This window comes from Ranitomeya variabilis, chromosome 7 (genome assembly GCF_051348905.1).
Source record: "Ranitomeya variabilis isolate aRanVar5 chromosome 7, aRanVar5.hap1, whole genome shotgun sequence".
NCBI classification, from domain to species: Eukaryota; Metazoa; Chordata; class Amphibia; order Anura; family Dendrobatidae; genus Ranitomeya; species Ranitomeya variabilis.
This window is the reverse complement of record NC_135238.1, coordinates 43,255,104-43,399,282: the sequence shown is the minus strand read 5'-3', so window position 1 is coordinate 43,399,282 and position 144,179 is coordinate 43,255,104. Positions and strand designations below refer to the sequence as shown.

The window sequence follows — 144,179 nt, the reverse complement described above, 5'->3', positions numbered from 1 at the left end:
TTAGTAGGCCCCAACCAAACTAGTAGGCCAAATGCAGTTTCATATTAAAAATGTAGGTCGAAAGCCTGAAGATTGAAGCTCAGGAAAAAAAACCTGGAGAACACCAAGGAGCGGCAGACATCGTTAGTAGGCCCAACCAAACTAGTATCCCAAATGCAGTTTCATGTTTAAAATATAGGCCGAAAGCCTGAAGATTGAAGCTCAGAAAAAAAAACAGGAGAACACCAAGGAGCGGCAGACACCGTTAGTAGGCCCAACCAAACTAGTATCCCAAATGCAGTTTCATATTTAAAATCTAGGCCGAAAGCCTGAAGATTGAAGCTCAGGAAAAAAAAACAGGAGAACACCAAGGAGCGGCAGACACCGTTAGTAGGCCCAACCAAACTAGTATCCCAAATGCAGTTTCATATTAAAAATGTAGGTCGAAAGCCTGAAGATTGAAGCTCAGGAAAAAAAACCAGGAGAACACCAAGGAGCGGCAGACACCGTTAGTAGGGCCCAACCAAACTATTAGGCAAAATGCAGTTTAATTTCTGATATAGGCCGAAAGCCTGAAGATTGAAGCTCAGCTTTGTACAGTGGAGGAGAACACCAAGGAGCGGCAGACACCGTTAGTAGGCCCATCCAAACTAGTATCTCAAATGCAGTTTCATATTAAAAATATAGGCCGAAAGCCTGAAGATTGAAGCTCAGGAAAAAAAATCCAGGAGAACACCAAGGATCGGCAGACACCGTTAGTAGGCCCAACCAAACTAGTATCCCAAATGCAGTTTCATATTAAAAATGTAGGTCGAAAGCCTGAAGATTGAAGCTCAGGAAAAAAAACCTGGAGAACACCAAGGAGCGGCAGACACTGTTAGTAGGCCCAACCAAACTAGTATCCCAAATGCAGTTTCATATTAAAAATGTAGGTCGAAAGCTTGAAGATTGAAGCTCAGGAAAAAAAAACAGGAGAACACCAAGGAGCGGCAGACACCGTTAGTAGGGCCCAACCAAACTATTAGGCCAAATGCAGTTTAATTTCTGATATAGGCCAAAAGCCTGAAGATTGAAGCTCAGCTTTGTACAGTGGAGGAGAACACCAAGGAGCGGCAGACACCGTTAGTAGGCCCAACCAAACTAGTATCCCAAATGCAGTTTCATATTTAAAATATAGGCCGAAAGCCTGAAGATTGAAGCTCAGGAAAAAAAACCTGGAGAACACCAAGGAGCGGCAGACACCGTTAGTAGGCCCAACCAAACTAGTAGCCCCAATGCAGTTTTCAAATTCCTATAGGCTGAAAACCTGACAATTGAAGCTCAGCTTTTTTCAGAGGAGGACAGCTGTATTGAGTGGCGCAGACAGACACAGGTAGTAGGCCTTAAACAAAAATGTTGGCTCTCCGCAGTTTAAAAAAGGTTACAGGGGTACACAGGCAGCATTGGTGTGGTCAGCGGAGGACAATTGGAAGGAGTGGCGCAGACTTACTAGGCCTAAAGTTAAAAAAAATAGGCTCTATGCAGGTTTAAATAGGTTACAGGGGTACACAGTCAGCATTGGTGTGGTCAGCGGAGGACGATTGCAAGGAGGGACCGCAGACAGACTTCCTAGGCCCAAAATAATAAAATAGGCTCTATGCAGCTTCCATTATGTGGCAGGGGTACACAGGCAGCATTGGTGTGGTCAGCGGAGGACAATTGGAAGGAGTGGAGCAGACTTACTAGGCCTAAAATAAAAAAGTAGGCTCTATGCAGGTTTAAATAGGTTACAGGGGTACACAGACAGCATTGGTGTGGTCAGCGGAGGACGATTGCAAGGAGGGACCGCAGACAGACTTACTAGGCCTAAAATAAAAAAAAGTAGGCTCTATGCAGGTTTAAATAGGTTACAGGGGTACACAGGCAGCATTGGTGTGGTCAGCAGAGGACGATTGCAAGGAGGGACCGCAGACAGACTTACTAGGCCTAAAATGAAAAAAGTAGGCTCTATGCTGGTTTAAATAGGTTACAGGGGTAACCAGACAGACTTACTAGGCCTAAAATAGGCCTAAAATAAAAAAGTAGGCTCTATGCAGGTTTAAATAGGTTACAGGGGTACACAGGCAGCATTGGTGTGGTCAGCAGAGGACGATTGCAAGGAGGGACCGAAGACAGACTTACTAGGCCTAAAATAAAAAAAAGTAGGCTCTATGCAGGTTTAAATAGGTTACAGGGGTACACAGGCAGCATTGGTGTGGTCAGCGGAGGACGATTGCAAGGAGGAACCGCAGACAGACTTACTAGGCCTAAAATAAAAAAGTAGGCTCTATGCAGGTTTAAATAGGTTACAGGGGTACACAGGCAGCATTGGTGTGGTCAGCGGAGGATTGCAAGGAGGGACCGCAGACAGACTTACTAGGCCTAAAATAAAAAGTAGGCTCTATGCAGGTTTACATAGGTTACAGGGGTACACAGGCAGCATTGGTGTGGTCAGCAGAGTACGATTGCAAGGAGGGACCGCAGACAGACTTACTAGGCCTAAAATAAAAAAGTAGGCTCTATGCAGGTTTACATAGGTTACAGGGGTACACAGGCAGCATTGGTGTGGTCAGCAGAGGACAATTGCAAGGAGGGACCACAGACAGACTTACTAGGCCTAAAATAAAAAAGTAGGCTCTATGCAGTTTTACATAGGTTACAGGGGTACACAGGCAGCATTGGTGTGGTCAGCGGAGGACGATTGCACCGAGGGGCAGACAGTGACACAGTTAGTAGGGCCAAAAAAGTAATAGGCAAAATGCAGTTAAAAATAGGTTACAGGAGTACGCAGGCGGCCTAGCTTTGTTCAGTGGAGGACAACTGCAAGGAGTGTCTGACACTGTTAGTAGGCCAAAATAATAAAGTGAGGTTAATGTCTGGCCAAAAAAAAATTTCACAAATAAACAGGTGGCATACCTAGGTACAGGGGTGGGCTCCTCTGCTGACTTGCAGACAGTGGTAGTTGGCGCAAAGTATTAACTGGTGTAAATGGAGGACAGGGCCCCAGAATATTTTTACTAGCATCAATCATGTCAACAAATTGGTATTGGCAGTGCCATTGAAGGATTTAACAGCACAGACTAAACAGTGGTGGAGTAGTGAGAGGTAATTTTGCAAGTGGTAGAGCACTGTTTGTGCTGGGGGGGAACACTCTCTCGTGGGCGGCGGTACTGGCCCATGGCCCCTCATGTTACGACGGTGTGTCTGACGTTGGGTGTGCACCACCACCGCCAGAGACACTTCATTGTACTATGAGGGACCCTGTGCCAGTGCCGTCGCCCAAAAGTGGGCACACCCACCTGTTCAGCCAAACGGCACTCGCATGGGTGCTTGCGCCAAGTGGTGACCACGGCCCCGTGGGGGGAGTCAGCCCATTTAGGGAGGTGTAAAAATGGCCTATGGTGGACATACAGCAGCTGCAAATGGAGAAATTGGAGCAGTCAGTAAGACGAGTCCAAAAGCAAGACCTTTTTACAGGAAAGCTAGGTATCAGCAGGGAATGGTGGGGCGAAATAATTAGAAATCCATGATTGGTTCATTTTAATGAAGGTTAGATCATCAACATTTTGGGTAGCCAGACGAGTCCTTTTTTCGGTCAGTATTGAACCAGCAGCACTGAATACTCTTTCTGATAGCACACTAGCAGCTGGGCAAGCAAGCTCCTGTAATGCATATTCTGCCAATTCAGGCCAGGTGTCTATTTTGGTTGCCCAGTATTCAAATGGGAATGACGTGAGAGGGAGAACATCGATAAGGGAGGAAAAATAGTTAGTAACCATACTGGACAAATGTTGTCTCCTGTCACTTTGAATTGATACTGCAGTACCTGTCGTGTCTGCGGTCATTGCGAAATCACTCCACAACCTGGTCATAAAACCCCTCTGTCCAACGCCACTTCTGATTTGTGCACCTCTAACACCTCTGCCATGTTGCCCCCTGCAGCTCGTGTGAGAACCATCACTTCCGCTGTGTGCTGGGAATGCCTGAAACAAGCGGTCTACAAGAGTTGCTTGTTTGGTAGCCAATATTTGCTCAAGGTTCTCATGTGGCATGATATTTTGCAATTTCCCTTTATAGCATGGATCCAGGAGGCAGGCCAACCAGTAATCGTCACCGGTCATCATTTTGATAATGCGGGGGTCCCTTTTTAGGATACGCAAGGCACAATCCGCCATGTGGCCCAATGTTCCAGGTGTCAATTCACTGCTTGTGCTGGGTTGAGGAGCACTTTCTGGCAAATCAACATCACTTATCTCCCTCAAAAACCCTGTACCTGACCTTGCAATGCCATCATTTTCTATTGCCCCCTGAGAAGCTTCCTCTTCCCATAAATATTCATCCCCATCATCCTCCTCGTCCTCCTCCTCTTCGTCCGCCACCTCGTCCAGGAGACTTCCCTGAGTAGACAATGGCTGACTGTCATCAAGGCTTCCCTCTTCCTCGGCTGCAGACGCCTGCTCCTTTATGTGCATCAAACTTTGCATCAGCAGACGCATTAGGGGGATGCTCATGCTTATGATGGCATCGTCTGCACTAACCAGGCGTGTGCATTCCTCAAAACACTGAAGGACTTGACACAGGTCTTGTAGCTTCGACCACTGCACACCTGACAACTCCATGTCTGCCATCCAACTGCCTGCCCGTGTATGTGTATCCTCCCACAAATACATAACAGCACGCCTCTGTTCACACAGTCTATGAAGCATGTGCAGTGTGGAGTTCCACCTTGTTGCCACATCGATTATTAGGCGGTGCTGGGGAAGCTTCAAAGATCGCTGATCGTTCTGCATACGGCTGGAGTGTACGGGCGAACGGCGGATGTGCGAGCAAAGTCTTCGCACCTTCAGGAGCAGGGCGAGTAACCCTGGATAACTTTTCAGGAAGCACTGCACCACCAGGTTCAAGCTGTGAGCCAGGCAAGGAATGTGTTTCAGTTGTGAAAGGGCTATGGCAGCCATAAAATTCCTTCCGTTATCACTGACTACCTTGCCTGCCTCAAGATGTACACTGCCCAGCCATGACTGAGTTTCTTGCTGCAAGAACTCGGACAGAACTTCCGCGGTGTGTCTGTTGTTGCCCAAACACTTCATTTCCAACACAGCCTGCTGACGCTTACCACTAGCTGTTCCATAATGGGACACCTCGTGTGCAACACTGGCAGCTGCGGATGGAGTGGTCGTGCGACTGCGGTCTGTGGACGAGCTCTCGCTTCTGCTGGAGGATGAGGAGGAGGAGGGGTGGCGAACGCCTACAGCCAACTGTTTCCTAGACCGTGGGCTAGGCAGAACTGTCCCAATATTACTGTCCCCTGTGGACCCTGCATCCACCACATTAACCCAGTGTGCCGTGATGGACACGTAACGTCCCTGGCCATGCCTACTGGTCCATGCATCTGTTGTGAGGTGCACCTTTCTACTGACAGATTGCCTGAGTGCATGGACAATACGGTCTTTGACATGCTGGTGGAGAGCTGGGATGGCTTTTCTCGCAAAGAAGTGTAGACTGAGTAGCTCATAGCGTGGCACTGCGTAGGCCATCAGGGTTTTGAAAGCTTCGCTTTCAACCAACCGGTAGGGCATCATCTCTAACGAGATTAGTCTAGCAATGTGGGCATTCAAACCCTGTGTACACAGATGAGAGGATGAGTACTTTCTTTTCCTAACGAGAGTCTCTTGTAGGGTGAGTTGACTGGAGAGCTGCATTTGGTGGAACTAGCGGGAATGGTGGTGGTGGACATGCAGACTGAGAGAGGGTTGGTGATGGTATTCTTGCTGTTGACCTACATACAGTGTTTCCTACCAAGAACCTGGTGATTCCCTGACTGCTTTGGCCTTGCAACGATACCTCCACATTTGCTGCAGGTGGTGTCATAAATGGTGGGCTTACAGTGAGGGAAGGAATGTAGCGTTGCTGACTAGCTTCATTGTGAGCGGGTGCAAAAACGTTACGGGACGTTTGGTAGTTAGTCCAGGCTTGCAAGTGCATGGTGGTTAAATGTCTACGCATGCAAGTTGTATTTAAATTTTTGACATTCTGACCTCTGCTAAAGGTACTTGAGCATTTCTTACAGATCACTTTGCACTGATCATTCGGATCTTGGTTAAAAAATTGCCAGATTGCACTCTTCCTACTATCGAATACCTTTCCAGGCATTGCACACTGTACTACTTTAACCGGATGGCCACGCTGTCCTACAACTGTTTTTGGTTTTGACACACGTTTTTGGCCAGATACGGGCCTGCCAGATGAAAGCTGTTGCGATGTTGATACCTGCTGCGGCTCCTCCTCCTCCGCTTCAGAGCTACTGCCAGCGGCACCCTGTTCCCCCAATGGCTGCCAATCGGGGTCAACACCTGGGTCATCTATCACATCCTCTTCTATGTCCTGTGCACCTTCCTCTCGGTCACCGTGTAAGCCGGTGCTATAGCGTTCGGGATGGGGCACCATAGTCTCATCAGGGTCAGATTCTGGCTCAGTACACTGCAAGGGCAATGTTGTGATCTGAGTCAATGGAACTGCATAATAATCTGGCTGTGGCTGTGCATCTGTGCACTCCATGTCCGATTCATCCTGTAATGGGCATGGCCTGTTAACAATTTCCCTTTCTAACCCAGGCATGGTATGTGTAAAGAGCTCCATGGAGTAACCTGTTGTGTCGCCTGACGCATCCTTCACTGTTGTTCTGGGTGAAGGACACAAGGAAGCGACTTGTTCCTGACCGGGAGCATCCACTGACGACGCGCTGCTTTTAAATTTTGCACTTTCCGAAGAGGAGTCGAAATAGCTAGAGGCAGAGTCAGCAAGGAAAGCCGAAACTTTTTCCTGCTGCTCCGGCTTTAAAAGTGGTTTTCCTACTCCCAGAAAAGGGAGTCTTCGAGGCCTTGTGTAGCCAGACGAAGATGCTGGCTCAACAACTTGAGACTTAGGTGCTATATTGCTTTTCCCACGACCACCTGATGCTCCACGACCACCACCACTACCATCATTACCAGCTGGCAATGACCGCCCACGGCCACGACCTCTTCCACCAGACTTCCTCATTCTTGGAAAAATGTAACCAAACTAACAACCGTTATATGGTACTGTAAAACCAGGTAGAAGGTGTACGTAAACTTGTTGTGAATTTAAATTTCCCTTTATAGGTGTGGGAGACTGCTGGGAAAATCAGGCCCACTGTATTACACTACACAGTTTCAGTGTCAGAAAGTGGCTGACAGATATGCCACTAACAGGACTGACACAGATGCACTCAGTGGCAATATAAATCTCCTTTTTTATGTGTGGGAAAATGCCGGAAAAAATCAGGCCCACTGTATTACACTACACAGTTTGAGTGGCAGAAAGTGGCTGACAGATATGCCACAAACAGGACTGACGCAGATGCACTCAGTGGCAATATAAAACTCCCTTTTTTATGTGTGGGAGACAGCAGAAAAATCAGGCCCACTGTATTAGACTACACAGTTTCAGTGTCAGAAAGTAGCTGACAGATATGCCACTAACAGGACTGACGCAGATGCACTCAGTGGCAATATAAATCTCCCTTTTTTATGTGTTGGAGAATGCAGGAAAAAATCAGGCCCACTGTACTACACTACACAGTTTGAGTGGCAGAAAGTGGCTGACAGATATGCCACAAACAGGACTGACGCAGATGTACTCAGTGGCAATATAAAACTCCCTTTTTTATGTGTTGGAGAATGCAGGAAAATCAGGCCCACTGTATTAGACTACACAGTTTCAGTGTCAGAAAGTGGCTGGCAGATAGGCCACAAACAGGACTGACGCAGATGCACTCAGTGGCAATATAAAACTCCCTTTTTTATGTGTGGGAGACAGCAGAAAAATCAGGCCCACTGTATTACACTACACAGTTTCAGTGGCAGAAAGTGGCTGACAGATATGCCACAAACAGGACTGACAAAGATGCACTCAGTGGCAATATAAATCTCCCTTTTTTATGTGTGGGAGAATGCAGAAAAATCAGGCCCACTATTACACTACACTGTTTCAGTGTCCTGTTTCAGTGTCAGAAAGTGGCTGGCAGATATGCCACAAACAGGACTGATGCAGATGCACTCAGTGGCAATATAAAACTCCCTTTTTTATGTGTGGGAGACAGCAGAAAAATCAGGCCCACTGTATTACACTACACAGTTTCAGTGGCAGAAAGTGGCTGACAGATATGCCACAAACAGGACTGACACAGATGCACTCAGTGGCAATATAAAACTCCCTTTTTTATGTGTGGGAGAATGCAGGAAAAAATCAGGCCCACTGTATTACACTACACAGTTTCAGTGGCAGAAAGTGGCTGACAGATATGCCACAAACAGGACTGACACAGATGCACTCAGTGGCAATATAAAACTCCCTTTTTTATGTGTGGGAGAATGCAGGAAAAAATCAGGCCCACTGTATTACACTACACAGTTTGATTGGCAGAAAGTGGCTGGCAGATATGCCACAAACAGGACTGACACAGATGTACTCAGTGGCAATATAAAACTCCCTTTTTTATGTGTGGGAGACAGCAGAAAAATCAGGCCCACTGTATTACACTACACAGTTTCAGTGGCAGAAAGTGGCTGACAGATATGCCACAAACAGGACTGACACAGATGCACTCAGTGGCAATATAAAACTCCCTTTTTTATGTGTGGGAGAATGCAGGAAAAAATCAGGCCCACTGTATTACACTACACAGTTTCAGTGGCAGAAAGTGGCTGACAGATATGCCACAAACAGGACTGACACAGATGCACTCAGTGGCAATATAAAACTCCCTTTTTTATGTGTGGGAGAATGCAGGAAAAAATCAGGCCCACTGTATTACACTACACAGTTTCAGTGGCAGAAAGTGGCTGACAGATATGCCACAAACAGGACTGACGCAGATGTACTCAGTGGCAATATAAAACTCCCTTTTTTATGTGTGGGAGAATGCAGGAAAAAATCAGGCCCACTGTATTACACTACACAGTTTCAGTGTCAGAAAGTGGCTGGCAGATATACGCCACAAACAGGACTGATGCAGATGCACTCAGTGGCAATATAAAACTCCCTTTTTATGTGTGAGAGAATGCAGGAAAAAATCAGGCCCACTGTATTACACTACACAGTTTGATTGGCAGAAAGTGGCTGGCAGATATGCCACAAACAGGACTGACACAGATGCACTCAGTGGCAATATAAAACTCCCTTTTTTATGTGTGGGAGAATGCAGGAAAAAATCAGGCCCACTGTATTACACTACACAGTTTCAGTGTCAGAAAGTGGCTGGCAGATATACGCCACAAACAGGACTGATGCAGATGCACTCAGTGGCAATATAAAACTCCCTTTTTATGTGTGAGAGAATGCAGGAAAAAATCAGGCCCACTGTATTACACTACACAGTTTGATTGGCAGAAAGTGGCTGGCAGATATATAAAAAAATACAAGGGCTGTAGTAGAATTTCAATCTCCCTACAATGATCAAAGGACAAGTATGGCAGCAATAAAAAGGACTGCTGCACACAAGAGTGTGGACAAAGAAACAAGAGAACTGTGCAGAAAGAAGCAACAGGATTTTTGCTTTGAAAAAAGCAGTTGGTTTGCACAGCGGCGTACAAACAGCAATGCAGCTATCAGGGAGCCTTAGAATGCACCAAAAAAAAAATGTCCCTGCAAAGAAAAGGTGGTGTTGGACAGTGGAAATCGCTACAGCACAAGCGGTTTGGGGGTTAATCTTTCCTCCCTAACAATATCCCTGCTTCAGACGAAGCTACAGCAACCTCTCCCTATGCTCAGATCGGCAGCAGTAAGATGGCGGTCGGCGTGCATGCCCCTTTATAGACCCTGTGACGCCGCAGAAAGCAAGCCAATCACTGCCATGCCCTTCTCTAAGATGGTGGGGACCGAGACCTATGTCATCACGCTGCCCACACTCTGCGTCCACCTTCATTGGCTGAGAAATGGCACTGAATGCGTCATATGAAACGCGACTTTGGCGCAAAGATCGCCGACCGCATGGCCGATCCCACACTGGGATTGGCTCGGGTTTCACGAAACCCGACTTTACCGAAAGTCGGCGATTTATGAAATTGACCGATCCGTTTCGCTCAACCCTACTTATGAGAGACCGAAATGTTATCACATCAATGAATGAGACAGAAGAAAGAGCTTGGAATGCATTTTGTAATGTGGTGCAGAATTTTCTAGGGAATAAGAAAGCCGACAACTATGAAGAGATTGTGGAAGAGCTACTAATGAGTCTGCGAAATCTTGGATGTAGAATGAGTATCAAGATTCACTATTTACACAGCCAATTGGACTTTTTTCCAGAAAACCTTGGGGATGTGAGCGAGGAACAAGGGGAGCATTTTCATCAGGACATTAAAACAATGGAAGAACGGTATCAAGGCCGGTGGGACTCACATATGATGGCTGACTATAGCTGGAGCTTGATGAGAGACAACCCAGAAGCTGTACATCGCAGATCAGCCAAGAAAAGAAAGTTCAAATAACTGCCATTTGTCATTCATCTGTGTGCCATATATATGTGTTTTTATATTTTGCAGTTTAATTTTGTAAGTATATTTGACTTGCTGTACATAGACTTTGTAATCTTTGTTATTCCTTGATTAAAAATATACAATGTAGTATCGAAAATCATGTATTTTTATCATAAAACATTAGATGGGAGTAATTTTCATCAAAAATTTAAAATCTCGAAATCCTGATGTGACAGCCAAGAACGGAGTTCATATTTGTAATCAGCAGCCAAAATTGACTTAAAATATGTTTTAAAACATTTTGCCAGAAAAATTGCGTTGACCAGTGTAATGTTTCAAGGACGAAAGAAGAAGACGACTAGATATGTTGTGGTGACAAAGACAAAGAGTCCCATGACGATGTGAATGGTGTCACTGATCAGCATGTGGTCAAAAAGGATATAACGGGGCTCCTGGTGACTTTGGGAGGTGGTGAAATACACGCTCAACATGATGACCATGAAGCAGAAAAAAAATTATAAACGAGACTAGAAGCAGAATTACTAAGGTCAAGTCAAGTCAAGTACACAACGTCCGAGCTGAGCGTCTCAGGCATCACATCATAATATGTTCAATTCAGCATCACTGTGAAACCTGAAGTCTAGAGGAAAATCGGAGAAAAGTCCTTTCTATCATGACCTAAAAATATAAAAATGATCTTGAAAGTCAGGTTCTAGGCAAGTCCTACCCTGCTATAGAAGAAGACTCTACTGCTAATGTTGGGCTCAAGTTGATCATTTTTCTTTCAAGCTATGGGATTTAGACGTTAGGTAAGAAGGAAGAGGAAACACAGTTCCCAAATCTTCTGTCCTATTCTTCCAAACACTTATGAAAGTTGAGACTCTACTGAATGGAGGACAGTGGAGTCATGGACCACCAGTTGTAATTTCTTAATTCTTGCCGTACCCATTTTTTCCTTTCATGATGGTGAGGAAATGAGGGGGATTTTTAAGAACCTTAGGCTATGTCTCCACTTTCAGGATGGCCGGCGGGATCGCCGCAGCGGCGAAGCCGCTCAGCGCTAGGCCCCGCCCCCTTTCTGGGACGCGATCATGCCGGATGTGTTAACTCTTCACATCCGGGATGATCGCTCGCTCCCATAGGGCCCTGTGATATGCCTTGCGGGGACGCTGCGTCCCCGCAAGGTGTACGGACATGCTGCGATCTGAAAAGACGCGCAGCATGTCCGGAGTCGCAGGGCCGCCGCGTGCGGGTTTCCACGCATAGTGGAGACGGGATTTCATAAAATCCCCTCCACTATGCTGGAACATCTGGACGCGGCTTTTTTGACGCTGCAGCTCTGCGCAGCGTCAAAAAAGCAGCGTTTCCTGACCGTGGAAACATACCCTTAGAATGGCACGTACATGACTACATCAGTGTAATTTCTGCCAAACATAACATCTTCCCAGCCCTGATCTTTATCGATAATATTTAACACCGGAAATTGAGGTAACTGTGAGCAAAAACTTGATGTGCACTAACATATCTGTGTGGGTTTTTTTTTTTTTTGACTATAGCATTGTGTATGTGGGTTTTGTGTGTCAGGCACTATTTTACAGGAACCGTGTATGAGGATAGCCTCTGATTGAGTGCGCTCTCTCTCAGGCACTGTGTATGAGGATAGCCTCTGATTGGATGCGCTCTCTCTCATCACTGTCTATGAGGGTAGCCTCTGATTGGATACGCTAACTCTCAGGCAGTGTGTATGAGGATAGCCTCTGATTGGATACGCTAACTCTCAGGCACTGTGTATGAGGATAGCCTCTGATTGGATGCACTCTCTTCAGGCATTGTGTATGAGGATAGCCCCTGATTGGGTGCGCTTGCTCTCAGGCACTGTGTATGATGATATCCTCTGATTGGGTGCGCTCTCTCTCTCAGGCACTGTGTATGAGGATAGCTTCTGATTAGATACGTTCACTCTCAGGCACTGTGTATAGGGGTACCCTCTGATTGGATGTGGTCACTCACTCTCTCAGGCACTGTGAATGAGGATAGCTACTGATTAGATGCACTCACTCTCATAGATTATGATGAGGATAGCCTCTGATTGGGTGCGCTCACTCTCAGGCACTGTGTATGAGGATAGCCTCTGATTGGGTGTGCTTTCTCAGGCACTGTGAATAAGGATAGCCTCTGATTTGATACGCTCTCAGGCACTGTGAATGAGGATAGCCTCTGATTAGATGCGCTCAATCCTGCACTGTGTATTAGGATAGCCTCTGATTGGATGTGCTCTCTCTCAGGCACTGTTGTGAGGATAGCCTCTGATTGGGTGCACTCACTCTCAGGCACTGTGTATGAGGATAGCCTCTGATTGGATGCACTCTCTCTCAGGCACTGTGTATGAGGCTAGTCTCTGCTTGGATATGCTCTCTCTCAGGCACTGTGTATGAGGATAGCCTCTGTTTGGATATGCTCTCTCTCAGGCACTGCGAATAATAATAATAATACTTTTTATTTATATAGCACCAACATATTCCGCAGCACTTTACAATTAAGCAGAGACATGTACAAACAATAAATTCGGTACAAGTTAAGATAATTTAAACAGTGACATTAGGAGTGAGGTCCCTGCTCGCAAGCTTACAATCTACAAGGAAATGGGGGGACACAATAGGTGAAAAGTGCTTGTTATTTCTGGCAATTATAATAAATAGGGATTTTCATATAAAGCTGCATGATCCGGTCATCAGCCCGTGTGTTTAAGTGCAATAGTCAAGTATCAAGTGCAGTTATCGTGTGCATGGAGGGTGTGGAGACAGATGAATAGTAGGGTGCGGATTCAGAATATTTGGAAGGAGGGAACAAAGTTAGTTTACTGAGTAGTTGATGCGGTAGGCTTGTTTGAAGAGATGGGTTTTTAGAGCGTGCTTGAATAGGTCAGGGCTAGGCATCAGTCTGATCCTCTGGGGAAGTGCATTCCAGAGAGCTGGCGCAGCACGAGAGAAGTCTTGGAGACGGAGGTGCGAGGTTCGGATTACAGGGGATGTTAATCTTAGGTCATTTGTAGAACGGAGGGCACGTGTAGGGTGATAGACAGAGATGAGAGAGGAGATATAAGGCGGTGCAGAACTGTGGAGAGCTTTGTGGGTGAGAGAGATGAGTTTGCACTGGACCCTGTAGCGAATTGGTAGCCAGTGTAATGACTGGCACAAGATGGAGGCATCGGTGAAGCGGCTGGACAGAAATATGACTCTGGCTGCAGCATTCAAGATGGATTGGAGAGGAGAAAGTTTGGTAAGAGGGAGACCGATCAGAAGAGAGTTGCAGTAGTCCAGACGAGAATGAATAAGAGCGACAGTAAGAGTCTTAGCAGTTTCCAAGGTGAGAAAAGGTCGGATTCTGGAGATGTTTTTAAGATGCAGGTGACAAGAGCGAGTGAGTGATCGGATATAGGGAGTAAAGGAAAGTTCAGTGTCGAATATGACCCCAAGACAGCGGGCATGCTGCTGCGAATGAGGATAGTCTTTGATTATATGCACTCTCTCAGGCACTGTGTGTATGGGGACATAATTTGATTAGGTGTGCTCTTTCGTAGGCACTGTTCAAAGCAGTGTTCCCCAACTCCGGCTCTCGAGAGCCACCAACAGGTCATGTTTTCAGGATTTTCTTTATATTACACAGGTGATGTGATTCTTGGTCGTTCAGCTGATGCAAGTATCACCTGTGTAAAATAAAGAAAATCCTGAAAACATGACCTGTTGGTGGCTTTTGAGGACCGGAGTTGGGGAACACTGGTTTAAAGGGTTACTCTATTATAATTACTGCATATGGGAACACTCTTCCCATCACTGAGTATGAGGTACTCATCCCCGTCTCTATGTATATAAACACTTTCACAGTCATTGTGTATGGCACAGTTGTGACATGTTTCTATTATACTTTTTCTCTGATTATTCCACTCCTGATTTTGGCTTACAAAAGCTGATATAAAATACTGACCAAATACTGAATGTGTGAATGTGACCTAAGTGAGAGGTTTGTGTGAAGTCCAGGTTCAAGCTGCAGTGGGCTGGAGCCACGTGAAGTACATGTCATTCTAGCAGCATGAGGTCGCACGAAATTTCCTATTTTCCTATGGATCTTCCTGTAACGTCCTGGGTTTACAGCCTGACCTAGAAACAAAGAGAGAGGGGAGCGCACATGAATGGTATCAGCCGGGAAAAGAATGCAGAAAGGTCATAGACCTACTCACCGAAGACAGTTATGCTGGACAAGCATAACAATGTGGAATGGCTCAGAAGGATTCCTAGTCCTGTACGACAGATGAACGACAGCTCCCAGACCTCAACACGGAAGACGCAGGGCAATGATGGACGACTGAAGTCCGGAGATGTGCCGGTGTGCAGGAGACTCCGAGTACTGCGTCCCACATGATCAATGACCTTCCGGTCACGTGGTGGAAGGTCCTGGAGCAGTGAAGGGTGATTTGGCTTGTCAACTGCAGCTCCCACCGCGGTCCCTCAAGGAGGAAGCAGCAATACAAATAAAAAGAATATAGCGGTCTAGATGGAGCGCTGATGACAGAGGCCACCGGAGCACAGATTTAGCGGTTTAAAATCTTTTATCAGTGATTAAAGATTTTAAACCCATAAATCTGTGCTCCGGTGGCCTCTGTCATCAGCGCTCCATCTAGACAGCTATATTCTTATTTACAGCCTGACCTAGGCACTGAGGAGTGTGCCTTCATCCCTTCCATAAGGAGGGAGCCAGTCGGAGAACCACATGAGGGAAGCGTAGTGGATCTCTTGATGGCTGTGGGGCCGGATTGGTAATCTGAGGTTGCTGTGCCCGATACTGCATGATAAAGACTTTGTATCTGACCTGTCCAATAAAGTTGAATTTATAATGACCCAGGTGTCCTCTGATGTGTGCAGGTGATCCTGGACCTAAGGACATGGATGCAGTGGAGGCCTCCAGCTGGAAAGTGAGTGCACTGCACAACATCGATGGACTGGGACACTGTTTATTTGTGAGGTGCCAAGGTGTGAAGAAGCAGCAGCTCGCCCCAGGCACCTTACACTATGGTAGTATTAAGCGTAGGACAGTATGTTTTATGGTATTGGTATTTAGCTTCGGTACAGAATGTCATTTCTGAAGTTTATGGCAATGGTGGCAGGGCAGTTTTTACAGATCGTGCTGCCCTAGGATAAGCCAATTATCATCAGGCAATGATGATGATGCACGGCGTCCTGTGAGACCCTCATACAACAGTCAGACATGAAAGGGGGCTCTGCTGTCTCACCACGTGGATGGATAGCTGGTATCGGAGGAACCATGAACAGTGTTCGGGAAAACATCTAGTCTTCTGGCCATAAGTGAACATGAAGTGTTATTGAGGAGCAAGACAATAATCTGAAGAACACGTCTATACGGGAAAAAATGAGAACAAAAACTTGTTCCTTTACAGATGTTGTGGAAGGACCTGAATTGCAAAGAAAAAATCTCTTCATGTCTGATTCACAGCAGTTCAGTACCTCAGGTTCAGATGCTCTTGCTACCATGTGACAGAGCGTTCGGTAGTGCAGAGCTCAGATACCAGCGTGGTCCAGTATTAGAAGCCTGTTATGAACTGGTGGTTTAGGAGCAACATGGGACGTGCTCTGGAGGAGGTGGTACCTGTACTGACCGCAGTTCCTGAGCTTAACACAACACTAGAAGTAGCCGTGGGATGTTCCTGTCACTCCCTAGACACCTCGTCACAGCCGGAGGACTAACTACCCCTAGAGACAGAAACAGGAAAGCTATCTTGCCTCAGAGAAAATTCCCAAAGGATAAGCAGCCCCCCACAAATATTGACTGTGAGTGGAAAGGGAAATGACATACGCAGAATGAAACCAGGATGTAGCAAAGGAGGCCAGTCTAGCTAGATAGAACAGGACGGAATACTGTGCGGTCAGTATTAAAAACTAGAAAAATCCATAACAGAGTTTACAAAAATCTCCACACCTGACTAAAGGTGTGGAGGGTAAATCTGCTTCCCAGAGCTTCCAGCTTACTTGAATAAATCCATACTGACAAGCTGGACAAGAAAAAACATAGAAAGTGCAGAACGATTAAGTCCACAACAAGTGAACTGCAAAAGAACAAAGCAAGAACTTATCTTTGCTGAACAGGTCAGAATATCAGGGAAATCCAAGCAGAGATGTGAATCCAAGCAGGAACCATTGACAAGTGGCACAGGCTGAAGGATAGAACCAGGTTAAATAGCCGAGCCAGAAAAACAATCAGTGGAAGCAGCTGCTGACTGCTAAATCCAAGGAGCAGCAGTACCACTTAAAACCACCGGAGGGAGCCCAAGAGCAGAATTCACAAAAGTGCTACTTACAACCACCGGAGGGAGCCCAAGAGCGGAATTCACAGCAGTACCACCCCCTTAAGGAGGGAACACCGAACCCACACCAGAGCCCCCGGGTCGATCAGGACGAGCCAAGTGAAAAGCACGAACCAAATCGGCGGCATGGACATCGGAGGCAACAACCCAAGAATTATCCTCCTGGCCATAACCCTTCCACTTGACAAGATACTGAAGCCTCCGCCTCGAAAAACGAGAATCCAAAATTTTCTCAACCACATATTCCAACTCCCCCTCAACCAACACCGGGGCAGGAGGATCAACGGGTACCACATATCTCCGCACCAAAGATCTATGGAAAACATTGTGGATGGCAAAAGAGGCTGGAAGGGCTAAACGAAAAGACACCGGATTGATAATCTCAGAAATCTTATAAGGACCAATAAACCGAGGCTTGAACTTAGGGGAGGAAACCTTCATAGGAACATGACGAGAAGATAACCAGACTAAATCCCCCACCCGAAGCCGGGGACCAACACAGCGACGGCGGTTAGCAAAACGCTGAGCCTTTTCCTGAGACAACGTCAAATTGTCTACCACATGAGTCCAAATCTGCTGCAACCTGTCCATCACAGAATCCACAACAGGACAATCAGAAGGCTCAACCTGCCCTGAAGAAAAACGAGGATGGAAACCAAAATTACAAAAGAAAGGCGAAACCAAAGTAGCCGAACTGGCCCGATTATTGAGGGCAAACTCGGCCAACGGCAAGAAAGCCACCCAATCATCCTGATCAGCAGACACAAAGCATCTCAAATAGGTTTCCAAGGTTTGGTTAGTTCGCTTAGTTTGGCCATTTGTCTGAGGATGGAACGCCGAAGAAAAAGACAAATTAATGCCCATCTTAGCACAAAAGGCCCGCCAAAACCTGGAAACAAACTGGGAACCTCTGTCAGACACAATATTCTCTGGAATGCCATGCAAACGAACCACATGCTGAAAAAATAATGGAACCAAATCAGAGGAGGAAGGCAATTTAGGCAAAGGTACCAAATGGACCATTTTAGAAAACCGGTCACAAACCACCCAGATAACAGACATCCTCTGGGACACAGGTAGATCCGAAATAAAATCCATGGAAATATGCGTCCAAGGCCTCTCCGGGACAGGCAAAGGCAAAAGCAACCCACTAGCGCGGGAACAGCAAGGCTTAGCCCGGGCACAATTCCCACAGGACTGCACAAAAGAACGCACATCCCGCGACAAGGAAGGCCACCAAAAGGACCTAGCAACCAAATCTCTGGTACCAAAAATCCCAGGATGACCGGCCAACACAGAACAATGGACCTCAGAAATTACCTTACTTGTCCATCTATCAGGAACAAACAGCTTCCCCACAGGACAGCGGTCAGGTTTATCAACCTGAAATTCCTGAAGCGCCTGCCGCAAATCAGGGGAGATGGCAGACAGAATCACCCCTTCCCTAAGAATGCCAACCGGCTCAAGGACTCTAGGAGAATCAGGCAAAAAACTCCTAGAGAGGGCATCCGCTTTAACATTCTTAGATCCTGGAAGATATGAGACTACAAAATCAAAACGGGAGAAAAACAGGGACCACCGAGCCTGTCTAGGGTTCAGCCGCTTGGCCGACTCGAGGTAAATCAGATTATTATGATCGGTCAAGACCACAATGCGGTGCTTGGCTCCCTCAAGCCAATGTCGCCACTCCTCAAATGACCACTTCATAGCCAACAACTCCCGATTGCCGACATCATGATTGCGTTCCGCAGGCGAAAACTTTCGGGAAAAGAAGGCACATGGCTTCATCAAGGAACCATCAGAATTCCTCTGTGACAAAACGGCCCCTGCCCCAATCTCAGAAGCGTCAACCTCAACCTGAAAAGGAAGAGAAACATCCGGCTGACGCAAGACAGGGGCAGAAGTAAATCGGCGTTTAAGCTCCTGAAAGGCCTCAACAGCCTCAGAGGACCAATTAGTCACATCAGCGCCTTTCTTCGTCAAATCGGTCAGGGGTTTAACCACACTAGAGAAGTTGGCAATGAAACGGCGATAAAAATTAGCAAAGCCCAAAAATTTCTGAAGGCTCTTCACAGATGTGGGTTGAATCCAGTCATGAATGACTTGGACCTTAACAGGATCCATTTCTATAGACGAAGGAGAAAAAATAAACCCCAAAAAAGAGACCTTCTGAACTCCAAATAGGCACTTAGACCCCTTCACAAATCGTGATAATGCTCTAAGGATCTGGAATACCATCCTGACCTGCTTCACATGAGACTCCCAATCATTGGAAAAAATCAAAATATCATCCAAATACACAATCAAGAATTTGTCAAGATAAGATAATTGCGGAAAATATCATGCATAAAGGACTGAAATACAGAAGGAGCATTAGAAAGCCCGAAAGGCATCACCAGGTATTCAAAATGGCCTTCGGGCGTATTAAATGCCGTTTTCCATTCGTCACCCTGTTTAATACGAACAAGATTATATGCCCCTCTTAGGTCAATCTTGGTAAACCAACTAGCCCCCTTAATCCGAGCAAACAAATCAGAGAGCAAAGGTAAAGGGTATTGGAATTTGACCGTGATCTTATTAAGAAGGCGATAATCAATACAGGGTCTCAAGGAGCCATCCTTCTTGGCAACAAAAAAGAATCCCGCTCCCAATGGTGACGAAGACGGCCGAATATGCCCCTTCTCTAAAGACTCCTTTACATAGCTCCGCATGGCGGTATGTTCAGGCACAGACAGGTTGAAAAGTCGGCCCTTAGGGAACTTACAGCCAGGAATCAAGTCAATAGCACAATCACAGTCCCTATGTGGAGGAAGGGACCTGGACTTGGGTTCATCAAATACATCCTGGAAATCTGACAAAAATTCAGGAACATCAGAAGAGGGGGAAGAGGAAATTGACATTAAAGGAACGTCACTATGTACCCCTTGACAACCCCAACTAGTCACAGACATCGATTTCCAATCCAGCACTGGATTGTGTACTTGTAACCATGGAAAACCCAGTACAACAACATCATGTAAATTATGCAACACCAGAAAACGGCAATCTTCCTGATGTGCTGGAGCCATGCACATAGTCAGCTGAGTCCAATACTGAGGTTTATTCTTGGCCAACGGTGTAGCATCAATCCCCCTTAAGGGTATGGGACTCTGCAAAGGCTGCAAAGAAAAACCACAGCGCCTAGCGAATTCTACCGTATTTTCCGGCGTATAAGACGACTTTTTAACCCCTGAAAATCTTCTTAAAAGTCGGGGGTCGTCTTATACGCCGGGTATCGCCTTGCCGGGTGTATATGGTGGGTGGGGGGGGAGTGGGCCTGATGACGACGAGGGGGCGTCTCACAGGAAAGTGAGTATCCCCCATTACCTCATTGTATCTGTTGTGAATTTGGATTCTGGGCTCCCCCGGTGGCTACTGGTGGAATTGAACTTGTGTCATCATCTTCCCTGTTCACCTGTTCTCATCAGATCTGGGTGTCGCTATATAACCTGGCTTCTCTGTTAGTTGCTTGCCGGTCATCAATGTTATCAGAAGCCTCTCTGTGCTTGTTCCTGCTCCCAGACATCAACTAGATAAGTTGGACTTTCGTCCATGTTTGTTTTTGCTTTTTGGTTCCAGTTCACAGCTGCAGTTTCGTTACTGTGTCTGGAAAGCTCTTGTGATCAGGAATTGCCACTCTGGTATTATGAGTTAATGCCAGAGTCCTAAAGTAATTTCTGGATGGTGTTTTGTTAGGGTTTTCTGCTGACCATGAAAGTGTTCTTTCTGTCTTCTGCTATCTAGAAAGCGGACCTCAAATTTGCTAAAACTATTTTCCTGCTGCGTTTGTTATTTCATCTAAAATCACCGCCAATATATGTGGGGGGCCTCTGTCTCCTTTCCGGGCATTTCTCTAGAGGTGAGCCAGGTCTTATATTTCCCTCTGCTAGCATTATTTAGTTCTCCGGCCGGCGCTGGGCATATAGGGATAAAAAGTAGGACATGCTACCTGGCTACTTCTAGTTGTGCGGTAGGTTTAGTTCATGGTCAGTACAGTTCCCATCTTCCAAGAGCTTGTTCCTATATAGGCTTATGCTATGTTCTCTGGCCATGGAGATCATGACAGTTTGACCGGCCCACTAAAGGGTTAAAATCCTTGGCTGAGAAAGGAGAGAAATAAGAAGTCTGCTGAGATTTTTTTTTTTTTTTTTCCTCTAGTTTGAGTGTGCTCTTAATTGGATCACTTGCCAGTCTGTCTATGCTGCAGTCTTTCTTTTTTTTTCTCTCTCCTTCTAATCTTTGAATGGCTCTGTGTTCACCTGTTTATAATGGATCTTCAGAGTGTAACTGCAGGTTTGAATAATCTCACCACGAAAGTACAAAATTTGCAAGATTTTATTGTTCATGCTCCGGTATCTGAGCCGAGAATTCCTTTGCCGGAATTTTTCTCGGGGAATAGATCTGGTTTTCAGAATTTTAGAAATAATTGCAAGTTATTTTTGTCCCTGAAATCTCGTTCTGCCGGAGACCCTGCACAGCAGGTTGGGATTGTGATTTCCTTGCTCCGGGGCGACCCTCAAGACTGGGCTTTTTCATTGGCACCAGGGGATCCTGCGTTGCGCAATGTGGATGCGTTTTTTCTGGCCTTGGGGTTGCTTTATGAGGAACCTCATTTGGAACTTCAGGCAGAAAAAACTTTGATGTCCCTATCTCAGGGGCAAGATGAAGCTGAAATTTACTGCCAAAGATTCCGTAAATGGTCTGTGCTTACTCAGTGGAATGAGTGTGCCCTGGCGGCTACTTTCAGAGAGGGTCTCTCTGATGCCATTAAGGATGTTATGGTGGGGTTCCCTGTGCCTGCGGGTCTGAATGAGTCCATGACAATGGCTATTCAGATCGATAGGCGTCTGCGGGAGCGCAAACCAGTGCACCATCTGGCGGTGTCCACTGAGAAGACGCCAGAAAGTATGCAGTGTGATAGAATTCTGTCCAGAAGCGAGCGGCAGAATTTTAGACGGAAAAATGGGTTGTGTTTCTATTGTGGGGATTCTACTCATGTTATATCAGCATGCTCTAAGCGTACTAAAAAGCTTGATAAATCTGTTTCCATTGGCACTTTACAGTCTAAATTTATTTTGTCTGTGACCCTGATTTGCTCTTTGTCATCTATTACCACGGACGCCTATATCGACTCTGGCGCCGCTTTGAGTCTTATGGATTGGTCCTTTGCCAATCGTTGTGGGTATGATTTAGAGCCTTTGGAGACTCTTATTCCTCTGAAGGGGATTGACTCCACCCCATTGGCTAATAATAAACCACAATACTGGACACAAGTAACTATGCGTATTAATCCGGATCACCAGGAGATTATTCGTTTTCTGGTGCTGTATAATCTACATGATGATTTGGTGCTAGGATTGCCATGGCTGCAGTCTCACAACCCAGTCCTTGACTGGAGAGCTATGTCTGTGTTGAGCTGGGGATGTAAGGGGACTCATGGGGACGTACCTTTGGTTTCCATTTCATCATCTATTCCCTCTGAAATCCCTGAGTTCCTGTCTGATTATCGTGACGTCTTTGAAGAACCCAAGCTGGGTTCACTACCTCCTCACCGCGAGTGCGATTGTGCTATAGATTTAATCCCAGGTAGTAAATACCCAAAGGGTCGTTTATTTAATCTGTCTGTGCCTGAACATGCTGCTATGCGAGAATATATAAAGGAGTCCTTGGAAAAGGGACATATTCGTCCATCGTCATCTCCCTTAGGAGCCGGTTTTTTCTTTGTGTCAAAAAAAGACGGCTCTTTGAGACCATGTATTGATTATCGGCTTTTGAATAAAATCACGGTTAAATATCAATACCCATTGCCGTTGCTGACTGATTTGTTTGCTCGCATAAAGGGGGCCAAGTGGTTCTCTAAGATTGATCTCCGTGGGGCGTATAATTTGGTGCGGATCAGGCAGGGGGATGAGTGGAAAACCGCATTTAATACGCCCGAGGGCCACTTTGAGTATTTGGTGATGCCTTTTGGTCTTTCTAATGCCCCTTCAGTCTTCCAGTCCTTTATGCATGATATTTTCCGCGATTTTTTGGATAAATTTATGATAGTGTATCTGGATGATATTCTGATTTTTTCGGATGACTGGGACTCTCATGTCCAGCAAGTCAGGAGGGTTTTTCAGGTTTTGCGGTCTAATTCTTTGTGTGTGAAGGGTTCTAAGTGCGTTTTTGGGGTTCAGAGAATTTCCTTTTTGGGATATATTTTTTCTCCCTCTTCCATTGAGATGGATCCTGTCAAGGTTCAAGCTATTTGTGATTGGACGCAGCCCTCTTCTCTTAAAAGTCTTCAGAAATTTTTGGGCTTTGCCAACTTTTATCGTCGATTTATTGCTGGTTTTTCGGATGTCGTTAAGCCATTGACCGATTTGACTAGACAGGGTGCTGATGTTGCTAATTGGTCCCCTGATGCTGTGGAGGCCTTTCGGGAGCTTAAGCGCCGTTTTTCTTCTGCCCCTGTGTTGCGTCAGCCTGATGTGGCTCTTCCTTTTCAGGTTGAGGTCGACGCTTCTGAGATCGGAGCTGGGGCAGTGTTGTCGCAGAAAAGTTCTGACTGCTCCGTGATGAGGCCTTGTGCCTTCTTTTCCCGTAAATTTTCGCCCGCTGAGCGGAATTATGATGTTGGGAATCGAGAGCTTTTGGCCATGAAGTGGGCGTTTGAGGAGTGGCGCCATTGGCTTGAGGGGGCCAGACATCAGGTGGTGGTATTGACTGACCACAAAAATTTGATTTATCTTGAGACCGCCAGGCGCCTGAATCCTAGACAGGCGCGCTGGTCATTATTTTTTTCTCGGTTTAATTTTGTGGTGTCATACCTACCGGGTTCTAAGAATGTTAAGGCGGATGCCCTTTCTAGGAGTTTTGAGCCTGACTCACCTGGCAACTCTGAGCCCACAGGTATCCTTAGGGATGGAGTTATATTGTCAGCCGTTTCTCCAGACCTGCGGCGGGCCTTGCAGGAGTTTCAGGCGGATAGACCGGATCGTTGTCCGCCTGATAGACTGTTTGTTCCTGATGATTGGACCAGTAGAGTCATCTCTGAGGTGCATTCTTCTGCATTGGCAGGTCATCCTGGAATTTTTGGTACCAGGGATTTGGTGGCAAGATCCTTCTGGTGGCCTTCCCTGTCACGAGATGTGCGAGGCTTTGTGCAGTCTTGTGACGTTTGTGCTCGGGCCAAGCCTTGTTGTTCTCGGGCTAGTGGATTATTGTTGCCCTTGCCTATTCCTAAGAGGCCTTGGACGCACATCTCGATGGATTTTATTTCAGATCTGCCTGTTTCTCAGAAGATGTCTGTCATCTGGGTGGTGTGTGACCGTTTTTCTAAGATGGTCCATTTGGTTCCCCTGCCCAAGTTGCCTTCTTCTTCCGAGTTGGTTCCCCTGTTTTTTCAAAATGTTGTTCGTTTGCATGGTATTCCTGAGAATATCGTTTCTGACAGAGGAACCCAATTTGTGTCTAGATTTTGGCGGGCATTCTGTGCTAAGATGGGCATAGATTTATCTTTTTCGTCTGCTTTTCACCCTCAGACTAATGGCCAGACCGAGCGGACTAATCAGACCCTGGAGACATATCTGAGGTGTTTTGTGTCTGCTGACCAGGATGATTGGGTTGCTTTTTTGCCATTGGCGGAGTTCGCCCTCAATAATCGGGCCAGCTCTGCCACCTTGGTGTCCCCGTTTTTCTGTAATTCGGGGTTCCATCCTCGATTTTCCTCCGGTCAGGTGGAATCCTCGGATTGTCCTGGAGTGGATGCGGTGGTGGAGAGATTGCATCATATCTGGGGGCAGGTGATGGACAATTTGAAGTTGTCCCAGGAGAAGACTCAGCTTTTTGCCAACCGTCACCGTCGTGTTGGTCCTCGGCTTTGTGTTGGAGATTTGGTGTGGTTGTCTTCTCGTTTTGTCCCTATGAGGGTCTCTTCTCCTAAGTTTAAGCCTCGGTTCATCGGTCCGTATAAAATATTGGAGATTCTTAACCCTGTTTCCTTCCGTTTAGACCTCCCTGCATCCTTTTCTATTCATAACGTTTTTCATCGGTCGTTATTGCGCAGGTATGAGGTACCGGTTGTGCCTTCCGTTGAGCCTCCTGCTCCGGTGTTGGTTGAGGGTGAGTTGGAGTACGTTGTGGAGAAAATCCTAGACTCCCGTGTTTCCAGACGGAGACTCCAGTATCTGGTCAAGTGGAAGGGATACGGCCAGGAGGATAATTCTTGGGTCACTGCATCTGATGTTCATGCCTCCGATCTGGTTCGTGCCTTTCATAGGGCCCATCCTGATCGCCCTGGTGGTTCTGGTGAGGGTTCGGTGCCCCCTCCTTGAGGGGGGGGTACTGTTGTGAATTTGGATTCTGGGCTCCCCCGGTGGCTACTGGTGGAATTGAACTTGTGTCATCATCTTCCCTGTTCACCTGTTCTCATCAGATCTGGGTGTCGCTATATAACCTGGCTTCTCTGTTAGTTGCTTGCCGGTCATCAATGTTATCAGAAGCCTCTCTGTGCTTGTTCCTGCTCCCAGACATCAACTAGATAAGTTGGACTTTCGTCCATGTTTGTTTTTGCTTTTTGGTTCCAGTTCACAGCTGCAGTTTCGTTACTGTGTCTGGAAAGCTCTTGTGATCAGGAATTGCCACTCTGGTATTATGAGTTAATGCCAGAGTCCTAAAGTAATTTCTGGATGGTGTTTTGTTAGGGTTTTCTGCTGACCATGAAAGTGTTCTTTCTGTCTTCTGCTATCTAGAAAGCGGACCTCAAATTTGCTAAAACTATTTTCCTGCTGCGTTTGTTATTTCATCTAAAATCACCGCCAATATATGTGGGGGGCCTCTGTCTCCTTTACGGGCATTTCTCTAGAGGTGAGCCAGGTCTTATATTTCCCTCTGCTAGCATTATTTAGTTCTCCGGCCGGCGCTGGGCATATAGGGATAAAAAGTAGGACATGCTACCTGGCTACTTCTAGTTGTGCGGTAGGTTTAATTCATGGTCAGTACAGTTCCCATCTTCCAAGAGCTTGTTCCTATATAGGCTTATGCTATGTTCTCTGGCCATGGAGATCATGACATGTATCACTGCAGCGTGGGGTCTCTGCTGGGAGCGGCGGTGGCTGTGCTGTGGGCCGGCGGCTCCTCTTCTTCAGTGTGGGGCCTCTGTGCTGCTGGGCAGCGGCGGCGGCTTATCTTCAGGCAGTCGGGGCTCCTCCGGTATCTCCTTAAAGCCCGGAGGCCCTGCCGGCAACTCCATCGGTGCAATGCAGTGGCCTCCGGGAACATGGCCGCTGCTTAGATTCAGAGATCTGAATCTGAGCATGCGCCGCCCCCAGCGGCCATTTTCCCGGAGGCCACTGCATAGCAGCAATGGAGCTGTCTCCGGGAAAATGGCCGCTGCTCAGATTCAGATCTCGTCTCCCGAGATCTCGGGACGAGATCTGAATCTGAGCAGCGGCCATGTTCCCGGAGGCCACTGCATTGCACCGATGGAGTTGCCGGCAGGGCCTCCGGGCTTTAAGGAGATACCGGAGGAGCGCCGACTGCCTGAAGATAAGCCGCCGCCCAGCAGCACAGAGGCCCCACACTGAAGAAGAGGAGCCGCCGGCCCACAACAGCACAGAGGCCCCGCACTGAAGAAGAGGAGCCGCCGCCCCACAGCACCCACGCGCCACAATGAGGAGCAGCAGTCGCCGCTCCCAGCAGAGACCCCACGCTGCAGCGATACAATGAGGTAATGGGGGATACTCACTTTCCTGTGAGACGCCCCCTCGTCGTCATCAGGCCCACTCCCCCCCCCCCCCCCCAAAAGGCACAAAAGTCACCGGCCCTATAAGACGACACGGTTTATAAGAAGACCCCCGACTTTTAAGAAGATTTTACATTTTAACTGGAAAAGTTGGGGGGTCGTCTTATACGCCCAGTCGTCTTATACGCCGGAAAATACGGTAAGTCCATTAAGTTCAGGGCAGCGCCTGAATCCACAAATGCCATGACAGAAAAAGATGACAATGAGCAAATCAGGGTCACAGACAGGAGAAACTTAGGCTGTACAGTACTAATGGTAACAGATCTAGCGACCCTCTTAATACGCTTAGTGCAATCAGAGATAGCATGAGCAGAATCCCCACAGTAAAAACACAGCCCATTCTGACGTCTGTATCCCCTCTGTTCCGCTCTAGTCAGAATCCTATTGCATAGGCTCAGGACTCTGTTCAGAGGATGCTGCCATATGGTGCACCACTTTGCGCTCACGCAGGCACCGATCGATCTGAATGGCTAGAGAGATAGATTCGCTCAGACCAACAGGCGTGGGGAACCCCACCATAACATCTTTAAGGGCTTCAGAAAGACCCTTTCTGAAAATTGCTGCCAGAGCGTCCTCATTCCATTTAGTGAGCACAGACCATTTTCTAAATTTCTGGCAGTATAATTCTGCCGCTTCCTGACCCTGACACAGGGCCAACAGTGTTTTCTCAGCATGCTCTACAGAGTTAGGTTCGTCATACAATAATCCAAGCGATTGAAAAAATGCATCTACATTAAGCAATGCCGGATCCCCTGACTCAAGGGAGAATGCCCAGTCCTGAGGGTCACCACACAGCAGAGAAATAACTATTTTAACTTGCTGAGTGGGGTCACCAGAGGAACGGGGTTTCAGAGCAAAAAACAATTTGCGGTTATTTTTAAAGTTCAAAAACTTAGATCTATCCCCGTAAAACAAATCTGGAGTAGGAATTCTAGGCTCTAAGGCCGGAGTCTGAACAACATAATCTTGAATACTCTGTACTCTTGCAGCAAGCTGATCCACACGAGAAAACAACCCCTGAACATCCATGCCCGCATCCAAATCCTGAATCACCCAGAGATTAAGATGAAGGAAAAAGACAAAACAGACTAAAGAAAAAAAAATGTCTCAGAACTCTTTTTCTTTTCCTTCTTTTGAGATGCATTCAGCTCATTTTTGGCCAGTTGTACTGTTATGGTCTGGTGATTAAGGAGCGACATGCGACTAGCTCTGAGCAGGTGGTAACTATACTGACCGCAGTTCCTGATCTTAACAGACACTAGCAGTAGCCGTGGGATGTTCCTGTCACTCCCTGGACACCTCGTCACAGCCGGAGATCTAGCTACCCCTAAAGGTAGAAGCAGGAAAGCTATTTTGCCTCAGAGAAAATCCCCAAAGGATAGGACAGCCCCCCACAAATAATGACTGTGAGAGGAGAAGGAAATGACATACGTAGTATGAAACAAGATTTAGCAATGGAGGCCACTACTAGCTAGAAAGAATTAGTACAGGACAGAACACTGTGCGGTCAGTAATAAAAACTAGAAAAAGTCCACCGCAGAGAAATGCAAAAATCTCCACACCTGAATAAAGGTGTGGAGGGCAAACTCTGCCGCCCAGAGCTTCCAGCTTAGCTGACTAGATACATACTGATAAGCTGGACAAATGAGCAAAACATAGAAAGTGCTAAACAACAAAGTCCACAACAAGTGAACTGCAAAAAGACAAGCAAGGACTTAGCTTTGCTGAAATGGTCAGAGTGACAGGGGAATCCTCAGAGAGCCATGACTCCAAGCTCAACAATTGACAACTGGCATTGAATTAGGGAAAAGGCCAGACTAATATAGCCGAGCCAGAAAGACGATCAGTGAGAACAGCTGCTGATGCTAAATCCAAGAAGCAGCCATACCACTCAAAACCACAGGAGGGAGCCCAAGAGCAGAACTCACAAAAATGCTACTTATAACCACCGGAGGGAGCCCAAGAGCGGAATTCACAACAGGTTCCGTAACACGTAACAGGCGAGTTCATCCTTTACTGAAGCTCTGGCAAGTCCAGGTCCAAGGCAATATCCGATCCATATTCAGAGTCTTGTTTTGAGCAAATCCTTGGGGAGATCATGAAATGAAAACTTCCGTTTCCCAGAATACTTGCGGCCCCTGCTAGCCGACGGCTCCCATGTAGGAGGGACCATGTATATCAGTCCTGCGATCACTCCGAGCCACAGAGGGATCAAGGAGGGATTCAATCTGTTGGTCAGAGAAGCAATGGGTTGCGGCAGTGACAAAGTCCACTGAGGGAACTAGGTACTCTGGGATAAAATGGGATCAGCTACGGAGGGCTCCTGAGCTCATTTAGGGTGACCAGCTTCGGATTGGTCATGCGCCTTTAAGACCAGGGAATACTGGTCGTGTGCCTCTAAGACCAGGGAACACTGGTCATGTGCCTTTAAGACCAGGGAACACTGGTCTTGTGCCTCTAAGACCAGGGAATACTGGACATGCGCTTTTAGGACCAGGTAATACTGGTCATGTGCCTTTAAGACCAGGGAACACTGGTCTTGTGCCTTTAAGACCAGGGAACACTGGTCATACCATGTTGCAGAGTCATTGTGCCCCTTTAATGCAAAGTCGTCGCCCCTGTGTGAGCCGGCCGGGTGGACCAAGATGGCCACCGGGAGTTGCAGAGGTGATAAAATCTCGCAGAGAGCGAGAAGCACCGATTCGGGGGCAGAGCCACAGGCACGAGGGCGGAGCCTCGAGACTTTCATGAATAGGGCCCAAGCCGGGGCCTAAATTTCTGCAGCCGGCGGGAGCGAAACCAGCGGTTGAAGTGACGGACGTTGTAGTGGCCGAGAAAACTGAGCGCTTCCGTGTCAGGCGAGAAATGCCAGAAAAGCGGGCAGAGCCACCTTAGGGCACCATAGTGCGCTTCCGGGGTGCGGCCTACACAACGGCCGAAGCCGGGGGGTTAAATTTTTGCAGCCGGCTGGAACGTTGCCTCAGGGAGGTGGGCCACAGGGAAACCTGAGACTGCCTGTGAGCATGTGAATATCCCGCTGCAGAGGCCCACCGCTGACAGGATCCACAGGATCCCGGCATGGAGCCGCCGCAGATGACTGCAGGTCGGGTATTGCAGCGTGGACGGTGCAGGGATAGAGGGGTAAACTTTAATCCATCATCCCTTTGTTAGGGAGGTGGAGAGGAACCGTCCGCCTCCTTGTACCATCCGCTTTAACAGTGGTGGCTGCTTGGACGCCATAGAGGGGGGCCTCTGTACATCCACAGAGTTCAGTCCCCGGGTGGACAGCGCCAGTTGTCTGGCATTAGGCCTGGCTCCAGGAGAGGATACATGGAGGCGACACTCCATGTGGTCGACTGCTGCTGGTGTCGGAAGATCGGGACTGTGAAGGAACCGTCGCCCCTGAAGTGAGCTCAGGCATGGCTCTCCACGTCACAGGAGAGGGTACGGGTAGGTATACTCGCCGTGCTCACCTGATGATTTGGGGGAGATCGGAACCTTGAAAGGATCCGTCGCCCCCTTCACTCTGTTACTTAAAGGGCCACTGTCGCCCCCCTCCAGCCGTTATAAACTAAAAGAGCCACCTTGTGCAGCAGTAATGCTGCAGTCTAACAAGGTGGCTCTTTTAGTTTATGATTCAGTTATTCCCTCAATAAAGCGTTTTAAAGTTTGTACAAAATAACCTGTCCTCAGACCTGGAGGCGGTCCGAAGCTTCCTCGGTGAATCTCCCAACGGCCGTCACTCATCTCTTCTGGGGATGTGGTCGCCGCCCCGAGCGCTGTTTCTTCTTAAATCCGGCGCCTGTGCTGTGCGTGCCTGGGGCAGGCGCAGTCTTCATTGTCCTTCATCGCTCAGATGCAGGGTGCCTGACTGCGCCTGTGCGGGCAGTGCGGCCACCCTGTTGCTGAATCCCCGCCCCGCACTGTGTTATTCATTATGCACAGTGCGGGGCTGGGGTTCCTGGGCATGCGCACTGCGCTGTTCAGACGCTCCCCCGCCTTCCAGCGGTGCCGTAATATACAGGTTTCCTTGCCAGCGTTTGGAATGAAGCAGCCGCAAATAACGCTGGAAGGCGGGGGAGCTGGGGGAGCGTCTGAGCTGGGGGAGCGTCTGAACAGCGCAGTGCGCATGCCCAGGATCCCCAGCCCCGCACTGTGCATTATGAATAACACTGTGCGGGGCAGGGATTCAGCAACAGGGTGGCCGCACTGCCCGCACAGGCGCAGTCAGGCACCCTGCATCTGACCTATGACGGACAATGAAGACTGCGCCTGCCCCAGGCAGGCACGCACAGCGCAGGCGCCGGATTTAAGAAGAAACAGCGCGCAGGGGGCGGCGACCACATCCCCAGAAGAGATGAGTGACGGCCGTTGGGAGATTCACCGAGGAAGCTTCGGACCGCCTCCAGGTCTGAGGACAGGTTATTTTGTACAAACTTTAAAACGCTTTATTGAGGGAATAACTGAATCATAAACTAAAAGAGCCACCTTGTTAGACTGCAGCATTACTGCTGCACAAGGTGGCTCTTTTAGTTTATAACGGCTGGAGGGGGGCGACAGTGGCCCTTTAAAAAATAAAAATGTACAGAAAAGTAAAAAATAAAATAAAAACGTTAGGGTCTGAACCAGACCCATGTGCCTCCTACGGACACTAAGCAAGAACTGGTTAGCTGGGAGCCAGCAGGAGGGTGTATACTGCAGGGGAGGAGCTGAGAGCCAGCAGGAGGGTGTATACTGCAGGGGAGGAGCTGAGAGCCAGCAGGAGGGTGTATACTGCAGGGGAGGAGCTGAGAGCCAGCAGGAGGGTGTATACTGCAGGGGAGGAGCTGAGAGCCAGCAGGAGGGTGTATACTGCAGGGGAGGAGCCGAGAGCCAGCAGGAGGGTGTATACTGCAGGGGAGGAGCTGAGAGCCAGCAGGAGGGTGTATACTGCAGGGGAGGAGCGGAGAGCCAGCAGGAGGGTGTATACTGCAGGGGAGGAGCTGAGAGCCAGCAGGAGGGTGTATACTGCAGGGGAGGAGCTGAGAGCCAGCAGGAGGGTGTATACTGCAGGGGAGGAGCGAACTTTCTGTGTATCACTTAGTGTCAGCCTCCTACTGGCAGCAGCATACACCCACGGGCTGTGTCCCCCAATGAGGCGAAGGAGAAAGTCTGATTTTGAATGGATGCCTAGAAATGTTGGTTCAGCTCTAAAGAAGCCACTTTGCTCTTACAAAAAGGCAAGTATTGTGCACCCTGGCTCTTCCGATACCGAAGGATGGATGATTTCTCTTTGGCTGAAAGATGGAAGATTTTATTGGAACAACCTAGCTCCTCTGCAAAATTAGCAGAAAAATCTCAAGTCTAATAAACATCGGATGATTGAGAAGCCAGAACATAACTATTTTATTAAACCTTTTGTCAACATTAACCAATATAATTTCCAATTAATAAAATAAAAGTAAAGAAAATAAATATATATGACAGCTACAATTTGGTTGCTGCTACTTTTGGCTTTTCCAACTCTGCCAATTTTTTCAAAAACTTCAATTCAAACCAGACACTTGAACAATCCTCAGCCCTGCACAATTTCTACAGGTAGTAAAAACTTAAATTCAAACCAGACACTTGAACAATCCCCAGCCCTGCACAATTTCTACAGGTAGTACAGGAGACTGGACAGAGAATTGTGGGGCTCTCTGTGGATGCTTTGCCCGACCAGGAAGGCCAGCTTGTGGGCGTACTGACACGGTGCTGGAACTCTGATGACACCCTAAGAGGAAAAAAAAAAACAGTGAACAGGCAGGACTCCTGAAGTCCCTTCTCCAGTAATCTCCCAGTAACTACGTACAGGCCAGTTATAGTACTGGTGGCAGAGCTTGTAGGTCAGGCGCTGCATGTGGTCGGGCTTCAGGCCTCCGGTGTCGTACACCACGTTGTAATGTGTGGGGGAGACGGTCCCTTGTCTCACAGACTGGCTGATGATGAAGAAGCCATACCTTGGCGGAAGCAGACAACACGGGCGTTAATGGTTTATAGACGATGGTGTCAGCCATCACTAATCTATCGAGAGCAACCTGGCAACTCTAAGTCCCAAAACAAACACAATAAATACCTTCTGTAAGTAAAAGGCGTAGTGGATATAGAGAACATCGGGTGCTTCGTCAACACCATCCCGAACTCGGGCACACTGACGTTGCTGGGATGGCTTTCACTTTTCTTTTATAAAATCAGTGTTTATTAAATACCCAGTGTTATCCATATGCACGATTGCTTCTACTTACAGCAGGATATTTTCTGTCTTTGTTCTGTATTGATGGCCCGTGTGAACATGCTCCTAGCTTCCATACATACTGACTTGTACTCCATTTCTTTCAGTTTAACCTGACAACTATGGAAACTCAGGAAAGTCCGTGAACAATGGATTTGGCTAAGCTTTTTGTGGTTGCCCTAAAGTCCATGCCTCCTCTGAGCAAGTTCTGTTCCGGAGACTTTACAGAAGAAGTATGGATTAATTGCTGAGAGCATCGGTCAGATCGCTGCTGGTCACTTTATTAAAGGGGATGTCCAGTATATGTTATATTAAGATTGGGCCCAAAGGTGTCTTAAAGTTCAAAAAGATACAAGAGCCCCACCACTTCTTTGTAACGCTGCCTGTGTCCTCCCATCCCTGAGAGTCTCCGCACTTCTTCCAGCAAGGAACACAAAGTGACCGCTGCAGCCAGTTAGTGATGACTGATGCCCTTCAGCGATCACATTCTGTCTCAGCAGGAAGAGGATTGATCTGTATCACAGAGGAATGTCAGGGGTCCGGTAGGGGGCTTTTTTTCATTTAAGACCCCCCCATTGGCTAATTTTTTTTTTACATGTAATAGACAACCCCTTTAAGATACTGAGCACACTATGTTTGAGCCTCCCGACCAAGGAGCCCATAGGAACAGAGATCTATGGAAATATTTAAAACGTCGGGGGGTTTACAGTAAAATACCTCCTAGTGTCCACTTTCCCTTGATCTGGATTAAAGGGGGTGTCTGAAATCAGAAACCAGCGCTACTCTTTTTATGTGGCAGTGTCTGGTATTGCAGCTCATCCTCATTTACTTGACTGCCAGACATCTCCCAGTGTGGGGTCTGAAGTAAGGTGGGGGTCTCCCAGGAGCCACACTTCAGACATTACTAGTCCTCCCTCCATACTTATTCTGGGCACATATGTACTAACCATTCAGGTCTGGTGACTTCACTATCAACGATTGTTCCCGGTGGTGGATTCTGGAGCCGGCCGCCCATATTGGCAAAGAATCTGGCATTTATTCTTTTCTTCACCACCACCACGGTTAGTCTTGGGCTAAAAAAACAAAACAAAAAAAAATTTCTTTGATTGATGAGAAGCATCTACAAAAACCAAAAACACAGCAGAAGTGAGCAGAGCGGCTCCCATTAACTTGCCAATGTGATAATGGACGTCCTCCTAAAACTGATCTAATGGGAACGATGGCAACTACAAACCGGCTTCTTAAAGAGGAATTCCATCATTGGATTTTGTTTTGTTGCTGTTCAACATGATTCTTCAGGTCAGTACAATTATGGTGATAGCAAACTTGTAAGGTTTTTTATGTATACTTTAGTGGTTAAAAACTGGGTATTTTTGTGTACTCACCGTAAAATCCTTTTCTCCGAGCCAATCATTGGGGGACACAGACCATGGGTGTATGCTTCTGCCACTAGGAGGCCGACACCAAGTTAATACAAAGAAAGTTAGCTTCTCCCCTGCAGTATACACCCTCGTGCTGGCTCCCAGAGAACCAGTTCAGTGCAAAAGCAGTAGGAGAACATTAATAATACATAAGAGTACAACAACATGTCAAAAAAAGGAACAAGCACAAGCCATTAGGCTAACAGGTTGGGTGCTGTGTCCCCCAATGAGTGGCTCGGGGAAAAGGATTTTATGGTGAGTACACAAAAACCTCTGTTTCTCCTTAGCCTAGTTGGGGGATACAGGACCATGGAACGTCCCAAAGCAGTCACTGGGTGGGAAACAACAACCGAAAACATCAGGCTTCACGTAACAACTGTCTAGATGTGTGCCACCACAGCCTGCAGAATTTTTCCCCGCATACTAGTAATAATCTTTATATAGCGCCAACATATTCTGCAGCGCTTTACAGCTTAACAGTTTCAAACACAACAGTCATAAGTAACAACATTAACAATACAATAATTAAGCAAATCAGCCAAAGTTTGAGTATGACCATTATAGTGCTTCGAGAAAGTATGTAAGCTGGATCAAGTTGCGGCTTTACAGACCTGCTCCACCAATGCCGAATGGCCCAAGAAGCACCCACTGACCGAGCGGAGTGTGCTCTGATGCCCGTTGGGATAGGCTTATCTCTGATGCTGTAGGACTCCTGAATGGTGGAACGTATCCATGTAGCCATCATGGCCTTCGAAACGGCTAGACCCTTCCTGTGACCCTCAGGAACACGAACAAGAAATCCGACCTTTGGAAGGACACCATCCTCGAGATATACCTTCTCAGAGCTCTGACTACATCCAGAGTATGGAAAGCCTTTTCCACCATGTGGACTGGAGTCGGACAAAATGAAAGAAGAACAGCGTCCTCATTAAGTTGAAAGGATGAGACAACCTTGGGCAAAAAGGATGGGGACGGCCTGAGGACAACCTTGTCCAGATGGAAAATAAGGAAAGGCGCCCGACAGGACAGAGCAGCCAGCTCCGAAACCCGCCTTACTGATGTGATTGAAACAAGAAAAACAACTTCCAGGATAGCAAGGTGAGCAAAATGTCCTGAAGCGGTTCAAAAGGAGCTTCCTGTAAGACTAAAAGGACAAAGTTAAGGTCCCAAAGGTCTAAAGGCATGCGATAGGGGGGGGGGAAGCACATGTGTAACCCCCTAAATGAACGTCTTCACCTGAGGTATTGTTGCAATCCTTCGTTGGAATAAGACCGATAAGGCGGATATCTTGCCCTTGAGCGAGCCGAGCGCCAGGCCTGAGTCCAGGCTGGTCTGTAGGAGCTCCAAAATGGTGGGAATAGAGAAGATGAGGGGGAAGACGTCCATGAGCCTTGCACCAAGCAAAACATGTCTTCCAGGTACGGTGATAAATGTGTACCGACGCAGGCTTACAAGCACTGATCATTGTGGACGTGACCCGTTGTGAAAAACCAGCCTGGGCTAGAATCCAGGATTCATCGGCCAAGTCGTTAAACACAGGGCCGCCATGTTCTGGTGGTAAATCAGTCCCTGGGAGAGCAGATCTGAACGAACCAGCAGTTGCCAGGGTACATCGGCGACTAGGCACACCAAATCTGCGAAACACAACCGGCATGGCCAATCCGAAGCGACCAGGATCACTGGAACCCCTTCCGCCTTGAACTTCCAGATGACTCTCGGAAGAAGCGGCAGCGGGGGAAAAACGTACAGAAAACGGAACTGGCACCACAAAAGAACCAGAGCACCCGCTCCTATGGCTCTTGGAACTCAAGACAGAGCTAAAAACCTGGAGACTTTGACGTTCAGTCTGGACACCATCAGATCCACATCCGGGGTCCCCCAAAAAAGACAGATATGTTGGAAGTTCCCACTCCCCCGAGGCGAGACCCTGGCGGCTGAGGAAGTCTGCCGCCCAGTTTTCCAAGCCTGGTGTGTGCACTGCTGAGAATGCAAGTTACTACACACATGGCCTCCCTGCTGCGGGTATCCCCTTGATGCTTGATGTATGCCACAGCCGTGGTGTTGTCCGATCGAATTCGGATTGGGTGACCAGCTAGGAGATAATGAAACTGCAGTAGCGCTAGCCATATCGCTCGGATTTCCAAGACATTGATTGGCAGTTTCGATTACTGAGATGACCAGCGGACCTGAGCGATGTGGTGACAAAAAAACTGCTCCCCAGCCCAGAAGACTGGCATCAGTAGTCACCACTAGCCATTGGACCGGCAAAAAGGACTTTCCCTGGTTGAGGGAAGAACTCAATGTCCACCATCTGAGAGTTTGCCTGACCCGCGGGGATAGGCGGCACCGGAAGTCGAGGAAGAAAGGGTTCCTGTCCCAAGCGGCTAGAAGAGCATGCTGTAGGGGCCGGAGGTGCATCTGTGCGAAAGGAACCGCTTCCAATGCTGCCACCATTTTCTAGAGTACCCTCATCGCAAAGGGGATGGAATGAGGGGATAACTGAAAAAGTGTGGGGGCTCCTTGCTGAAGGGCTAGGACCTTGTCTTGAGGGAGAATCACCAACCCTCGCGAGGTGTCCAGGATCATGCCTAAAAAGGGGATATCTGCTGAGCTGGAACGGGGGAAGACTTGGCTAAGTTTATCAGCCAACCTAGACGAGAAAGAGTATCTCAAGTGATACGAACGGACTCCGTGCAGTCGTGGAAAGACGGACCCTTGACCAAGAGTTCGTCCAGACAGGGCAGGACGACCAGGCCCCGAGAGTGCAGAATGGACATGACAGCCGCCCTGTGAAAACCCTGGGAGTAGTAGCGAGGCCGAAGGGCAAGGCTGTGAATTGAAAATGCAGTTCGCGAATGGTGAAACGCAGGAACTTTTGGGGGTGGGGGAATCGGGATGTCCAGATAAGCATATCGAATAATTGATGGATGCTAGAAACTCCCCTTTTTCACTTGAGGTTATGACCGAACGAAGAGACTCCATGTGGAAATGATGGACCTTGACAAACTTGTTTAGAAGTTTGAGGTCTACTATGGGTCTCATTTTTCCGTCCTTTCTTGGGACAACTACCGTATATACTCGAGTATAAGCCGAGATTTTCAGCCCAAATTTTTGGGCTGAAAGTGCCCCTCTCGGCTTATACTCGAGTCACGGTCAGCGGGTGAGGGGGAGAGAGGATTGTCGCATACTCACCTAGTCCCGGTGCTCCTGACGCTGTCCCTGCGTGTCACACTGTCGTCGGGTGCCGCAGCTCTTCCCCTGTTCAGCAGTCACGTGGGACCGCTCATTAAAGTTATGAATATGGACTCCACTCCCATAGGGTTGGAGCCGCATATTCATTTCTCTAATCAGCGGTGCCAGTGACCGCTGACAGAGGAAGAGGCTGCGGCACCCGAAGACAGTGTGACAGGCAGGGACAGCGTCAGGAGCGCCGGGACTAGGTGAGTATTTTATATTCACCTGTCCACGTTCCAACCGCCGGGCGCCGCTCTGTCTTCCCGTCCTCTGGCTCTGACTGTTCAGGTCAGAGGGCGCGATGACGCATATAGTGTGTGCGCCGCCCTCTGCCTGAACAGTCAGTGCAGAGAGACGCCGGGACGGGACGCTGAGGAGCTGCAAGCAAGAGAGGTGAGTATGTGTTTTTTTTTTTTTTTATTGCAGCAGCAGCGTTATATATGGCACAGATTTATATGGCACATCTATGGGGCAACAATGAACAGTGCAGAGCATATATGGCACAGCTTTATAATGAGCATCTATGGGGCAATAATGAACAGTGCAGAGCATATAAGGCACAGCTTTATTAGGTGCATCTGTGGGGCCATAATGAACAGTGCAGAGCATTATATATGGCACAGCTTTATAAGGAGCATCTATGGGGCAATAATGAACAGTGCAGAGCATATAGGGCACAGCCTAATAAGGAGCATCTATGGGGCAATAATGAACAGTGCAGAGCATATATGGCACAGCTTTATAAGGAGCATCTATGGGGCAATAATGAACAGTGCAGAGCATATAAGGCACAGCTTTATAAGGAGCATCTATGGGGCAATAATGAACAGTGCAGAGCATATAAGGCACAGCTTTATAAGGAGCATCTATGGGGCCATAATGAACGCTATAGAGCATATATGGCACAGCTTTATAAGGAACATCTATGGGGCCATAATGAACAGTGCAGAGCATTGTATATGGCACAGCTTTATATGGAGCATCTATGGGGCCATAATGAATGGTGCAGAGCATTGCATATGGCACAGCTTTATATGGAGCATCTATGGGGCCATAATGAACAGTGCAGAGCATTCTATATGGCACAGCTATATATGGAGCATCTATGGGGCAATAATCAACGGTATGGAGCATTATATATGGCACAGCTTTATATGGAACCTCCTTTGGGGCAATAATGAACGGTATGGAGCATCTATTTTTATTTTTGAAATTCACCGGTAGCTGCTGTATTTTCCACCCTAGGCTTATACTCGAGTCAATAAGTTTTCCCATTTTTTTGTGGCAAAATTAGGGGGGTCGGCTCATACTCGGGTCGGCTTATACTTGAGTATATACGGTAATAGGTTGGAGTAGAATCCCTCAAACCTTTTGTTTTCCGGCACCGGAACAATGACGCCATTGCGGCGCAAAGAGTCTATGGCTCGGGAAAGAGTCTTTGCCCTTGTTGCTGGAAGTTGGGAAGGAAAGAAACGAGTCGGGGGATTCGAAGAAAAATCTATTTTGTATCCGGAACACACCAGGTCTGTGACCCATTCGTCGTGAACGACAGAGCCAAACCTGGTGAAACAGAAGTAGGTGACCGCTTACCTTGCTGGTGTCGACTGGATAAACCCATGAGTCATTGGGAGGAAAATCTGTGGGACCTAGTTCCCTTAAATCCAGACTGTTTGGTCTGGCCCTTCCATTGCTGATTGGATGCCTGGGGTCCTCTGTGTGAGGAGAGCGTCCTGATCCTGAAGAGGTAGTGGGATTGGACCAATCTGGATTGGCAAGAAAAGATCGGAAAAGGATTTGTTGTTGACGCCGAAAAGGACGCCTAAGCCTCTGCTGGGGAAGAAATTTGCTCTTTCCTCCGGTACCATCAGAGATAAGCTGATCCAGTTTCTTTCCAAACAAACACCCACACTAGTAAGGAAGAGATGTCAGACTTTTTTGATGCAGAATCTGCCTTCCATTCTCTGAGCCATAAAGATATTCTGATCATGATGGCATTTGCCGCCGATAGAGTCGCACAGTTGGCCACATCCAAAGAAGCGTGTACCATGTAATTTCCTGCCTGAGAAATATGGCTAGCCAGCTGCGCTGCTCCTGGAGGAAGATTACTGCTCTGAATAGAATTAGCCAAGGTCTCCGACAAAGAAACCATTGCTTTACCTACCCACACGGCAGCGAAGGAAGGATATAGAGCCGCACCTGAGACATCGAAGACAGATCGAGCCAAATTTTCTACCTGGTAGTCTGTGGGATTTTTAATAGATGATCCGTCCGGCAGGGATAGAAGGGTTTTGGATGCCAGGTGAGAGACTGGCAGGTCTACTGCAGGGGACTCGGCCCAATCCTTTCTGAGATCTGCTGAGAAAGGGTACTTCGCCTCAAGCGGTTTTTGTCTTGTAAAGCACTTATCCGGTCCCTCCCTGTGTAGATTAACTATATCCCGAAACTCCGGGTGAATGGTTAATGGTCTATGAGGACGCTTAGCTTATTTGAAGCACACAGCGTGATCCGGCACAGAGCTGGAGTCTTCATCAACCTCCAGATTTTGGTTGACGGCCTCAGAGAATCAACAGTCCTCTGAAAGTCTGGCGAAACGGGATCTAAGGAGACGTCCAATTCATACTCAGAATAGAGTTCACTACCAACATCTGTTGAGGGAGAACGAGAAATGGAGCTCAGAGACGCCATGGCACGTGAGTGTACGCGAGACGTACTGCGGATCAATTTCCTAGACGCTTGTACATTTCTAGATTGTGTGCTGCCCCTGCTAGCCCGAGAAAAAAAAAAAATCCTCCTCCAAGATGGCGCCATCTGTGCATGTGCAGTGGCAGCTATCGGATCTCCTCTACAGACACAAATAGATGCTACTGCGCAGGTGCCATTTCAAAATGGATTTTTTTTTGAGGGATCAGTGATCTGTCAGCAGTCTGCATTATGAATACCTAATCAGAGCACCACATGAAGCCCCCACAGACCACCCCTGGGCACGAGCAGATCATTCACTCAAAACTGAAAATGAAGATTCCACAACAACCACAAGACGGATTCCATCACCAGCGGCACTTTAAGCCCCTTCCTGGGTCCCTGTAAGGACACAAGGAACGGTCTTTCCTCCAGGCCTCTGTAACAGACAGTTATCTTCTAAAAAATACCAGAACGAGGGTGCCACCCTAGATCGAGAAAATAATTTTTCATATAGAACTAACAAATACGGCTACATAGCATGGAATATGATAGTAATAGTGGTGATGATAATAATAATAATACTAGTAGTACCGCTATGTAGTGTGATAGTATCTGTTAAGGGAGCAAGACTGCCCTTCACTATTAATTGGGAAAATTAGCCAAAGAAAAAAACCAAGAAAAAAACCAGAGTAGTTAATATAAAATCATGAAAATTTTATTAAGTAATAATACATCACATTTATAACATGAATAGAGCAAATGCAATAGAAAATAATATTTAAAATGTATAAAGGGCGCACCTAACCATTAGAAATTCTATATTTAGTAGTTGCCACATATAAAGTGCAAAAGACGTGGTAAAAAATAGTAAAAAAAATATAAATGCATAAAAAATAATTTAATAACCACTAATGGGCACCGCTGACAGTGATCTCATGCAGAAAATGCTAGTGTGCAAACATGCAAATTGCCTCTGCTGAAAAAAACACGACTTAACTCTATAGCGCCACCTATTGGACGTAGCGATCCTACAAGTCACAATCAACCCTTTAACGAGTCGTGCAATATGACTTAGGATAAAAGCCAAATCAGTATCTCAATTCGCAGACACGGTGTTTCGGTCTGTTGGCCCTCGTCCTCTTTTTTTCAGCAGAGGCAATTTGCATATATAAATTCCCAGAGGAGCATTGCACGGCGAATAAGCCTCCTTACCTTGACAAGCCAGCTGGTATGTCACTCTCCATAAGGAGAAACGTTACCCCTTAGACCCCAGTGTGCAAACAGTGTGCAAGCCAAAGTGCATATGCAAGAGAGTTGAAATAGTAATTAGGCTGAACTGTACAAAAATACCACTAGGTGTCGCTGTTGATAACAGAAAGTGTTGGCACACGGGAAAAGAGATCGATAAGAAAACATAATGCGGTCATGATAGACATGTACTTACTAGGGTTGAGCGACTTTTATTTTTATAGGATCGGGTCGGGTTTCACGAAACCCGACGAGTGAAATCAGCCGATCATATAAAAAAGTCGGGGTCGGCCCGAAACACGAAACCCAATGCAGTGCAATGGGATACTATGGTTCCCAGGGTCTGAAGGAGAGGAAACTCTCCTTCAGGCCCTGGGATCCATATTAATGTGTAAAATAAAGAATTAAAATAAAAAATATTGATATACTCACCTCTCCGACGCAGCCTGCACCTTACCGAGGGAACCAGCAGCCTTCTTTGCTTAAAATGCGCGCGTGAATGGCCTTAGATGACGTCACGGCTTCTGATTGGTCACGGCCGCCCATGTGACCGCCACGCGACCAATCACAAGCCGTGACGTAATTCTCAGGTCCTAAATTCCTAATTCTAGGAATTTAGGACCTGAGAATTACGTCACGGCTTGTGATTGGTAGGAATTTAGGACCTGAGAATTACGTCACGGCTTGTGATTGGTCGCGTGGCGGTCACATGGGCGGCCGCGACCAATCAGAAGCCGTGACGTCATCTAAGGCCATTCACGCGCTCATTTTAAGCAAAGAAGGCTGCCGGTTACCAGCGGTAAGGTCCAGGCTGCGTCGGAGAGGTGAGTATATCAATATTTTTTATTTTAATTCTTTATTTTACACGTAAATGTGGATTCCGATACTGATTTCCGATATCGCAAACATATCGGAACTCGGTATCGGAATTCTGATACCAGATTCAGAAGATCGCCGACCTCATGGCCGACCCCACACAGGGGTCGGGTCGGGTTTCATGAAACCCGACTTTGCCAAAAGTCGGCGACTTCTGAAAATGGCCGACCCGTTTCGCTCAACCCTAGTACTTACTATGCTCTTAAGAGCCCGGTTTCCTGGATGGCGCCCTCCCCAACGCGCGTTTCGGCACGCTGCCTTCGTCAGGCGCCATCCAGGAAACCGGGATCTTAAGAGCATAGTAAGTACATGTCTATCATGACCGCATTATGTTTTCTTATTACTATCAATCTCTTTTCCCGTGTGCCAACACTTGCTGTTATCAACAGCGACACCTAGTGGTATTTTTGTACAGTTCAGCCTAATTACTATTTCAACTCTCTTGCATATGTACTTTGGCTTGCACACTGTTTGCACACTAGCATTTTCCGCATGAGATCACTGTGTCAGCGGTGCCCATTAGTGGTTATCACATTTTTTATGCATTTATATTTTTTTTTACAATTTTTTACCACGTCTTTTGCACGTTATATGTGGCAACTACTAAATATAGAATTTCTAATGGTTAGGTGCGCCCTTTATACATTTTAAATATTATTTTCTATTGCATTTGCTCTATACAGGTTATAAATGTGATGTATTATTACTTAATAAAATTTTCATGATTTTATATTAACTACTGTGGACTTTTTGATTGGGTTTTTTTTCCTCTGTTTTTTCTTTAGATATCTTCTAACTATACATCTTTTAACATCTGGAGTTTGAAGTTTCTCTTCCTTCTGATTATTTAGACTATAGAAGGATGATGGAACAACGCTCTCCTTCCTTTTTAAAAAAAAAACAAACAAAAAAAAACAGTAGAGAAATTTGGTGCCGCTGTAATCGTCCGGAGAATCTTATTGTCAGGTCATTTCACTGCACATGGTACTTTGTAAAACAAACAAACAAACAAAAAATGAAACCTACAAAACTATGGCAGAATTTTTTTTTTCCCACCATTTCCCCCCCCACTAGGAATTATTTTCCGATTCATCAGTACATTTTATGGTAAAATGAATGGCGTCATTCAACACTACAACTCATCCCGCAATGAACAAGTCCTCGTACGGATATATTGATGGAGAAATTAAAAAAAGGGTTTTGTTTGTTTTTTTAATACTAAAAGTACAAAAATTAAAATTGTGTCAGGAACCATAAGGGTTTGGGGCCACCTCTGCCGCACCTGTAATTCTGTTTAGCAGACTTGATGCAATCAATGAACTGTGGGATCTCGTAGTTCACTAAGGTCTTGAGCTGCCCGTCGCCTACTCCGTCTCTGTAGATGATGATGCGCTGCGGCAGGTTTCCTTCGTTAGTCTTGGTCCATGCGTGCAGCGCCGCTAGAGAAAGAGAAAGGACATAAAGAAAAGACAGAAAAAAGTCATCATGACATCGTGACACCAGTAAATAAGGCCGCCCACAGGCGCACTGAAATTCTGCTATAGGCCACAGACATCGGATCGGTGGGGATCAGACACCCCTGCATCAGATGTGTGCAGCGCCGTACACCGTGTAGTGGCCGCTCTCAGTACTGCAGCTCCGATCACATTTCATACAGCTGCAGTACCAAGAATGGCCACTACATGGTGTACGGATACAGCTGCGAACAGAACCTGCACCAGTCTATGAGACACAAATCTCAGCACAGTTACCTGGTGTCGGCGATAAACAAAGGGGAGATTTGTCCCCCACTATTTTATCAGCCATGGCACTTCTCGGAGAAGCTGGGGGAGCAGGCAGATTTACTAAAACATGGCAGAAATTGTAGCACAAATCTACGCCGAGGTCTCCTACACCAGACTCCCCTTCTATACAGTGAAAATCCATCCAGATGTTTGTTCTGCACATTTGGAACTTTTTATTATATTTTTTACCTTGCATACAAACTTTTAGGCCATCGACAATCTCTTGTCTCTGATCCTGGACGACGCATCGGGAAAACCAGCTAAAATACAAAGGTCAGAGGTTACTTAGGGCTCATTCAGAATAAGGCCGCCATCTCATAGGCTGCTATGGGCCTACAAGACATCAGGGGCACAATGGCATCAGTGCCGGCCCACTCTGGGGTGCGGGGCTGAGGGGCGCGGAGGCTGTAGACCGTGGGGGCAATCAGTTTATTCTGGGGGCTGCGGTACAATTGTGGCTGTATACGGAGGGGCATTTAGTTTATTCTGGGGGCTGTGGTACAATGGTGGCTGTATCCAGAGGGGCAATCAGTTTGTTCTGGTGGCTGTATCCGGAGGGGCAGTCAGTTTATTCTGGGGGCTGCGTACAATGGTGGCTGTAGACCGTAGGGGCAATTAGTTTTTTCTTGGGGCTGCAGTACAATGGGGGCTGTATCTGGAGGGGGCGCTCAGGGTCCTTGCTCCAGTTCTCTGCATTAGCCGGAGTGAAGAGCCAGCAATCTATGAGGAACCCGGACGTGGCAGATACATTACCGAGTCATTTGCTTGTTCGTGCTCGCGACAAAGCCAGCAATAGATCTCCTCCCCTGCAGGGTGTCGTGGTAGCAATCAATCCCAATAATTATTGCTTTATCCAGCTGAGAAAAAAAAAAAAAAAGCCACATTCACTGGTGTGGTGAAATATGTGTAATATATATTATATATATATATATATATATATATATATATATATATATATATATATATATATATATATATATATATATATATAATCTTGAGAAAGGCTCAGATGGAGCCGAAACGTCGCCCAGAACAGTGGGTTGATTAAACCTTCCACATTTACATTGAAGAAATTGAACTTTTATTTTGAAAATATATTGGTCAGCGACCAGCTGATTGGTCAGCGACGGGCACAGTCCGGCCGTGAATTCGCCCCTCCATACTCCCCTCCAGTCAGCGCTCACACAGGGTTAATGGCTGCATTACACCGTGTTATGCCGCTGTGTAACGCAGTCCATTAACACTGCTATTAACCCTGTGTGCCTATGCAGCTTCAATAGTAAAAAGATCTAATCTTGAAAATAATAAAAAAAATTATATACTCACCTTCTGGCGCCTTTGCCGCTCCTCACGACGCTCCGGGCCATGCACTGCGCTCTCGCGAGATGATGACGTAGCCGTCTCGTGAGACCGCTACGTCATCATCTCGCGAGACCACAATGCATTCTTGGGACTGGAGGGTCGCGAGGAGCATCGCTAAACGCCTGGCCTGGATCCGGGGGCCGCCGGAAGGTGAGTATATAACTATTTTTTATTTTAATTCTTTTTTTTTTTTTTTTTAAACAGGGATGTGGTGCCCACATTGCTATATACTACTTGGCTGTGGTGTATTTCTCTGCTGTATTTGTGCATCATGAATCGTGGTATGTGTTAAAGAGGGGGGCCCACAGACTCTTTCGCCCGGGGCTCTCAAAAACCTGGAGCCGGCCCTGGCTTCACTGATTGGTCACGCCCGGCCGCCCGCGAATTGGGGCGGAATTTGTACCACGCTTCGCTAATTGGTCGCGCCTGGCCGAATCCTGTGTATAAATTGCATTATTCTGAAAACTTCATAAATAAACTACATACATATTCTAGAATACCCAATGCGTTTGAATCGGGCCACCATCTAGTGTGTGTATCTCTCTCTCTCTCGAGAGAGAGAGAGAGAGAGAGAGAGAGAGAGAGAGAGTGAAGCTGCAAACTGCATCATATAGATAAAAAAATCACAGCAGCACATGTACATGATTCTTGTACATGTGCTGCTGTGTATATATATATACATACACACACACACACACACATCTAGATACATTATATAATGGCAATAATGTAACATTAGTTAATGTAACTGTCTTGAAAAGTTGCAGGTCGCACCCAGGTGTTAATGTGTATTTTCCTGAGACAAGTAGACTTCTGTCTCTAACCTCACCAGGGGGTCCTGCTGGAAGCCAAGAAGAAAGGTAACATTTGACATCTCCTAGCTCTTGAAAGAGAGATGTTAATTACGGCCTGATAGTATCTCTGTGACCGCTGTTACACAAAGGATCTCAAGAGAAAAGAATATATTGATTGGGGGGGCGCGGCCGTGGACCAATCAAAATACAAGCAATTATGATATTAACCTGAGGGGCTGGTCTAGAAACCTGACCTCCAGACCAAAGCTATAAATTAGACCTGTATACCTAAAAAACGTGTTCACATGTGAGGGCAGCCTGAGACGCTCATGTGTTCCACCAACTCCATTCACCCCCCCCTTCCTCAGGGAGCACAAAGCAAACTACCAGTTAGATGATTTCTGTAAGTTTTCTCCTGTTTATTTTTATACTGTTTAGCATAAGTTGTATGTCTTTATTATCATATTTTTATACCTTTTCTTACTGTAAGCACTGAACCTTTTTTGTATTAAAGTATAAAACTTTAACAAGTTGAACCTTGAATGTTCTAAAAGAATCCATAGCCTAAGGTGTGTGAGCCTTATGAGTGGTAGTATTAATATTTCCGAGACTCATCGCCCGTGTGCTCGATGAGTGGTGGCAGCGTGTATGAGCGGGTGTGTGGCCTGGGTCTGTGTGTGATTTATGCTCCCATTAGAGCATAGGACAGAGGTTGAATGCTGGACTGAGAGTGGGGAGACAGATTAATCCTTGCAGGCACAGCCCAAGTCACGTGCTGAGAGCGGGCACGTGACAAATTAGTTACACTGTGAAGGGTTAAACTAAGAAAAATTAAAGCAGGCTTCATTTTGTGCTTTTTGACTCCATTTTGCTGTTTTGAGATAAATTCTGTTACTAGGCTAAAGTTCATTGTTGTTATGAGACCTTGACAATTTGAAAATCACTGACTCAACCATGAAGGGTAACTCCAGATCCTCCCTCAACAGCTTGGCGCCCAAAAGTGGGGTCCCCAAACAGGGACGCCTCTGCCCCCCGGAGGAGAATAAGACAAAGGACCCTCGGACCAGACACAGGCACTGGAAAATTGGGACTGATCATCCCCCACAACAACCACGGTAAGTTGGCAGTTACACTGTTCAGACTGACCATCTGGTGTGGTTTTCCTGTGTTTGTTGCTGCAAAGAGGATGTGAGGTTGTCCCCGATGGTGGGGTGATTCTTGGGTGGAATCATATAGAGGTGTAGTTCCGTTGGGGGCCCAGTGTTCGAACCGTACCTCATAAGGGACGGACACTCCGGATTGACCAGTGATCGTAACTCTATTTTTAGTCAAAATATCCTGAAATCTTGATCACTGTTAGGGTACTGTCACACTCTGCAACTTTCCAACGATCACGACCAGCGATACGACCTGGCCGTGATCGTTGGAAAGTCGTTGTGTCACACAGACCGCTCTCCAGCGACCAACGATGTCGAAGGCCCCGGGTAACCAGGGTAAACATAGGGTTACTAAGCGCAGGGCCACGCTTAGTAACCCGATGTTTACCCTGGTTACCATCGTAAAAGTAAAAAAAAAAAAAACGTACATACTCACATACCAATGTCCGTCAGGTCCCTTGCCGTCTGCTTCCCGCTCTGACTGAGTGCCGCCGTAAAGTGAAAGCACAGCACAGTGGTGACGTCACCGCTGTGCTCTGCTCTTACATTCCGGCCGGCAGTCAGTCAGAGCGGGAAGCAGACTGCAAGGGACCTGAAGGACACCGGTATGTGAGTATGTACGGTTTGTTTTTTTTTTACTTTTACGATGGCAACCAGGGTAAACATCGGGTTACTAAGCGCGGCCCTGCGCTTAGTAGCCCGATGTTTACCCTGGTTACAAGCGAATGCATCGTTGGATCGGTGTCACACACAACGATCCAGCGATGACAGCGGGAGATCCAGTGGCGAAAGAAAGTTCCAAACGATCTGCTACGACGTACGATTCTCAGCAGGGTCCCTGATCGCTGCTGCGTGTCAGACACAGCGATATCGTATGGATATCGCTGGAACGTCACGGATCGTACCGTCGTAGCGACAAAAGTGCCACTGTGTGACAGTACCCTTAGAATCAGGTGTGGTGAGGTGATGGAAGATTGGGTAGGATACGTACCTCAGGAATATATACACTGGGTGCAGAACTATTAGGCAAGTTGTATTTTGATCACATGATACTTTTTATACATGTTGTCCTACTCCAAGCTGTTCAGGCTTGAGAGCCAACTACAAATTAAGTAAATCAGGTGACGTGCATCTCTGTAATGAGGAGGGGTGTTGTCTAATGACATCAAAACCCTATATAAGGTGTGCTTAATTATTTGGCAAAATGGGTCAGAAGAGAGATTTGACGGGCTCTGAAAAGTCCGAAATTGTGAGATGTCTTGTAGAGGTATGCAGCGGTCTTGAAATTGCCAAACTTTTGAAGCGTGATCACTGAACAATCAAGCGTTTCATGGCAAATAGCCAACAGCGTCGCAAGAAGCGTGCTGGGCAAAAAAGGTGCAAAACAACTGCCCATGAATTGAGGAAAATCAAGCTTGAAGCTGCCAAGATGCCATTTGCCACCAGTTTTGCCATATTTCAGAGCTGCAACGTTACTGGAGTAACAAAAAGTACAAGGTGTGCAATAGTCAGGGACATGGCCAAGGTAAGGAAGGCTGAAAAACGACCACCTTTGAACAAGAAAAAAGAAATGTCAAGACTGGGCCAAGAAATATCTTAAGACCGACTTTTCAAAGGTTTTATGGACTGATGAAATGAGAGTGACTCTTGATGGGCCAGAGGCTGGATCAGTAAAGAGCAGAGAGCTCCATTCCTTACTCAGACGCCAGCAAGGTGGAGGTGGGGTACTGGTATGGGCTGGTATCATCAAAGATGAACTTGTGGGATCTTTTCAGGTTGAGGATGGAGTGAAGCTCAACTCCCAGACCTACTGCCAGTTTCTGGAAGACAACTTCTTCAAGCAGTGGTACAGGAAGAAGTTGGTATCGTTCAATAAAAACATGATTTTCATGCAGGACAATGCTCCATCACATGCCTCCAACTACTCCACAGCGTAGCTGGCCAGTAAAGGTCTCAAAGAAGAAAAAACAATGACATGGCCCCCTTGTTCACCTGATCTGAACCCCATAGAGAACCTGTGGTCCCTCATAAAATGTGAGATCTACAGGGAGGTAAAACAGTCCACCTCTCAGAGCAGTGTCTGGAGGCTGTGGTGGCTGCTGCACGCAATGTTGGTCGTAAACAGATCAAGCAACTGACAGAATCTATGGATGGAAGGCTGCTGAGTGTCATCATAAAGAAAGGGGGCTATATTGGTCACTCATTTTTAGAGGTTTTGTTTTTGCATGTTAGAAATGTTTATTTCTAAATTTTGTGCAGTGATATTGTTTTTTCTGGTGAAAATAAACAAGTGAGATGGGGATATATTTGGTTTTTATTAAGTTGCCTAATAATTCTGCACAGTAATAGTTACCTGCACAAACAGATATCCTCCTAAGATAGCTAAAACTATAAAAGCCCCACTCCAACTTCCAAAAATATTAAGCTTTGATATTCGAGTCTTTTGGGCTGATTGAGAACATAGGTGTTGATCAATAATAAAAATAATCCTCTAAAATACAACTTGCCTAATAATTCTATAATGTGAATTTAGACGGGGAACATATGAGTGGTGTTGATATCTGCAATGCTTTAAAAGTTTGGGCACAAGATAGATTAGCGGACCAAGCTACCTCCCTCACAGATGTCACACAGGACAAGGAGGAGACTGCCGAGAAGTTTTATGGGCGTCTTATGGTAGTGTTTAAAGATTTGGGATTCTCACTGTATAATAAAGCCCATTCACACCTTTTTGTGGCAGCTTTAATGTCCGGCCTCAAATCTGAATTGAAAGAGGCAATAATGTCAGTCAGACCTGGTATCGAGCCTTCCACTCCGGATGATGCATTGAAAATAGTAAAAAGTTTTCAGAAGAATTTAGCCCGCTCTGCATCAGCAGGGAAATCAAAGGTTAAACCAGTAGCCACAGCGATTCCTGCTCCAACTTCAGCCCCCACCCCAGCTACAAGGACGCAGCTGTTCCTTATCAGTGGCCCACACAACAGACTCCAGCTCCTGCCCTCCTCCCCTACACAAATTCAGTTCCCTACTCCAATTTCCCTTTTAACCCTATGTCTGGGAATCTCACTCCCCAGCCCCGCCGTGCCAATTTTCGCTTGAAGTCCTGGCGCTGTGGCCGGCCTGGTCACTTTCAGAGAGATTGTCATACCCATGCTGACAGTTGCTACCTTCAGGTTCCCCCTTCCACCCGTAACCTGAATACTGGGAACTCTGGGGGATACTCAGAATCAGATAGCCTCAAAATCCTGATAATCGACCATACTGAAGAGATGGCAGACCCAATAAACATACTATTACAAAACCCATCCCTGTGGGACCTTTCCCTGAGGTCACGGCCCAGTTCATAATCTCTCCCACATGTCTGGTAAATTTACTGGGGGCAGATTTATTATCACAGTTCCGCTCCAGAATACAATTCCAAGATGATGGTCAGATGGTTCTTACGTTACATAACCCTTATGCAGATGAACACAATGAGATCTGTATCCTACATGCCCTTCCCATGGTAATGATGGCCCTGATAGGCCCAGATCACCCCCAATAATGTCTGTAGAAACAGTAAAAGGGTTTCTCAAACCTGGTGCCCCTTTTCCGAAAGTCCATCAATACCCTTTGAAACATGACCAGGAGCGGGGCCTCAAGGGGCAAATACAAACATTACTCGATAATGGTGCCCTGATACCCTGTGTTTCCCCATGTAACACACCCTTGTTTCCCGTTAAGAAAAAGACCCCACCCGGCCAACCCCATGTGTACCGGCTGGTACAAGATCTACGGGCAGTTAATGCAGCTACTGTTCTGTAAACACCGGTGGTGCCTAATCCACATACTCTTGTGTCCCAGATACCTCAGAATGCTGCTTGGTTCACAGTCATCGACCTTGCCAATGCCTTCTTCAGCATTCCATTACACCCAGACTGCCAGTTTGTTTGCATTCACTTATCAGGGACGACAATTGACGTGGACAGTTATGCCACAAGGGGCCCAAAACAGTCCCAATCAGTTTGCAAAAAATATGGGCGAGTGTTTTTTACCCTGGCAGTTAGACCATCGCTATGTCACGCTGCTCCAGTATGTGGATGAGGTTTTGTTGTGTGCACGAACAGAGCAGGAAGCCATTGCTGCCACTGTTCCCCTCCTCAAGTATCTGGCAGATCTGAACTGTCGGGTTTCGGCCTCGAAACTTCAGTTCTGCCTTGGTCATGTGATATTTTTGGGTAACTGTCTCCTTCAGGGTGTCAGACACCTCACAAAAGAAAGAAAAATAGCCGTCAGCTCCCTTCCTTTTTCCAAAAGATGAGACTGAACTCCAGCATTTTCTTGGACTATGTACTTATTGTCGTCAGTGGATACCGGACGCATCCCGCATAATGCAACCTTTCTACAATGCCCTGAAAGACGGTATATGAACTATAAGGAAAGATCAACGGTTTGTATGGAAAGCCTTTATCGTGCCTTCTCTGAATTAAAGCGGCTTATTGCTTCCGCCCCTGCCTTGGGCATCCCGGACTATACTCGACCGTTCCATTTGTATGTGTCTGAGAATGAAGGACACGCAGCAGGGGTACTCACACAGTCGCATGGCAATAGACAACGGCCTGTGGGCTATTATTCAGCCCGCCTCGACCCCGTGGCCCGTGCATCACCAAGTTGCATGAGGGCAGTTCACGCCACTCACTCGTTGCTTGACAAGACTGCAGACATAATTCTTGGACATGAGACGCACATTTTTGCCCCACATGATATTGCGGCAATACTGACACTCCAACAGCCAAAACATTTGACTGTACGACGACACTTGCGGCTGCAGTGTTCACTCCTTTTGCCTGACTACAATCAACCCCGCTACTTTACTGCCGGTCCCCAAGAAGGATGGCAGTGATGAGGATTACCTCCAACATGACTGTTCCCAACTCCTGACTGAAGAGATAGCTTCCAAAATCCACTTCCAAATCCTGATCTGGTGTTATAAACGGATGGTTCAAGATATGCTGAAGAGTTTGGCAGATTCCACACCGGATACGCTGTTACTACGGAAGACACTGTAGCGCACGGAGCTGCACTCCCTCCCTCACAGTCAGCACAAGAAGCAGAACTTCAGGCTCTGTCTACTGCATGTGTTCTGGCCAAAGACAGGCGGGCTAATATATACACGGACTCACAGTATGTATTTGGTATTGCTCATGATTTCGGAGCTCTATGGGCCAATCGTGGGTTTATTACCACCGCCAGGACTCCAGTGAAGAATGCTGAAGCTGTTAAAACCCTCATGTACTCATTCAAATTACCTACCCAGGTAGCCATTATCAAAGTTAAGGCGCACGGTCCTAGGAACAGTCCACAGACTGTTGGCAACGCCTTTGCGGATATGCAAGCAAAAGCTGCTGCTCTCCTACCCGTTGAACCGACCATACCAACTATGGTGACCACATGCTCTCAGCGTAAACAGTTACAAGAAACACTGACTCTACAGGAACCTGATGATCGATGACAGATGGAGGTTTTCTGTCGGACCCCACAAGACCGCTTAATGACGATGCAGAGAATGTCCCCAAAGGAAGAAGTGAAGCAGTGGAAGGCTGATGGAGCATGTATGGACATGGTCTCTGGAAAAAGGACCAACTTGTGTGTCCCACTAAGCGGATGTATCCTGCTATTGCCACGTGGGCACATGGGCCCACACATTGAGGAAAAAACCAGGCCCTAGCCCTGGTACAGTTGTGGCCAAAAATACTGACACCCCTGCAGTTCTGTCAGATAATACTCAGTTTCTTCCTGAAAATGATTGCAAACACAAATTCTTTGTTATTATCTTCATTTAATTTGTCTTAAATGAAAAAACACCAAGAATTGTCCTAAAGCCAAATTGGATATAATTCCACACCAAACATAAAAAGGGGGTGGACAAAAGTATTGGCACTGTTCCAAAAATCATGTGATGCTTCTCTAATTAGTGTAATTAACAGCACCTGTAAATTACCTGTGGCACCTAACAGGTGTTGGCAATAACTAAATCACACTTGCAGCCAGTTGACATGGATTAAAGTTGACTCAACCTCTGTCCTGTGTCCTTGTGTGCACCACATTGAGCATGGAGAAAAGAAAGACCAAAGAACTGTCTGAGGACTTGAGAAACCAAATTGTGAGGAAGCATGAGCAATCTCAAGGCTACAAGTCCATCTCCAAAGACCTGAATGTTCCTGTGTCTACCGTGCGCAGTGTCATCAAGAAGTTTAAAGCCCATGGCACTGTGGCTAACCTCCCTAGACGTGGACAGAAAAGAAAAATTGACAAGAGATTTCAACGCAAGATTGTGCGGATGTTGGATAAAGAACCTCGACTAACATCCAAACAAGTTCAAGCTGCCCTGCAGTCCGAGGGTACAACAGTGTCAACCCGTACTATCCGTCGGCGTCTGAATGAAAAGGACTGTATGGTAGGAGACCCAGGAAGACCCCACTTCTTACCCCGAGACATAAAAAAGCCAGGCTGGAGTTGGCCAAAACTTACCTGAAAAAGCCTAAAACGTTTTGGAAGAATGTTCTCTGGTCAGATGAGACAAAAGTAGAGCTTTTTACAGGAGAGTTTACAGGAGAAAAAGAGGCATTCAAAGAAAAGAACACGGTCCCTACAGTCAAACATGGCAGAGGTTCCCTGATGTTTTGGGGTTGCTTTGCTGCCTCTGGACTGCTTGACCGTGTGCATGGCATTATGAAGTCTGAAGACTACCAACAAATTTTGCAGCATAATGTAGGGCCCAGTGTGAGAAAGCTGGGTATCCTCAGAGGTCATGGGTCTTCCAGCAGGACAATGACCCAAAACACACTTCAAAAAGCACTAGAAAATGGTTTGAGAGAAAGCACTGGAGACTTCTAAGGTGGCCAGCAATGAGTCCAGACCTGAATACCATAGGACACCTGTGGAGAGATCTAAAAATGGCAGTTTGGAGAAGGCGCCCTTCAAATATCAGGGACCTGGAGCAGTTTGCCAAAGAAGAACGGTCTAAAATTCCAGCAGAGCATTGTAAGAAACTCATTGATAGTTACCGGAAGCGGTTGGTTGCAGTTATTTTGGCTAAAGGTTGTGCAACCAAGTATTAGGCTGAGGGTGCCAATACTTTTGTCTGGCCCATTTTTGGAGTTTTGTGTGAAATGATCAATGTTTTGCTTTTTGCTTCATTCTCTTTTGTGTTTTTTCATTTAAGACAAATTAGAGGAAGATAATAATACCAAAGAATTTGTGATTGCAATCATTTTCAGGAATAAATTGAGTATTATCTGACAGAATTGCAGGGGTGTCAATACTTTTGGCCACAACTGTATTTCTACAGTCCTGACAGCACTCAACCGTGTATGTAATATCTGTGAGACCTGCAATCCTGGTCAACTTCAACGTGTACCCCCGAAGCATCTTGCTAAGCCCGACTATCCTTTCCAAAGGCTCCAGGTGGACCACATCACGTTGTCTAAGTCTGGAAGGTATGAATATTGTCTGGTGGTTGTCTACATGTTCTCCAGTTGGCCGGAAGCATTCCGTTACCAACATGACTGCAAAAACTACAGCAAAGAAACTGGTGATGGAAGTTATATACAGATATAGTGTTCAAGAAGTCGTTGAAAGTGACCAAGGCCCGGCCTTTTCTTCTCATGTGTATCAGGAGGTTCTGACAATGCTTGGATCCACTGAAGCCCTCCATACTCCGCACCATCCACAATCCAGTGGGAAAGTTGAGAGGCTGAACGGCACACTGGAGGGACAATTGACCAAAATGATGCAGGAGACTACGGCTCCATGGCCAGAGCTCCAACCCATTGTACTGTACCACATTCGTACTACCCCTAAGGCAAAACATGGCCTGTCCCCATATGAGATACTGTTTGGTGCTAGGTCCTCTGTTGCAAATTTCCAGTCTCAGCAGTTATCAGAAGAAACTGACCGTACTGTTCAATATGTTATTCAGCTTAGTAAAAATCTTGCTAACACCCATGCTCTAGTTTCTTCTTCCCTTCCAGATTCAGCAGAAACCGATATTTGTTATAACTTGAAGCCTGGTGATTTTGTGGTCGTGAAAAGGCATGTCAGAAAACACGGACTGGAACCCTTGTATGACGGTCCCTACCAAGTCCTCCTCATTACTCCTATGTCAGTAAAGCTGGAAGGGAGACCGACGTGGATCCATGCATCGCACTGCAAGCTGGTCAAACAGACTAGTGGCAGATAAAGGGCATAATACTTAATACTACTGTTGCTGTCCAAAACCAACTCATCATAGTCACTAATCAACATACTGTAGTACTGGATTATTTAACAGCAGCACAGGGTGGTATGTGTCTGGTTATTGGACCCGCTTGCGGTCATCATACAGATCCCAATAGCACTATGAAGTTAAAGTTAGAAGACATTCAAAGACTCAGAGATCAATATGATAAAGACAATGACCGTAATAAGGACAGTTGGTGGGCAGACACCTTCTCCTTTCTTAATCCAGCCAATTGGTTTAAGGGACTTAGGGGCTGGATAGCTGGAATCTTGCAAAGTTTGTTACACACCGCTGCCTTTATCCTTGTTATGTATGTAATACTAAGCTTTGTTCTTTGGTGTATTTCTGTATGTATTAGGAAATTCTGCACTAGAACAACTAATGATACCAAAAGCGTTGCCACCCCTGCTCTTCTCTACACCAATTTCACAAAGTTACCTGATGAAGATGCTGAAGCCAAGCGTATGGCTATCTTCAAAAGACCTCCTCCACCGTCATCAAAAATTGTTATCCGTAAATTGTAGCATACAGGGGGGACGGGTGCGCCGCAACAGCCATGGCTGGTAACATGGCACCGGTCATGTGAAGACCGTACCCCTCAAGCTTATAGGTTGGGATAGTACCTCTGATGCTGCATATTAGTTAACAAAATTTATCTAGGGGGGGGGGGGGAATGTGAAGGGTTAAACCAAGATCAAAATTAAAGCAGGCTTCATTTTGTGCTTTTCGACTCCATTTTGCTGTTTTGAGATAAATTCTGTTACTAGGCTAAAGTTCATAGTTGTTATGAGACCTTGATTGTTCTAGTTTGAACAAGAGCACGAGAGTGAAGGTGTATTCTTCTACGAGACCTTGACGTACAGGCTGTTCCTGCATTCTTAGGCTACTTTCACGCTTGCGTTGTGTGACGTCCTTCGCAATGCGTCGTTTTGGGGAAAAAACGGATCCTGCAAATGTGCCCGCAGGATGCATTTTTTGCCCATAGACTTGTATTGCCGACGGCTGGCCATCCGTCGCGCACTGGATGCGTCGTGTTTTGGCGGATCGTCGGCACAAAAAAAATGTTCAATGTAACATTTTTTCTTACGTCGGATCCGCCATTTCCTACCGCGCATGCGCAGCCGGAACTCCGCCCCCTCCTCCCCAGACTTTAGAATAGGCAGCGGATGCGTTGAAAAACTGCATCCGCTGCCCACGTCGTGACAAATTTTCACAATGTGCGTCGGTACGTCGCGCCGACGCTTAGCGACAGACCAGTACCGACGCTAGTGTGAAAGAAGCGTTATAGGTTAAGAAAACTGTGAGCGTGTTCTTATGTTGATTGGTTGAAGTATAACTTGGGATTTGACATTGATCCCCCCAAACAGAGACATGTCTCCATCTGGTCATTCTCAGTTGCCGGCAACACCCTGTGGATCAATTTGAAAATCACTGAGTCAACCATGAAGGGTCACTCCAGATCCTCCCTCAACAACACCACGGAGAAGGGATAGGTGACAACTGGATTTTACTGTGCATGGATTATGGGTATTGCCACATGGAGGGGTCAAGTTTCACTGCTCCTCGCCACATGGGGGAGAGACGAGCCTCTCGCCATGTATAGGTGTAAGGACACACGTACCGGCATCTCCACTGTCCACAGCTCTCCTCCTAACTTGCAGTTCATCTGTAAGGCGATTGTCATGGTCTCAATGGCAAGAGACATAGCCCAGCATATATCAGAACTAGCTCTTGGATGATGGGAACTAAACTGACCATGAACTAAACCTATCACACAACTAGAAGTGGCCAGGTAGCATGCCTACATTGATCGCTAGATGCCCAGCGCCAGCCGGAGAACTAAATAGTCTAAGCAGAGGAAAATACAGTCCTTGCTCACCTCTAGAGAAATTCCCCGACAGGCAGACAGAAGACCCCCACATATATTGGCGGTGAATCAAGATGAAACAACAAACGTAGCATGAAAATAGGTTTAGCAAATTTGAGGTCCGCTTACTAGATAGTTGAAGGACAGAAGGGACACTTTCATGGTCAGCTGAAAAACCCTATCAAAATACCATCCAGAAATTCCTTTAAGACTCTGGCATTAACTCATAACACCAGAGTGGCAATTTCTGTATCACAAGAGCTTTCCAGACACAGTAACGAAACTACAGCTGTGAACTGGAACCAAAAATACAAAAACAAACATGGACGAAAGTCCAACTTATCTAGGAGTTGTCTAGGAGCAGGAACATGCACAGAAGGCTTCTGATAACATTGTTGACCGGCATCAGACTAACAGAGAAGCATGGTTATATAGCGACTCCCACATCATGATGGGAACAGGTGAACAGAGCAGATGATGACACAAGTTCAATTCCACCAGTAGCCACCGGGGGAGCCCAGAATCCAAATTCACAACAGTACCCCCCCCTCAAGGAGGGGGCACCGAACCCTCACCAGACCCACCAGGGCGATCAGGATGAGCCCTATGAAAGGCACGAACAAGATCAGAGGCATGAACATCAGAGGCAGTCACCCAAGAATTATCCTCCTGGCCGTATCCCTTCCACTTGACCAGATACTGGAGTCTCCGTCTGGAAACACGGGAGTCCAAGATTTTTTCCACAACGTACTCCAACTCACCCTCAACCAACACCGGAGCAGGAGGCTCAACGGAAGGCACAATAGGTACCTCATACCTGCGCAATAATGACCGATGAAAAACATTATGAATAGAAAAAGATGCAGGGAGGTCCAAACGGAAGGACACAGGGTTAAGAATCTCCAATATCTTGTACGGGCCGATAAACCGAGGCTTAAACTTAGGAGAAGAGACCCTCATAGGGACAAAACGAGAAGACAACCACACCAAATCCCCAACACCAAGCCGAGGACCAACACGACGACGGCGGTTGGCAAAAAGCTGAGTCTTCTCCTGGGACAACTTCAAATTGTCCATCACCTGCCCCCAAATCTGATGCAATCTCTCCACCACAGCATCCACACCAGGACAATCCGAAGATTCCACCTGACCGGAGGAAAATCGCGGATGAAACCCCGAATTGCAGAAAAACGGGGACACCAAAGTGGCAGAGCTGGCCCGATTATTGAGGGCGAACTCCGCCAAAGGCAAAAAAGCAACCCAATCATCCTGATCCGCAGACACAAAACATCTCAGATATGTCTCCAGGGTCTGATTAGTCCGCTCGGTCTGGCCATTAGTCTGAGGATGGAAAGCAGACGAAAAAGACAAATCTATGCCCATCCTAGCACAGAATGCCCGCCAAAATCTAGACACAAATTGGGTTCCTCTGTCAGAAACGATATTCTCAGGAATACCATGTAAACGAACAACATTTTGAAAAAACAGAGGAACCAACTCGGAAGAAGAAGGCAACTTGGGCAAGGGAACCAAATGAACCATCTTAGAGAAACGGTCACACACTACCCAGATGACAGACATCTTCTGAGAAACAGGCAGATCCGAGATAAAATCCATCGAGATGTGCGTCCAAGGCCTCTTAGGAATAGGCAAGGGCAATAACAAACCACTAGCCCGAGAACAACAAGGCTTGGCCCGAGCACAAACGTCACAAGACTGCACAAAGCCTCGCACATCTCGTGACAGGGAAGGCCACCAGAAGGACCTTGCCACCAAATCCCTGGTACCAAAGATTCCAGGATGACCTGCCAACGCAGAAGAATGAACCTCAGAGATGACTCTGCTGGTCCAATCATCAGGAACAAACAGTCTACCAGGTGGGCAACGATCCGGTCTATCCGCCTGAAACTCCTGCAAGGCCCGCCGCAGGTCTGGAGAAACGGCTGACAAAATCACTCCATCTTTAAGGATACCTGTGGGCTCAGAGTCACCAGGCGAGTCAGGCTCAAAACTCCTAGAAAGGGCATCCGCTTTAACATTCTTAGAGCCCGGTAGGTATGACACCACAAAATCAAACCGAGAGAAAAACAACGACCAGCGCGCCTGTCTAGGATTCAGGCGCCTGGCGGATTCAAGATAAATTAGATTTTTGTGGTCAGTCAATACCACCACTTGATGTCTAGCCCCCTCAAGCCAGTGGCGCCACTCTTCAAAAGCCCACTTCATGGCCAAAAGCTCCCGATTACCAACATCATAATTCCGCTCAGCGGGCGAAAATTTACGGGAGAAAAAAGCACAAGGCCTCATCACGGAGCAGTCGGAACTTTTCTGCGACAACACTGCCCCAGCTCCGATCTCAGAAGCGTCAACCTCAACCTGAAAAGGCAGAGCAACATCAGGCTGACGCAACACAGGGGCAGAAGAAAAACGGCGCTTAAGCTCCTGAAAGGCCTCCACAGCATCAGGGGACCAATCAGCAACATCAGCACCCTTCTTAGTCAAATCGGTCAATGGCTTAACAACATCCGAAAAACCAGCAATAAATCGGCGATAAAAGTTAGCAAAGCCCAAAAATTTCTGAAGACTCTTAAGAGAAGAGGGCTGCGTCCAATCACAAATAGCCTGAACCTTGACAGGATCCATCTCAATGGAAGAGGGGGAAAAAATATATCCCAAGAAGGAAATCTTTTGAACCCCAAAAAGGCACTTAGAACCCTTCACACACAAAGAATTAGACCGCAAAACCTGAAAAACCCTCCTGACCTGCTGGACATGAGAGTCCCAGTCATCCGAAAAAATCAGAATATCATCCAGATACACAATCATAAATTTATCCAAATAATTGCGGAAAATGTCATGCATAAAGGATTGGAAGACTGAAGGGGCATTAGAAAGACCAAAAGGCATCACCAAATACTCAAAGTGGCCCTCGGGCGTATTAAATGCGGTTTTCCACTCATCCCCCTGCTTAATTCGCACCAAATTATACGCCCCACGGAGATCAATCTTAGAGAACCACTTGGCCCCCTTTATGCGAGCAAACAAATCAGTCAGCAGCGGCAACGGGTATTGATATTTGACCGTGATTTTATTCAAAAGCCGATAATCAATACATGGCCTCAAAGAACCATCTTTTTTAGACACAAAGAAAAACCCGGCTCCCAAGGGAGATGACGACGGACGAATATGTCCCTTTTCCAAGGACTCCTTTATATATTCTCGCATAGCAGCATGTTCAGGCACAGACAGATTAAATAACCGACCCTTAGGGTATTTACTACCCGGGATTAAATCTATAGCACAATCGCACTCGCGGTGCGGAGGTAATGAACCCAGCTTGGGTTCTTCAAAGACGTCAGGATAGTCAGACAAGAACTCAGGAATTTCAGAGGGAATAGATGATGAAATGGAAACCAAAGGTGCGTCCCCATGAGTCCCCTTACATCCCCAGCTTTTTACAGACATAGCTCTCCAGTCGAGGACTGGGTTATGAGATTGCAGCCATGGCAATCCCAGCACCAAAACATCATGTAGATTATACAGCACCAGAAAGCGAATAATCTCCTGATGATCCGGATTAATCCGCATAGTTACTTGTGTCCAGTATTGTGGTTTATTACTAGCCAATGGGGTGGAGTCAATCCCCTTCAGAGGAATAGGAGTTTCCAAAGGCTCTAAATCATACCCACAGCGTTTGGCAAAGGACCAATCCATAAGACTCAAAGCGGCGCCAGAGTCGACATAGGCGTCCGCTGTCATGGATGACAAAGAGCAAATCAGGGTCACAGATAGAATGAACTTAGACTGTAAAGTGCCAATGGAAACAGACTTGTCAAGCTTCTTAGTGCGCTTAGAGCATGCTGATATAACATGAGTAGAATCACCACAATAGAAACACAACCCATTTTTCCGTCTAAAATTCTGCCGCTCGCTTCTGGACAGAATTCTATCACACTGCATACTTTCTGACGTCTTCTCAGTGGACACCGCCAAATGGTGCACAGGTTTGCGCTCCCGTAGACGCCTATCGATCTGAATAGCCATTGTCATGGACTCATTCAGACCCGCAGGCACAGGGAACCCCACCATAACATCCTTAATGGCATCAGAGAGGCCCTCTCTGAAAGTCGCCGCCAGGGCGCACTCATTCCACTGAGTAAGCACAGACCATTTACGGAATCTTTGGCAGTATATTTCTGCTTCATCTTGCCCCTGAAACAGGGACATCAAAGTTTTTTCTGCCTGAAGCTCCAAATGAGGTTCCTCATAAAGCAACCCCAAGGCCAGAAAAAACGCATCCACATTGAGCAACGCAGGATCCCCTGGCTTCAATGAAAAAGCCCAATCTTGAGGGTCGCCCCGGAGCAAGGAAATAACAATCCTGACCTGCTGAGCAGGGTCTCCGGCAGAGCGAGACTTCAGGGACAAAAACAATTTGCAATTATTTCTAAAATTCTGAAAACCAGATCTATTTCCCGAGAAAAATTCCGGCAAAGGAACTCTCGGCTCAGACATAGGTGCATGAATAACAAAATCTTGCAAATTTTGTACCTTCGTGGCGAGATTACTCAAACCTGCAGCTACACCCTGAAGATCCATTTTACACAAATGAACACAGAGCCATTCAAGGTTTAGAAGGAGAGAAAGAAAGGAAAGCTGTAGTATAGACAGACTGGCAGGTGGTTCAATTATGAGCACACTCAGAGCTAGAGGAAAAAAAAAAAAAAAAAAAATTTCAGCAGCTTCTCTTTTCTCTCCTTTCTCAGCCAAGGATTTAACCCTTTAGTGGGCCGGTCAAACTGTCATGGTCTCAATGGCAAGAGACATAGCCCAGCATATATCAGAACTAGCTCTTGGATGATGGGAACTAAACTGACCATGAACTAAACCTATCACACAACTAGAAGTGGCCAGGTAGCATGCCTACGTTGATCGCTAGATGCCCAGCGCCAGCCGGAGAACTAAATAGTCTAAGCAGAGGAAAATACAGTCCTTGCTCACCTCTAGAGAAATTCCCCGACAGGCAGACAGAAGACCCCCACATATATTGGCGGTGAATCAAGATGAAACAACAAACGTAGCATGAAAATAGGTTTAGCAAATTTGAGGTCCGCTTACTAGATAGTTGAAGGACAGAAGGGACACTTTCATGGTCAGCTGAAAAACCCTATCAAAATACCATCCAGAAATTCCTTTAAGACTCTGGCATTAACTCATAACACCAGAGTGGCAATTTCTGTATCACAAGAGCTTTCCAGACACAGTAACGAAACTACAGCTGTGAACTGGAACCAAAAATACAAAAACAAACATGGACGAAAGTCCAACTTATCTAGGAGTTGTCTAGGAGCAAGAACATGCACAGAAGGCTTCTGATAACATTGTTGACCGGCATCAGACTAACAGAGAAGCATGGTTATATAGCGACTCCCACATCATGATGGGAACAGGTGAACAGAGCAGATGATGACACAAGTTCAATTCCACCAGTAGCCACCGGGGGAGCCCAGAATCCAAATTCACAACAGGCGATTTTGGTGCAGACGGAGAGGACAGTCTGGGGTTTGCTCAAGGTCCTGGCAACGACGCACTGGCTGGGGATGGGGAAGTCCACGCACAGGTGCTTCTTGATGGCGTCGTACTTCATCTTATTAATGCTGGACAGGATACAGACCACCTGGAGAGCAGAGACAGATCATGGCGACATTTCAGACATTCTTGCTGGTCACGTTTCCACCCAGTCCAATAGCTACCCACCATCTCGGTGTGGTCTGTAATGTTCTGCTGGAAGGCCTGTAAATATCCTCCCACCGTGTCCTCGACTTCAACCCTTTAGAAAAGACAAACAAAACGTATGGTGTAAGACCCGCACTGTGCGAGCCCCTCGGCTGAGCCCCCCCCCGGCAGAGCCCCCCCGAGCCTCACAGAACCGCCCGGTTCATCTTGATGCGCATTTGCTGTGTGATCTTGAACAAGTTCTGCAGAAGAGCGTTCGCCGCATCGTAATTTCTCCGGGTGTAAAAGAGCAGCCAATTATTCAGATCTCGGGGGCTGATCAGGACGGCACCCCTCAACTCTCGCGACCAGTCAGCAAACTGTGGATTATATTCTGCCTGCAAATAATCCGAAATCACAAATTACATCTCAGTGCAGGATCTCCGGGATGTTGTCACCCGGATTCTCAGCAGCCTGAGTTACATGCCAGGTCTGTGCAAAGTAGTGGGCAACCAAGAGTCAACCTGGCTTTGAGACAAGAAAGCTGGTGGGGAAGGCATGGCCAGGGGCAGTCTGTGTCGGACTCCCAAACAGCCTCTGAAAGAGGAGCAAAATGAGTCAAAAGAAGGAAAGAATCCAGGCTGCAGCTCAAGAAGACCCCACAAAGCACTATTGGGCCCTGGAATATTATCCAAACCCCCCAAAAAAACTACTGAATATTTCAAACAAAGGCCTCCTGAAATGTAACGTGCATTTTATATCACAGCTAATTGGGCAAAAAAAAAAATCAAGTCATCACTCGGATCAATATAAAAGACAAAATAGAAAAGGTGAAAAAGTCTAAAAAAACAAACAAACCCCAAACCACTTAGTGTTATATTTTCCTTACAAGAACGGACCTGCAGAATTGTTTCCAGGCCATTGTATAACACTGCGGACACTGTAGAAATTATACCCTTTTTCCTTGTATTCACGTTCAGTGTAATTTAATTTTTATCCTTCAAAACTACATCTCATCCTGCAAAATACAAGCCCTCCTATGAAAATGAAAATAAAATAAAAAAAATATATGGTAAATAAATAAATAGTTTAGGGGGAATGTGAAGGTGTTGTGGTGCGTTCACTCTCAACCTAAATACTCACAGATCTGTCTTTTTGCAGGATTTTTTCCGGAGGTGCGATTCTCCCTTCGAACTGTAGGAGTTCGGTATCGAAATTCAGCCCCCAGTCACGTAGCTCTTTCTGAACGCTCTCGTCCCTAAAGACAGGAGAAAAATATACAATCCCCGGATTCATCACTACTGGGTGGTGAAAGGAAGGAGCCCAATAAATGTCTTGCTGGTGCTCTATTGGCACTGTGTCTATCTTTAGAACAGGACCCCACTGTCAGGAATGGAGAAGTGGCCATTACGTCTATTGGATCCAGATGAGACTATCCAGCAGCTATAGGGACCACAAGAGCTGCCTTACCTCAGTATACGGCTTTACCATCTCAGAATGTGTTTCGCCGCTGCTTCTTCTGGAGGTGTGGTTCCCCGGAAGAAGCAACGGCGAAACGTGTATTGGGTTACGTAAGCATCAAACTGAGGTCAGACATCTCTTGTTATGCGGTCTTATTTTTATCTCATCACGCAAGGTATCCCTCGTGTTTGTAGTCAAGTAGCGAGCAAAGCAATAGAGGAATGTCTCCGATCTACTGCTGTAATCAGGCTGAAGGGTCAACATCTCAGAAATTCCAGCTTATGTGAGCTGTTCGGTCATGCGCCAATCATACTGACAGCTGAGGCCGCTATCAGGAGCCTCCGTACTGTTCGGTATGACTGAGGCACTCACAGCCTCGATGGGGAACCAGTTTTGAAATCACAGCAAACTCAAGACATGGCTTCTAACCAAACTCACCTTGCCCAAAAGAAGGCCCATGTCAGAGGCAGACGGCCCTTACCAGCCACCGTGGCTACTTACTTGTGTATGTAATTCAGGAACTTCCCAACTTGCCGCTCCCTCTGGTCTGGTGGTAAGCGAGTGTGAACGGCCAGGTCTTTCATGACGTTGAAGTCGTTTCTCATTCTGTCGGTCAGACCTGTGTTATAAAGATGAAACGGTAAGAGATGAGAATACGAGCAGCTGCCTCCTGGTGAGGAGCCATGGGGGGCATTACTGGGACCGGCGCATTTCAGAAGGGGATCCCTAGCGATCTGCAAGACACCAGCCATACAGCAGACAGGGCAGATCAATTTTTTTTTTTTTTTAAACGGTAAAATATTTTTTATTCTTTATATATTTCTATTATTTCCTTTAATTTTCTACATTATTTTGAAGTTTATTCGGGGACTTCAACATCCAATCATTTGTGCTACACCACAGTACTGCAGCATATTGTGAAAATTCCACGGCAGGAACCTAAAGGGATCGAGGACGAGCATGCGCACCGTTTAATGCTGCTATCGGAGATTGACAGCAGCATTTAAATGGTTAACAGCAACAACAGGAACTCAAACAGGACGGCCACGACTGTCAGAGACAGATGCTGGCTATATAATCTAGCACAGCTCCTCATTGCCTCCTCATGTGAAGACCCTTCCCAGGACGTCTATTTGTGGGAAGGCATTAATATTGCATTTGCGACCGTTCCCATCACCTTCTTGAGCTTTACTTTAGGCTGTTCTCACACCTATGACACTATTGGTCGGTGCACACCCTGCGATGTCCAGACCTTATATGTGTCTACGTTCAGCTGAGGCCAAGACCGGAAGCCCACGGCCAGTGCAGACAGAACAGTCAGCACTTGGACCAAGAATGTTGGACACAAATCCAGCCCTATAGCTATTTAGCCACCATTTACAATCACAGAGATAACTGTGGCGTAGTCAGCGAGCTCTGCTAGTAACCCGCCGGGGACTGCGCTCACCTGTTAGGTTACATAACTCTGGCACCAGTACGATGGCTCCGTTTTCGGCTCCCGGCTTGGGCCTCCGGGGGATGTTCACGATTAGCGGCTGGCTCATGTCCTCCACTTGTTCATTGTATTGCTGAGGGCGATGCAAAATAAACAGCAGGATGATGAACGTCTCAGTTATCAGAGCTTTGTCCAAGTTACCAGCAAATAATAAAAGGAGATCACCCATAAGCAAAATTCTTTAAAAAAAAAAAAAAAAAATTAAAAAACTCGCTCTATCGCTTCATTTTCAGCTCCTGTTGCAACTGTGCACCCAGCCAGGACAGCACAGCTCCTTGCAAGATGTAGTGGGGATATTTGAGCCGAATCAAAGAGAAGATGATTTTGGGCGTTTACCGGAAAATATTTCTGAGCCTTCTGTGGAGACAGGGGGAGGAGGGGTGGGAATGGGAGGTCAGCAGGTGCCCTTGTCAAGGTGAAAATATATTTTCTTATATACCTTTTGTACTTTTATATATTTTATACTGTGAAACAATAAGTTTTCCCTTGCTAATGCAAATGTAACTGTATTAAAGATGGCTGCCAGTGTTCATTCTTCACTTCAGTTTAGAATCTGAAAGGTTAAAGTTTCATTTCTTCTGAAATCGAAACAAGAGGAGGAATCCACCAGGAGACGTCCGACGAATCAGAAGGACTGAGCACTAGACGTATACTGCTTAAACCCCGCTGTTATGATACCCCAATGGCAGGGGGAAAAAATAACAAACGGACTAGCTCTCGGGTGATGGAAACTAAAGTTGACCGTGACCTGAACCTGACACAACACTGGAAGTAGCCAGGGGATGTACCTACGATGCCCTAGACACCACGCGCCAGCCGGAGATCTAACTACCCCTATAAGAGGAATACACAGGCCTGCCTTACCTCCAGTGATGAACCCCAAAAGGTGATAGTAGCCCCCCACAGATATTGACGGTGAGTTCAGAGGAAATGACATACGTAGGATGAACAGCAGATTTAGCACAGTGAGGTCCGCTTACTAGATAGCAGAAGGACAGGAAAGAGTTACTTCACGGTCAACTTAAAAAAACACTACTCAAAAAACACCATCCAGAAATCACTTTAAACTCCAGTGACAACTCATGCCACTGGAGTGGTGATTTCCGTCCACAAGAGCTTCCAGCACTGAAGAGTCACATTGCAGATAGCTGGACAAAAATAGCATAAACAAGAAACGAAATTCAACTTAGCTGAACTGGAACTTGAGGCAGGAGAATGCAACAGAATGCTACTGATACATTGTTGGCCGGCATATGACTAACAGCCAAGCAGCCTTAAATAGGAAACTCCCCTAAAGGGTGGCAACAAGTAATCAGAGATGGAGGAAGGCACATAAGAGGCACTACCACAACAGACCACCGGGGGAGCCCACAAACACCGAATTCACAACAGTACCCCCTCCTTAAGGAGGGGGCACCGAACCCTCACCAGAACCACCAGGGCGATCTGGATGAGCACTATGAAATGCACGAACCAAATCGGGAGCATGAACATCGGATGCTGTCACCCAAGAATTATCCTCCTGGCCATAACCTTTCCACTTAACCAGATACTGAAGTTTCCGTCTGGAAACACGGGAGTCCAAGATCTTTTCCACCACATACTCCAATTCACCCTCAACCAACACAGGAGCAGGTGGATCAGCAGAAGGAACAACCGGTACCTCATACCTCCGCAATAATGACCGATGGAAAACATTATGGATAGTAAAAGATGCTGGGAGGTCCAAACGAAAGGACACAGGATTAAGAACCTCCAGAATCCTATAAGGGCCGATAAACCGAGGCTTAAACTTAGGAGACGAGACCTTCATAGGAATAAATCGAGAAGACAGCCACACCAGGTCCCCAACACAGAGACGAGGACCAATACGCCGATGACGATTAGTGAACTGTTGAGTCTTCTCCTGGGACAACTTCAGATTGTCCACAACCTGTCCCCAAATCCGATGCATCCTATCAACCACAGCATCCACTCCAGGACAATCCGAAGACTCCAATTGACCGGACGAAAACCGAGGGTGAAACCCTGAATTACAAAAAAATGGAGAAACCAAAGTGGCAGAACTGGCCCGATTGTTAAGGGCAAACTCTGCCAATGGCAAAAAGTCAAGCCAATCATCCTGATCAGCGGACACAAAACACCTCAAGTAAGTCTCCAAGGTCTGATTAGTACGCTCAGTCTGGCCATTAGTCTGAGGATGGAATGCAGACGAAAAAGACAAGTCGATGCCCATCCTGGCACAGAACGTCCGCCAAAATCTAGACACAAACTGAGTACCCCTGTCAGACACTATATTCTCAGGAATACCATGCAAACGCACCACATTCTGAAAAAATAGAGGAACCAACTCAGAGGAGGAGGGCAATTTGGGCAAAGGTACCAAATGAACCATTTTGGAAAAACGGTCACAAATCACCCAGATGACAGACATCCTACGAGAAACCGGAAGGTCAGAAATAAAGTCCATAGAGATGTGCGTCCAAGGCCTCTTAGGAATAGGCAAGGGCAACAACAACCCACTAGCCCTAGAACAGCAGGGCTTGGCCCGAGCACAAACATCACAAGACTGCACAAACATGCGCACATCTCGAGACAAAGAAGGCCACCAGAAGGACCTAGACACCAAATCCCTGGTGCCAAAAATTCCAGGATGACCTGTCAACGCGGAAGAATGAACCTCCGAGATAACTCTACTGGTCCAATCATCAGGGACAAACAGTCTACCAGGCGGACAGCGATCAGGCCTATCCACCTGAAACTCCTGCAAAGAACGCCGCAGGTCTGGGGAGACAGCTGACAATATCACCCCATCCTTCAGGATGCCGGTAGTTTCGGAATCACCCGGCGAGTCAGGCTCAAAACTCCTAGAGAGGGCATCCGCCTTCACATTCTTAGACCCAGGCAGATATGATACCACAAAGTTAAATCGGGAGAAAAACAACGACCAGCGCGCCTGTCTAGGATTCAGACGCCTGGCCGACTCAAGATAAATTAGATTCTTGTGGTCAGTGAGGACCACCACCTGGTGTCTAGCACCCTCAAGCCAATGACGCCACTCCTCAAACGCCCACTTCATGGCCAGAAGTTCCCGATTTCCCACATCATAATTTCGCTCAGCGGGCGAAAACTTTCGGGAGAAAAACGCACATGGTCTCATCACTGAGCAGTCAGGATCTTTCTGCGACAAAACTGCACCTGCTCCGATCTCCGAAGCATCTACTTCAACCTGGAACGGAAGCAACACATCAGGCTGGCGCAACACAGGAGCGGAAGAAAAGCGGCGCTTAAGCTCCTGAAAGGCCTCCACAGCCGCAGAGGACCAATTAGCAACATCAGCACCCTTTTTGGTCAAGTCAGTCAAAGGTTTAGCAATGGCAGAAAAACCCGCTATAAATCGGCGATAGAAATTAGCAAAACCCAAGAACTTCTGCAGACTCTTCAAAGAAGTAGGTTGTATCCAATCACAAATAGCCTGAACCTTGACAGGGTCCATCTCCATAGATGAAGGGGAAAAAATATATCCCAGAAAGGAAATTCTCTGAACTCCAAAACTACACTTTGAGCCCTTTACAAAAAGAGAATTAGCTCGCAAAACCTGAAAAACTCTCCTGACTTGTTGAACATGAGATTCCCAGTCCTTCGAAAAAACAAGAATATCATCCAAATACACAATCATAAACTTATCCAGATATTCACGGAAAATATCGTGCATAAAGGACTGAAAAACGGAAGGAGCATTCGCGAGACCGAAAGGCATTACCAAATACTCGAAATGGCCTTCAGGCGTATTAAATGCGGTCTTCCACTCATCCCCCTGCTTAATCCGCACCAAATTATACGCACCACGTAGATCGATCTTAGTGAACCACTTAGCCCCCTTTATGCGAGCAAACAGATCAGTCAGTAAAGGTAACGGGTACTGGTATTTAACTGTAATCTTATTCAAAAGTCGATAGTCGATACAAGGTCTCAATGAACCATCCTTTTTACCTACAAAGAAAAATCCTGCCCCTAGTGGAGACAACGAGGGGCGAATATGACCCTTTTCCAAAGATTCTCTAATATACTCCCGCATAGCAGTATGTTCAGGTACAGACAAATTAAACAAGCGACCCTTAGGAAATTTACTACCGGGGATCAATTCAATAGCGCAGTCACACTCTCTGTGAGGAGGGAGAGAATCAATTTTAGGCTCTTGAAAGACATCATGAAAATCTGACAGAAATGCTGGGATCTCAGAGGGAGTAGATGAAGAAATGGGAACCAAAGGTGTATCCCCATGAATACCCCGACATCCCCAGCTCAACACAGACATAGATTTCCAGTCCAAGACGGGATTATGAATCTGTAACCATGGTAATCCAAGCACTAAGACATCATGTAGGTTGTATAACACAAGGAAACGAATAATCTCCTGATGGTCTGGGGTAAGACGCATAGTCACTTGTGTCCAATATTGTGGTTTATTGCTAGCCAAAGGTGTAGAATCAATACCCTTCAGGGGAATAGAAACTTCCAACGGCTCCAAATCAAACCCACAACGCTTGGCAAAGGACCAATCCATGAGACTCAGAGCGGCGCCAGAATCCACATAAGCATTCACAGTAACAGATGATAAGGTACAAATCAATGTCACGGACAAAAGAAATTTTGACTGCAAGGTACCTGTAGAAAAAGATTTATCAACCTTTTTATCAACCTTATTTATACGTTTAGAGCATGCTGATATAACATGAGCTGGATCTCCACAGTAGAAGCACAACCCATTTTTGCGCCTGTAATTCTGACGTTCGCCTCTAGACAAAACACGATCGCATTGCATATGCTCTAGTGCCTTTTCAGCGGTCACCGCCAAATGGTGCACAGGTTTTTTCTCAGAAGACACCGCCATATGGTGCACAGGTTTTTGCTCAGAAGATACCGCCATATGGTGCACCGATTTTTCCTCAGAAGACACCGCCATATGGTGCACCGATTTTTCCTCAGAAGACACCGCCATATGGTGCACAGATTTGCGCTCCCGTAAACGCCGATCAATCTGGATAGCCAATTTCATGGCATCATTCAGACCTGTAGGCACAGGGAACCCCACCATGACATCCTTCACGGCATCAGAGAGACCCTCTCTGAAATTAGCTGCCAAAGCGCACTCATTCCATCTAGTAAGCACCGACCATTTACGGAATTTCTGGCAGTATATCTCAGCTTCATCTTGCCCTTGGGAAAGAGCCATCAAGGCTTTCTCAGCCAAACTCTCCAAATTAGGTTCTTCATAAAGCAACCCCAAAGCCTGGAAAAACGCATCTACATTTAACAACGCAGGATCCCCTGGCGATAATGCAAAAGCCCAACTTTGTGGGTCACCGCGCAGTAGAGAAATAACAATTTTAACTTGTTGTATATGATCACCAGCAGAGTGAGATCTCAGAGACAAAAACAATTTACAATTTTCTCTGAAACTCAAAAACCGGGATCTGTCTCCGGTAAAGTATTCAGGCAGAGGAATCTTCGGTTCAGATATTGGAGCACGTATAACAAAATCTTGTAAGTTCTGTACCTTTGTCGCAAGGCTATTCAAACCTGCAACTAAACTCTGTGGATCCATGATTCAAATGGGTGTAACCCAAGCCATTCAGAGGTTAAGAGGAGAGGAGAAAAAAAAAAGGCTGAAGACTGCAGTTTAAGCAAGGAATACAATGAGCAACCAGGGTGCACTTTCAAACACAGAAAAAAAAAAAACCTTTTCTCCTCCTTCCTGCTTTAGTGCATATTTTACACATAGATTTTTTACCGGCCGGCCAATCTGTTATGATACCCCAATGGCAGGGGGAAAAAATAACAAACGGACTAGCTCTCGGGTGATGGAAACTAAAGTTGACCGTGACCTGAACCTGACACAACACTGGAAGTAGCCAGGGGATGTACCTACGATGCCCTAGACACCACGCGCCAGCCGGAGATCTAACTACCCCTATAAGAGGAATACACAGGCCTGCCTTACCTCCAGTGATGAACCCCAAAAGGTGATAGTAGCCCCCCACAGATATTGACGGTGAGTTCAGAGGAAATGACATACGTAGGATGAACAGCAGATTTAGCACAGTGAGGTCCGCTTACTAGATAGCAGAAGGACAGGAAAGAGTTACTTCACGGTCAACTTAAAAAAAACACTACTCAAAAAACACCATCCAGAAATCACTTTAAACTCCAGTGACAACTCATGCCACTGGAGTGGTGATTTCCGTCCACAAGAGCTTCCAGCACTGAAGAGTCACATTGCAGATAGCTGGACAAAAATAGCATAAACGAGAAACGAAATTCAACTTAGCTGAACTGGAACTTGAGGCAGGAGAATGCAACAGAATGCTACTGATACATTGTTGGCCGGCATATGACTAACAGCCAAGCAGCCTTAAATAGGAAACTCCCCTAAAGGGTGGCGACAAGTAATCAGAGATGGAGGAAGGCACATAAGAGGCACTACCACAACAGACCACCGGGGGAGCCCACAAACACCGAATTCACAACACCCCGCCTATTGCATTCCTTTTTAGTACCGTGTATTTGGAAAATAAAGGTCAGTTGGTATGACTGTGGCTGACACATATAGTCACATGAGCATGCACTGAGACTGAACCAGCTACCTGTCTGACTCATTCTTACCCGGTACCACATGCTTATAGTTTAATTTGGAATGACTGGTGAATGACGGTATATTGTCGTTACGACCCTGACAATTTGGCGCGACCAACGTGGGGCGTGGCCAGCGATCCGAGACCCTCTGGACCCATGCCTGGATGTCTGTGGATGATACCCGTAGTGGCTGACGTCGAGGACTGATCACCCTCTGAACACGGTAAGTGGCGATCATATACACTGTATGTGTCACACTTGCTAGTGTTTCAGCCGTTATTGGTTTGTCTGTGGTCTCCTTGGGTCTGGGGAGTGACCGGTCGAGTGGTGAGATCGAATGCGATCCTGTGCCACGCTCTGAACCAGCAACTGAGAGACGTCGCATCCGGCGCGTCCTCATGTACACCACACCTCCTCCACCGGTCATTGTACTCCGTTCAACCACCCTACCCGTGACTATTGTCTAGTAGTGAAGTGGAGTGATAAATTGAGCTAGTTGTAGATTGTGGGGCAGCTTAGAGAAAGGGATAGGAGACGCAGCCTCTGTGATATTGTGCTGACAGGTAACTAAGGCGTTCCGAGAGGGGACCACCTGTCCAGATAGGTAACTGTCATGGTTCCCAATGGCAAGGGAACGTAAGAAACATATAAATAACGAACGAGCTCTCGGGTGATGGAAACTCGAGTTGACCGTGAGCTAAATCTACCACACAACTAACAGTAGCCAGGGAGCATACCTACGGCTTCCTATATGCCACGCGCCAGCCGGAGGACTAACTACGCCTGGTAGAGGAAGAAACAGACCTGGCTTACCTCTAGGGAAATACCCCAAAAGATGATAGCAGCCCCCCACATGTAATAACGGTGAATTAAGAGGAAAAGACATACACAGTATGAAAGTAGATTTAGCAAAGAGAGGTCCACTTACTACATAGCAGAAGGATACAAAAGAGGACTTCACGGTCAACTGAAAACCCTTTCAAAAACCATCCTGAAATTACTTTAAGACTCCTGTGTCAACTCATGACACAGGAGTGGCAATTTCAGCCCGCAAGAGCTTCCAGCTACAGAGAATTACAAAAACTGCAAACTGGACAAAAGGTACAAAACAAAAGGACAAAGTCCACTTAGCTGATCAGCAGACTAGTAGCAGGAACATGCAACCGAAGGCTCTGGTTACAATGATGACCGGCAAGGAAATGACTGGAGAGCAAGGCTAAATAGGAAACTCCCAAACGCTGATGGAAGCAGGTGAAAAGAAGCAGCAAAGTGCAAACAAGTCACCAGTACCACCAGCAACCACCAGGGGAGCCCAAAAAGCGGATACACAACAGGTAACTAAGACGTTCCGAGAGGGGACCACCTGTGCTGACAGGTAACTAAGGCGTTCCGTGAGGGGACCACCTATATTTTTTGTGGAGGGCTCTCACTAGGAGACCGCCTCCCGACTGTTTAGAATATCGTGGCAGGATAGTCTGTAATCACTGTTGTTCAGGTTAGGGACAGACAGGAAACATTAAGCGTGAGGCTCTTTTCCTAGTACGTCGAACGTGAGGCTCCGTACTATATATATATATAGAACACAGTGTTGATATCGCTGCTAGTGGTTTACTGCAGAAAACCATAGTATTCTGTGAGTCATGTTGCGTATCTTAAAGCAGAAGTCAGTGCCCCACAAGTTAGATGAGGATGCTGTTGAAGTCAAGACAATAGTAGAGTCACGGGAGGGCAAGAGGCAGTCAAGAAGCTTATCTGCGAGTTGCGCGAGGCTTAAAGAACAAAGGATAAAAAGTGGTTGATGGAGAGGGAGGATCAGAGAATGTAGAACCCGTGTTTGGTTATAAAATGCCTTTGAACTGTGATCCCACAGATTGTAAAATGGCCGCCGTGCCACTGGTGATGAAAATGCAGTCCCAGCCACCGCCCTGTGATGGCGACGGGACGAGTTCTCCAGAAGCGTAGGTGTGTCCCGTTTGTGTTGTGCAGAATCCAACCTGGGTGGAGACCTGCCGCGTGTGCGTGTACGGGCCGTCCTTGGGGCTCCGCCCAGACCACGGAGGATCATAGGAAAGTTTTGTAGAAATTAAGTCTGAAAACTGCTGCAATTTGTGACTGTGTAGAAGATACGGAGCCTTGTATCAGTGCTGTGTAGGAGAGGGGAGGAGGGAGCGGACCGCTGTGAGATTTCTCCTCTTTCCTCATCTGTGCTACGAACTTAGAGAAAGGGGGGCAAAGAGCTGGGCTTTTGTATTCTCCCTTGTGCGCTGTGGAATGCAGTGATTTTTCTTATCTCCGTGTTACTAGATGGGAGGGGGTGAGTGAATCCCTGCGCGACCTGCTTGAAATTTCTCCCCTCGGTGCTGTGGGCTAGAGGGAAGGAGGGCCATGTATTGCATTCTAAGTTTTCTCTGTCCTTGGTTTAGTACACGCTGAGAGATTTATGTTTAAAGCAATAAGTACTGTATGAAATTGGAAGTGAAATAGACCTGTGCTTAGTCTTAGAGAAAAACTTGTAAGTAATTGAAAGATTGGTAAAAGATTTACCTGCTTATATATAGCAAATTGAAGATCAACAGGGGGGCTCCCTGTTGGATAATATGGTCCCTCCCTAGCTTCGTTATGTCAATTTTCAGATTAAGAGTTTGTTTTAATCGGTGTAAATGGCAGACCCCCCAGCCCGGAAAGGCCCCTACATCTCCTCTTCCCGTGAAACCTTCACACTTACAAGGCCAGACTTTCCAGGAATCTGAAGTTTGGTTCCCCTGTCATTCACGCTACTACATCACACCTCAGGAATCCCAGGTTCTTTTCTCAGTAGGGTATGGGGACATAATTACCCACCAGGTAGGAGCCATAGTGAACCCAGCTAACTCTACCCTGTCACATAGAGGTTGTTTGGCCCAACAGATAGCTAGAAAAGGGAAGCCCAGCCATAGCCCAAGAGTGTCAGGCCTACCTTGTCGTTTATGGCCCCTTGCATCCAGGAGACGCTATGTCCACCCAAAGAGGGAATTTGCCCTGTGATATAGTGTTACACACTGCAGGCCCCGTATATGATTACAAGACACCCGAGCACTGCCGTACAGTATTGCAGACTGCCTTGCAGACAGAGCTCACCTATGCAGGACATGCTACAGGTGTGCTGATTCAGTTTTATGGAGACAAACAGAGACCTGTTGCTTATTACAGTGGCCGCCTGGATACGGTGGCAAGAGGAAGTTCCTCCTGTGTTTGGACTGTGTTGTATTACCCACTGATGGTCCACACCCCACACGATGTATATAGTATCCTTAACCAGGTACAACCTAGCCACATGTCCATGGCTGGACAGCTGCGACTTTGGTGTGCTATTCTCATGCCTACTAATGTTACTTTGAAAAGGTGCACTGTCCTGAACCCCGCTACTCTTCTCCTAGTTCCCCTGGATCCAAAGGGGGGAGGAGTAGGTGACATGAGCAAGGACACTCTTTTTCTTTCTAGAATGGATCCAGAGGAACAAGATTAGGTTTCCAAACCACATGATTGTCTAGAATTAATGTCTCAGGAAACGGCTGGTCTCTAGTGTGCCTATTCTAATGCTGATTTTGAGCTTTTTGTAGATGGATCCCGTCACCAAGATGACCAAGAACGCTACTGTACCAGATATGCTGTGGTCTCAGAACATGAGGTAATCAAGGCAGAGTCAATGCCAGCTCATATGTCTGCACAAGAAGCAGAGCTCAAGGCGCTTACAGAAGCGTGCAAACTAGCAGAAGGTAAGACTGTAAATATCTACACTGATTCCAGGTATGCTTTTGGCATTGCACACGATTATGGGCCTATCTGGAGAGCCAGAGCTTTCCTGACAGCAAATGGCCACCCCTTTAAACATGCTGAGGCAGTCCAGCAACATATGAATGCACTACAGTTTCCCACCCAAGCAGGCATCATAAAGGTAAAGGCACATACCAAAGGCACTGATGGACGGACAAAGGGTAACGCACTGGCAGACCAGGCTGCAAAGAAAGCAGCAAGCACTCCTGTAGCCTCTCAAGTACATCACCTGGACACCCCACCATCTCCACTTGTGTTGAAAGACATCTTAGCCCGGTTACAAGAACAGGCAAGTAAGGAGGAGAAAAATAGGTGGCAAAAGATAGGGGCTTGCTCTGATACCGTCACTGGACTATGGGGGAGGGGTGAAAAGGTCTGCCTACCACAGGTACTGTACCCAATGATGGCACAGGTTCTGCACAGGAATGTGCACCACTCGAAGACGGCCATGTGTGACACCCTACAGAAACAATGAATTGCCCCCGGGGTTTTCCACCTGCGCAGAAGGGCAGGTACAGAGCTGCATGATATGTGCCACACATAATCAGGGTAGGACAGTGAAAACCCAATCCAATCACACTCCCCAGCCCTTTAACCAATTCCAGAGACTGCAGAATGATTATATTCAGTTACCCAGGGTAGGGACGTATGAGTATGTGTTGGTCTGCATTGATTTATTTTCAGGTTGGCCACAAGCCTACCCAGTTGCCAAAGCTACGGCTAAGACAACGGCGAAGAAACTGATGGCTGAGATCATATGCAGGTATGGAGTTCCTGAAGTCATTGAAAGCGATCGGAGTTCCCATTTTACTGGAGAGATCATGTCAGAGGTAATGGCAGCACTGGGGGTAAGTCAAGCATTGCATACTCCATCCGCAGAACAGTGGAAAAGTGGAGAGACTAAATGGAACTCTTAAGCTTAAAATCCAGAAGGCAATGACAGAGACTGGTAAACCATGGACAGAATGCCTTCCTCTAGCTTTGTTTTCAGTAAGATATACCCCAAACAGGAAGACAGGACTGTCACCGTATGAGATTCTGTTTGGCAGGGGCCCCAATCTTGGATGTTTCTTTCCACAACAGTTGCAACTCAAGTACCAGGACTTGACTAGCTATGTGCAGGCCTTACATGGACACCTTGCCAAAGTGCATTTAACTGTCTTCAGTTCTCTTCCAGACCCAGACAAGGTTCTTGGACACCATCCCTTTGTGCCAGGAGACCTGGTGTATGTGAAAAAGTTTGTGCGCAGAGATTGTCTCCAGACAAGATTTGAAGGACCCCACACGGTGATCCTGGTCACCCCCCACTGCAGTAAAACTTGAAGGAAAGAGCACCTGGATCCACGCCTCATATTGTAAAAGAGACCGAACCAGTGTTTAGTCACAGTAGTGACTGAAGGGAAATGTTGCTGTTGTTTTTGACCTTGGGACTAGGGGCCATCCTCGCCCCTACCTCTTCGGCCCCTAATGTAAATGAAAATACTAAGGTCCCACTATTCTCTGGGTAAATCTGACAGCCCTGGTGAATATCTGGCGATTTGATTTCTGTGATGTAGTCAAGGGCCTTGAGACTGAACGGGTGGTAGAGGGGATCATCCAGTTTTATATGTGTGTTACCAGACAATACAACAATAATTGCCATTATTGGACAGATGCTGCCTGGAATACAGGGGATGATTGGGGATATAAACCTAGCGAAGCCATGTTCCCCAAGGATGGGACGGGTAGGAGTCTTTGTGAGAGAATGCATCTAACAGCCCTTCTGCAACCACCTAGAGGCTGTAAATGGGGTAAAAGTTGTCACCCCCTCCTCCTAAATCTTGAAAGCCCCCAATCTGCTGATCTGCAGACGTTCGTACTGGGAAGGCATTATAATTATATATTTAGTGCTGGACCCTATGGGTATTTAGGCCATATACAGCTCCAGGATATTAGCTCTAGACCAACCAAGGCCCCTGTTACCAGTACACCTAAAACAGGCCCAGGTGAGCGTTTGCAAAATGTAGTTAATGAAGTGATCCCCATTCCAGGTCTCAGTTGGCAAGAGGTTTTCTCCATAGAAACACAAACAGCCCCAAGGAAAAACCTATGGTTAGAATGGGTGAGATACAATGTAAGAGTCCAGAATATCTCTGTAGGATGTATTGCTTGTGCTGCTGCGAATACACACCTATACACACATGCATTGCTTTTCCCTGATGACAACACCACTGCCTGTGTCATGAATCTGTTGAAAGGTTTGAAGCCCACTGATTGCCCAGATTACGTCCCACTAATTCATAAGGAACCCAGACTAAAGGTCCCAGGAGAAGTAACCGTATTAGCTGACAATTACACCTGCTATAATTCCCACGACACCACAGGTACACCAGTAGAGATCTCCGAGATAGGTTTCTGCAAAGAGAACAGTCCTCTAGATACTGACTTGCTAATCAAACATACACAATATATTAGAACAAAACTAGGCAACATGTTATCTGGGAAATTTAGAGCACAGAATCGTGCCAGAAAAACCCAGAGTCCCAAGGACAGAGCAACTCCATAAGAAGCATAAGAGAAAAGGAGTAAAACGGAGAAAGCAAATACTGCAAATAATTTATTAAGTCATACAGAAGTTAATACATACAAGTATAATAGCACAGTCAAGGGGATAAAGCTCAAGCATTCGCGCTAGCGAAACGCGCGTCGGGGGTCCTGCTGGACTGAATCCCACCCGGTACACTCCATCTCCGCACCCTGTCGGTAAGCGCCTGTCTGGTTGCCATTATTTCTAGTGTGGGGCGTGATTTTGTGTCTCCATAGGGCTCACTTTATGCCCATGGGCGGCTGCCTCTATACTACTAGTAGATTAGGTATATCTTTACTTGGGTGCTGGCTTATACCGGTGGGGACTCACCCTATTCTTACCATCCCCTTTTTCACTGTGCTATTATACTTGTATGTATTAACTTCTGTATGACTTAATAAATTATTTGCAGTATTTGCTTTCTCCGTTTTACTCCTTTTCTCTTATACACAATATATGTACGATATTTATTGGTTATGTGGAAATGGCAAGCTCCGTCCTAGGTTGCCTAATGCCTGGATAGGCCAATGCACCCTTGTTAAACTAGCCATGCAGTTCAAGATTTTACCTTGGGATCCAAAGACACCTGACGAACCTACCAGAAAGAGGAGAAGTCTCAATCAGCTCCACATGAGTTATGAAGAAGATCCACTGATATATATTAATGCCATTGGAGTGCCAAGGGGGGTGCCTGACCAGTTTAAAGCCCAGAACCAGATTTATGCCGACATTGCTTCTATAATCCCACAGGTGCAGATTAATAAAAATGTTGAATGGATCAAATATATATATACCGTATATACTCGAGTATAAGCCGACCCGAGTATAAGCCGACCCCCCTAATTTTGCCACAAAAAACTGGGAAAACTTATTGACTCGAGTATAAGCCTAGGGTGAAAAATGCAGCAGGTACCGGTGAATTTCAAAATTAGAAATAGATACTCCATACCATTCATTATGGCCCCATAGATGCTCCACATAAAGCTGTGCCATATATAATGCTCTGCACCGTTCATTATGGCCCCATAGATGCTCCACATAAAGCTGTGCCATATATACAATGCTCTGCACCGTTGCCCCATAGATACTCCACATAAAGCTGTGCCATATATACAATGCTCTGCACCGTTGCCCCATAGACAGCTGTGCCATATATATAATGCTCTGCACCGTTGCCCCATAGCTGTGCCATATAGTGCTCTGCACTGTTGCCCCATAGCTGTGCCATATAGTGCTCTGCACTGTTGCCCCATAGCTGTGCCATATAGTGCTCTGCACCGTTGCCCCATAGCTGTGCCATATAGTGCTCTGCACCGTTGCCCCATAGCTGTGCCATATAGTGCTCTGCACCGTTGCCCCATAGCTGTGCCATATAGTGCTCTGCACCGTTGCCCCATAGCTGTGCCATATAGTGCTCTGCACCGTTGCCCCATAGCTGTGCCATATAGTGCTCTGCACCGTTGCCCCATAGCTGTGCCATATAGTGCTCTGCACCGTTGCCCCATAGCTCTGCCATATAGTGCTCTGCACCGTTGCCCCATAGCTGTGCCATATAGTGCTCTGCACTGTTGCCCCATGGCTCTGCCATAGCACCATTGCCCCATAGATGCTCCACATAAATCTGTGCTGCTGCTGCAATTAAAAAAAAAAAAAAAAACACACATACTCACCTGTCTTGCTTGCAGCTCCTCGGCGCCATCTTCCCGGCGTCTCTCCGCACTGACTGATCAGGCAGAGGGCGGCGCGCACACTATATGCGTCATTGCGCCCTCTGCCTGCACAGTCAGTGAGGAGAGACGCCGGGAAGATGGCGCGACGCCCGACGTGTGGAACGAGGACAGGTGAATATGCGATACTTACCTGCTCCCGGCATCCCGCTCCTTCCCCCGGACAGCTGGTCTTCGGTGCCGCAGCCTCTTCCTCTATCAGCGGTCACCGGCACAGCTTCATTAGAGAAATGAATAGGCGGCTCCGCCCCTATGGGAGGTGGAGCAGCCTATTCATTTCTCTAATGAGCGGTCCCACGTGACCGCTCAGGGGAAGAGGCTGCGGCACCCGGAGACAGTGGGACGGGCAGGGGGAGCGACAGGAACGCCGGAAGCAGGTAAGTATATGACAGTGCTCACCCGCCGACCCCACCACCGATCATGACTCGAGTATAAGCCGAGAGGGGCACTTTCAGCCCAAAAATTTGGGCTGAAAATCTCGGCTTATACTCGAGTATATACGGTATATTACAGAGAACAAAGATTCGTTAATCATAGCTGTGATGCCTTTCAGGATATAGTTGAGGACTTGGGCCCTAACGCTTGTATGACCCGTGCTGCAACCCGACCTAAAAGAATTACACTGAATCCTGTCCAGACAAGATCACATGTAGTGATATAAGAAGCTGACACAGGATGTGGTTGGTGGATAGTGGGGACATTAACTTTTAGGAGTAGGCTGACAGTAATCCTTTTGGGAAGGAGCTGTAGACCAGCATGTCATGTCACTCCCCACCACCAGAGAACCAACCATATCAGGTAGGGTAAGACAGATACAGGAGTATTATCCCTGGAGGCCCTCTGACTAGCTAGCTACGCAAAAGCAATTGGCTGACCCTGAGAACCAACCTTTCTCATTCTACAGACAAATAATGACCATATGTTGGACGTATAAGTGCACCTAGGCAGGCCTAGGTAGTTAGTGAGCACAAAAGCAGGTGACTTGCTAGGACACAATTAAGATTTTCTACAAATGTGACAAAAGGAGAGTGTAGAGCTATACTTTGGACGGTTACAGCTGAAATGGGAAGGCATGGAGTACAGCCCCATAAATCCACTTTATGTTAGAGTATAGGTAAATACATTCATTGACGGTATGACCAAAGACTTACGAGACGAAATATAGACAGCCAGACCTGAATGGCGAAATGTAGATCCGAAAGACCTGAAGGTTGCAAAAAGAAGTTGAACAAATTAGGACAATAAGATGATGTGTCATGTATGCTGGAGCAGATATATCTTTCTTCTCCAGTTGGTTAGGTGGGATCAAGGGATTCCTTCAATAAGTTTGTTTGGTACTAATTGCCCTCCTTATAGTTGGATCGATAACACAGGTCAACAAAAAAAATTTTTTTTTCTGGTGTCCAAAATATTTTAATGAATTTGGGGTATTTTTGGGGTGCTGATTCTGAATATGTCATCAGTTTTGCCAGATTGGCTCAAGTTTTTGACATTTTTGGTATCTTATTTATAGCACTTGTTGGTAAATGCGACGCATCATCTCATTAATTTCTTTGGATTAGTACTTGAACTGAGCAGTTCTCAATATAGTTTTGTGTTAATTAGTGTTCTAAAAGTTTGTTTATAGCTTGATTTTTGCACTAACTTTATGTTGTTGTCTGTTTTCCAGTGAAAAGCGTGAACTCATCAAGAAGAAGTTGTCTTAACGATCCAGACTCATTCTGTTACATTTGTGGTGAATACACACTGCCAAAACATAGAAGAAACATAACAGACTTCGTAAAAAAAGTGTATTTTGCCTATTTTGGGGTTATGCTTGGGGACCAAGACAAGTTTTGGGCACCACACAGTGTGCAAAGCATGTATCGAATTATTACGAAAATGGAGCAAAGGACAAAGAAAAAGCTTCAAATTTGGTGTTCCAATGGTGTGGAGAGAGCCAAAAAATCATCATGATGACTGTTATTTCTGTGCAGTGCAAGTGCAAGGATTCAATAAGCATAAGAAACGAAAATGGGAGTAACATGGAATCTGCAAGAGGGTCTGTCCCTCATTGTGAAGATGTGCCTGTACCTGTGTTTACCATAAATAACAGTCATCGTGATGATTTTTTGGCTCTCTCCACACCATTGGAACACCAAATTTGAAGCTTTTTCTTTGTCCTTTGCTCCATTTTCGTAATAATTCGATACATGCTTTGCACACTATGTGTGGTGCCCAAAACTTGTCTTGGTCCCCAAGCATAACCCCAAAATAGGCAAAATACACTTTTTTTACGAAGTCTGTTTATGTTTCTTCTATGTTTTGGCAGTGTGTATTCACCACAAATGTAACAGAATGAGTCTGGATCGTTAAGACAACTTCTTCTTGATGAGTTCATGCTTTTCACTGGAAAACAGACAACATAAAGTTAGTGCAAAAATCAAGCTATGAACAAACTTTTAGAACACTAATTAACACAAAACTATATTGAGAACTGCTCAGTTCAAGTACTAATCCAAAGAAATTAATGAGATGATGCGTCGCATTTACCAACAAGTGCTATAAATAAGATACCAAAAATCTCAAAAACTTGAGCCAATCTGGCAAAACTGATGACATATTCAGAATCAGCAGCCCAAAAATACCCTAAATTCGATGAAATATCTTTGGCACCAAAAATGCTGTTGACCAGTGTAATCCTCTGTTGTGTTATTCCCTTGTATAAAAAGGTTATTGCCAAGGCAACTCCGACTGGCACCTTCCTCAATCAAGAAATAGATCCACCAGAGTACGATGGTACTGAGTCAGGGGAGATCCCTAAGTACATTCCTCTCAAGAGAATAGACAAAACCCCCCATTCTCAGATGATGCTAAGAGATTTAGTTTAGGGACAGTGGGAGAACTCCATGTGAGGTTAGTGAAGGGTTCAGCTGCCTGGAGGCCTCTCGCTAGGGGAGAGTTTCTGAGGTGTCTGGATGAAGAAATCCACCTCCCCTTTTCCCATCACATGGACAGTCTCAAAGGATCTTTCTGTAAGGGAAAAACTTAGTGTTTAGGGGGGATTGTCAAGGTGAAAATATATTTTCTTATATACCTTTTGTACTTTTATATATTTTATACTGTGAAACAATAAGTTTTCCCTTGCTAATGCAAATGTAACTGTATTAAAGATGGCTGCCAGTGTTCATTCTTCACTTCAGTTTAGAATCTGAAAGGTTAAAGTTTCATTTCTTCTGAAATCGAAACTTGGAAATAGAAAGAAGAGGAGGAATCCACCAGGAGACATCCGACGAATCAGAAGGACTGAGCACTAGACGTATACTGCTTAAACCCCGCCTATTGCATTCCTTTTTAGTACCGTGTATTTGGAAAATAAAGTTCAGTTGGTATGACTGTGGCTGACACATAGTCACATGAGCATGCACTGAGATTGAACCAGCTACCTGTCTGACTCATTCTTACCCGGTACCACATGCTTATAGTTTAATTTGAAATGACTGGTGAATGAGGGTATATTGTCGTTACGACCCCGACACCCTGATGCGCTAACCAAAACACATGAATACCCAAGATGGTGCAAATGACAGAGTCTCACCTTTCTGCCAATTCACCGGGATTAAGATTAAAGCAGCTGGGACTTCCAGCTTCCAGGACAGACTACCCCCACCTGTGGCACGCACAGAAAGGAGGTACTGACAAGCTTAGGAAGATGTCAGTCCATTGAGGCAGAAGGCCAGTTGACCAGAGGGTCACAACCTGGCTTCTCCGAAAAACTCCATGGAGCCAGGTGACTGGTGGGTCCCATTACTTGCTTTCATAAACGTATCCATGGAGCTCAGGTGACCGGTGGGTCCAAATCCTGACTATCCCAAACGTATCCATGGTTCAGCGATAGTGAATGGAGATCTGCATTCTTTAAGCCAGGGCTGTGGTCCTCTAAGCTGACATCCTGAAGAATGTCAAATCTGTGTCCCTCGTGATGGAGCCATGATGTCCTGGCTGCTGTCCTGTAGAGTTTCTGGTTCTTCGGATCTCTTGGCTGTCTGGATGTATATCGGTTTACGAAGGTATAGGTTATAGAGGCGCTTATGTCCTCTTTTTATAGTTAACAACTGTCCTTCAAACATCCAGAGGTAAAGCGGAAGAATGGTGACAAGGTCAACTCACATTGTTTAATTATTGTATTTATTTGCATAGTTTTTCCTCCTGTTTTGCAAGTCAACAAGCCAGCTGGCCTGGACAATGTGTAATCAACATTTCAGCAAACATTGTTCAATTATGCGCCTCTAGTTGCCCAGGATAACAGCACAATGCGTTACATCAAATTTCAACTTACAAGTCAGTATTACAGGATAATGTTACCAAAAGTCTGTTTTCTTGACGAACCAAAAAGAAAAATTCAAAAGTCAACATGTAGATAACAGTTAGTGACTCCTGGCTAACTGAAAATAGGGATTTTTGTGTACTCACCGTAAAATCCTTTTCTCCGAGCCAATCATTGGGGGACACAGACCATGGGTGTTATGCTGCTGCCACTAGGAGGACACCAAGTTGAAACAAAAAGTTAGCTCCTCCTCTGCAGTATACACCCTCCTGCTGGCTCCCAGAGAACCAGTTCGGTGCAAAAGCAGTAGGAGATCATAAACCATAAACATAAACCAAGCGCAAGCCAAAAAATTAACAGGGTGGGTGCTGTGTCCCCCAATGATTGGCTTAGAGAAAAGGATTTTACAGTTAGTACACAAAAATCCCTATTTCCCCTACGCCTCATTGGGGGACACAGACCATGGGACGTCCCAAAGCAGTCCTTGGGTGGGGAGTCACATCACAGATCTAACCCCATGTACCAACTGACTACAGTTGCGCTACCGCCGCTTGCAAAATACATCTGCGAGGGACCGTTTGTGCAGAAGTCTGAGAGCGTAAGCTGTATCAAGTTACAGCCTTGCAGACCTCTTGTGCCGACACCTGATGCCAAAAGGCACAAAAAAGAATGTCTACCGACTGAGTAGAGTGTGCCGTAATCCCCATTGGGATAGGCTTGTTTCCTGACACAGTAAGACATCTGAAAAGACAAGTGAGACCATTTGGTATCGTAGCCCTGAAATGGCTAAACGGTGCCCGAGACCCTCAGGAAGCACAGATAGGTCGTCCGACCTACTGAAGGGCGCCGTCTTCTAGATGCACCTTCGGAAAGCCTTTATTATGTCCAGGTGTGAAAGGCTCATTCCACCGGATGTACTGGAGCTGGACAAGAAAAGAGAGAAGGACAAAGTCCTTGTTAAGGTGGAAAGGGAAAAACCACCTTGGGAAAAAACGGAGACCATAGATGATTCGATGACAGCCTTGTCCTGGGGGAAAATCAGGAAAGGAACGGAACTCGACCAAAAAGAGTGGTAGCTCTGAAACTTGGTTGATAGCGCAGCGAGAAGAAACAGACGACTTCAGAGACATCCTGCAACGGTTCGAAAGGCATCTGTTAAAGGGAACCTGTCACCCCCCCAGGCGTTATAAACTAAAAGAGCCACCTTGTGCAGCAGTAATGCTGCATTCTGACAAGGTGGCTCTTTTAGTTATGGGTGCTGTAACTTCCGAAATAATCAGTTTTATTATTTGTCCGAAATACCTGCTCCTTAGTCAAGTGGGCCGGCATTTCCCCCCTGCTTCAGACAGCACACAGCTGTCACTCACATTTTCTTGGCGCCGGGCGCCGCCTCCCCCTCACCGCTGTTTTCAAAAGTACCCGGCGCCTGCGCTTTTATCCCCTGCCTGGTGCAGGCGCAGTGAGTGCTGGCTGTCTTTCCTCATATGCAGCCCAGCTGACTGCGCATGCGCCGCCGCCCTGCTTGTGAATCCCAGCCCCGCAGTGACTTATGATTTATTCACATTGCGGGGCTGGGATTCCCAAGAAGGGAGGCGGCGCATGCGCAGTCAGCTGGGCTGCATATGAGGAAAGACGGCCAGCACTCACTGCGCCTGCACCAGGCAGGGGATAAGAGCGCAGGCGCCGGGTACTTTTGAAAACAGCGGTGAGGAGTAGGCAGCGCCCGGCGCCAAGAAGATGTGAGTGACAGCTGTGTGCTGTCTGAAGCAGGGGGGAAACACCGACCCACTTGACTGAGGAGCAGGCATTTCGGACAATAAAACTGATTATTCGGTAGTTACAGCACCCAGAACTAAAAGAGCCACCTTGTCAGAATGCAGCATTACTGCTGCACAAGGTGGCTCTTTTAGTTTATAACGCCTGGGGGGGGGGGGGGGGATGACAGGTTCCCTTTAAAGCGCACCCGGGACCATATAAAGGTTGCAGGGCTCTGAATGCAAGATATAGGAGGATACCACATGGGAGACCCCCTGAAAGAAAATGCTCACTTAAGGAATGGAAGTACTTCTGAGCTGGAATAAAACAGATAAGGCCAAGATCTGGAATTTGAGAGAGGGAGAGAGAGAGAGAAAAAAAAAAAAAAAAGAAAAAAAAGAAAAGCTGAGCGCCAAATCTGATTCCAGACCAGTTTGGAGAATTTCCCAAATTGGAGGGAACAGAGAAGACATGAGGACGTCCTGACAAAAAAACGGACGCTGGCAGAGCAGATTTGGATGATCCGGCAGTCGCCATAGGACATCGACGACTATCTGCACTCAATCTGCATATCACACCAAGTGTGTCCTAACCTGGGCGATAAGGATTACTGGAATCCCCTCTGCTCAGGTCTACCTGAAGACTCTCGGAAGTAAATTAAGCGGGGAAAAAAAGCAGGTGCTGAAGATGAAGCCGCGGAGAGACTCGTGTATGCTCCTTGATGGTCTATAGATCCCAAGACCGAGCTCTGAAGTGGAATACCTTGGCGCTCAATCTTGAAGCCATCCGATCCACGCCCGGAGTCCTTAGATGAATACATTTCTGTCGAAAGGCCTTCCATTGTCCCAAGGCGAGACCTTGACGGCTACAAAAAAACTGCCGCCTGGGATATGGACTGCTGAAAATACTGAGTGGTTCCTATCTGCCCATTGGGCAATATGGGCTACCTCATGCATGGCCACCCTGCTGTGGTTACCCCCTTTAATGATTGATACATGCAACAGCTGTGGCTTTATCCGATAGAATTCTGATGGGGTGACTCGGCAGGAGATAATGGAACTGTTGCAGGGCTATCCTGATTGCTCAGATTTCCCAGACATTAATCGGAAGGCTCGACTCCCGAGTTGATCAGCGCCCCTGAGCCATGAGGTGCCCAAGACTACTCCCCAGTCAAGGAGACTGACATCGGTAGACACTACTAGCCATTAAACCGGGAGAAAATATTTCCACTGGAAGAGAGAAGGCCTCAATGTTCATCACCTGAGAGGCTGCCTGATCCGCCGGAGCATGCAGCATCGGCGATCAAGGAAGAAAACGGGTTCATGCTGCAGGGGACAGAGTCAGCTGAATGAAAAAGAACGATCATTTCGATTGCGGTCACCATTTTGCCCCAGTGCCGTCACAGCAAACCAGATAGAATGATCGAGTGAGTGGTTAAGTGCGTGGGCTCCGTGTTAGAAAAGACTCGGACCTTGTGTTGAGGGGGAATCACTAACCCTCGGAGGCATCCAGGGTCATTCCTTAAAAGGATATCCATTGGGCTGGAACGAGGGGAGCCTGTATACATTTATCCACGAGCTCAGGGGAGGAAGAGTATCGCCAGAGATGCAAAGACCCCTGATGAGAAGGTCGTCTGAGTAGGGCAGAAAGATCACGCCTCGAGAGTGCAAGATGGACATGACAGCCGTCATGACCTTCGAGAGCACGATGTGAACTGAAAATGCTGTTAGGGGATGGCAAAGCACAGGATTGTTTAGAGAGGGGAAATTCGAATATGTAGAAAAAAACATCCCGTTGTCGATGGATGTTAGAAGCGTCCCTCTTATCGACGAGTGACCATGATCCTTTGGTAGGATCTGATGCCAAGACTCCAGATTGCAAGGCTGTAGTACTAACCACTGAAACAACGTGCTGCATTAGAGATGGATGAATTATCCCAGTCAGGCTGGTGAAGACCCTGACTGATAGAGGAAGGATAATGAAGGGACTGTATCGCTGGTCAGTGATGCCATGGGCTGCGTCAGCGACAAAGACCACACTGGGGGAGGGGGAGGTATAGTGTAGTCTAGATCCCAGCCTCAGTAAAATGAGGCTGTAAGACAGAATACCTCATGACCTGTTAATCTCATGAATCCTTTGCAGGAAAAAAAAAAACCGTGCCTCAGGGTTAGAGCACTTACCCAGGGCTGTTGCCCAATGGTGCTGCAGGTCCGATAAACTAAGGTGGGATTTTGATCCCAGGACCCCATGCAGCCAAAGTACTGAGTGAACGTCAAACAGATTAGAGTAGAACACCTTGAGCCCCTCGTAAATCTATGGTGTCCGAAAAAGGATTTTTTTTTGCACACAGAGTCCGTTTTCTATTCAATGAGCCATAAAAAAAGAAACACCTTCTGAACGTGATGGCATCCGCCGCTGATGGCTAGCTGCGCTGCACTGCCTCCAAAAAGGCGACCAGGATACCATGGCTTTAGCTACCCCTGCCGCGGCATACGATGGATAGTGCTGAACCAGAGGTCTTAAAGACGGAGCGAGTCAGTCTCTGACAGTCTGTGGGTGATGATCCATCCGGCCAGGATAGGATTCTGAATACCGAAACGAATACTAGTGGGTTCACCGCAGGAGATTCAGCTCAATCTTTCCACAGATCAAAACAGGGGCGTACCACGCCTCAAGAGGGTGCTGACCCTTCAGATGTTTAACACGTTGCTCTCAGCGCTGGTTAAGTATAACCCAGACCTCCGGGTGAATGGTAAACGCTGTTATGAGAGCGATTAGTCCTCTTGAAGGGCATTGTGTGTTCTGGGACAGAACCGCAATCCTCGTCAACCTTTAGAGTCTGATTGACGGGCTCAATAAGAGAGTCCCTCATTTTCTGGAACTCTGGTGAGTGCAGATCCGGGAAAACATCCAACTCAAACTCAGAGTCTTGTTCTGCAAATCACTAGTGAGGGAGAGCGAGAAACAGACCTCACGGACGCCAAACTGTCGCCCCTGTCAGTCGGCCCCAGAAATGCGTCCTCGCTGCCAGAGTAAGCCCCCCCCCCCTGCCAGCGTCGCCGCAGACCGCCTGTCCAGTGCCGCTGCTGGTCTAGGACCATGGTACAGGGAGAAAGGGGTCACCCTCAATCCACCATCCTTTTAATAGGGAGGTAGAGAGGGACTTACACCTCGGACGAAGCCGGGGACTAAATTTTTGCGACGGCGCGTTACCTCAGGTGTTAAGCTGTCAGTTCCGGAGGATTCAGCTTACCCGGGACCTGCTCTTGTGTCCCCAGGGAAGGTGTCGGTGTCCTCACGGCTCGCAGCGCTTCTGTCAGCTCTGCTGTTACTGTCACCGCTGTCAGAAGGCCGGCTCCGTTCCTGAGGTGTAGAAAGATGGCCGCCGAGAGCAGGAGGGGCGCCTCACGTTTAGGACGAGAAGCGTCAGAAGTGTGGGTAGCGCCGGCTGCGGTGGGCGGAGCCATGAAAAACACGGCCTAGGCCAACTAGAAGCTGGGGACTAAATTTGTGAAGCCTGCCAGAAATGAACGCTGCCCACGGCGCAAACAGATGAATAAAGTGGTGTAAAACGCCGCTGGACGCCGTGACACCGCTCCCCCAGGGACCAGGACCCCGTCTCTGCGACCAGATGGTGCCAGCCGCAGTCATTCTCACATTTTGAGGTGATGTAGCAGAGCTGGTGCAGACCTGTTGCATTGTGGCTGGTCTTTGGATCCCCCCCCCACCCCCCATAGTCAGGGGGGTGGAGAGGGACTTTCTGCCTCCTTGCATCATCCGCTTTCAATCAGTGGTGATGCAGTGGGGGCTGCACGGATGCCATAGTGGGCCCTCTGTTGTCCATGGAACAGGGCAGAATGTCCGGCATTAGGCCTGGCTCCAGGAGAGGATAGATAGAGGCGACACTATGTGCTAGCCTTTTGCTTGTGTGGGGAGATCAGGACCGTGAAGGAACCGTCACCTCTGCAGTGAGCTCAGGCACCCCACGTCGCAGGAGAGGGTACGGGGAGGAACTCTCCGCATTCTCGCCTGTTGATTCGGGGGAGATCGGAGCCTTGAAAGGAACCGTTACCCCCTTCACTCCGTTAATTCAAAAATAAAAGGTTACAGAAAAGTAAAAATTAAATAAGAACGTTGGGGTCTGAACCAGACCCAAGTGCCTCCTACAGACACTAAGCAAGAACTGGTTCTCTGGGAGCCAGCAGGAGGGTGTATACTGCAGGGGAGGAGAGAACTCTTTGTTTCAACTTAGTGTCCTCATAGTGGCAGCAGCATAACACCCACGGTCTGTGTCCCCCAATGAGGTGAAGGAGAAATAAAGGTCTGGTTAATTAAGATAAAATGTTGGGTCGTGACTCCTTTATTGGGAGACACAGGAAAGCATGGGTGTATGCTGCTGCCACTAGGCAGAAAAAAGGCCAACTCCTCCCCATCAGGCTACACCCACCCAGAGAACTAACCAGTTTTGGTTAGTGTCCAAGGAAGTCAGACACGGGTCCATGTTCAGACCAGTCTCTACCATCTTTTGTTTTACTAACAGTTTCCCTTTTTCTTTCAGATACACCTTGTAACAGTGTGTAAATTCTCACAGTTTTCCCAACTAAGGGACAGATAGAACAGTGTGGCGGCATCCACATCGTCCCCGCTCTAGTCTGAGAGGCGAGACCCTATTCCCTGTAACACTTCACAAGTGTCTCGGGGCGGCTCGTGGTGGAGTGTCCTGCCTTTCGGCCCCAGTGTCCCCCCCTAGCGTCCCTCCCATCATCCATGGTTGGCACCTTCTGGGACCATGACTGTGTGGGAGGGAAGACGTACCCATTCCAGCGACCCCCTCACCCAGGAATTCCTGATGCAGTCTTCAAAACTATGAAGTAGGAGTCGGGACCACATCTGGAACCAGTTACCTCTCCCTTCCAGTCACTTCATGGCGGCGAGGGCTCCACAGGATCAAAGGAAAATGTTGATAAAAGATGTGGCACAGGTGCCCTACTGCTGGATAGCGCCCCAGTTTATTACCGTCCCTTCTCGGCCTTTTTTTTTCCCTTCAAGATAGCGCCCCGTTTATTTTTGTCCGACAAAGCAATTTCCACATTTAGGCCCCAGCTTCAGACTAGTTCCATTCTACGATTAGGGCACACACGTTAGCCAGAGTGGCGGAAACTTCCTCGTGTCTTTTTTTTTCCAGCTAATCACGGAAGTTTTCACTGTCTCTCCAGCGCGGACTCACGACAATGGCCACAAAACATCTCTTTCCAACACCATAGAGTTAATGGACATATCATTCCCATACCATAGAGACTACAGGACATGTCTCCCCAGGGAGTTTATGGGTTAAGTTTATGTCTCCCCTCACACTAAGACTATGGCCAGCGTCACACTCAGCGTATGAAGATACGGTCCGTTTTTTAAGGCCGTAATACGCAGAAATGTTCCAAAAATAGTGATCCGTATGTCATCCGTAGGCAGGGTGTGGCAGTGTATTTTGCGCATGGCATCCTCCGTATGTAATCCGTATGGCATCCGTACTGCGATATTTTCTTGCAGGCTTGCAAAACCGACATCTAATGGATTTATGGGCTCAAATGTTCATTAAAACATACATACATATACATACACATATAGATATATATATATACATATATATACATATATACACACACACATACATTACAGACCAAAAGTTTGGACACATCTTCTCACTTAAAGATTTTTCTGTATTTTCATGACTATGAAAATTGTAAATTCACATTGAAGGCATCAAAACTATGAGTTAACACGTGTGGAATTAAAGTGTGAAACAACTGAAAATGTGTCTTAAATTCTAGGTTCTTCAAAGTAGCCACCTTTTGCTTTGATGACTGATTTGCACACTTTTGGCATTCTCTTGATGAGCTTAAGGAGGTTGTCACCGGAAATGGTCTTCCAACAATCTTGAAGGAGTTCCCAGAGATGCTTAGCACTTGTTGGCCCTTTTGCCTTCACTCTGTGGTCCAGCTGACCCCAAACCATTGGGTTCAGGTCTGGCGACTGAAGGCCAGGTCATCTGGCGTAGCACCCCACCACTCTCCTTCTTGGTCAAATAGCCCTTACACATCCTGGAGGTGTGTTTTGGGTCATTGTCCTGTTGAAAAATAAATGATGGTCCAACTAAACGCAAACCGGATGGAATAGCATGCCGCTGCAAGATGCTGTGGTAGCCATGCTGGTTCAGTATGCCTTCAATTTTGAATAAATCCCCAACAGTGTCACCAGCAAAGCCCCCCCACACCATCACACCTCCTCCTCCATGCTTCACGGTGGGAACCAGGCATGTAGAGTCCATCCGTTCACCTTTTCTGCATCACACAAAGACACGGTGGTTGGAACCAAAGATCTCAAATTTGGACTCATCAGACCAAAGCACAGATTTCCACTGGTCTAATGTCCATTCCTTGTGTTCTTTAGCCCAAACAAGTCTCTTCTGCTTGTTGCCTGTCCCTACCAGTGGTTTCCTAGCAGCTATTTTACCATGAAGGCCTGCTGCACAAAGTCTCCTCTTAACAGTTGTTGTAGATATGTGTTTGCTGCTAGAACTCTGTGTGGCATTGACCTGGTCTCTAATCTGAGCTGTTGTTAACCTGCGATTTCTGAGGCTGGTGACTCGGATAAACTTATCCTCAGAAGCAGAGGTGACTCTCGGTCTTCCTTTCCTGGGGCGGTCCTCATGTGAGCCAGTTTCTTTGTAGCGCTTGATGGTTTTTGCCACTGCACTTGGGGACACGTTCAAAGTTTTCCCAATTTTTCAGACTGACTGACCTTCATTTCTTAAAGTAATGATGGCCACTCGTTTTTCTTTACTTAGCTGCTTTTTTCTTGCCAAATTCTAACAGTCTATTCAGTAGGACTATCAGCTGTGTATCCACCAGACTTCTGCACAACACAACTGATGGTCCCAACCCCATTTATGAGGCAAGAAATCCCACTTATTAAACCTGACAGAGCACACCTGTGATGTGAAAACCATTCCTGGTGACTACCTCTTGAAGCTCATCAAGAGAATGCCAAGAGTGTGCAAAGCAGTCATCAAAGCAAAAGGTGGCTACTTTGAAGAACCTAGAATATAAGACAATTTCAGTTGTTTCACACTTTTTGTTAAGTATATAATTCCACATGTGATAATTCATAGTTTTGATGCCTTCAGTGTGAATGTACAATTTTCAGTCATGAAAATATAGAAAAATCTTTAAATGAGAAGGTGTGTCCAAACTTTTGGTCTGTACTATATATATATATATATATATATATATATATATATATATATATATATATATATATATATATATATATATATATATATAATTGTCTAAGGGGTACTTCTGTCTGTCTGTCCTCAACTTCCGTCACGGTTATTCATTAGCTGATTGGTCTCGCCAGCTGCCTGTCATGGCTGCCGCGACCAATCAGCGACGGGCACAGTCCAATTAGTCCCTCCCTACTCCCCTGCAGTCAGTGCCCGGCGCCCGCTCCATACTCCCCGCAGTCGCGGCTCACACAGGGTTAATGCCAGCGGTAACGGACCGCGTTATGCCGCAGGTAACTCCCTCCGTTACTGCCGCTATAAACCCTGTGTGACCACGTTTTTACTATTGACGCAGCCTATGCAGCGTCAATAATAAAAGGATCTAATGTTAAAAATTAAAAAAAAATAAAATAAAAAAAAAAAATCATTGTATACTCCCCTTCCGCCGCCTTTCCCGTTCCTCGCCACCCTCCGGTAACCGCTGTGTGCAAGCGGCAGGTTCCGGTAGCAGGGATCGTATGCCAGAAGGACCTGCCATGACGTCACGGACATGTGTCCGCGACGTCTTCACACTCTGGGACCGGAAGCTGCCGCCTGTACCGCGCACAGACGACAGAACTGCAAGTATGGTGAGTATGTTAGAACTACAAGGGGCCCTCGGATCGGAAGGTGAGTATATGTTTATTTGTTAACCTGTGACATACGTGGCTGGGCAATATACTACGTAGCTGGGCAATATACTACGCGGCTCTGTGCTGTATACTACGTCACTGGGCAATATATATGTGTATATGTGTGTGTGTGTGTGTGTGTGTGTGTGTGTGTGTGTGTGTGTGCACGCACGCACACACAATTGCCGGCTTTTCCTTTCTCCTTCACAAACCCGACATGATATGAGAGATGGTTTACATACAGTAAACCATCTCATATCCTTTTTTGGGGGATATTCCACACTACTACTGTTAGTAGTGTGTATGTGCAAAATTTGGGAGCTGTAGCTGGTAAAATAAAGGGTTAAATCACGGAAAACATTGGCGTGGGCTCCCGCGCAATTTTCTCCGCCAGAGTGGTAAAGCCAGTGACAGGGTTACAGAACGAGGGTCTTCAGGTGGATTAAGAGTCTAATAAAATATTACAACACCCTGTGTCTTTATTTCATTAAAGGACTTGGTAATAATGTGTGTGTTTTATTAACCATTTCATACTATTGGATTAATAAAGGATAGGTGTCATAATTGACGCCTCTCCAATATTAATCTGTCTTAATAGCAAGGTGACATTAACCCTTCATTACCCCATATCCCATCGCTACAGGGGAGTGGGAAGAGAGGCCAAGTGCCAGAATAGGAGCATCTTCCAGATGTGCCTTTTCTGGGGTGGCTGGGGGCAGATGTTTGTAGCCGGGGGGGGCAATAACCATGGACTTTCTCTAGGCTATTAATATCTGCCCTCAGTCACTGGCTTTACCACTCTGGCGGAGAAAATTGCGCGGGAGCCTATTCCAATTTTTTCCACGATTTAACACTCTAATTTAATAGCTAGACACACCAAATTGTACACACGGACACTTGGAACATTGCTAATGAGGAATATGTAATAAAATAAGGGATATGAGATGGTATACTGTATGTAAACCACGTCTCATATCCTGTCGGGTTTGGGAAGGAGATAGCAAAAGCCGACAATTGAATTACCGGCTTTTATGCTATCTAGCGCTGAAGTAAAAAAAAAAATATATATATAAAAATATATTATATATATATATATATATATATATATATATATATATATATATATTATAATATATTTTTATATATATTTTTTTTTTGTCTAAGGGTTTTTCCGTCTGTCCTGGAAATCCCGCGTCTCTGATTAGCCAGGCCTCGACCAATCAGCGACGGGCACAGCATGGCGACGATGATGTCATAAAGGTTGCCTCGACCAATCAGCAAGGGGCACAGTCTGCCGCGAATTTGCCTCGACCAATCAGCGACGGGCACAGTATTGACGTAGATGTCATAATGGTTGCCATGGCGACGATGTCAAAGGTTTCCTCGACCAATCAGCGACGGGCACAGTCTGCCGCGAATTCTGGAATCATCATTGTCCATATACTAAGGGGACATGCATATTCTAGAATACCCGATGCGTTAGAATCGGGCCACAATCTAATATATATATATATATATATATATACACATATACATATACACACACACACACACACACACCTATTCTATGTGTACACATTTATTCTACCTATTCTATTCTGTCAGTGTGATTGTACTGTACACTGCACTGAATTACCGGCTTTTCTATAGAACATCGCTGCGTATTTCTCGCAAGTCACATGCATGGTCCGTGTGTAATCAGTAATTTTCTCGCCCCCATAGATTTTCATTGGCGATTTTTTCGCGCAATACGGTGACAAACGCAGCATGCTGCGATTTTCTACGGCCGTACAAGACCGTATAATACGGATCAGTAAAATACGGCAGATAGGAGCTGGGCCATAGAGAATCATTGTACCGTATGCAATCCGTATTTTCTGCACCTCTCATACGTCTGTAAAACTCGCTAGTGTGACGCCGGCCTATTAGTGTCTTTATGGAATTGGTCCTTGCATTGACTGCAGGAACCCAAACATGAAAGTCTCTCAGGAACCCCCCACTGCCAGGGATAAAAGCGTACCCCCTCCTCCAAGTAGGTTTCCTCCCGATCTCTCGTAGTAGAGACCTGACCAAGGCATCTTAGTCGTTGGCAGAGGTCTCCACACATCTGACTGATTAATCCTCCGTCCCTGCAGCTCTGATCATTTCCCTACATGTTTCAGAAGCAAGCAGTCATGACAGACCTCACATAGGTCCAGGAAGCGAGCACAATCCAGCTCCACGTCTGGATCCCCTCTGCTCCCTCATCATCCATTTACAGGAACTGGAGGCTTTTTGCCAAGAAGAGTGAGCAGCTTTACCATCTGAGAAAATAAAGAACCTCATCCACAACTACCACAAAAGACTTCAAGCTGTCATTGATGTTAGAGGGGACAACACACAGTAATAAGAAATGGGGTATGTGAACTTTTGATCAGGGTCATGTGGATGTTTTGTGTTGTCATTATGATTTAAAAAGAGAAAACACAGTAGTCTGACAATAAATGGCTTCACCAACCACGAGCCATGAGTGGAGGAAATGTTGTGGTGTTATCATTCATATTCTCTGTAAAAAGGCTAATAAATCAAAAATTCTGCTGGGTGTGTAAACTTCTGAGCACAACTGTATCTCTGGTTTCACATTCCTGCATTCAGGTATTCGCCTTTTTCCATCCTTCCAGGGCCGTCACCTATCTCGTACTGTGACGGACCGACTGTTTCCATATGCTTCAAGATGAAGCATCTGATGCCGCAGCCTGGGCCCACCATACTAGGCAAGGACCTCATTAAGGCTGTGTCTCTTGATGAATCTCATTCGGTGAGAGAACTTTGCCTATCAGGACGTGAGAGCTCGTCCTTAAGCTGGTTCTTTTCTGCTTACAACGTGACCAGTAGTTTCCATCTCCAGAGACAGGGAAGGATCTTCTCTTCAGAGCCTTCCCTTCAGATGAGCGGTCGTTACTGCTCCCTTGTAGACGTTATCACGCCTATTTCACCTGTGTGTGGAATTTTACCATGGAAAGACCTTGGCGCCCATGGAGAAGAGTCTTCGGTCCTTCTAGTGATATTGCCTCTTCGGTGTCCATCTCCCTGCCTCTTCCCCTCTTCTTCAGCGTGTTCACCAAATTCAGTTGACATTGAAACAACTCTTGCCTTTCATTGTAAGGAACACGATGGGCCGTCCCCAGATCGTACCTTACTTTCTACTCCCTTGGGTGAAGCAAATCTGACCGGGAGGAGCCAATCACTTTGCCTATTGGTGGTAGGCTGTGTCCATGGATACTTTTACTCAGCTTGCAGAGCTGTATACGAGGAGCTTACAGCCCAGGGACACTTTTAAAGACCAAGAATCTTCCCTTCGACCAACCCTTCGAAGTTCAGGGTCCACCTTATCCGCATGAGCCGTGACTTATATCCAGAGCGGAACACTAAACAAGACAATCTGGTGTTCTTTCAACTGAACTCAATGTTCCTTTTCTCAGTCCTGCTCATCTCATGGGCCCTTCTTCATCCTCCAGATTTCTCAGCCCCTTAGTTTGCATCAGGACACAGAGGCAGCAGACTATAAGGCCGCTGGGTCTCTCCAACCAGGGTGTTTAACTAAATCATAGCAAGGCGTCCACCGTTTTCCCGCCAGAGCAGCACGGTGGGTCAGTGGTTAGCACTGCAGCCTTGCAGCACTGGGGTTCTGGATTCAATCCCACCAAGGACAACATCTGCAAGGAGTTTGTATGTTCTCTCCCTGTTTGCGTGGGTTTCCTCCGGGTTCTCTGGTTTCCTCCCACATTCCAAAGACATACTGATAGGGAATTTAGATTGTGAGCCCCATCGGGGACAGCGATGAAACGGTGTGTAAACTGTAAAGCGCTGCGGAATATGTTAGCGCTATATTAAAATAAAATTATTATTATATGTCTGGTTGCAAAGGGTCCTGAGCCTGGTTGCACTCCTTCCTTGTAAAGCCGTTACCTCCCTTCCTTCTCTAGGCATTTCATACTTTTTTCCTCCCATCGTCTATTTTCAATCAGGATCTTGCCAGGAACAGAGTGAGGTAAAGACCTATTCCACTTAGGATCACAACAGTGGGAGTTTCACGGGCTGTTAGATCGCTTCTTCGTCTTCAGTCCACACCTTCTCCTAGTGCTACACGGTTCTCGTCTATTCTTTAGCGATCACCAATCTGGATTAGGGACGTCCCTCCTGCAGCAGTGGACCAACCTTACATTTTTGAGTACCTGTCTCTCTTCCCACACTAAGGACTGCTTTATGATATCCTATGGTTTACAGTGTCCCCCAATGACGCAATAGAGAAAAGAAGATTTTGGGTACTTTCCGTAAAATCTTTTTCTCTGAGCCTTCATTGGGGGACACGACACCCGCTCCCTGTTTGAGCCATTGTGGGTTACATTTAGGGTAATCTACTTTAACCCCTTTCCCCAGTTTTCTCCCAAACTGGTTGGTTCTCTCCCAGATGGTGGGTATATACTGCTGGGGAGGAGTAAGCTTTATTCTGCACAGTGTCAGCAGCTTACACTCATGGTTTCCTGTGTCCCCAAAAGAAGGTTCCAAGAAACAGATTTTACGACAAGTATCCAAAATCTTTCTTTGTACACAGTCGCAACAGGAGCTGAAAACAGCAAATCGTTGTTGGTGTCAGGTGTCCACCAACTCCAAGGATAAATCAGCAATACGAGTGGTGGACAATCCAAGGGTTTTTTTAAAGAATTTTTTTCTCAATTATATTTAACAACGAAATTAAAAAAGAAAAAAAACCAAAACAGGTTTCCTGAGGTTTCGCACTCAAGGCTCCCAGTTCTCATTATTCCCAGCAGGTCTTACGTTCTTATAGTAGTCCACAAAGCTGATCTCGCTTCCGTCTGCCTTCTTGAAGGTGGACGCTGGAGTCATGTTCCAGGCGATCTCGTCTATACGGTAGGTTTTATTGTTGTACCTGCACAAAAAGCAGCGTTGATCAGTGAAATTAAGAATTCAGTAAAGAATAAGTCATCAAACAAATCGCAATTTCACGCTCTTTAGCAGAAATTAAAAATAATATATATATATATATATATTAAAAATATTCTTAAAAAAAAAAATCTAATATGATCACGTTTTCTTAGGTCAAAAATACAGAATTTTAAAAAATAAAATAAGATCATATTCAGTATCATCACCAGTAACAAAAGAAGGAATAAAAAAAATAAAATGATTTAACGCTGTAAAGTAAAAGAAAATAATGGCAGAACTGCTGATTTTTAGTAGATCCAAGTTTCCTAAAAATACAATATGTGAAGAAACCATTGTATGTACCTCAAAGTGGCATCGACAAAAACTACAGCTCGCCACACAAAAATCAAAGACTCACACCGCTCCATGGATAGAAGAAAAAAAAAATTAAAGGACTCAGAAAATGGTCAATTTAATTTTATTTTTTTAAACAAAGTTCAAATATTTTTTTTACCTACTTAAAAAAGACAAGTTTAGCATTGCTGTAGCTGTACAAATAAGGAGAATGTTATTGGGTCATTTTTTTAATACGACGAACACCATCAATAAGAAAAAAAAAAACGCAGAATTTTTTTTTTTTTAAAGTCATGACACTTTGTTTTTCAGCATATTATAGTGTAAAATTAATGGTGTAATTAAAAACTACAACTCGTCCCGCAAAACAACAAGATGTAATATGGCGATAGTGAAAGTAAAAAAAATAAAAAAATAAAAAGTTATGGATCTTTGAGAAGAAAAATTAAACACAAATGAAAACTGCTGATCATTAAGAGTCAATTACATAAATTTGGTTCCAAAAGTGAAGGAATAGAATGTACCCAGGTGATCCATTTCCTTCTAGAGGCGCCGGTGCCAACTGAGCGGCCGAGTACGAGGCACATGGCGGCTCTTAGGCTTCTTTCATGCTTCCGTTTTTGCAATCTGCACAGGATCCGTCAATATGTTGAAATGACGGATCCTGTGCAGATTGTATATAACGGGTGCACTGGGCCTGTTTTTCCTGACGGACCAGTCGAGGCTATGCGCACTTGTTGTGTATGCGTCTTCGCAGCGGTTTTCCGCTGCAAAAAACGCATAAACAAAACCTAGGTTAAAAATAATTAAAAATAAATTGGGGGAAAAAAAAAATCGTAATATTCTCACCTTCCGGCATCCCACGCAGCGTTAAGGATGCTTGCGATGCTCCCGGCAGCTGGCGTTCCCAATAATGCCTTGCGTGCAATGACCTCTGCATAGGCAGCATCAATAATAAAAAGAAAGAGAGCGAACGAGAGAGAGAGAGAGAGAATTTCCCTGACTGGAAATTCTTCCGCGCATGCTCAGTTTCAAAAGACGGCACCGTCGCTGGATTCCTGCTTTTCACAGTCAGTGACGGATCCTGCACCCATAGGCTTCCATTATAGCCAACGCCGGACAGTGCAGGACCTGATATTACGACGTGCAGAAAAAACGTTCCTCTGAATGTTTTCTCCGCTCAACGGACAACGATTTACCGACGGATCGAGTGCACGACGGATGAAACGGATGGCCATCCATCACAATTCGTCGCTAATACAAATCTATGGGAAAAAACAGGATCCAGTAGAAAAATTTGCTGGATCCTGTATTTTTTCAAAAATCAACGGATTTCGACGGGAGAGAAAAGACGGAAGTGTGAAAGAGGCCTTACTTGGTGAGGACGATCTGTCCGATCAGCTCCTTGCAGCAGGCGTCCTGGAACCTCTGAGGGCCACACGAGGAGTACAGGCTGCTCATGATGTCGTGCACAGTCTCGTTCCTGAGGACTTTATGGCTGACATCAATGCTCAACATGATGCTGGACTCATACTGGAGGATGGAGGTGGAAAACCCCGGCCAGATGGAGAGTCTGATGGGAGAGGAGACAGGACGGAGGGTGAAGATGGAGGAGAAAAGTAACAGCATCAGTGTGTACAGACACCTACAGGCAACAGCAGGGAGCCAGCAAAGAGCAGGAGGATTCTGTGCCTACATACATTACGTATCCTCCAGAGCTGCACTCACTATTCTGCTGGTGCAGTCACCGTGTACATACATTACATTACTGATCCCGAGTTACATCCTGTATTATACCCCAGAGCTACACTCACTATTCTGCTGGTGCAGTCACTGTGTACATACATTACATTACTGATCCTGAGTTACCTCCTGTATTATACCCCAGAGCTGCACTCACTATTCTGCTGGTGCAGTCACTGTGTACATACATACACCAGAGCTGCCCTCACTATTCTGCTGTAGTCACTGTGTACATACATTACATCACTGATCCTGAGTTACATCCTGTATTATACCCCAGAGCTGCACTCACTATTCTGCTGGTGCAGTCACTGTGTACATACATTACATGCTCCCATGGGTACAGCATGGTCAGTCCCATGTAAACCCTGCTCTGCTGGTTACCGGTGGGCTCGGACTTCGGTGGCGTCGCTCGGGTTGTAGTAGTTGCGTCCTATCTGCTTCATGTCCATGATCTTCAGGAGTCTGGGGGGAGAGAACAGGCGCTGTCAGCTCTGCAGGTGGAGGACGTGTGTGATCCCAGCAGTGGGCGAGGGGATGTGGGAACCACTGGAAGATGTGACTGAGGGTTTATCATTTTGGGGAACAGACGACAATTAATTCTGGATTTTTCTTCTTTTTGCTTTACAGACTTTAACGCAGGAAATTAATCACTTTAGATTTTCACAGATCGGACTTTCCTGGATGTGGCGATAACAAATAGGATTTTTTTAGTGTTCATCGTTAATGACGGGAAAGGCGGTCAGATCAGAAGGTTAGAGATTTTATGTTTTTTTAATGTAGATTTCTATTGTGGCTTTTTGCTTAATATTCTTCATCGGAGACCAGAACTTGTCAGTATTGCCGTATAGAGCAAACGTCACGGCCCCCTATAAAGCCCAGAGGTGCGGACACGGCGTCTAGTGCCTCCCTGCAGCCGTGTCACGGAGGGGCCGCTCTGCACCTGGACGCCCCCAGTCAGGAACGTGCAGCTCAAATGCTGGTCAGCGATTGTCTGCAGCATGTACGGTGTTAAACAGCGATCAGATCCGACTCCAGTCCCCGCTGTATAACCAGCATCTGCCGGGTATGGAGCAGGCGCAGCTACTGAGGCCGCTCCGTACACCCACATCTGACAACATTGGGATGGCATTAAAAGGCCAGGACCGACCTGAAGATTAACCCCTTCCCGCCGCGGCCCTTTTTCGTTTTTCGCTCCCCTCCTTCCCAGAGCCAACTTTTATTTTTCCATCAATATGGTCATGTGAGGGCTTATTTTTTTGCGGGACGAGTTGTACTTTTGAACGACACTATTGGTTTTACCATGTCTTGTACTAGAAGACGGGAAAAAAAATTCCAAGTGCGGTGAAATTGCAAAAAAAAGTGCAATCTTACACTTGGTTTTTTGATTGGCTTTTTTGCTAGCTACACTAAATGCTAAAACTAACCTGCTATTATGATTCTCCAGGTCATTACGAGTTCATAGACACCTAACATGTCTAGGTTATTTTTTATCTAAGTGGTGTAAAAAAAAATTCAAAACTTTAATAAAAAAATAAAAAATTGCGCCATTTTCCGATACCCGTAGCGTCTCCATTTTTCGTTATCTCAGGTTGGCTGAAGGCTTATTTTTTGTGTGCCGAGCTGACGTTTTTAACCCCTTTCTGACCTCGGCGGGATAGTACGTCCGAGGTCAGAAGCCCCGCTTTGATGCGGGCACCAGCGGTTAGCCCGCATCAAAGCCGGGACATGTCAGCTGTTTTGAACAGCTGACATGTGCCCGTAATAGGCGCGGGCAGAATTGCGATCTGCCCGCACCTATTAACTAGTTAAATGCCGCTGTCAAACGCAGACAGCGGCATTTAACTACCACATCCGGCCGGGCGGCCGGAAATGATGGCATCGCCGACCCCCGTCACATGATCGGAGGTCGGCAATGCTGCAGAATGGTAACCAGAGGTCCTTGAGACCTCTATGGTTACTGATCCCCAGCAGCTGTGAGCACCACCCTGTGGTCGGCGCTCACAGCATACCTGATTTTCTGCTACATCGCAGCGAACAGCAGATCGCTGCTATGTAGCAGAGGCGATCGCGCTGTGCCTGCTTCTAGCCTCCCATGGAGGCTATTGAAGCATGGCAAAAGTAAAAAGAAAGTTAAAAAAATATATGAAAAAAATAAAAATATATACATATATATATATATATATATATATATATATATATATATATATATTAAATCGCCCCCTTTCGCCCCATTCAAAATACATCAATTAAAAAAAAATAAATCAAATCTACACACATTTGGTGTCGCCACATTCAGAGTCGCCCGATCTATCAATAAAAAAATAGGGATTTTTGTGTACTCACCGTAAAATCCTTTTCTCCGAGCCACTCATTGGGGGACACAGGACCATGGGTGTTATGCTGCTGTCACTAGGAGGCTGACACTAAGTTGAGACAAAAAAGGTTAGCTCCTCCCCTGCAATATACACCCTCTGGCTTCCAGAGACCCAGTTCAGTGCAAAAGCAGGAGGAGATTAATATCAATATACTACATAACATTAGAGTATAACATGTGAGAAAAATTCAAGAACCAAAAAGGTAACGAGCCGTAAGGCTAACGGGGTGGGTGCTGTGTCCCCCAATGAGTGGCTCGGAGAAAAGGATTTTACGGCGAGTACACACAAAAATCCCTATTTCTCCTTCGCCACATTGGGGGACACAGGACCATGGGACGTCCTAAAGCAGTCCCTGGGTGGGTAACAATACAACCAAATAACTGTGTACCATCTGACCTATAAATGCACAACGGCCGCCTGCAGAATACGTCTGCCAAGGGCCGCATCCGCGGAAGAATGAGTGTGGACGTTGTAGTGCTTTGTGAAAGTATGCAGGCTAGACCATGTTGCGGCCTTGCAAACCTGCTCCGCCGACGCCTGGTGCCGAATGGCCCAGGAAGCACCAACTGACCGAGTAGAGTGAGCTCTAACCCCCGCCGGGATGGGCCTGCCCCTGACCCGATAAGCTTCTTTGGATAGCCGATCGGATCCATCTGGCTATCGTAGCCTTAGACGTGGCTGAACCCTTCCTGTGACCCTCATGGAGGATAAAGAGGGAATCCGATTTACGGAAAGAGGCAGTCGTAGAGACGTACCTCCTGAGAGCCCGTACCACGTCCAAAGTGTGAAGGGCCTTTTCGACCCTATGTTTTGGCTGTGGGCAAAAGGAGGGAAGAATAATATCTTCATTGAGGTGAAAAGATGACACCACTTTAGGGAGAAAAGCGGGAGATGAGCGTAAGACTACTTTGTCCTGGTGGAAGGAAAGGAAGGGCGCCCGGCAGGAAAGTGCGGCCAACTCCGAGACGCACCTGATAGACGTTATCGCCACAAGGAAGGCCACCTTCCAAGAGATAGTGGGACGTCTTGCAGAGGTTCAAACGGAGGTTCCTGAAGGACGCTTAGGACCAAGTTGAGATCGCAGGTCTCTAGTGGCATTCTGTAGGGGGGAACCACGTGGGAGACCCCTTGAATGAAGGTCCTGACTTGCGAGTTAGTAGCAATCTTATGCTGGAACAACACCGACAGCGCTGAAATCTGGCCCTTGAGGGAACTGAGGGCCAGGCCGGAATCCAAGCCGGACTGGAGAAATTCCAGAATGAAGGGAATGGAGAAAACGAGAGGGGAACGACCGCGGAGTCTGCACCAAGAGAAGAAGGCTTTCCAGGTGCTGTGGAAGATGCGAGCGGAAGACATCTTGCGAGCACTGATCATGGTGGAAATGACCTGCTGGGAGAAACCTGCTTGAGTTGGGATCCAGGATTCAACAACCACGCTGTTAAACCAAATTTTTTTTTTCAGATAGTTTTCAGTGGTGCGTTTACTTCTTTTCCTAGTATGACACTGATCAATCGTATGCAGGCATCATCACGCGTCCTGCAGTTCTATGTTACTAACTGCATATGATTGGTCAGCGTTACACAGGGAGAAGAAGTAACTGCGCCTAGTGAAAACTGTCTGATAACACTCACTTGGATTTAACTAAAGTTAACTCATTAGGTGCCAAATATTTCATAGCTGGTATCTTCACAACAGAGAGACGAAATAAAAATTATAAAGAAATATGCTCCGCATATTACATGGCTTGTCCAATTCAACATAAAAAACTGATGAAAGGCCTCTTTTCAAGAAAACAAAACTATTAAAAATGACCTGGAATAAAATGATGGTTCCTCTAGAAAAGATTGAAATTAATTTGACCATGTGGAGAAGTGAAACTACACAGCGTCCTGTAGTTATCACAAGTGTCTGCAGACTTGTAATCAGTCAGTCGCCTATTTACAGGGTAAAAAGTAGTCACTGTGCTGTTTGTTGTCATGGCGTTTACCACACAGAACATGGGGCAAAGAAAGCTAAGAAGAGAGTGGTCTCAGGAGATTAGGAAAACATTATAGACAAACAAGTCTCAGGTGAAGGCTATATGATGTCTCCTACAGCCGGATGTTCCTGTTACTACAGCTGCACATATCCAGAAGTGTGAAGTCTCTGGGGCTGTAGCCGTCTTCCCTGGAGGCAGCCACACGAGGAATAAGGTCACAAATTGAAGAGATGGATAATACAAAGGGGAACCACAAAACCCAGAACTTTGAAAGAGATTAGAGGAGAACTCCAAGTCCAACAGTGTGAGGTCACACCAAGTGGCATGAAAATTCAACTCAGACGCAGTCACCATAACATTTAATTTCACCCCAATGGTTTTTTTTAACCCCTTCACCCCCAAGGGTGGTTTGCACGTTAATGACCGGGCCAATTTTTACAATTCTGACCACTGTCCCTTTATGAGGTTATAACTCTGGAACGCTTCAACGGATCTTGGCGATTCTGACATTGTTTTCTCGTGACATATTGTATTTCATGATAGTGGTAAAATTTCTTCGATATAACTTGAGTTTATTTGTGAAAAAAACGAATATTTGGCGAAAATTTTGAAAATTTTGCAATTTTCCAACTTTTAATTTTTATGCCCTTAAATCACAGACATATGTCATGCAAAATACTTAATAAGTAACATTTCCCACATGTCTACTTTACATCAGCACAATTTTGGAACCAAAATTTTTTTTTGTGACGGAGTTATAAGGGTTAAAAGTTGACCAGCAATTTCTCATTTTTACAACACCATTTTTTTTTAGGGACCACATCTCATTTGAAGTCATTTTGAGGGGTCTATATGATAGAAAATACCCAAGTGTGACACCATTCTAAAAACTGCACCCCTCAAGGTAATCAAAACCACTTTCAAGAAGTTTATTAACCCTTCAGGTGTTTCACAGGAATTTTTGGAATGTTTAAATAAAAATGAACATTTAACTTTTTTTCACACAAAATTTATTTCAGATCCAATTTGTTTTATTTTACCAAGGGTAACAGGAGAAAATAGACCCCAAAATTTGTTGTACAATTTGTCCTGAGTACGCTGATACCCCATATGTGGGGGTAATCCACTGTTTGGGCGCATGGCAGAGCTCGGAAGGAAAGGAGCGCCATTTGACTTTTCAATGCAAAATTGACTGGAATTGAGATGGGACGCCAAGTTGCATTTGGAGAGCCCCTGATGTGCCTAAACATTGAAACCCCCCACAAGTGACACCATTTTGGAAAGTAGACCCCCTAAGGAACTTATCTAGATGTGTGGTGAGCACTTTGACCCAACAAGTGCTTCACAGAAGTTTATAATGCAGAGCGGTAAAAATAAAAAATCATATTTTTTCACAAAAATGATCTTTTCGCCCCCAATTTTTTATTTTCCCAAGGGTAAGAGAAGAAATTGGACCTCAAAAATTGTTGTGCAATTTGTCCTGAGTACGCTGATACCCCATATGTGGGTGTAAACCATTGTTTGGGCGCAGGGCAGAGCTCGGAAGGGAAGGAGCGCCATTTGACTTTTCAATGCAAAATTGACTGGAATTAAGATGGGATGCCATGTTGCGTTTGCAGAGCCCCTGATGTGCCGAAACATTGAAACCCCCCACAAGTGACACCATTTTGGAAAGTAGACCCCCTAAGGAACTTATCTAGATGTGTGGTGAGCACTTTGACCCAACAAGTGCTTCACAGAAGTTTATAATGCAGAGCCGTAAAAATAAAAATTCTTTTTTTTCACAACAATGATTTTTTAGCCCCCAGTTTTGTATTTTCACAAGGGTATCAGGATAAATTGGAACTCAAAAGTTGTTGTCCAATTTGTCCTGAGTATGCTGATACCCCATATGTGGGGGGGAACCACTGTTTGGGCGCATGACAGAGCTCAGAAGGGAAGGAGCGCCATTTGGAATGCAGACTTAAATGGATTGGTCTGCAGGCGTCACGTTGCATTTGCAGAGCCCCTGATGTACCCAAACAGTACAAACCCCCCACAAGTGACCCCATATTGGAAACTAGACCCCCCAAGGAACTTATCTAGATGTGTTGTGAGAACTTTGAACCCCCAAGTGTTTCACTACAGTTTATAACGCAGAGCCGTGAAAATAAAAATTCTTTTTTTTTTTCACAAAAATGATTTTTTAGCCCCCAGTTTTGTATTTTTACAAGGGTATCAGGATAAATTGGACCCCAAAAGTTGTTGTCCAATTTGTCCTGAGTATGCTGATACCCCATATGTGGGGGGGAACCACTGTTTGGGCGCATGACAGAGCTCGGAAGGGAAGGAGCGCCATTTGGAATGCAGACTTAAATGGATTGGTCTGCAGGCGTCACGTTGCATTTGCAGAGCCCCTGATGTACCCAAATAGTACAAACCCCCCACAAGTGACCCCATATCGGAAACTAGACCCCCCAAGGAACTTATCTAGATGTGTTGTGAGAACTTTAAACCCCCAAGTGTTTCACTACAGTTTACAACGCAGAGCCGTGAAAATAAAAAATCCTTTTTTTCCCACAAAACTTATTTTTTGGCCCCCAGTTTTGTATTTTTCCAAGGGTAGCAGGAGAAATTGGACCCCAAAAGTTGTTGTACAATTTGTCCTGAGTACGCTGATACCCCATATGTGGGGATAAACCACTGTTTTGGCGCATGGGAGAGCTCGGAAAGGAAGTAGCACCGTTTGACTTTTCAATGCAAAATTGACAGGAATTGAGATGGGACGCCATGTTGCGTTTGGAGAGCCACTGATGTGCCTAAACATTGAAACCCCCCACAAGTGACACCATTTTGGAAAGTAGACCCCCTAAGGAACTTATCTAGATGTGTTTTGAGCGCTTTGACCCACCAAGGGCTTCACAGAAGTTAATAATGCAGAGCCGTAAAAATAAAACAAATTTTTTCCCACAAAAATTATTTTTTTAGCCCCCAGTTTTGTATTTTCCCGAGGGTAGCAGGAGAAATTGGACCCCAAAATTTGTTGTCCAAGTTGTCCTGAGTGCGATGATACACCATATGTGGGGAGAACCACTGTTTGGGCGCATGGAAGGGCTCGGAAAGGAAGGAGCGCCATTTGGAATGCAGACTTAGATGGAATGGTCTGCAGGCGTCACATTGCGTTTGCAGAGCCCCTAATGTACCTAAACAGTAGAAACCCCCCACAAGTGACACCATGTTGGAAAGTAGACCCCCTAAGGAACTTATCTAGATGTGTGGTGAGAACTTTGACCCACCAAGGGCTTCACAGAAGTTTATAATGCAGAGCCATAAAAATAAAACAAAATTTTTTTCCCACAAAAATTATTTTTTAGCCCCCAGTTTCGTATTTTCCCGAGGGTAACAGGAGAAATTGGACCCCAAATGTTGTTGTCCAATTTGTCCTGAGTGCGCTGATACCCCATATGTGGGGGGGGAACCACCGTTTGGACGCATGGAAGGGCTCGGAAGTGAAGGAGCGCCATTTGGAATGCAGACTTAGATGGAATGGTCTGCAGGCGTCACATTGCGTTTGCAGAGCCCCTAATGTATCTAAACAGTAGAAACCCCCCACAAGTGACACCATGTTGGAAGGTAGACCGCCTAAGGAACTTATCTAGATGTTTGGTGAGCGCTTTGACCCACCAAGGGCTTCACAGAAGTTTATAATGCAGAGCCGTAAAAATAAAACTAAAAATTTTTCCCACATAAAATATTTTTCAGCCCCCGGTTTTGTATTTTCCCAAGGGTAACAGGAGAAATTGGACCCCAAAAGTTGTTGTCCAATTTGTCCTGAGTGCGCTGATACCCCATATGTGGGGGGAACCACCGTTTGGATGCATGGGAGGGCTCGGAAGGGAAGGAGCGCCATTTGGAATGCAGACTTAGATGGAATGGTCTGCAGGCGTCACATTGCGTTTGCAGAGCCCCTAATGTACTTAAACAGTAGAAGCCCCACACAAGTGACCCCATTTTGGAAACTAGACCCCCCAAGGAACTTATCTAGATGTGTTGTAAGAACTTTGAACCCCCAAGTGTTTCACTACAGTTTATAACGCAGAGCCGTGAAAATAAAAAATCTTTGTTTTTCCCACAAAAATTATTTTTTAGCCCCCAGTTTTGTACTTTCCCAGGGGTAACAGGAGAAATTGGACCCCAAAGGTTGTTGTCCTATTTGTCCTGAGTACGCTGATACCCCATATGTTGGGGTAAACCCCTGTTTGGGCACACGGGAGAGCTCGGAAGGGAAGGAGCACTGTTTTACTTTTTCAACGCAGAATTGGCTGGAATTGAGATCGGACGCCATGTTGCGTTTGGAGAGCCCCTGATGTGCCGAAACAGTGGAAACCCCCCCAATTATAACTGAAACCCTAATCCAAACACACCCCTAACCCTAATCCCAACAGTAACCCTAACCACACCTCTAACCCTGACACACCCCTAACCCTAATCCCAACCCTATTCCCAACCGTAAATGTAATCCAAACCCTAACCCTAACTTTAGCCCCAACCCTAACTGTAGCCTTAACCCTAACTGTAGCCTTAACCCTAGCCCCAACCCTTGCCCCAACCCTAGCCCTAATGGGAAAATGGAAATAAATACTTTTTTTTTTATTTTTCCCTAACTAAGGGGGTGATGAAGGGGTGTTTGATTTACTTTTATAGCGGGTTTTTTAGCGGATTTTTATGATTGGCAGCCGTCACACACTGAAAGACGCTTTTTATTGCAAAAAATATTTTTTGCGTTACCACATTTTGAGAGCTATAAATTTTCCATATTTTGGTCCACAGTCATGTGAGGTCTTGTTTTTTGCGGGACGAGTTGACGTTTTTATTGGTAACATTTTTGGGCACGTCACATTTTTTGATCGCTTTTTATTCCGATTTTTGTGAGGCAGAATGACCAAAAACCAGCTATTCATGAATTTCTTTTGGGGGAGGCGTTTATACCGTTCCGCGTTTGGTAAAATTGATAAAGCAGTTTTATTCTTAGGGTCAGTACGTTACAGCGATACCGCATTTATCTCTTTTTTTATGTTTTGGCGCTTTTATACGATAAAAACTATTTTATTGAAAAAATAATTATTTTTGCATCGCTTTATTCTCAGGACTATAACTTTTTTATTTTTTTGCTGATCATGCTGTATGGCGACTCGTTATTTGCGGGACAAGATGACGCTTTCAGCGGTACCATGGTTATTTATATCAGTCTTTTTGATCGCGTGTTATTCCACTTTTTGTTCGGCGGTATGATAATAAAGCGTTGTTTTTTGCCTCGTTTTTTTTTTTTTTTCTTATGGTGTTTACTGAAGGGGTTAACTAGTGGGCCAGTTTTATAGGTCGGGTCGTTACGGACGCGGCGATACTAAATATGTGTACTTTTATTGTTTTTTTTTATATATTTAGATAAAGAAATGTATTTATGGGAAAAATATATATATATTTTTTTTCATTATTTTGGAATATTTTTTTTTATTTTTTTTTACACATTTGGAAATTTTTTTTTTTTACTTTTTTAGTTTGCCCCAGGGGGGGACAATACAGATCGGTGATCTGCCAGTTTGCATAGCACTCTGACAGATCACCGATCTGCGAGAAGTGCAGGCTGCTTCACAGTGCCTGCTCTGAGCAGGCTTCTGTGAAGCCACCTCCCTCCCTGCAGGACCCGGATCCGCGGCCATCTTGGATCCGGGTCTGGAGCAGGCAGGGAGGGAGGTAAGACCCTCGCAGCAACGCGATCACATCGCGTTGCTCCGGGGGTCTCAGGGAAGCCCGCAGGGAGCCCCCTCCCTGCGCGATGCTTCCCTGCACCGCCGGCACATCGCGATCATGTTTGATCGCGGTGTGCCGGGGGTTAATGTGCCGGGGGCGGTCCGTGACCGCTCCTGGCACATAGTGCCGGATGTCAGCTGCGATATGCAGCTGACACCCGGCCGCGATCGGCCGCGCTCCCCCCGGGTCACGGGGGGAGCGCGGCCGATCGCGTATGACGTTCTATCCCGTCGGCGGTCATGGGGGCCCACCCCACCTCGACGGGATAGTACGTCTGATGTCAGGAAGGGGTTAAATATGAGTTTGCTGTATCAAAACATTATCTCCACAAAATACAATAAATTTGGGCTAAAAAATTGTTTGTGCTCAAACCTGGTGGGGAAGGCTTTTTGGTACAATATAATAATAATAATAATTTTTATTTATATAGCGCCAACATATTCCGCAGCGCTTTACAACTTATAGAGGGGACTTGTACAGACAATAGACATTACAGCATAACAGAAATCACAGTTCAAAACAGATACCAGGAGGAATGAGGGCCCTGCTGCTCGCAAGCTTACAAACTATGAGGAAAAAGGGGAGACACGAGAGGTGGATGGTAACAATTGCTTTAGTTATTTGGACCAGCCATAGTGTAAGGCTCGGGTGTTCATGTAAAGCTGCATGAACCAGTTAACTGCCTAAGTATGTAGCAGTACAGACACAGAGGGCTATTAACTGCATAAAGTGTATGAGAACACGATGCAAGGAACCTGATTATGTGTTTTGTTTTTTTTTCTATTTTTAATAGGCAACACAGGGATAGTTAGGTTAATGCGTTGAGGCGGTAGGCTAGTCTGAACAAATGCGTTTTTAGGGCACGCTTAAAACTGTGGGGATTGGGGATTAATCGTATTAACCTAGGTAGTGCATTCCAAAGAATCGGCGCAGCACGTGTAAAGTCTTGGAGACGGGAGTGGGAGGTTCTGATTATTGAGGATGCTAACCGGAGGTCATTAGTGGAGCGGAGGGCACGGGTAGGGTGATAGACTGAGACAAGAGAGGAGATGTAGGGTGGTGCTGAGCCATGGAGTGCTTTGTGGATGAGGGTAGTAGTTTTGTACTGGATTCTGGAGTGGATGGGTAGCCAGTGTAATGACTGGCACAAGGTAGAGGCATCGGTGTAACGGTTGGTGAGGAATATGATCCTGGCAGCAGCATTCAGGACAGATTGGAGCGGGGAGAGTTTGGTAAGAGGGAGGCCGATTAGTAGAGAGTTACAATAGTCCAGACGGGAGTGAATAAGAGAAACAGTAAGAGTTTTTGCAGAGTCGAAAGTAAGAAAAGGGCGAATTCTAGAAATGTTTTTGAGATGCAAATAAGAAGAGCGAGCCAGTGATCGAATGTGGGGGGTGAATGAAAGCTCGGAATCAATAAATGATGGCGGGTATGTATCTTCCATAGAGCCTGAGTTCACACAATTCTTTCTCAAGAGGAGGCCTGGCACCAACTGTAGTGAACTTGGACATATGGGAGTACCATTTCCATGTAACTGAACGATTGAGCGCATGTTTCTTGGGCACATAAAATGAGAACTGACAATGCACTGGTGATAGAGGAAGGAGTGTGTGGAGCAGACTGGTTACGAGAAAGATGATCAAGAGGAGAGGAAGAATATGTGTGTGTGAAATGGCCAGCGCCCCCCCTCCCAACTCGTTCCTACTAGGAGGTGCTCCCTGAGTCCATGTGTGACTACCACTGACAGTGTCCCTACCACTTCAACACAGATTGGCATTAAAATTGTCATGCCCATCTCCTCCATATCATTTTCTGACAATAAAGGCTGACTGACTGAACAGCAATCTAGTCTGAACTGGTGCATAACCAAAAAAGTCTTACATAGCAAATAGATCAATGGCTGCACTCAACTGTACTTAAGCAAGGAAATGTGCGATACATGAAATGTGAATAGCTTAATGGCTTGTGAAATCTATGAAAAACACATGAGATGCTTAGCACAAGATTTGGCCAAAAAATGTGAGCCCATCCACCAAACATCAAGGTAATCTCAGATCGGATGGGTACCTGACTTGACTGCCTAGTGTGAACACTTACCTATGGCGGGGCATTCACCATGCTGTGATTTTAACTACATCCAAACACAGTTGGTTCTGACCTTCCTATAAATGCAGGCTTTACCATGTAATTAGCCATAGGTAAGTGTTCACACTAGGCAGTCAGGTCAGGTACCCATCCGATCTGAGATTACCTTGATGTTTGGTGGATGGGCTCACATTTTTTGGCCAAATCTTGTGCTAAGCATCTCATGTGTTTTTTCATAGATTTCACAAGCCATTAAGCTATTCACATTTCATGTATCGCACATTTCCTTGCTTAAGTACAGTTGAGTGCAGCCATTGATCTATTTGCTAATAAAGGCTGACTGATCATGTCTTCCAAAATCTCAACTAGAAGAACATTTTTTTGGTGTATTATGTTCCTCAACCTCCAGGGTGCTGTTGGCTAGGGGACTTTGGGACAGAAAAGAAACAGGTATCATTAACAGATTGGACATTTTGCTCTGCACAACATTAAACGATGTGATGGCTGAGGAGGTAAACCCGGCAGAAACGCTGACTCCAGCTGATGATGTCGCTGTCAGAGGCTACATTATCCTGCTGTGCTTAAGATGAGCAATAGCACACATACGCCATAACATCCTTCACGTTCTCCTCGCTAACCTGACTGCCAGAATTTGTAAAAGAGGCCAAATGTGACTAGTGTTTGGTAATACTGAAGGTTTCTAACAGCACTGCCAGATATTGTTATTTTTTCTATCTCCCTGCCATGGCCGTTGCCTATATTTTGTTTAGGTTTAGCATACGTTTTTTTGCGAAAGTATAAGGTTTTATTTGTTTCTAAGCTTTTCGCAATTTTCAAGTTTTATTCCCTTAAGCCATAGAGATATGTCACACAAAATAGTTAATAACTAACATTTCCCACATGTCTATTTTACATCTGCATCATTTATGAAACATATTTTTTTGTTGGGAAGTTAGAAGGGGTTGATCAGCGATTTCTCATTTTTCCATCAAAATGTACAAAAGCCCTTTTTCTTGGACCACCTCACATTTTTAATTGAATTTGAGGGGCCTATGTGACAGAAAATGCCCAAAAGTGACACCGTTCTAATAACTGCACCACTCAAAGTGCTCAAAATCACGTTCAAGAAGTTTATTAACCCTGTAGGTGCTTTACAGGAATTAAAGCAATGTAGAAGGAAAAAAATTAACATTTTATTCTTCTTTATAAAATTGTTGGTTTTGACCCAAATTACTTTTATACAAGGGCAACAGGAGAAAATGGACCCCAGAATTTGCTGTATCATTTCTCCTGAGTACGCCAATACCCCATATGTAGTGGAAAACTGCTGTTTGGGTGCACGGCAAAGGTTGGAACGGAAGGAGCACCGTTTAACGTTTTGAACAGAAAATTGGCTGGAATCAAGAGTGTTTGCAGAGCCCCTTATGTGCATAAACTGTGGAAACTCCCGATAAGTCAGCTTATTTTGTAAACTATACCCCTCAAGGAACATATTTAGAGGTGTGAGCACCTTGAACCCAGAGGGGCTTCATAGAATTTTCTAATGTTGAGGCTCGAAATTGAAAAAAAATTAACTTATGCCATAAAAGTGTTGGTTTTGCCCCAAATTGTTCATTTTCACAAAGGTAACAGGATAAGATGGACCATACAATTTGTGGTGCAGTTTATTCTGAGCACACTGATACCCAGTATGTGTTGGAAAACTACTGTTTGGGCGCACGCCAGGTCTCGGAAGGAAGGAGCACCAACTGAATTCTGGAGCTCAATTTAGGCTGGAATAGATTGCGGTTGCCATGTCACATTTGACGAGCCCCTGACAGGTTAAAACAGCAGAAACCCCACAAGTGACTCCATTTTGGAAACTAACACTCTTGAGGAATTCATCTAGGGGTGTAGTGAGCATTTTTATCCTTCAGTTGATTCACAGAATTGAATAACATTAGGCTGAGTAAATGGAAAGTTAACATTTTTTCCACTAAAATTTTCTTTTGGTACAAGTTTTTAATTTTCAAAAGGAATAATAGGAGAAAATGAATGGTGGAATTTGTTGTGTTACTCGTCCTGAGTACGCCGATACCCCATATGTGGTCAAAAACTACTTTTCCGGCACAATGCAAAGTTCTGAAGGGAAGAAGCGCCATATTGGAGTTTAGATCTTACTAGAATGGTTTGCAGGTGCCATGTCACATTGGCAGAGCCCCTGAGGTGCCAGAACAGCAGAAACCCCAATGAAGTCATTTAAGTTTCCAAACTACACACTTGATGAATGCATCTAGGGGTGCAGTGATCATATTGACACCACATGTGCCTCACAGAATTAAAATAACTTTGGGCAGTGAAGAAAGACTAATTACATTTTTACCACTAAAATGTTGTTTCAGCCCCAAGTTTTAAATTTTTATACGGGCTAATAGTAAGAAATGGACCTGACAGTTTGTTTGACTCCACACATAAGACCTCAGGAGTGGACATGGATGTCAGACATATGTACCATCCTCCAAAACTTTGAGGACTCCACCAAGATGGTGAGTGGCGATGATACAATAATTAGCATCACCATCCCACTTCTCTCTGCTCTGAAATGCTCTCTGCTCACTATCAAAGAAGATGCGTTGCAGTCGGAGATTGATGAGATGGAGCAAGGAACCATACATGGTGAATACACACAGCCCACCCACATCTCATCTCAACGTGGATAGGGTGACAATGAGGAAGAGGAGGAGGCGGAGGAAGAACAGGAGCTACTTTCATGCAATAGATAGTACTACTAGCACAGCTGTCATACCGTCTGTTCAGCATGGATGGCCTGAGGACAGGAAGGAGGAGGACAGAATTTTCAGTCATCCTCTTGGTGAGGACACGGAAGTCTTGCCTGTTAGCAGTCTTGCACACATGGCTGAGTTTATGTTACGTTGCCATTCACGTGACCCTTGCTTTCTCAAAAGTTTGGGTGACAGTCATTACTGGTTGGTGACACTTCTAGACCCACACTACAAAGAAAACTTTCTATCTCATATTCCAGAGTCAGACAGCTGTACTAAAATGGTGCAGGACCAGAGGGCTCTTGTTGCGGAATTATTTAAAAAATTCCCATCTGAAAACGCTGGCAGCAGACATCACAGTTCGTTGCACAACCAAGGACGACAGGCGAAAGAGACAACTCCAATCCAGCTCAAGCTCTGGGAGTTTTCTCAGACCCCACATCGTATAGGCCCTGAGGCACGGGGTACTCTCACAAGAAGTGCAAAGTTTTGGAAGATGCTGAGGGAGTACCTTGCTGGCCAAACCAAAGTCCTCCGTGATACCTCCATGCCTTATAATTATTGGGTATCCAGGCTGGACACGTGGCATGAACTGGCTCTGAATGCCTTGGAGGTCCTGGCCTGCCCTGCCGCTAGCATTTTGTCAGAGTGGGTATTAAGTGCCGCTGGGGGAATTATAACTGATAAGCGCGTCCACCTGTCAACTGAAAATGCTGACAGGCTCTTATAAAAATGAACAAGGGATGGATTGTGCCAGACTTCTGTACACCACTGAGCGATATCAGCCAAACATAACCTCCAATACAGTGTCTTTTTTTGTTAACGCTATTACCATGCACCTCTTTACACCCAAACATGGGTATACAGTACACTTCGTGATTTCAACTTTTTTTCTGTTGTCATTCTCCTTCTCTTCATCCTCATCACCCACCACTAGGGTTGAGCGACTTTTATTTTTATAGGATCGGGTCGGGTTTCACGAAACCCGACTTTCTCAAAAGTCGGGTCGAGTGAAATCGGCCGATCCTATAAAAATGTTGGGGTCAGCCGAAACACGAAACCCAATGCAGTGCAATGGGATACTATGGTTCCCAGAGTCTGAAGGAGAGGAAACTCTCCTTCAGGCCCTGGGATCCATATTAATGTGTAAAATAAAGAATTAAAATAAAAAATATTGATATACTCACCTCTCCGACGCAGCCTGGACCTTACCACTGGTAACCGGCAGCCTTCTTTGTTTAAAATGAGCGCGTTCAGGGCCTTAGATGACGTCACGGCTTGTGATTGGTCGCGGCCGCCCATGTAAACGCCAAGCGACCAATCACAAGCCGTGACGTCATCTAAGGCCCTGAACGCGCTCATTTTAAGCAAAGAAGGCTGCCGGTTACCAGCTGTAAGGTCCAGGCTGCGTCGGAGAGGTGAGTATATCAATATTTTTTATTTTAATTCTTTATTTTACACTTAAATGTGGATTCCGATACCGATTTCCGATATCGCAAACATATCGGAACTCGGTATCGGAGTTCCGATACCAGATTCAGAAGATCGCCGACCTCATGGCTGACCCCACACAGGGGTCGGGTCGGGTTTCATGAAACCCGACTTTGCCAAAATTCGGCGACTTCAGAAAATGCCTGACCCATTTCGCTCAACCCTACCCACCACCACTATATCACCATGGTGATCGTAGTCTGTCATGGAACAGCCACGTTATTGTGTTAAAGGGTGTTTTTGATGCCCATAAAAAAAATGTTTACACAGTTTTTCTTTTCTTTTTTCATTGGATTGTTATGTACTTTTTTGGCTGTGCACCCGGAGTGCCCTTGCATGGATGAGTGGGTAGTTATACTGGAGCAGCTTTACAAGGCACACCGTAAGATGATCGCATAAGGCAGCAGTGTGGGCACGATACTTTTTCTCATTGGACATTGTGTTAAAGGGTGTTTATGATGCCCGTAACAAATATATTTACACAGCATGTTGATGTGTACCCCCCAGGGGCACATTATTTTTTATGAAGCCCTCCTCCACGTTTCATCCTAGGGGGATTGGGGTGCATGCAAATTTGGAGCAGGTCTGGCATTCACTGCATAGCCAAACAGTATGAGAGACCCAGTTCCTAATAATGGGAACTGCAGGGGTTTGTTACGCTGCTTCAACAATGCAATTCTCCACTTTTGGGTCTTCATCCTCAACTCTGCAATTCTCCAATGCAGGTTCTTCAGGCTTAACACTGCAATTCACTGCATAGTCAAACAGTATGGGAGTACCAGCTTCCTAATAATGGGAACTTTGGTGTCATGTGGCCATCCACTGCGTCGGTTCAAAGGGTTATTGGGGTGCATGTAACTTTGGGGCAGGGCAGGCCTTGCATTCAATGCATAGGCTAACATTATGGGAGTAGCAAATTAAGAAAAATGGGAACTTTGGTTTCATGTGGCCTTCCAGGACGTCAGTTTTTTGGGTTATTGGGGTGCATCCAAATTTGGAGCAGGCTTTGCATTCACTTCATGGGCAAATTGTACGGGACTAGAGAAATCATAATAATGGGAACTTTGGTTTCATGTGGCCATGCACCACGTCTCTTCAAATTGTTTTGGTGGTTCCTGTAACTTTGGTGCAGGCCAGACCTTGGATTAAATGCATTGGCAAACAGAATGGGAGACCCACTTCCTAATAATGTGAACTTTGTTGGTTGTCAGCTTCAACAATGCAATTCTCCACTGCCAGTTCTTCAGCCTCTACACTGACATTCTCCAATGCAGGTTCTTCAGGCTCAACACTGCAATTCACTGCATAGGCAAACAGCATGAGAGTACCAACTTTCTAATAATGGGAACGTTGGTTTCATGGGGCCTTCCAGGACGTCTGTTTTTTGGGATACTGGGGTGCGTCCCAATTTGGAGCAGGCCTTGCATTCAATTCATGGGCAAACTGTAGGAAAGTAAAAAAAATCTAATAATGGGAACTTTGGTTTCATGTGGCCATCCACCATGTCTCTTCAAACTGTTTTTGGGGTGCGATAAACTTTGGGGCAGACCAGGCCTTGCATTCAATGCATGGGCAAGCAGTATGGCAGTACCAAATAAATAAGAATGGGAACTTTGGTTTCATTTGGCCATCCAGGACGTCTGTTCAATGGGCTATTGAGGTGCGCCTAAATTTGAGTCATGCCTTGCATTCAATGCACAGTCAATAATAGTACAGGAGACACACTGTTTAATAATGGGAACAACCAAGCCCAGCCAGCTGATGGCTCTCTAAGAATAGGGAGGACAAACTGCTGTCCCTTTAAGAAGATTAAAGTCCGCCTAATGGCCCTCCTCCTTTAACAGTCCCTCCTTCATAACTGAAACGGGATGTGTCTGATGATGTGTCACACACCACATGGCCAGCTAAGGTTACATAGTTACATAGTTATTAAGGTTGAATGAAGACTTTAAAGGGCACCTATCACCCCGTTTTTTCGGTATGAGATAAAAATACTGTTAAATAGGGCCTGAGCTGTGCATTACAATAGTGTAGTTTGTGGACCCCGATTCCCCACCTATGCTGCCGAAATACGTTACCAAAGTAGTCGTTTTCGCCTGTCAATCAGGCTGGTCAGGTCGGATGGGCGTGGTGTCTTCCCCCAGATATTGCGTAGTTTTCCGTTGGTGGCGTAGTGGTGTGCGCATGTCCAAGGTCCCGAATCCTGCACAGGGGTGTGAAAATAGCAGCGATGTCCGTTATTCCATTGGTGGTCGGTGGGCGCGGCCATCTTCCTTTGGCCGCACGTGCGCAGAAGCGGCGCTCTGCTGGCCGCGGCGCTCTACTGGCCGCGGCTTCAGGAAAATGGCCGCCGCGATATCCATCTGCGCACGCGCGGCATCCCGCGGCCATTTTCCTGAAGCCGTGCGTGCACAGATGGATATCGCGGTGGCCATTTTCCTGAAGCCGCGGCCAGCAGAGCGCCGCTTCTGCGCACGCGCGGCCAAAGGAAGATGGCCGCGCCCACCGACCACCAATGGAATAACGGACATCGCTGCTATTTTCACACCCCTGTGCAGGATTCAGGACCTTGGACATGCGCACACCACTACGCCACCAACAGAAAACTACGCAATATCTGGGGGAAGACACCACGCCCATCCGACCTGACCAGCCTGATTGACAGGCGAAAACGACTACTTTGGTAACGTATTTCGGCAGCATAGGTGGGGAATCGGGGTCCACAAACTACACTATTGTAATGCACAGCTCAGGCCCTATTTAACAGTATTTTTATCTCATGCCGAAAAAACGGGGTGATAGGTTCCCTTTAAGTCCATCTAGTCCAACCCATAGCCTAACCTAACATGCTCTAACATGTTGATCCAGAGGAAGAATCCGCGTCTGTTATTATGCTTAAACCTTCTTTCCTCCAGACGTAGAGGATGCCCCCTTGTCCCTGTCTCAGGTCTATGATTAAAAAGATCATCAGAAAGGTCTCTGTACTGTCCCCTCATATATTTATACATTAACATAAGATCACCCCTTAGTCTTCGTTTTTCCAAACTAAACAGCCCCAAGTGTAATAACCTATCTTGGTATTGCAGACCCCCCAGTCCTCTAATAACCTTGGTTGCTCTTCTCTGCACCCGCTCTAGTTCAGCTATGCATTTCTTATACACCGGAGACCAGAACTGTGCACAGTATTCTAAGTGTGGTCGAACTAGTGACTTGTATAGAGGTAAAATTATGTTCTCCTCATGAGCATCTATGCCTCTTTTAATGCATCCCATTATTTTATTTGCCTTTGTAGCAGCTGCCTGACACTGGCCACTGAATATGAGTTTGTCATCCACCCATCCACCCAGGTCTTTTTCATTGACGGTTTTGCCCAGAGTTTTAGAATTAAGCACATAGTTATACATCTTATTACTTCTACCCAAGTGCATGACCTTACATTTATCCCCATTAAAGCTCATTTGCCATTTATCATCCCAAGCTTCTAGTTTACATAAATCATCCTGTAATATAAAATTGTCCTCCCCTGTATTGATTACCCTGCAGAGTTTAGTGTCATCTGCGAATATTGAAATTCTACTCTGAATGCCCCCTACAAGGTCATTAATAAATATGTTAAAAAGAAGAGGGCCCAATACTGACCCCTTTGGTACCCCACTGCTAACCGCGACCCAGTCCGAGTGTGCTCCATTAATAACCACCCTTTGTTTCCTATCCCTGAGCCAGCTCTCAACCCACTTACACATATTTTCCCCTATCCCCATTATTCTCATTTTATGTATCAACCTTTTGTGTGGCACCGTTTTAAAAGCTTTTGAAAAGTCCATATACACTACATCTACTGGGTTCCCTTGGTCCAGTCCGGAACTTACCTCTTCATAGAAGCTGATCAGATTAGTCTGACAGGAACGGTCCCTAGTAAACCCGTGCTGATACTGGGTCATGAGGCTATTCCTCTTCAGATACTCCAGTATAGCATCCCTTAGGCCATGTTCACACTTTGCGGTTTTTACCACGGAACCGCCGCGATTTTGATGCTGCGGGTCCGCAGCAGTTTCCATAGCGTTTACATTAACATGTAAACCCTATGGAAACCGCAAACCGCAGTGCACATGCTGCGGGAAAAACCGCGCAGAAACGCAGCGGTTTACAACCCGCAGCATGTCACTTCTTTGTGCAGAATCGCTGCGATTCTGCACCCATAGGAAAGCATTGAACCGCTTACTTCCCGCATGGGGCTGTGCCCACGTTGCAGGAAGTAAGCGGATAATGTGCGGGTGGTACCCAGGGTGGAGGAGAGGAGACTCTCCTCCAGGCCCTGGGAACCATATTTGGGTGTAAAAAAAAGAATTAAAATAAAAAATAATGCTATACTCACCTCTCAGCGCTGCCCGCGGCGTCCGGTCTGGGTTGATGTGCGAACAGGACCTGCGGTGACGTCGCGGTCACATGACCGTGATGACGCCGCGGTCACATGACCGTGACGTCACGAAGGGTCCTTCTCGGCACAGCATCTTTGGAAGCGGACCGCCGAGTGCAGCGCCGAGGAGATCGGGACGTCAGAGAGGGTGAGTATAGCCAATTTTTTTATTTTAACATTATACTATTGATGCTGCATATTGCTGCACATGCAGCATCAATAGTATAGGCGGAAACCCGCAGCGGAAACCGCGGAACAAACCGCGATAAATCTGCAGGGATAACCGCAGCGGGTTTGCCCTGCAGATTTATCGATTCCGCTGTGGGAGAACCCGCAGAGCACACCGCAAAGTGTGCACATAGCCTTAGAATGCCCTCCAGGATTTTACCCACAGTAGAGGTGAAGCTTACTGGCCTATAATTTCCGAGTTCAGTTTTTGTCCCCTTTTTGAATATTGGCACCACATTTGCTATACGCCAGTCCTGTGGTACAGACCCTGTTATTGTGGAGTCTTTAAAGATTAAAAATAATGGTCTATCAATGAGAGTACTTAGTTCCTGCAGTACTCAGGGGTGGATCCCATCTGGGCCCGGAGATTTGTCCATTTTAGTGATTTTTAGACGCCGCCGTACTTCCTGCTGGGTTAAGCAGGTGACATTTAATGGGGAATTTTTGTTATCACTGATCATATTGTCGCCATGGGATTTTCTTGTGTTAATACTGATGAAAAAAGTCATTTAGCATATTGGCTTTTTCCTCATCCTCATCCACCATTTCCCCCAGACTATTTTTAAGGGGGCCAACACTTTCATTTTTTAGTTTCTTACTATTTATGTAGTTAAAGAATATTTTGGGATTATTTTTACTCTCTCTGGCAATGAGTCTCTCTGTCTCAATCTTTGCTGCCTTGATTTGCTTTTTACAGAATTTATTTAATTTTCTGTATTTATTTAATGCCTCCTCACTACCTACTTCCTTTAATTCTCTAAATGCTTTCTTTTTGTCCCTTATTGCGCCCCTTACAGCTCTATTTAGCCATATTGGTTTCCTCCTATTTCTAGTATGTTTATTCCCATACGGTATATACTGTGCACAGGTCCTATCCAGGATGCTAATAAACGTCTCCCATTTTCTTTGTGTATTTTTATGTCTCAGGATTAGTGTTGAGCGATACCGTCCGATACTTGAAAGTATCGGTATCGGAAAGTATCGGCCGATACCGGCAAAGTATCGGATCTCGCCGATTCCGATACCCATGCAAGTCAATGGGACACCAAGTATCGGACAGTATCCTGATGGTTCCCAGGGTCTGAAGGAGAGGAAACTCTCCTTCAGGCCCTGGGATCCATATTACTGTGTAAAATAAAGAATTAAAATAAAAAATATTGATATACTCACCTGTCCGGAGGCCCCTGGACATCACCGCTGGTAACCGGCAGCCTTCTTTGCTTAAAATGAGCGCGTTCAGCACCTTCCATGACGTCACGGCTTCTGATTGGTCGCGTGCCGCTCATGTGACCGCCAGGCGACCAATCACAAGCCGTGACGTCATGGAAGGTGCTGAACGCGCTCATTTTAAGCAAAGCAGCCTGCCGGTTACTACCAGGGCGCGTCAGAGGGTGAGTATATCCCTATTTTTTATTTTAATTCTTTATTTTTTACATGGATATGGATCCCAGGGCCTGAAGGAGAGTTTCCTCTCCTTCAGACCCTAGGAACCATACACTGGGAACTTCCGATTCCCAATACCACAAAAGTATCGTATCTCGGTATCGGAATTCCGATACAGCAAATATCGGCCGATACTCGATACTTGCGGTATCGGAATGCTCAACACTACTCAGGATATCATCACAGTTAATTGCACCAAGATCCTCTCTTATCCGTTGGAAATTTGCCCTCCTGAAGTTTAGTGTCCTTGTCACCCCCCTACTACCAATCTTATTAAAGGATACATGAAAACTTATTATTTTGTGATCACTATTCCCCAAGTGACCCCCAACCCTTATATTTGATATGCGGTCTGGCCTGTTGGTTAATATTAGGTCTAGCAGTGCCCCCCTTCTTGTTGGGTCCTGAACCAGTTGTGAAAGGTAATTGTCTCTCATAGTTGTCAGACCCCGATCACCTTTACTGGAACTGCAGGTTTCTGTTCCCCAATCTATTTCAGGGTAGTTGAAGTCCCCCATAATAATGACTTCTCCTTGAGTCGCAGCTTCATCTATTTGCTTTACGAGGATATTCTCCATTGCTTCCATTATTTTTGGAGATTTATAACAAACCCCTATCAGTAATTTATTATTTTTTCCCCCTCCCCTTATCTCCACCCACTGAGACTCTACATTTTCATTAGATTCACCTATATTATCACGCCGGATGGGTTTTAAGGACAATTTTACATACAGACACACCCCACCCCATCGCTTATATGTACGGTCATTTCTGAACAGACTATAGCCCTGCAACTTAACAGCCCAGTCATGGCTCTCATCCAGCCACGTCTCAGATATCCCCACCATGTCATAATTATGCTCCAACAACATTAGTTCTACTTTCTCCATGTTGTTGGCAAAGCTTCTGGCATTAGTATACATGCACTTGATGTTCCTCTCTGTACCTCTATTCTTTCTTAAATTATTAACTGTTCTAACCCCACCTTCCATGCCACCCCCAACTTCCTTATTTGTGCCCAGGTCTCTATCTGCACTATCTTCCCCTCCTATAAAATGAACACCCTCCCCCAATCCCTAGTTTAAATACTCCTCCAACCTTCTAGCCATTTTCTCCCCCAGCACAGCTGCACCTTCCCCAGTGAGGTGCAGCCCGTCCCTAGCGTAGAGCCTGTAGCCAACTGAGAAGTCGGCCCAGTTCTGTAGGAACCCAAACCCCCCCTTCCTACACCAATCCTTGAGCCACTTATTAACCTCCCTAATCTCCCGTTGCCTCTCTGGCGTGGCACGTGGTACAGGCAGTACTTTGGAAAATACCACGCTGGAGGTCCGTGCTTTAAGCTTGCAGCCTAATTCCCTGAAATCGTCTTTAATGACCTTCCACTTACCTCTAACTTTGTCATTTGTGCCAATGTGCACCATGACCGCTGGGTCCTCACCAGCCTCTCCCAGTAATCTGTCCACCCGATCAGCGATGTGTCGGACTCGAGCGCCAGGTAGGCAGCATACCGTCCAACGATCCCTGTCTTTGTGACAGATTGCCCTATCTGTTCCCCTAATAATTGAGTCCCCCACTACCAGTACCTGTCTGGCCTGCCCTGCTCTCCTATTTCCCCCCTTACTGGAGCAGTCACTCCTCCGGCTTTCAGATGACATGCCTGGCTGCAGCAGTGCTACCACTGTACTGGCACCCCCCTCATCTGCCAACTTAGCAAACTTATTGGGGTGTGCCAGATCAGGACTAGCCTCCCTGACACTCTTCCCTCTACCCCGCTTCCTGTCACCCAGCTTGCTACTTCACTGTCCTGCAGCTCCATCCTACCATTCCCACCTCATCTATCCCATTGAGCGTCTGCTCAGTGAGCAGAAGACTCCTGTTGTGAATTCCGCTCTTGGGCTCCCTCCGGTGGTTGTAAGTGGCACTTTTGTGAGTTCTGCTCTTGGGCTCCCTCCGGTGGTTGTACAACTGGCCCACCCAGATAACAGACATCTTCTGGGAAACAGGAAGATCCGAAATAAAATCCACCACAGAGTTTACAAAAATCTCCACACCTGACTAAAGGTGTGGAGGGTAAATCTGCTTTCCAGAGCTTCCAGCTTAACTGAATAAATCCATACTGACAAGCTGGACAAGAAAAAACATAGAAAGAGCTGAATGATTAAGTCCACAATATGTGGACAGCAAAAGAACAAGCAAGGACTTATCTTTGCTGAACTGGTAAGAATATCAGGGAAATCCAAGCAGAGATGTGGATCTAACCAGGAACCATTGACAACTGGCCCAGGCTGAAGGATAGAGCCAGGATAAATAGCCGAGCCAGAAAGACGATCAGTGGAAGCAGCTGCTGACTGCTAAATCCAAGGAGCAGCAGTTCCACTCAAAACCACCGGAGGGAGCCCAAGAGCAGAACTCACAAAAGTGCCACTTACAGCCACCAGAGGGAGCCCAAGAGCGGAATTCACAACAGACTCCTCTCCATATTGTCTATGGAGACAATAACATTTCCCAGTGAATGCAAAAATGAAAAAATCATCAAAAACGCTGCGTGTGAACATAGCTCAAGTGGTGGAGGAACATTTTTGTTTTGGGTTATTTATTTTGCCTAATATACAAGTCGTTACCCTGGAAAGGATGTACCTCAACATATTTCCCAGGAAAATCCATTTTGGTTTCATTTTTGTATGTTTTAATGTGCGCCTGTAAAAGTGGCGTAAGACTCTGACAACATTGTTCACAACAGTGACCTGGGAGTCAGAAATGCTTCTAGAGGTCTTCCCCATTATGTTCCCGTGTAATTTGAGAACTGTTCCCATAGATTTCTGATTCCTGGAAAAGACCTCCGGGGGGAGGGGGGGTGTCACGGCAAAAAAACTCAGGTTTTCTAGGCTTATATTGGGCTCGTTGCTCATGTTGAGCACCCAAGCATTCCAATCTGCTCGACACGAGCAACAAGCACCCGAGCATTTTCTGCTCGCTCATCACTAGTCCTAATATTTCCGGTACCTGAAAAAAACGGTACCGGAGATGTCAGTGACATATACAATTATTACAGTAATGTAATGGTAAACCCACATGTAAGGGTAAACCTCAAACCCTACAGAATCCCCGAACCACACCAGGAGATAATCTGCAAGGAGGTGAAGAGAATGCTGGACCTCGGGGTGATAGAGGAATCAAGAAGTAGCTGGTCAAGTCCCATCGTCCTCGTATCGAAGCCCAATGGCGAGTAGCGATTTTGTAATGACTACTGCAGGCTCAATGAGGTGTCCAGTGTTGACGCGTACCCAATGTCCCGCATGGACGAACTCACATGGGATGTTATATACCTGGTAACGAGAATCAGGCAGTGTCTCTTAGGAGAAGCAGGAACTCCAACTGTGCGGGTCAACTGCAGGGGAATCCTGCAGGGAAAGGACTCATATGGGCTGTTTTCTTTGTTTTACCTTTATGCCAGCAAGGCTCGGTTTATTTTGCTGAACCCGCCAAGGTTTATGCTATCCACAATAAACCAGCAGGTGATCATCTACCAGAACGTTTCCTCTGTCTACCTGGGAAAGCAGCGGAGTGTGTCAACCCCTCACAACATGTACAGAAAGCTGCACACACACTGTACTAATTGTATATGTCACTGACATCTATATATCTATCTATTCTGTGTAATAAATAATCTTTATTTTTTATAAATATATTTTTATATCTTTATATAGCGCTAACATATTCCGCAGCGCTTTACAGGTTTGCACACATTATCGTCACTGTCCCTGTTACAATCTAAATTCCTTATCAGTATGTCTTTGGAATGTGGGAGGAAACTGGAGTACCCGGAGGAAACCCATGCAAACACGGAGAGAACATACAAACTCTTTGCAGATGTTGTCCTTAGTGGGGCTTGAACCCAGGACTCCAGCGCTGCAAGGCTGCTGTGCTATCCACTGCGCCACCGCGCTGTGTGTATAACCCATATATCTGTATCTATGTGTGTAATCCATCTCTTCTAGACTGTCGGGTCCCGGTGTCATTTTAGAGTACGTGGCTGCTGAATTACCGGCTTTTCTTTTATCTATATAATATTTATACATATATCTGTGTGTGTCACTGACATCTATATATCTATGTGTATACTGTATATCTATTCTAACCTGTCACTCTGTGATTTTACTGTATGCAGCACATGAATTGCCGGCTTTTTATCTATCTATCTATTTATCATCTACTTTAAAATACTTTAGTGGCAACACAATTATTACCGATCACAAATCCGAATGTGCCACATTTGTGCCGAATTTGTGTTTGTCGATCGTTTTACAAACATATTAGCACATGTCCTGTCATCACTTCTATCATGGAAATGCCCCTTTGACTAATGTTATCATCCATCCAATAGACTGTATGAGGACATGAGGTCCTGGTGATGGTTGGCCTGGAATCACATGATGACAATTCCCAGAACACTGCCCCCTATCAGTGGAAATGTGAGAAAATCCAATAATGACACCAAATGCTTGAAGACTTTATCCTGAGCATCAGATTATATAGTTCAATGTATCTTTATAGAGAGAATGAGAAGATAAAAGAAACTGTCAGAAAAGAGTAAATATGTTATAATGTCATATGATGAGAACTGGAAATGGGAAACGCTCAGCCAAACCTCTGTAACCACCGGCTGTAATCGAACACCTGGAAACCACCAGGATGTTATTTCATTCATCCCTATTTGTGCCTCCATCATTATCAGCTGCTTTATAAGAGGCCGATAGTGAGAGAAAAAGTATTGGTTATTCCGCTGCATTGTGACATCATCTCTTACCTTATATGGAAGCGGGCAGTGATGTCACACAGGTGAGTGATGATGTCACAATAGAGCGGAACCTTAAAAACCCTCGGTTCCATCTCACTGGCTCAGACTTGGTATATGTCTGTCTCCTGACAACACTGTACCTAGATCTTCTCCTTGTGAGATTAGCGATTTACTTGTGGAATAGCGAAACTGTATTAGAGGATACTTCTGGATTTTCCTGAAGATTACTGACTGAGGACTTCTACATCTGGAGGTAAGTCTATTTTGTGTTGTTATTTATGAAACTATTATTATTTATTGTTATAGCGCCATTTTTTCCATGGCGTTTTACATGTGAGGAGGGGTATACATAATAAAAACAAGTGCAATAGTCTTGAACAATACAAGTCACAACTGGTACAGGAGGAGAGAGGACCCTGCCCGCGAGGGCTCACAATCTACAAGGGATGGGTGAGGATACAGTAGGTGAGGATAGAGCTGGTCATGCAGCGGTTTGGTCGATCGGTGGTTACTGCAGGTTGTAGGCTTGTCGGAAGAGGTGGGTCTTCAGGTTCTAACTAGAAGCTTTCTTATTATTATTTTTTCATGTATTCTTGAATTTTGTATGAAAACACTTTTTGCGTTTGTTGCCATTTTCTGGCACCCGTAGCGGTTTCTTTTTTCGTGATTTGGGGTTGGGTGAAGGATTATTTTTTGCACCCTGAGCTGTCGTTTTTACTGATACCATGATGGGGAACATGCGATGTTTTGATGAGTAACTCGTCCGGCACAAATCACGGCACAATACAACAGAAAAAACATTTTCGTGAATATTTTTATTTACAATTCATGAAACAAATCCAGTCCTCAGTGGCCGGATATAAGAGTAGGAATCGCCGCGAGAAAACCAGGGAGCAAATATCAGTGTCCAGCAATTTACAGGGGGACGAGGGGAGATTTCCTTTATTAATAAATAGTAGTAATAATAATGGCAGCCAGCGCTCTACCTGTATGGGGCAGGGGGGCTGCACCAGGGATTATAGCACTGTGTAATATGGCTCCAATGTTTTCTCCTCCCTTTCAGATCTCCCTCCTGACTCTGTCTGGTCCAGGACCACAGAGGGGACGTCAGCTCCTGGCTGTCTGGTCCAGGACCACAGAGGGGACGTCAGCTCCTGGCTGTCTGGTCCAGGACCACAGAGGGGACGTCAGCTCCTGGCTGTCTGGTCCAGGACCACAGAGGGGACGTCAGCTCCTGGCTGTCTGGTCCAGGACCACAGAGGGGACGTCAGTCACCACCTACATAAGCTGAGAAGAGAACATCAGCGTGCACAGGACCCCGCAGAGCCGGACATCTGTAGAGTGAGTATAATGGCAGAGGAGCTGCCACCTCCAGGGTCCATCTTCTTACACTAATTAGATAAGTGGAGGAGGCCGGACCACGGCTGTCGGCACTGACCACTGAGTTAGGCCAGAATTGCACCTGACAACCTCCCGAATTTAACCACTATCATTCGGCTACTTGTTGGCTGATTGTCGGGTGTCTGATGGCCATTAAAGCATTTCTTACTGCTGGAAAATACTGACCAAATACTGAGCATGTGAACGTGGCCTAAAGCTGAAAATTATTTGGTTTAGATCTGAAATAAAACTTGTGTGAATTAATAGGTTTGTGGTGACCGAATGGACGATCGCTGCACACAGCGTCGGACTGGAGCACCTTGAGCCCAGAACAGAAAATCATTCTTGGGGCCCACTATGTCACTACATAGAAATAAATACAAGAACACACTTGTATCAGGGTATAATATAAGGTAGATGTGTTAATGATATAGCAGGGGTTGGGGTAGCCCTCTCATAGAATATAATGCAGCCCCCTCATAGAATATAATGCAGCTCCCTCATAGAGTATAATACATCCCTCTCATAGAGTATAATGTAGCCCCCTCATATAATATAATGTAGCCCCCTCATAGAATATAATTCAGCCCTCATATAGTATAATGCAGCCCCTCATAGAGTATAATGCAGCCCCTTCATAGGGGATAATGCAGTCCCCTCATAGAATATAATGTAGCCCCCTCAAATACTATAATGCAGCCCCCCATAGAATATACTGCAGCCCCCTCACAGTGTATAATGCAAACTCCCATAGAATATAATGTAGCCCCCTCATATAATATAATGCAGCCCCTGCATAGAATATAATGTAGCCTCCGCGTAAAGTATAATGTAGCCCCCTCGGAGTATAATGCAGTCCCCTTAGAATGTAATGTAGCCCCCTTTGTAGGGTTTAATGCAGTCCCCTCATAGGGTATAATGAAGCCCCCCTATCAACGTAGATGTCATAATGGTTGCCATGGCGACGATTATGTCATAAAGGTTGCCTCGACCAATCAGCGACGGGCACAGTCTGCCGCGAATTCTGGAATCATCATTGTCCATATACTACGGGGAAATGCATATTCTAGAATACCCGATGCATTAGAATTGGGCCACAGTCTAGTATATATATATATAATCTTCACCTCTCCTCCTCATTCCCCCGCAGTTCCAGACTCTGCTCCAGTCTCAGCAGCTGCACTGCCATCTGCCCGGCACACAGTACGAAGTGATGTCATCGCGCTCCGGCTGTGTCAGAGGCAGAGGGGAATGATGAGGCAGGGAGCGTCAACTGACGCCCTCTCCTCTATTATTGCACCTATGATGCCGATACAGTTGAAAGCGGTGCACGCTGGGTGGCAGCAGAGGTGGAGCAGCAGGTGACAGGAGGACGGAGCCAACTGCTGCGGCTAAAGAGAAATGAATATTCACTGCTCCCCACGCCCATGGCCAGTCCGACCCGGGCTCTACACACAGAACTGAGAAATAAAATGGTAAAACTCATCTGTTCCTTATATTACAGGTGGAATAATTCTCTGCTGCTGGAAGGTTCTCAAAGTTTTACTTGTGGAGCGTTGAAAACTTCAAGTATAAAGTTTGTTTGGATTAGAAATCTCATTTCCATCGGGAATTCACCAGATATTACTGTAAGTATTCTGAGGTTATAACAAACATTTCCTGCCTAAAAATAAAAGAATAAAATCTGACCGATCTATTGCTCATTTTAGGGTTGATAAACGACTACAGAGCTGAAGTCTTGACAAGAAGATCCCTGTCGATTACTAAGATCCCAGCTGAATTCTGTAGCACTACTAGTGACATCACATTTCTTGGATTTATTGATTAACTTAGAGAAGTAACCCCAGAGATGAACAACCTGTCTCCACAGCTCTTAACCATCCTGCAGAGCAAAGGGAAGAAAGGCTACCTGAGTGACGATATCATCATCATGGCCCAGGACCTGCTGCAGAGTCAGTTTGTGGGTTTTGATGGCCTGCAGCCCCCCTGCGCTCTTATGGTACCAGGGTACGGCATACTGCAGAATGCTGTACAAATCCACTATGATCAGGAGAGGGAGCACTGGCTGACAACCTGCTATAAAAATGGCCAAATCTTTGTGGCCGACAGCTCGAAGTCCAGGAATCTGTCTCCATCCATCAGTCAGCAGATTATCAACATGTACAGTGCAGTGGTCAACAATCCCCTTGAAAATCTGAGGTTTATCAATGTGGCTCAGCAGAAGAACAGCTACGACTGTGGCTTATATGCTATAGCATTTGCCTACGAACTTATGGCAGATGGTGGTGAACCCACAGCTGAGTTCCAGCATCAGAAGATGAGGACTCATCTAATATCCTGCCTGCAGAACGGCAGGATCAGCGGATTTCCCAAAAAGGCCCAGAAGTGACTCCATGTCTATAAACGGCATGTAGAGTCTATGATCCAGCACCGCCCTAGGGAAGGGCACGTCATGCATGGTTCCCTAGAGGTTTCCTCCACTGGGGGTTTTTCCTCTCCTGAGCATTGACGGACGACTCTCTGTGAGTCCAGGACCCATCATCATCATCATCATCATGGTGGGAATGTCTACATGTGATATCTTGTATGAAGCCAATAAAGAATTCAATTAATATCTAGCAGCTATGTATTTGTGTCGTATGTCTGACCCGTGTATCACAGCCATGTATCTGAGCCGTGGGTCTCAGCGGCGTATCTGAGTCTATTATGTATAATCACAGAATATTTAGTATAGGAGGTGAGGAACACCGGGGGGTATATACAGGGGTGCAGTATTATAGTGTTATATTACTTTCATGTATTTGACCTAAGCTTGTGCCCAGCTGTAATTCGCAGGTTTCTTGCTCTCTATATGCAGTATACGCCTTATAAATTAATGTATATACTGATCTGTATGAATATTACACAGCTATGATTTTCTTCCAACTATAGACATTGATGGCAGATCCATGACATTTGTCATTATCCCCTTACCGACATCGGACGTAATAGTACGTCCACGTCAGAATCCCTCCTGTTGATGTGGGCTCCGGAGCAGGGCCCACATCTTTTCTGGCACATGTCAGCTGTTTTGAACAGCTGACATATGCCTCTAACAGCCGTGAGTAGAATCGCAATCCACCCACAGCTGTTAACTAGTTAAATGCTGCAGTCAAGCACTGACAAAAGTATTTAACATGGGTTTTCTGGCAAGTGCACCGGAAATCCCTTCCATCGGTGCCCGTGTCATATGACTGTGGGTTGTTGATGGATTGGCATGACAAGCAGAGGTCTCCAGTAGACCTCCATGGTTGTCACTACCGGATTGTTATGAGTGCCGCCCGGTGGTCGGCGCTCATACCAAGTGGGAACTCTGCTACATACAGGCGATCTGATCACAATATCACGAAAAATGGAGACGCTACAGGTATCAAAAATAGCGCAATTTTTATTTTTTTTAACAAACTTTGAAATTGTTTTCACCATTTAGGCTACTTTCACACTTGTGTCGGTACGGGTCTGTCGCTATGCGTTGGGCCGACGTACTGATGCACGTTGTGAAATTTGTGCACGACGTGGGCAGCGGATGCAGTTTTTCAACGCATCCGCTGCCCATTCTGAAGTCCGGGGAGGAGGGGGCGGAGTTTCGGCCGCACAAGAGCGGTAGATAATGGCAGACGCGACGGACAAAAAAACATTCACTTGAACTTTTTTTTGTGCCGACGGTCCGCCAAAACACGACAGATCCGTTGCACGACGGACGCGACGTGTGGCCGTCCATCCGTCGCTAATACAAGTCTATGGGAAAAAAACGCATCCTGTGAGCACATTTGCAGGATCGTTTTTTTTTCCCAAAACGATGGATTGCTACGGATGCCAAATGACGCAAGTGTGAAAGAGGCCTTAGATAAAAAAGAACCTAGACATGTTTGGTGTCTATGAACTAGTAATAACCTGGAGAATCATAACAGCGGGTCACTCTTTAGCATTTAGTGAACATGGTAAAAAAATAACAACTGTGGAATTGCACTTTTTTTGCAATTTCACCACACTTTGATTTTTTCCCCGTTTTCCAATACATGATATGTTAAAGCCAATGGTGTTGTTCAAACGTATAACTTGTCCTGCAAGAAACAAGCCCTCACATGACCATATTGACCGAAAAATCAAAAAGTTATGGGTCTGGCAAGAAGGGGAGCAATATACGAAAACGGAAAAACTGAAATACCCCTGGTTGTTACAGGGCTAAGCCACCGGCCAGGTTAAACACACGGACCAAGGGCAACAGCACATCAATGACGACCAGGACAACGGGTCATGCAGGATGTCAATAAACCATGCAGAGTAGAACACACCGGAAGCCACAGAACCAAGGCTGTAGCATACACTGGAGAGCAGGCGATGAGTTAAACGGTAGAACCAGAATGTAGATTTTAGAACAGTTTCTAGATAGCAGTTTGTAGTGCTTACAGCAGATGATGGATTATTATTATTTATTACTAGCTGAAGAGCCCGGAGTTGCCCGGGCATAGTAAATTAACTGTGGTTAGATAAAACAAATTATAAAGATTATATATACAGTATATATATATATATATATATATATATATATATATATAAAGCTGAGTGTATAGCCCCACCCATGCCACATAGCCACACTCACTCTAATATCCCACATCATCCCGTCAACCAGAGCCACCGGACTACTACCCCTAATATCCCACATCATTCCATCAGCCAAAGCCACCGGACTACTACCCAGAATATCCCACATCATCCCTTCAGCCAGAGCTACCGGACTACTACCCCTAATATCCCTCATCATCCCTTCAGAGTCACCGGACTACTACCCCTAATATCCCTCATCATCCCTTCAGAGTCACCGGACTACTACCCCTAATATTCCACATCATCCCGTCAGAGTCAACATTGTCAGGTTGGCGCTGTTAAAATGATACCTGGGTTGGAGAAAGCCGCCTTGAAGTTATGAGTTAATGAGATGCTTCATGCCAGAAAAAGAAGTTCCTGATTTTTTTTTTTAATTTTTGTAACATTTCTGATATTTTTTATAAATAAACGCAGAAAATATTAACATCAATTTACCATTATTATAAAGTACAATAAGTCATGAAAAAACAGTCTCAAAATCAATGAGATATGTTGAAGCGTTCCAGAGTCATTACCACATACGGTGACACTGGTCAGATTTAAAAAACTTTTGCTCGGTCACTTAGGGGTTAAATCTTCCACTGGTTTAATAAAGGTACTACATAAACCAGTGCTGCGTTAGCAAAACAAACACGGCCTTCCTGGGCTAACAGGAAAACAAAAACATAATGCATGGCACAGTCCGTGTTGCTGCGGGGAATCACCCACTCAGGAACAAACAACAAAAAGTTCAGCTTCGGCGTGCGGTCATTGAGTGACGGACCCTAGGACGCGGGCTGCAGCATTTTCGGGTCCGTCACTGCTAGCGCGACAACATATCGGCACTTGCGTTAACAGCAGACAGTTAACACATGTGTTGAACGGGCAGCTGTTAACGCAATGTGAACCTAGCCTTAGTAAAGTGCTTCCTGCTACAGTAATACAAACATGGAAGGTAGCTGTGGTTTTGGCACACTGGGTTACAGAAGGATGGGGGCATTTGGATTCACTAGCGCATTTTTTTGGGGGGGGGAGCCATGCCACATTTCCAGAGTCTTATGATACAATCCGCTCTTTACTTTTGAAAGATGAAGCACCTGAGTGAGGGATTGTTTTTTTGTGGAATGAGCTGATACTATTTTGGGGTGTAAAACATGTTTTGATCTCTTTAGAATCACATTTATCCTGTGCTCTATGCTGAGCCCTTATGTCGGGGTTTTCATTCCAAGTCCCCAAAAAACGTGATCTAAACTAAACTCCCGATGCAACCATTCACTATAATGAGGGAAGAGTGAATCACTTGGACTCCCGTTTGTCTTCTGTTCCAGTGATTTCCCTTCCTCTTAGTCATGTACACTATGGTTGCTCACACTTTTGTCCGTCGTGTTGATGAACGCCAATTAAACAGAGAGTAGACAAAGTCACTCCACTGTTGCCTCGTTATAATGAATCTGAGTTGCATTTTGGGGGGCTTTAGGCAGAAACTTTAAGGTAAGTGCTCAGAATGTGAACCGAGCCTTATTCTGATATTTGGGAAAAAACTATTTACCTCCATTCACCGTGTGGTATAAGTGACTGATGACGGCTTCACTCTTCAGGTCAGCGCCATTACAGCGATGACAGATTTCTGTAAGGTTTTATTTTATGTATTGCTACTTTTGCATACTAAACCAAATTTTAGTAAAAAAAAATATTTTTTTTGTTGCCCTATTCTAAGAGCTGTAACTTTTTTTTTGCCTGACATAATTGAATAAGGGCTTAGTTTTTGTTTTTGCAGGACAAGATGAAGTTTTTATTAGTGATGATCGAATATACTCGGTACTCGAGATTTCCCGAGCACACTCGGGTGTCCTCCGAGTATTTGTAAGTACTCGGAGAATTAGTTTTTAGTGCCACAGCTGAATGATTTACATGTGTTAGCCAGCATAAATCTCGTGTACCGAGTATATTCGCTCATCGCTAGTTTTTATCCATAAAATTTTGGGGGACGTAATATTATATTTACATTTTTAATTTTTTGGAATCAAAACAAAGTCCAGATCTTTTTTATGGCGGTCATTGTGCACTAACTGTGGTAAGACAGCTTTATTATTCAGGTCTGTACGATTACACCGATATCACACATATAGGTTTTTTTCTCCTTTGTTACTTTTGCACGCGAAAAACAATATTTTACAAACTATAATCTCCATATTCTGAGAACTGTAACTTTTTATTTTATTGCTTAAAGAGCCACAGGAAGCCTGCGTTTTACAGATGTTCTTTTAACATACAAAAGCTTCTTATTTCTTTTTTCTTGTGTCGGTGTGAAGGAGAAAATGGCTAATGAAATCAATTATTAAACCTTATATAAGTCAGTTCAGATATGGTGTAGCAAGATGGAGTCTATTTCCTGATCAGCAGCACACTGGAAGGAATTTTTGGAATGTGAAGAAGTCACTGGACATTGGACACTGGACTGAATACCATATATGGAAGTGAAGTTGGAAATGAAGTTGGAATGAACCAATCAGAGTGACACTAACTATTCAGAAGTTGTGCAACCCCCCATTTCATGTTTCTAGTATCTTCCTTTGTGTCTCTCTACATCGGTATAGTAAAAAAGTTACATTTTTGGAGAGTTTTTATTTTTTTTATGACGTTTGTTAGATAATCTAACAGTGTAAGAATTTTTCTAATTTTGATAATTAGGTGTAGTGATACCAATTGTTTTTATGTCTTTCTGTTTATGTTTTTACATAACAGTGGTGTTATTTGAGGTGAAAGTGTTTAATATTTTCTTTTACTTTCTTGCATTTTTTTAAAAATGTTATTAAAACTTGTTTTTACATTACTAAATAGCACCACTTCACGACTTGAATATTTTTCAAATTAAATGTCTAATACTTTGCAGTACTTCTGAATTGCAGTGCTTGAGACCTGTCCGTTTTACAATGACACAGCCTGTTTCACACTGCCACCTTACCCAGAGGCCATTACTCCACCTTGGGTTGCCATTACAACCACTGGGATCCACAATCGTGGGAACCTGATAGGGTTAAAAAGAAAAGGCCTCTTTCTTTGTTAACCATCTAGATATCACGGTGGTGATTGCAACAGAATCTGGTGAACTAAACGGACACGATTGGTGCTAAAACCGATGGTGACTGGTGCAGCAGGGGGTCAACGATAATATACAGCTCATGCCCGCTGCATTTTCGGCCCTTTCGGGACACTAGTTTCTAGCATAAAAATCAGCGCTGAGGATTAAGGCCCCTTAATGATGGCCACGGAGAGGTTACGATGGTTTCTCTAATTTGTGAGTTCCCTTATGTCTATCAAGATTAAACTTTTTGGCGAAACATTTCCCAGATTCTGAGCACAAAAATGGCTTCTCCCCTGTGTGACTTCTTAGATGTCCCAAAATGTGTGATCTATTACTAATGCATGTAGAAAAGCCGCGGAGACACCATCACGTGTTTCTCAACGCAAGCAATGAATAGCCAGGTCTTTCACCGGGAAGGAACAACCACGGGAAGGGCAGCATCCAATAAAGGAAAACCACCTAGGCACTGCTCCTAATAGCCAGTTTCCTACTCCACACTGATGAGGGGCAAATACCCCGAAACAGCTGTCTGTGGATGGATACCATGTTTTGGCATAGGTGGTTTTCCTTTATTGGATGCTGCCCTTCCCGTGGTTGTTCCTTCCTGGTGAAAGACCTGGCTATTCATTGCTTGCGTTGAGAAACACGTGATGGTGTCTCCACGGCTTTTCTACATGCATTTGCATATTTCCCTTTAGGGATGGGGGCAGTGTTCTGGATCACTGCGTTGAGAAACACGTGATGGTGTCTCCGCGGTGTTGGATGTTTTGATCTCCCCGAGGTCATTCATCCTTATGTTTATATGATCTATTACTAAAACATTTCCCACATTCAGGACATGAAAACGGTTTCTCCCCCGAGTGACTTCTGAGATGGACTAAAATATGTGACTTGTGAATAAAACGTTTCCCACACTCTGTACATAAAAACGGCTTCTCTCCGATGTGGATTTTTAGATGAGTCACAAGATAAGATTTCCGGCTAAAACATTTCCCACATTCCGAGCATGAAAATGGCTTCTCCCCTGTGTGTACTCTTAGATGGTCTATGGCGCGGGATTTCTCACTAAAACACCTCCCACATTCAGGACATGAATACGGCATCTCTCCCCTGTGTGAGTTTTTTTATGTTTCTTAAGTTGAAATTCCTTGGCGAAACATTTCCCACATTCTGAACAGGGGAATGGCCGCACATCTGTCATTATTCGTAAGATTAGATTTATTTCTAAAATGTTTCCATCTCTCTCCAGTTCTTTGTTTGCCCATCAGCGATTGATCAGTTGAAGGCATCCAGTGATCAGTGATGTCAGAGAACATACCTTTGCAATGAAGATCTGCCGGTGCATCAGTCGTTATTGATGGGACTTGTATGATATTGCCATCTTCTACTTCATAACCTGAGGATAGGTGGGGATATCCCTGGAAGCCTCTTATCCCGTCTTCAACTGGAAAAAGAAACAAAACCTTGTAAATTTTACTAAATAAAACAATAAAGTTACGGCAATAGCTACAAGCGACTTCGGCTTCAACACTTGACTTGTAGCCAAAGATAGTTATGCATCACGGCACAATACAAACAAAATGGGGTTGAACTGTGCCCCGTAGGGTACCGCGAGCGCCATAAGCAAATTATGAAAAATCAGACCCAGGTGGATTTTTTACTGACTTGCTTATCGTGGTCATTGTACCCAGAGGTCCAACGGGACCCTGATTATTGTAGCATATACACATCACAATCTTTGGTTGCGTAACTTATGTCACAGCCAAGGCCGCTGTGTAGCCCTAGCTTTACTGAGATGATAAAGTAAAATGGACGTGGAAGAAAATAACACACGGAAAGGTCCCATGATATAAACCCTTTTTCATGCCACACCCGGTTTTACAGATCACACCCCTCTACAAGGCCCTTCACCTAAATATTCTTGGAAAAGAGAAGGAACGTTAATAAAAATGGTTGCAAAGAAGTCATTTTTGTGACCCTCCAATGAGTGAAATAAGATTTATACGCCGATCTTACCGGTCACTGACACTGACGTGGGTTTTACAAATCCCTTTGTCGTTTCACCAGAACTTTCCTGCAAGAATCCCACATTAAAGACATAAGAAAAATAAAACAGAACCTGACATTTTAAGATCTATCATGACTGTGATACAACTGGCCCCCGGGTAATTGGTATTGATAGAATTATTACAGATCTACATGGTGGCAATATTAGCTGCAGACTCGCTCAAAAGAAACTAGGTGGATTTGGACTCTCCATACACTGCAACCTCTGGGTCTCAATGAGACTTTAAGTTATTCACCATTTCTCTGATCATCAAATGTAAAAAAATAGTTTTTTATTGTTATGATGTATGCATATTTTAGATTTTATAATATATCACATATTGATTTATTTTATTTATTTTTTAGCATATTGGGCTGTTGTATTCTTCACTCTGGGACCAACTTCAGTTGAAAGAATAATAAGAAGATTCTGAATATCAATGGATGGATCTGTTGAATGGATTTCAATGAAATAAGAAAACAGAGCACTCACCATCCTAAAAATCAGGTAGGACCTGTGGAAGCGCAGTAGCGCGAAACGGCCGTCGTCTGTCACTATTCACATTCTCCCCTGCTGAAGAGTCTTCCGTTTCAATAAAGGACTGATTTTTAGGACGGTGAGTGCTCTCAGTTTTCTTATTTCATTGGAATTTTTTTGCACACTTTTTTCAGATTGAGCACCCGATCCTCTTGGGGCGTTTACGGCACGTGGCTGGTTTGAGTGTGAGGTGCAGTGAACCTTTGCTGCAGTGGTGCGGATTCTTTGCTCTTTTTTATTGTGTTGAATGGATTTATTTTGATGGATTTTACTTTGATGGACACTTTTTGATATACTTTGACACATATGAAATAAGAAGTATTTGTATAATTCCTGGATGTAATTGTGATTACTGGTAATTTATAATAATTTATTATTATTTATTTTTTCATTTATTTATTATTTTTATATATATATTTTTTTTTATTTATTTATTTACTTTTCTTCATTTCAGTATTATTTTTTGTATTATCTATTATTTATTTGCTATTTATTATTTAATATATCTATTCATATATTATTAATTACCATAATTCATAATTATCATTACTATTTTTCATTCATTATTTATATATTTTTATTTTTCGTAATTTTTTATTTTCCATTTTTACATATTTGTTTATTATTTATTTATTATTATTTATCTTATTTTTGTCCAATTGTTTATTTATTCTTATAACAGATTCATATAAATTGCTCTATTCATTGATCTGGCGCCATCTGAGTTATATTCCAATTCTATGCAGGTGGCGGCGCATTGATTCTCAGTTTATTCTATGCGTCTTTTATGTGTGTTATACCTAAGTTTCATGCAGGTGGTGGTGCGCTTGCGCGGCTTTCCCTGTCGCTGTTTGCATTCACTCTGGCGTCTATCTCCTTGGCGACGCACTCTCGGCCGTTCACATGATTCATGTGGGCGGGGTTACGGGCCTTGTTGTGTGTTGTCAGGGTGACGCCGGGTGCATGTGATTGGTGGTTCTCTTACATCGCTCTGCGTGCATTACTTAGTTCTGATTGGCCCACTGCTGTATAAATCTGCATGCCTCCCTGTTACTTTGTATAAGCCCCGGAAGAAGGCAAGTGCTGAAACACGCGCAGGGACCAGGAGCACGATCGGTATGAGGAGCCCTTCATTTATTTGCACATTCACCTGCTATCGAAATGTGTATTTATTCTCTTGGCACTGCAGCACTTTACATTACTTCTTGCATGGTAGTGTTCTAGATTACTGCCTTTGTAAAGCGATTCTTATCTGGGATATACTCAGTATAATCTTTAGTATTAGCACCAGTGCACTTTTATATTGGGACACACCCATTACGACCTTTAGTATTAGCACCATTGCACTTTTTTATTGGGACACACCCATTACGACCTTTAGTATTAGCACTGTTGCACTTTTTTATTAGGACACACCCATTACGACCTTTAGTATTAGCACTGTTGCACTTTTTTATTAGGACACACCCATTACGACCTTTAGTATTAGCACCATTGCACTTTTTTATTGGGACACACCCATTACGACCTTTAGTATCAGCACCATTGCACTTTTTTATTGGGACACACCCATTACGACCTTTAGTATTAGCACCATTGCACTTTTATATTGGGACACATCCATTACGACCTTTAGTATTAGCACCATTGCACTTTTTTATTGGGACACACCCATTACGACCTTTAGTATCAGCACCATTGCACTTTTTTATTGGGACACACCCATTACGACCTTTAGTATTAGCACCATTGCACTTTTATATTGGGACACATCCATTACGACCTTTAGTATTAGCATTGTTGCACTTTTTTATTGGGACACACCCATTACGACCTTTAGTATTAGCACCATTGCACTTTTTTATTGGGACACACCCATTACGACCTTTAGTATTAGCACCATTGCACTTTTTTATTTGGGACACACCCATTACGACCTTTAGTATTAGCACCATTGCACTTTTTTATTTGGGACACACCCATTACGACCTTTAGTATTAGCACTGTTGCACTTTTTTATTAGGACACACCCATTACCTTTAGTATCAGCACCATTGCACTTTTATATTGGGACACATCCATTACGACCTTTAGTATTAGCATTGTTGCACTTTTTTATTGGGACACACCCATTACGACCTTTAGTATTAGCACTGTTGCACTTTTTTATTGGGACACACCCATTACAACCTTTAGTATTAGCATTGTTGCACTTTTTTATTAGGACACACCCATTACGACCTTTAGTATTAGCACTGTTGCACTTTTTTTAGGACACACCCATTACGACCTTTAGTATTAGCACTGTTGCACTTTTTTATTGGGACACACCCATTACAACCTTTAGTATTAGCAGTGTTGCACTTTTTTGACAACATTCATCAATTATTATTATTTACGTAGTGTGGTTTGGTTTGTCACTTATTCAGGTTTATACACTAGACATTAAAATATAAATATAATTTATAGTGTATGATATTTTGTTTTTTTTCACATTGTTTTCTGAGTATTATCCACATTCTTTATGCACATCTTTTCGTATGGTGTATTGGTATATGTATTATTAATTGTTGTGCTTGCTTTTCAATATTATTCTATGTGCTCCTATGATCAGCTGTATAATAATATTAATAATTTTTTAATATTTGGTATTATTTTCAATGAAGTAAAAAAAATTTTTAAATATTGTCTTTTATTGCAGTCTTTCTTTTGGGGGATTATATTGGTCACTACATCGGCAGTTTGCAATTTTCACTCAGCAACATCCACTGCTGCTTCTTTCTGGAAAACACCCATGAAATGAAAATCATCACTATATCTGTAGATAAATTCCCAATGGGTTATAATTTTCAAAATGGGGTCACTTGAGGAGGGATTCTGCTTTTCTATCACTAAGGGGCTCTGTATATGGAATCCGCAAACTATTGTAGGAGTTCCAGGAGGCAAATAGCGCTCTGTCCCTCCCGAGTCTCTCCGTATGGCTAAGTAGTATTGTGCAGCCACATATGGGGTATTACCATGTTCAGTAGAAATTGTGGGACAAATTTTGGGGCCATT

General features: G+C 45.7%; 1 protein-coding gene and 1 long non-coding RNA gene across 2 annotated transcripts; one reads left to right on the top strand and one right to left on the bottom strand.

Moving 5' to 3' along the window:
• Nucleotides 1-32,056: 32,056 nt before the first annotated feature.
• LOC143786197 (piwi-like protein 1) lies at nt 32,057-129,539 on the bottom strand. Its single transcript, XM_077275485.1, has 17 exons — nt 129,457-129,539; nt 102,462-102,542; nt 101,710-101,907; nt 99,873-99,984; nt 66,254-66,374; nt 65,308-65,425; nt 64,489-64,603; nt 63,556-63,743; nt 63,388-63,460; nt 63,161-63,307; nt 57,385-57,450; nt 44,944-45,047; nt 44,380-44,450; nt 43,689-43,845; nt 33,893-34,018; nt 32,526-32,673; nt 32,057-32,447 (listed from the first exon to the last, which is right to left on the bottom strand). Exons 1-17 carry the CDS (start codon nt 129,537-129,539, stop codon nt 32,331-32,333), a joined length of 2,025 nt encoding a protein of 674 aa, XP_077131600.1. The 3' UTR covers nt 32,057-32,330.
• A 17-nt stretch (nt 129,540-129,556) lies between these two features.
• LOC143784916 (uncharacterized) lies at nt 129,557-133,265 on the top strand. The gene is made up of 4 exons (XR_013217906.1): nt 129,557-129,700; nt 130,511-130,788; nt 132,332-132,455; nt 132,537-133,265. It is a non-coding gene; the product is annotated as an uncharacterized LOC143784916 (long non-coding RNA).
• The last annotated feature ends 10,914 nt before the right edge of the window (nt 133,266-144,179 follow it).

Excerpts from the sequence above, each read along its gene's own strand:
- LOC143786197 (XM_077275485.1), bottom strand. The coding sequence starts at position 129,539 with ATGGAACCGAGGGTTTTTAAGGTTCCGCTCTATTGTGACATCATCACT. Across the intron at positions 63,461-63,555 it reads AAGATGAACCGGGCGGTTCT|GGTTGAAGTCGAGGACACGG; the intron begins GTGAGGCTCGGG and ends TCTTTTCTAAAG. Across the intron at positions 57,451-63,160 it reads TCTCCGTCTGCACCAAAATC|ACCATGACAATCGCCTTACA; the intron begins GCCTGTTGTGAA and ends CTTGCCATTGAG.